Here is a 138731-nt window from a genome sequence, read left to right as displayed (position 1 = left end):
GTACCCCAGCCCCACCTCTCACTCCAGCCATCTCTGCCTCACAGTGGCTGCCGCCAGCTCTGCGCGGATGCAGCCGGACAGCGGCTTGCCTTGGGCCCTTATTTCTCGCCCTGGTGCCCCTCTGAGGATGTGACTTAGGACCCCCGGGGGCACCCATCCTGTACTCTCACGCTCACAACCCAGGGGTGCCAGGAAGCCAAGCTCCGAAGAGCCGTGTTTGACCAGCGGTCCTCAGGAGCTGCCGGGCAAATGCTCCCCGGAGCCCCCAGGCAGACAGCTCTGAGATACTTCTGCTCAGTGCCCCGGAAGTGCCCCGGAAGTGCCTGTAGGACCCAGCACCGGCCCGCAGCCGCAACTGCCTGGACACAGCATCTCCCTCGGTTTCCCCAGGATCTCATTCCGGGCAGAACTGCTTGCAGCCACCTCCTCGTCTCAGGCTCTGCTTTCGGGGACACCAGATGGGACTGATGTAGGCCATTGGAGAGACAGAGAGAGAGATTACCCCAAACAGGCTCACAAGCCTGCAGGAATGTCATAAATGCTATGGACGCTTATTCACACAAAGCGGTGGCCCGAGGTTGTAACTAGCCCGTCCAGCGTGGAACTGTTTACATCACATTTGAATGAATTAAAAGGAAATAACATTTAAAACTCAGCTCCACATCTCCACTAAACTCGGTTCAAATGCTCAATAAGTCACATGCAGCCAGTGGCTGGGGGATCGGGCAGCTCGGCCAGCACATGCCCCCACCATCACAGACAGGGCCACCGGACAGTGCTGCCCTGGGTTATCTGCTCGCCATCTGCAGCCCTGGGCTACGGCACCGCAAGCAGAAGGCAACAGTCAGGGCTGTTGGTTTTACTCTGTTTCCCGTACCTACCACGGGGACCAGCCCAGAAGCAGACGCCGAAAGAATTCAGAGAGAAAGAAGAAGGGAGGGAGGAGACTGGCTTAGCCCTGGATACCCAGGTGACCTCCTGCCAGCCCAGTGGGGACCAACACCCTTCTTCGACACCTCCCTCAGAGCCCTCAGGCTGTCCTCGAAGCTGTGGGCTTCAGTGTCTGAATCTGTCTGTCCCTGGCGGGCCAGGCAGAGCAGCCCTGCCCAGCAGGCATTGCCTGGATCCCCTGCCGGGTCTCGGAGACCCAGGCCCCTTCTCTCCAGCTCCCAGCTCATTCCACCTGGAGCAGTTTGGGACTTCAGTCCTTGGGGACCTGCAGAAACAGGGAAGAAAGGACAGAGCTGACAGGTATCCATGACAGCACAGGCCTGAGGGAGCATGTGATAAGCCCAGGATGGGCAGCCAATGGAAGCTGGCACTGACTGAGCGTGCCCAGCACCATGCTACGGTTCCTGCCAGGTTGAAGCCTGGGCAGGAGAAGCAGCTGCCCACAAGCCCAGGGCCAGTGAGCAGCGAGATGGGGTCGCACCCAGGCAGGCCAGCCCCCGTGTGAGCTTCCCGGCCTTCAGGTCTGCCCGGGTTGAGAGTAGAGTGTCCTGTGGGGCCAGAGCCGCACGGCAGCGCTTCCTTCCTGCTCTCCCGCGCCTCAGAGACCTTGCTGTCACCCTTGGGCCACCAGTCCCTTAATCCTATCCCATGTGCTGTAGGACCTTAACAGCCAAGAGGAGGTCAGGGCCACCACCAGCTGGTGGCCTCTGGGGCTGATTCCACACCAGAGCCCCACCCATGACGTCAGCAAAGCCAGAGCAGCTTCCTTAACTGCCCCCCCCCAGGGGGGGACATAACCCAGCTCCTCTGCACAGTCCAGGGCGGGGGACCCACCACGTCCCAGGTGCTCACAGGAGCCCGGATGGAAAACATGACTCACTCCTTCCCCCCAGCGTGGGATCGCTTTTCCATTGCTAATTCCCGAGGAATCCGGTGAAGTAGTGGAAAGACTGGGAGGGCGGGAGGCCTGGTTCCCTCCCTGGCCCTCTCGCCTTAGACGAGGGCCCCTCGGGCCTGAGTCTCCTCTCCAGTGGGTCCGGAGCCAGGGGCCATGGTGCCCAGGGCTAGGCCCATCTAACTCACCCAGACACCCGGTGCTGGTGAGGCGCAGGAGAGAAAGACGGCAGCAGCAGACATGTGGGGCTTTCGGCCTTCCTGGGTTTTGTCTGTTTTCAAAACGTGTCTTTGGAAGTGAAGACCAGTCAACCGTGACTTACCAATTTTATTAAAATCGTATTTTACTATTACGAGTACAAAGAACTTGAGAATTCAAAGTGGCCCCCCTCCATTCTCCCCACCTCCCTCTGGATGTCTCAGCTCAGTCCCTGGAGCAGCCAGGTGTTGCACAAGCCGAGGACAGTGAAGGGGGCCTCTGGCCCCTGGGAGCTTTGGACCATCGTCATTGCCATTTTGCAGCCATTCTCCTGCCAAAATCAGATCAACCCTTTGCCATTGCTTCCTCCAGGAAGCCTTCCCTGACCTCCTAAATTCTGCCCAGGACCTCTGCCATGCACCCTCCAGCCTCTTGCACTGTGCCCACCCAGACTCCCAGTGGTGTCCATGCTGAGAACACCGGAGCCCTGGCACCTCGTACTGCGCCTGTGAGGCCTGCAGACCGCACAGCTCTGCTGTGCAGGGACCTGGAGGTTGGGGCTGAGAAGCAGCCTTTGCCCTGAGGGCGGCCTGCCTGCTACTCCAGCCCCAGGCAAATAGCTCTTAACTCCTCGAGGGCTCCTCAGCCGTCCTCTGCCTCAGCCAGACTGGCTCCTATCTTTCACTTTTCCTTTGCTGTTTCTAGTCCAGCCGCCCCTGCCCCGGGAGGTGGCAGCGCAGAGGAACGCCAAGAAACAGCAACATTGCCCGAGGAAAGGCTTTTCCTAGAGCACACGCTCCATGTCCTCTGCCTTTTAGAATATTCCATCTGCCAGGAGTACCCCCTGTGTCCTAAGAGTGCCCTCTGTCCCCACAGTGGTCTCCCTGCCTGGAGCGCTCGGCAGCGCCCCCCTGAGAGCCTTCCCTAGCCCTCCGTCATCTCATCTGTTCTCCTCCTGCACCCTCACACCCTCGCCACCTGCCTCCTTACCTGTCCCTGCCCACCCTCCACCTCCAGCCAGGCTCTGAACCCCCCACCCCCAAGGACAGTGACAGGGTCTCATGCCCTTTGGGGACTCTTGCCCAGTGTCCAGCCCAAAGGAGTCCTCAGTGGGTGAGGCAGCTCAGGAGCCGTGCACTCCAGTCCCACCTTTGGAAAGTGGTTCCACGGAGTCATTCTACAGCCCCCCATTCAAACCCTGGGGGAAACTGAGGCCTAGCGAGGGAGGGCCTTGGCCAAGGTTACCTCCTCTGAACCTTGTGCACCTGTCCTGGGACCTGTCAGGGCAGAGCGGGGCTGCAGTGCCTCGGTCGGAGTGGGCCATGTGTGTGCTCCCCACACACATGCTTGCACACACTCATCAGCACATGTATGTGCATGGGTACATGCACACTTGCATGCTCACACTCACACATGCTAACTCATCTGCACATGCATGTGTACACATATGAGTGCACACACTTGTGTGTACACACTCATTTGTGCACGCACGAGCGTGCACACACCTGCACTCACACATGCACGTGCACACACTCATCTGCGTGTGTGTGCATGAGCACACACATGCGTGCACACGCACAGGGGCCTCCCTCACACTGGGGGTGTCCTCTGCCTCAGTGAGATGGGCAAGCAGGCACCAGACCCCTTATCGGATGAGGATGCTGAGTCCCAGGGAGGCAAGTGACTGGTCAACAGCTGGTTTCAGGGCAGGGGCACCTGACTGCACTGGGGCTCCGTCTCCCATTTCGAATGTGTCTGATTCAGATGAACAGAAGGTGATGGAACCCCGTGGTCACGCACATGTGCAGAAAAGCTGGCCTAAGCCTCCTCGGTGGCACGTGGGCTTTCTGGCGGGCCGCGCTGGGCTGCTTGCTCACACGGTGGAGACGGTGTGCGGTGACCACGGGCGTCCTTCTACCCGCCCACGGTTTGGCCCAGCACAGCCTTTCTGGGCTCAGTGTAGCAACTTCCAATTTAGCGCCTTGGAGAGGCCCCTCATCTCTTTCCTTCTTGTAAGGCGACTTATGGGACTGATGGGACGCTGTTGACAAGCTGGTGTCCCTACAGTGGGGACACCTGAGAAAGCAGGGACCAGGCTCAGCCGAGGAGAACAATACCAGAAGCCTTTTAAAGGGACATTGGTAATCGGTGTCAATGACAAAAGGAAAGGCTTATGTCCAGTGACAAAGGCAAGACGCTGAACTAGGGGGAGAAGGGATGTGCCCAGCCAAGGAGAAGGGGATAACCCCCTCCCCGAAGCGCAGGTTCTCTTTGGGATGAGGCTGTTATTGGGGCGACATTTATTTTGTTACCGGTCAGTTACAGAATTAAAAAAAAAAAATAAAGCGAATCAAAGAAAGGAAAGCAGTCTCCCTAAAAGAACCTGAGAGCTTTGGGACACAGCCACACTGGCCAGGGCACAGGCCACGTCGCCTCCGGGCCTCAGGTCGCCCCCGCTCCGCTCGTGGGCCGGCGCCCGGCGATCCCGCATTGGCATTCCGCGCCGCGCCGCCGGGTGCGTGCCCGCGCCGTTCCCCTCCCGCGGCGCCGCGCGGGGACAGTGGCGCATTGTTCCCCCGGACACCCCGGTCGGCGCAGCGCCCTCGGGGCTTGGCGCGGCCCCGCCGTGATTTGCATTCGCTCCAGTCACAAAGGTTCAAGGTCAGGAGCTCCGGGCCGCCGAGCCCCTCCTGGCCCAGGCGCTATTCTTCGCCCAGGCGGCGGGAATTCCTTGCTGCCCGCGCCTGGGCCGCCCCTGCGCGTGAATGGCCGAGCGCCGCCGCCGTCTGAGGCGCTTTGTGTCTCAGCCCGGCCAGCTGGGCCTGCGAGGGACGTGCCAGCTCGGCCGGCGGCGCCCCTGCACCAGCGCCCCTCGCCCATGTTAATCAGCCTGGCAGCGCGTCTGGGCCGGCGGCCCGGCTGGGAGCCCCCTAACGTACTCGTGAGGCCCCAAGTCCCCTCTCCAACCCTCTCTGCCAGGTGCCTTCCACCCTTCCTACCAGGAGTCCCCACCCCTGCTGCCAGGAGCCCCCCGCCCGTGAAAGAGTGGTTGGCCAGGGAGCCAAGCCTAGGACCCCCGCTCCTGTTCGGGCTGGACCCGCTGACCACCCCTCCCTTCATCCCCTGGGCACCCACTGACTAGCACCACCTGTCCGAGGCTTGGTGCAGACCTGCCTGCTCTAGGAAGCTGCCCATGACCCTGCCTCCTCTCCCCCTCCCACCTGCCTGGATAAGGTGTTTGGTTCCCCCCGGAAGGCAACGGGGAGCCACAGCAGGGTTTTGAAGTGGGGGCTCGCGGCTGCTTGCTTCAGGGGCCTCAGCGTGGAGCCCTCGGAGCCGAGCGCAGGAAAGGGGCCTCAGACATCTGGAATCACAGACCGGTCAAATTTCAAAGGGAATAGTGCAGACCTACTGAAAATTGCCAACTTTCTGTTTTTCCATGTTGGAGCCTTTAGAATAATTACAATTCCCCTTTTTTGAAAGGATGTGTTTAAACCTACTTTTTTAGGAGGAAGACAATCCCAAGACAAAGGCCATTTCTTCGTGCTGAGCAAACGTGCCGTCCTGCCTGTCTCGCCATGTCCTCCTGACTGTTCTCTCCCCCCCCCCCAGCAGCTGGGACAGTTGCTGGACAGGCCTCCCTGAGGAGGGGTCCCCCAGCCCCCCCCCCCCTCGGCATCCCTGCCCCCTCACACCGAAGCTTTTCAGGCCCCACTGGACCACGCGGGGCCCCTGCCAGGTCCCCTGGCTCCACTCCGCCTCTCTGACCTGGTGGCTGCCAGAGGCCCACCCGGGGCCCTGTGTCACTAGCAGTGAGGGAACCTTGAGGATGGTCCTCAGGGGTGCCTTGCAGCTGTGACGGAGTTCTCTCAGGCCACAGTGGGGACAAAGCACAGGTGCCTGTCTGTCTGTCTGTCCCAGTGTGTCAGACGTAGAAGCAGCAGACAAGGGGACGTGCAGCGTCGGGGCGTCAGCCCCATCCTGCCACGGGCCAGCCAGTTCCCAGCTCTGGACCGAGGGCGGCTCATGCGCCAGGCCCGGTGGGAGTCCGGGACGGAGGCCCGCCCTCAGTACCAGCGGCGGGCTGGGCCGTGGACACTCCGCCAACTGGGAGACGGCACCCTCGGTAACTGTCGTCAAAATTCTGTACCCGGCCTCAGGGCTGGGGTCCCTTGGTGATCACGGAAGGCAGCGTGGCCCTGAAGAGGCCTGAGGCCAGAGAGGGAGGATGTTTGTCCAAGGTCACACAGCAGGGGACACTGGACGAGCAACTGCTCTGAGGCAGCAGGAAGGTGATGGCCATTGTTGGTTCTCCTTTCCTTTTTAATCCCTCTGCCTCAAGGACAAATTTCAAGCTTTTCTTGATTCCAGATGATCGCACACGTGACCCCGGGTGGTCTGAATTGATTTCTAGCCAGCGCTCCTCTTCATATCAGTGCCGGCTGCTGGCTCCGACCAGGCTGTGCTGTCCTGGACTTGCTCCCCCAAATGGGGTCGAGCCCATGCTGCCCTGCGCTGGGCTCTCAGGACCCCGAAGATTCAGGTGCTTGCTCTCCGGAACTCACAGCCCAGTGGGCCTGCAATGCGAGACTTGTTACCAAGGCTGGGACGGTTTGGCACTGCAGGGGTGGCTTGTCATTGCCACAGGATCAATCCTGGAAAGCTTCTTGGGGGTGGTGGCAGCTGAGCTGAGACTTGTGCAGGTACTTGCACAACAACAGCTACTTCGTTGTTACAGTTGGAGGAAGGGCAGCAGCCGGGAGGCAATGTTGGTGGGAAGAACATCCCCTTCAGAGGGAACAGCACGCGGGGGGGCAGGGGGGATGGGAGGCAGTGATGGGGAAAGACTGGGACATGAGGATGAGAGATGAGCAGGCACAGGGGGCAGTGAAGCAGCAGAGGGTTTTAAGAAGGGTAAGGACTGGCAGCAGTTAGGGCAGTGACTCTCTGGGTGAGGGAGGGCTGTGGCAGGGGTGGGGGGATGGGCTGATTGTGAGGATGGGGCCTTGGAGGAAGGACAGCCAGGACTTGGTGTCTCTGGTGTCCCTGGTGGCTTTGCTCGTAGCCAAGATGAATGGGTGGGATGTCTTGATGGAGGAGTCCCGCTTCATAGCACAAAAGTGCCGACCGTTGACCTACGACAGTGGACAACCCTCCAGGCCCCAGTGGAGAGCCAGGTGGGCCTGGGGGAAAGTCGGGGGGCTTTTCCCACCCCACCCCGGAGACGGCCCAAACAGCCTGACAGCACCAGCAAACAAGCAGTTTGCTTTTAGCGGCCTCCATGGGCAAGTAGCCATCAGCCTTCCCCAGAGTTGGGGCCACAGAGCTCAGAGCCAGGCCTCCCCTGCCCCCGGCTCCTTCGGGATGTCCAGCAAAGGGGAAAACCACGTGTCTCCAGTGGGGCCACAGGAACAGCCAGGCTCCTGCTCTGATGGGCCTCCCGCTGGGTAGAGCCGAGCTGTTTCCATGTGGAAACCACACCTTCACACGCTCGTGGCTGCTGGTGCCAGAATGAGGCTCTCACTCTCCCTGGAGAGCCAGCTGGCAGTGTGTTCGAGGGCCTTTAAAAAGCAAGCACTCTGCATTGCGGTCACTCTCCCAGGGGCTCCTGGAGGGGATTGCTGGAGCTGGGCTGGGGGTGCTCACAGCAGCACGTGGAAATAACCCAGACAGCCAGCAATGGGGAGCGAGGTGAAGGCTACCTAGGGGACACCCGAGCCACAGATGCTCCTGCAGTTGTTAAAAAGTGGGCTATGGAGCCCTGGACGGGTGGCTCCGTTGGTTACAGGAGCACCATCCCATAATGCAAAGGTTGCGGGTTGGCTTCCCAGTCAGGTCACACACCCAGGTGTTGGGTTCAATCCCCTGTCCCAGTGCCAGGGCTCACAACGCCCTGCCACCACTGTCTGGAAGTATATGATCCATCCCCAGTCCTCCCAGTCTGGCGCACACAGGAGGCAAACAATCGATGCTTCTCTCTTGCATCAGGCGAATTGTTCATGGCATATTCGTGAAAATGAAGATATAAAACATGATGTATAGCCACAGAATTTCAGGAAGTAATATGAGTATAGGAGAAAGGCTGGACAATAATAATGTATATCTCCGAATGTCAGCTGTGGCTGCTCTGAGTTGGTATTCTCTGCATTTATTTGCTCTGGGTGCCTTTCTGTATTGGCAACATCGTTGACAATGAACGTATATTGTGTATGCAGTTAAGGAAAAGAGAGTCAAGTGTGTGTGTGTGTGTGTGTGTGTTTCAATGGCCCAGAAAGAAAAGACCAAGTTCAGATAAAAGATCCACAGTGACTCGCTGCTTCCTCAAAACAGGTTTCTCTCTCGCAGCTTAAAAGTTATTATGGAAAATGCTGGACGTGTAAGGTCTGGCTTGGCTCCTGTTCCCTCCAAGCTGGGCCCCCGAGAAGGGCAGTCCCTGACCACCTGGGCAGGGCCACCCCCAGAGCTTGCTACATGTGCAGGCTTTTTCTCACCCAATGGGCATCTAAGAGAAATCTTTCCGCCAACAGAGTTTTCTTTTTGTGAGTGTGGTATCCATAACATAAAACTGACCGCTTACCATTTCAGTAACATTAAATGCGTATAAATACATTCACATACTTGTAACCACCACCACTCTGTTTCCCGACTTTCCCAGCATCTCAAACTGAAGCTCTGGACCCATTAAACACTAACTCCCTATTCTTTTTTTAAAATGGGATTTTGTTTAATTTTAGAGAGAGGGGGATGAAGGGAGAAAGAGAGGGAGAGAAACATCCATCAGTTGCCTCTTGCATGCCCCCAACTGGGGACCTAGCCCCCAACCCAGGCATGGGAGCTAACCAGGATTCAAACCAGTGATCTTTTGGTTTACAGGCCTGCACTTAATCCACTGAGTCACACCAGCCAGGGGTAACTCCTCATTCTTCCCTCCCTCCTACCCCTGGTAACCACCATTCTACTTTTGGCCTCTATGAATTTGAATTGGACTAACCTAGGTACTTCATGTAAGTGGAATCATTTGATATTTATCTTTTTGTGTCCAGTGTATCTCACTTAGCATAATGTTTTCAGGATCCATCCATGTTGTAGCAAGGAATTTCATGGCTTTTAAAGGCTGAATAATATTCCATTTTATGTATAGGCCACATTTTGTTTGCTTGTCTGTTGATGGACATCTGAGTTGTTTCCACCCTTTGTCTACTGTGAATAATTCTACTCTGAACATGGATGCATAACTCTGTTAAAGTTCCTGCTTTCATTCTTTCGGATGCCCCGCTAGAAGTGGAATTGTTGGGTTATGTGATCATTCTGTCTCTAAACTTTTCGAGGGACTGCCATCCTGCTTTCCACGGCAGAAGCACCATTTTACATACCCATGAACAAAATGCACCAGGGTTCTCATTTCTTTATATCCCCGACGATGCTTATTATGTTGTGTATTGTTAATAGCCTTCTTAATAGGCATGAGGTGGTATTTCATTGTGGTTTTATTTGCATTTTCTTAATGATCAGTGATGTTGAGCATCTTTTCATGTGTTTATTGGCCATTTGTATACCATCTTCGGAGTAATGTCTATTTAAGTTCTTTGCCCTCTTTTTAATTGGGTTTCTCCTTAAGCTGAGTTCTTTATATAATTTGATGACGAGATAATTTTTTGTGTGTTCTTGGGTCATATCATTTGTTAAAACATTTATTTTTATATTTGGGAAACATAAGGAAGAGGAGACAGGAAGTGTTAGTGATTATCAACTCCACACCCATGGATTTATAAGGGATTTTCATGAACGTGCACAAATATTTAGCTACAAGGATCTGCACGATGAAAGGACAGAAAAGCTGTAAACTGAACAGCCGTGTCCAGGCATAGCAAATAAGTTCAGTAACACATGGCCTAACCGACACTGGGCTGTGCGATCACATTGTAGGTGAGCGCTCGGCGCTGCGGGGACGTTTGTAATAAAAGCAGAATGTTGCAAAACACTATGTACAGTACGATACCATTTTTGTTTCAAAGATGGTATCATACTGTACATAGTACGATTTTGTTTTATAATTTTGTTAAAATGGAAAATGTAGGGCATTGCGGTCATATTTTTAAAGCACTAAGTGTATGTACAGTGTTAATTAAAAACCTATCTAGTTACAAAAAGACTCAAGACTGGGGCTCACTCTGAGCTGACAGCTCTAAGATTCTGAAGCATTTCTCAATTTTATTTGTTTCCTAAATTGTCCACTGCCTGGTTATCTGGTTGGGGAGGAGGAAAAAATTATCAAACTTTAAAACACGACCATCCTAAGTAACAAACATGTGAATTAGATAAAATTTAACTCAAAGGTCTCCGGTACACGAGCAAAGGCCACACAGGTCAAGGCGGAGAGGCCGGAACACGGAAACAAGTCAACGTCGCCGCGTGGGACGCACAGAGGCCCCGCCCAGGCCCCGCCCCTAGCACGACCGACGCCGTGCCTTTGCGAGCTCCTGGGCCACCTGCGCAGAGGGCCGGGGGGCCGCCAATGGCCGCTAAGGCTCCACCCAGATCCCGTCCCTTGGATTACGACATTACGTCCGCACGGCCCGCTGCCCAGGCATTGGATACCGCTGCTAGAGTCCCCGCCCCTAGGGAGCATAGGTCACTCCCAGAACCACGCCACGCCCCCTTTCCCTCGCGGGCTCCGTCGCGGCGTTCCAGCGGCTTGCCCAGGCTTCCGGAGCCCCCAGAGTAGAGGCCCCGCCTCTTCGCCGCCACGCTGCATCCCGCCGCCTAGCTTCCGGAGTGGGACGGAAGGGCGGGCGGTCTGCAAGGTCAAGGCTACCAAGCGCTGCTGCGGAAGGGCGCGGCTCCAGGAGGAGGTCCTGGGCGTACTTCCTCCTGTCTTCCTCATTCCTGTCCCCCCCTCAACTCTTGTCTCCCCCCAACTCCCGCCGCCATGTGCACGGGACGCGGAGGCAGCCCTGGAGATCTCACAGGCGGGGACGGGGGGAGGGTTCCGAAATCCAAGAGGGACGGTCCAGTGGGGCCCCCGGGACCCGTGCCTTCGGCCTGCTTGGCCTGCTTGGCCTGCTTGTCCCGGAAAGAAGACGGGCGGATCAAAGCGCAGTGTGCGGGCCTGGCCCTTCCCAGTGGCAGGCCTAACGCGAGGCTCCCTTTTTGCCTCGTTGCCCGGTGTCATCCTCTTTTTACAGCGATGCAGCCAGGCCCAGTGAACCAGGTCTATCTTGGCTCCTTCTGCCTTTGGCAGTGACTGGGGCCTAAGCTGGAAGTTAGGGTCCCGCCTCAGAGAAGTTTGAAGTCCCAGAAATATTGAAAACCAGTGCCAGGCAGGCCTAAGACACATGTCCTGTGTCATCTCATTACTCCCTAGAGCAACTCCATTAAGTCACCTCTTGCGGCGCACGGCCTGAGATTGGTGCCAGCTTGTCCAAGGACACTCAAGAGAAGGGGCACGGTCTGCACTTGGACCCAGATCCCCGATTCTGCACCTCAGCTTTTACGCTCAGTGCTGACTTGGTGACGTGATGATAATCTTTCAGTGGGCCAGTTGGCTGCCAGCTGTTCCTTACCTTAGAGTGCTGCTGCTTCATCCTCTCCCCAGCCAGAGTTAAACCCCTGTCACTCTCAGGGTGCCCAGCGTCCAAGAGTTCTACCCTCAGGAGCCTGGAAATCTGTGCCCAATTAGCACCCACCTTTCTGTTACCCAGGGTCCCTTTGGTCCAGTTGTGGGAAAAGACACCCTGTATGCAGCACCCTGTATCTGACAGGAGGGAAAAGTAGGTTGTTCCAGGATGGCTCCTTTGCTGGACCAAGTAGGCCATACCAGTGCACAGGGCCAGGAAGTGCGTGCAAGGACCCCAGGGTATCACTCACACAGACGTGCACAGATCCTGCTGAAGAAACCAAACCCCCAGCTACGGAGGCCCCCTGCCTCTCTGGTCTCCACCCACTGCCTCCCTGGGAGGCACCAGGGAGGCATTTTGGCTCTCCACGTGGCTTTCCAGGTTGGTATGCAAAGGTCAGGTGATGCTGGATGCTGGCAGCAGACAGGGCTGGAGACCTTGACCAGGCCAGGTCACGGCCAGCACTGTGCCCACAGCAGTCCAGATTTTCCAGCCTCCGATTTACCTCAGAGAGGAAGCTGCACATTCGATTTTTTTTCTTGGCTCCATATTAAAGAACAAAGCATGGGAACTGGATAGGCCCCTCTGTAAACAGAAAACACATGTTTTCTGCAAGAATGGGCTCTTCCTTTCCTGGTTTCTTCTTGCGTGGACAAAGCCCTCCTTAGGTCTCCTGGCTTCAAGAGCAGGGAGGCCTGAGACCCAGGACTGAGAGGAGGTGATTCTTCTTAGGTCCAACTCAGGGGACAACACCACTTTCTTTAATGAAGGAAGGAACAGACTGGACTTTTAATGGGGCCACTCAGTTGCGGGGTGGGGCTGGGGTATGGTGCCAGGAAGGAAGCCCCTCAGGAACCTGGCAGGACCTGAGAGTTATCTTGTGGTTTCCCTGAGCCAGCTTCCTTGGGACCTGCTAACCACACACAGGACAGAGACCTCGCTACTGTCTGCAAAGGGCTGTGTGACCTCGGGAAGTTTCTTAACCTCTCTGAACCTTTGGGTTCTCATCTGTAAAATGGGGATATCAGTATTTGGTTGTTGAGGATTCATTAATATACAGGTATAGCCCAGCAGACTCAGAGGAGGCAGGCAGTGAGTAAGAGAATGCAATCAAACTTAGTTTCATTCGGTGCTGAGCTAGTTTCACAGCCCCAGAGTGGCCTCGGAGACTGCTAAACACACCTAGGCCTCCACGCTCCAAGGAGCACGTCTGCATCCTCCGTCCTCTTCTGGGCCCTGGACGAGTGCTGGGGCTCAGCCACCCCAGACTGGCTGCAGGTCTTTGGGAGCAGCCGTCTCGGGAACGGATCGTTCTTTTGTGTCACCCGGCAGCCTGATCTTTGTCCTCCAGGGGAGAGTTGGTTTTGGGAAATAACAAGGTGTCCTTTGGGCCAAGTCTGCTGAGTAGATGTGCGGAAGCCAAGCCAGGGCCCCTGTGGCTCCTGGCTCAGCTCTGAGGGAGGTTTGGAGGGAGCATGTGGACCCGGTTGACTAGACTGGCCTCCACTGGTGTTGGTGGATGTGAGTGCCAGTGTGTGTGCATATAAAAACACACAGAGCCACACATGCCCAAATGGGGAGGGCGAATCAGAGCACAACCAGGCTAATTAACATGAGGCTGCCTTTCATGTGCCGGCCCACGATTTCATTTTCGCAGAAATCTTTGTGGGAAAATTCTGAGTGTTTCTGATTCAGGCAAATGTGTGAGAGTGAGGCAGGCCGCTGTCCTGGGAGAGTCCCAGACTTGGGGGCTGGGTTTCCTCCTGCCTGTCCCACCTTGACCGCTGTGCGGCCCCTGGCTGGTCACTGCAGCCTTGGCTTTCCCCTCTGGACAGTGGGGACCGCAATGTCTACCCTCCTTCACAGGAGGAGCAGATTCAGAAGTGGGTCCAAACATGCCCGAACGTCCTGGCCCCATGTGGCGAGGGCCTTACCGACAGGACACCCTTTGACCCGGCGTTCCAGCCTCTGGGAGTATGCCCTCAGAAAGCAGCTGGGCTGCTCAGAGGGGCATCGGCATGAAGACAGTCCAGGCAGTGTCATGCGCAACAGGAAAACCTCTGAAGGGACTGGGTGTGTCACACCAGTGACAGGCACTCTAACCCACCTGTGGGATGGGTTTTTGGGGCTCCAGGCCCGAAGTCACAGGCCACGCCCACTGGGTAGCCAGCCATGAGCCTGGGCCAGTGATGATGCTGGTTAAAATTTTTTTCAAAATTAGTGTTCACAAGCCTCTATTCACAATAGCTAGACTACCAGAAACAATCCGATTGTCTGTTGACAGAGGAGCAGATAAAGTGAGCTAGGCATAGGATGGGATATCATAAGTCAATACCAAAGGCAGTATTGATTGACTCAGCCACGGGATGAATGTCAGTTCTGAGGAGCAGGAGTTCATACTCAGACCCCATGTGATACAGGCAAAACTATGGCAGAGACGGGGTTTGTTCGCATCGCGGGGCCCTGGAGCCTGGGAGGGGGACTGCCCGCAGGGGCTGTAGGGGACACTGGGGGGTGGCAGATGGTTTTTCTTGTTGACTGTGGCGGTGGCTACAGGGTGTGTACATTTGTTGCAACTCACCCAACAGCACCAGGGACCTTACTGCTTGGAAATGATTCCTCAGTAAAGTGGATCTGAAAACTTAATTGGTGTTTCAATTTTACTTTTCAAATCCTGTAGAGAATAATATTTAATGACATGAAATGCTCACAATGCACCAGAAAGACTCTGAAGTAGCCGAGAGTGTGGCTGCACACACGCAGCGCCTCTGTGTATGTGATTTGGTGACTGTACCTGAAGGACTTCCAGCCACATGTACCCAGTAATTATCTCATGGGTAATTTTTTTTGTACTTTTCTGTATTTCCAAATTTTCTATAGCAAACACTTTTTATAAACAGATGAAATAAAGACAAACATTACCTCTTTTCCTTTCTTCCAGCCAGCCAGAGACTCACGGCTGGGCTCCAGGATGGGGCGGCCAGGACACCAGGCCCAGCGAGAGGGACCTGCCCGACTGGCAGCAGTGGGCAGTGGGGGTGGGCGAGGGCGAGGCAGGCTCCTTCCGGCTGTTTCTGTGCAAGGTCGGTCTCAGGGGCTGCCGTGCCCACGGGGCCAGCTTGGGGGTCCCGTTGGGAACGATGGGACCCTGTCCTCCACGCATCCCTCCAGAGGGTGCCAGGCCCCCCTCCTGCCTTGGTCGAGGGGTGGGGTGCGGGATCTCTCCCTGCCAGAGGAGACCCCCTTGGTGAGACTTGCTGGGACTGGGGGTCTCGAGGGATGGGCAGACTCCGTGCACTTCTGACCTATGGCACACCATGGCCCTGTAAGGTTGGGGCCCCCCGTGACCACCACCGCCCTCTCCAAATCTGGGGACACAGAGAGAAGTGACTTGCTTAGAGCCACTCGGCTGGCAGCCACTGAAGCTGAGACTGGCCCCCAGGCCTGGGTTCTCCCACCTGCAAGCAGCAGTTCCCGGAGTGCGGCGCCAAACTGCTCGTTAAGGCTGTGTGTGTGGGGGGGGGGGCTCCCTGGCTGCCTCTCTCCTCCACCCGCCATCCACTCCGGGTTCTGGCGAGACTGAGAACCTGCTGTGCGCCCAGGGTGCCGTCCACTGGGGTCGGTGGTTACGCCGAGTGAGCTTCTCTGAGGACAGGGCTCTGCCCACCATTCGGAGCTGCTGGGAGCCCGGTGTCAGGCCCCTGCCGCCCAGCCAACTGGCCTCAAAAGGCCGCTGTGCAGGAGACCCGACAGGCACGGTCTCTTCCCCTCCCTGACCGAGCAGACTCTACAACAGACTGTGGAAATTAAAAATAAGAGCTCCAAACTGTTAAAATATATCTTTAAAACCAAGACACAAATGGGAAAGATGAGGCGGCAGCAGGTTGAGGACATTGGTGATGTGGGGTCTTCACCACCGGCACTTCCGTGACGGTGGGGTGTCATGCACATATGGTCCTTGCACGCAGGTAGCACAGGCGGAGGTTCGTACCTGCCTGCAACGCTGCTCGCCAGGTGTGGCCGCTCGGCATTAGTTCACGACCCAGGGGTCCCTAGTCCTGCGCAGACTCTCCAGCAGGCCTCACCAGCATCTCCATTTAAAAATAAGTCAATGACGTAAAAGAAGAAAATTTTTAAAATGTGACCTATTTGCATGCCTGTTATGTCGCTGTAAACAAGCCAGGCTGTAGTGGGACTGGCCAGAGCTTTGAAGTGAAGGGACTAAGGGAAATGCTTGCCTTCCCCCTCCCTCCCTTGGTGTTCCTGAATTTTCTATAGCAGTGTGTATTACTTGCATAATTAGAAGAGACAAATGCACTGATATTAAAAGTAGTCTGTACTTGAGCCTTCACGTGAAAGGATTCCCGAGACAATCGAGAGGACTTGGACTGCATACCTATCTGGTATGCCCCAGACCCGCTCAACTCCCCACCATCCTGGTGCCTCAGAGGACCCCCCAGGTGGAAGCCAAGGCCCTGAGACAGCGGGCGCTGCGGCCCCACGCGGCAGAGTTGGGGGCCAAGCATGGATGCTTCCGACTCAGAACTGCGTTATTTCCGGAACAACATCCGCCCCTGCACGGTGCACATTTCCCCTAGAAGCCGTGATCTTCAATTAAAACATTTTTATCTTGTTTACATTGAATCTGGAATTACTTCTGTGAACAGAATTTAATGAACAGTATACGTATAAATCATTTTTTAAAACTTTACAATCCTGTTAACCAATGGCCAAAGTAAGTTTCAGTTACACAATTTTCAGGGCCCAAGGCAAAACGAAAAAGCAGGCCCCCTGTTGGGGAAGGCTTAAAAAGTTTGAGACAGGGACAGCAGGGACACTGGTGACTGGGGGCCAGAAGCACATGGATTTGAGCTTCCAGAAGAGGTGGGGTCCCCGTGCGCCTTCCGGTCCCAAAAATAAAGCGGAGGCAGCTCAGGTATGGAGGCCTGGTGAGTTCGCCACAGGAGCAAGCAGGCACGCCTCCCTTCCTGGGAAAGGGCCAGGCCCCAGGATGAGCTTCCCTCTGCAAGGAGGGACACTTATCGCACATGCTCATGAAATGTCACCCCCGGCACCCAGAGTCTCAGAGCTGCCGTGGCTTTGCTGGGGCAGGCATGGCTGACGAGTCCCGGTCTTGGGAGAAAGGAGGTGAGCTGACACCCAAGCTTTCTCCTGTGGAGACACAGTCAGAACCCTCGTTCCCACCCTCTCTGGGAGAGCAACCACTGGCACGGGGACTGTCCCCCGGCGAGGTCCACTGTGGGCAAGCTGACCGGTGTCCAAGGCTTTAGACACCAGCCCCGCGTGCCGCTCCTACCAGCCCTGGGCCCGGCCCCCCACCTCCATCTCTAGGTCCTCGAATCAGGTTCCTGGAGCCTCTGGGTGGATGAGTCCTGCCAGGACCCCCAGGGCTGCAGCCTCTCCCTGGACCACGTGTGGAAGTCCAGGCCCACGGCAGGCAGGCAACATCGTCGGAAGGGAAAATCCATTCCCACTCAGGCAGTGTCTCCGGTGCTCTGAGGCCTCACCCCCCTTTTTTGGAACAAGAAGCAACAGATTCCCCCACTTGCCCCCACCCACTGCTACCCCTCACCCTGGCCTCCCCAGCCCCCTTTGCTCATTTTTCTTTAAAAAGCAAACAGCCCCACCCTCCCAGCCTGAAACAGCCCCTGGAGTCAGGCCTGGGGCCCGGCGTCCTCTCCACCGACGTGTCTCGCAGGGAAGGGTGGGTAGACCAACCGACACGCACAGGGCCTCCCAAGGCCATAGGCGGCCAGCCGCCCTGCGCCCCTCAGCTCCTGTTCCACAACTGAAAGCACCCTCACAGTCTCTGCCCTGGACTCTGCCACCACTCAGATCCCCCTGGCTCGTCCCCAGGACCCTGGACACCCGGGGAGTGCCCCTGTCCCAGGCTCTGGAACAGGAACCCAGGGCCGTCACTCTCGTGCGGAGTGGGTGAGACCAGAGGAAGCCCTGGGCCTACCACTCGAGGTGGGGATCCACCCTGAGCATCTGAGTGTCGGCCACCTTTCAGGGAGCATCTTGTGCCCACCTTCCTGTCTGCCCCCTGAAACTGCCCCAGCGCTTTGGTGTGGGCTGTGACTAAGGCCAGTGCCAGAGGAGTGTGCCTCAGCACGGGGCAGAGCCCGGGGACAGCCACATCCCAGTGGGTGCTTGTTTGTCCCTTAAGAAAGGACAAGCACCAAAGCTTGTGGTTGGAATTCCCCGGCCTTGGGACGCCTGAGCGGCCGCCCTGGCTCCACCGTCTGTCTTTCTCCGCTCCCCTCTCCCAGCCGCGCTCCCTCTTTGTTGCCAAGCTCAGACGTCGCCGCTGAAACCCAGCCCAGCGCCCGCGAAGCCCGGAAACTTCCAGCTCCGGGACTGTGCGGAAAGTTGGGGTCGCGAGGCCGGGGTGACCAGGGTGGGGCGCGGCGGTGACCCGGGGCGCGACCCCTCATGGCCTGCCCCGGCCGGCAGCCCCCGGCCCTCGGACAGTCCGCGGGCCGGACGTGAACTTGACTGCGCTGCCACCGCCGGCTGCGGGGACTGGGACGACCTGGTAAGTGGCACTCGCTCTCCCGCCCTTGCGCGGGGCACGGGCACGGCCCGCGGGGTTGGGCCCTGGCCAGGCCGGGGTGTGGGGCTTGGGCCAGGAGGGGGCGCCCCGGGGCGCGCGCGCACCGCCTCCTCGGAACAAAGACTCGGGAAGTTCGAGAGGGCGTCTGCCTGCTCCACGTTCTCCCTCCCCCCGGGCTGCCGGGTCTGGGCGGCGGCCATCAGGGCCCTTAAAGGGGAACGAAGCTCGCTCCGGCTTTCTCCCTTGCCCTTGTCCCGGGTGCCCCTCCTTTGGCTGGAGGAGAGGATGGGGCACCGGCGCCAATCGGCTTTCACGTGGTAACCAACCGAGGCCTGGGGCATCACATGAAGTCCAGAGCCTGCTAGGGCGAGGGGCCCCCACGTGCCCTGCCAGGCCCTCACCTGCTGTTGAGGGAGCAGGTCCTGGGGTTTTCCCAAAGAAGTCCTGGGCGACCCTCCTGAGCAGGACCCCTGGCGCCCACCACCCCATCACTCCGCCCGGGGCAGGTGTGTCAGGAAGCCACACCGACAGGCCACTGCAGCCGGAGCTTGCAGACACCACATGGCGGCTGTGAGCAGTGCCTGGGGTCGTCAGTCCAGCACCGGGGCCGACCCTGGAGAGCAGTGACAGGGACACCCCGTTGCCTCTGCCCACAGGCCCAGGCTCAGCCCGCACCCCCAGCTGGTTTCTGTACACACACCTCCCTCCCCCTGCCGCTGCCCAGGGCCTGGTCCCTGGGGGACACCCCTAGGGTAGGGAAACCACCTGACAAGGGTGTGGGCGGAGCCTGGGAAGCTCCCAGAGTGCTGGCTGCCCTGGCCTTGGGGGTCTGAGTTTAACTGGATGGTCCCCAAACACAGCAGGGACCGCCATGCCAGCAGTGGCTGGCTCCCCAACCTTCCAGAGCCCACCCCCACCCTCCTCCACGGCCCCTGCACTCAAAGCCCTGCTCAGTGAGAGTCCACAGGGCGGGGGGCGGCAGCGCCCACATGGCAGTGAGAGGCTGCGGGCCAGCCAGGGCCTGGGCAGGTCACCACCTCTGTATCTCGGCCACTGCAGCAGGGACCTCAGACAGGCAGTCAGCCAGGTGGGTTAGGCGGGGCGCAGTGGACGGTTTGCTGGGTGGTGGGAAGAGGCAGCCCACGTCAGCTCCGACCGGCTGCTGCCGAGAGTGTGAATGTCTCGGGTCCCAGCGCTTCTGACTGCAGGGCAGGGAGACCCCAGGTTTGTGCCCGGGAGGTTGGAAAACAGGCAACACCACGAGGCCCAAGGGAGTTGAACCCAGCCCGTGGACCCCCAGGCCACGACGCCTCCTGCACATGAGCTGGTTAGTGTCAAAAGAGAGGCAGGTTTCAGAGAGCCCCCGTTGCAGCCCAAGCTTTCGAAGGAAGCCCCGTGGGTCTGGGCCCAGGGAGTGAGTGGAGTTTGCACCTGCTGCATCCACACCTCTCGGACGCCTCCGAGTCCCGAGTCCTCAGGGCGGCTGAGGCTGGCTCGCCTCTTCCCGGCCAGATCTGCTTACCCAAGCTGATCTGAAGTTAGACTCTCTCCAAATGAGGGGTCCCATCGCTCCATCCCCAGACCCTCTGGGAAGCCCCCACGCCCACTGCAGCTGTGCCCAGTGCTTGTTTGTGCCAAAGGAAAGGTGGGATGCAGAAAGCAAACCCGACCTTAACCTTTCTCCGCCTCCCAGGAGGTAGAGTTGCCGCAAGCCTGGGCATTGTGCTGCGGGGCCACCACGCGGGGAGCCAGGCCCTGCCCTTTCGCTGCCTCCTGTCCATGGGGCGGCCCCCGGACAGTGACCTGCCCTCTCTGAGGTCTCCGCTACCGTGCTCTAGGCAAATATTGGGAGAACCGTGAGACCTGTGGGAATGCTCAGTGCGCCACTAGCACGCAGTGGGCACTCGGTCACGGTCAGCCACTGCTCCTTCACTGCAGTCGGGGCGGGCCGAGGGTCCTGGACTCTGTCACCCATCACCTGCCTCTGGGGCAGCTCAGGAATTGATCCCTCGCGTGTCACGTCAACTTGCAATGGCTTGCCTCTCCCTACTCTTGCGGTTCCTCTCTTATCCTAAGAGGAAGTCGCTGAGCCTCTCCCTTTCGCCTGTAGCTCCATGCCGGGCGCTGCAGATGGAGAGTTAAGTCTGACATAGGCCCTTCCGTGAAGAGCTGCCGGATGCCCTGTGACCTTAGAACACCGGGATGAGGCTCTCTGAATTAATTTTGCATTCGGAGATGGTGTTTTCTGCACAGCGCTCCTGCTGCTGGGTGTGCCGCCTCTGTTGAATGCCCCCAGAGATGAGCCGCTCACCACCTCTCTGGCAGTGTTGATGCAGAAGCTGTAGGAGGAAGCTTCCCAGGGATGCCCAGTCTTCACTGGCAGGACCAGATGTGGGTCCACAGCAGTAACGTCTGGTTTCACTGGCGAAAACACACACCTGGTGAGAAGAAGCTCCTGAAAACGGGACGAGGGGCTGGTTTCAGACCCCAGGGAAAGGGCTGCAAGTGATCAAAGCGAGTTTTTACAAACCGCCCTCTTTCCCACTTTTGCTGAAGGCGCATGTAGCAAAGAGAAGGAGAGAGGGAATCTCTGAGTGGGGGTAAAACGCACCTGGTCCCAAAGCTGCTGTTGTGTTTAGGGAACTGGGAAGGAAAGTCCCGAGGTGCCAAGCCTGGGGCTCTGGGCCTGGACCCTCTCCTTCCTTTGCAGGACCCGGTGCAAACTAAAAACATGGTGCGCTTTTGATTCTGAATCAAAAGTGATCAAGAATTTCAAGACGGTGACAACAGAGCGGTAAACCAAGCTCAGGTGCTTCTGGGAGCAGGGCGGCGCCGCGGCGGGTGGGCCCGGTGCGGCTGCCAGGTCCCGAAGCCGGCCTGCTGGCCGGTCCCTCGCGTGTGCCCAGGCCCCGGCGCCCCACAGGCAGGTCCTCGGAGGAGGCATGACCGTTCTTTTGCAAGGATTGGTTTGTCCGTTACTGATGTCACATGCTAGTTTTAGAACATTTTTAGGCCTCATAAAAGGAGGAAAAAGCTGTCGGTCACCTGTGTAACGACCCTCAGAAACAGCCAGTGGGAACCCTGCTCCCAGCTTCTATGAAAAGCATAATTTGAAACAAAAATAAGCATCTTAGCATCTTATTCTGTGTATCATTTTATTTTCTGCTGGCTCCACTGAAGGGTTTATCACGACTCATTCTGTGAATGAGAAGATACTGTTCCACAAGCTGATTTTTAATGACTACTTAATATTCCATTTGGTGGATTTCCTTTGCTGGCTCCTTAGCATTGGGCTCAGAACAGAATGTTTCCAACAACTTCCTGTCCTCCCGGTCACAAGCAACACTTTGAGGAATGTCTGTGTGCCGATTTCTGCTTATTTCTTGAGGGAAGGGAGGCTGTTTGGGAGACCATTAGGTTCTGGAAGCTTCTTGGGTTGGTTCTGAATTCCACTTGGGCCAGGGGCTCAGCCCCCAGCCCCTCGCTGAAAGAATGAATGCCCTGGCATCTTTTCTCTTTTTTAAATCCTCACCCAAGGATGTGTTTCCTGATCTCAGAGAGAGGGAAGAGAAACATCGATCGCTTGCCTCTCCTTCACTCCCTGGCTGGGAATCGAACCCATCACCTTTCCGTTCAAGGGGTGATGCTGCAACCACCCGAGCCACACCGGCCAGGGCTGCCTGACTGCCTGTCTTTTCCGTTTTAGAGGAAAACCAGTCCTCCCCGGAGCCGACGTGACTGAGAGGCAGTGAGTCCCACTGCGCTCGCCCCTCTGGCCAGCCCTGCCCCGCCCCACGGAGCCCCGGGAGGGGCTGTCTTCAGCCGCCTTTCCAGGCCAGTGGGCAGAGGCACTGGCCCCGGGACCTCGCGCCTGACCTGCTGCGGGAAGGACTCGTTCGTGGTGGGCCCGAGTCCCACCGTGCTATGGGCAGGATTTGGGGGTCAGGCTGCCTCGGCCATCAGGCTGGGGATGGGTGAGCTACCCCTTAGCGTGGTGCCACTCACAGGGGACACCCCATACAGGTGGCAAGGAGAGCAGGGGGAGGAGAGGGAGAGGGGGGCTCTGCAGGGCATCTGGCCTCTACCTGAAGGTTCCCGAGGGCCAGGGTGAGGGCTGCTGACCCCACCGAGGGGTGGCCTCCCTCAGAGGCCTCTGGGTGGTGTGGGGAGGAGAGGGGTTTGCCGGCTCGCTGTTGCCGCATTCACACTGTTCACTGGCGGAATGGCTCCAAAGTGCAAGTTTGTGATCCCACAGTCGTGGAGGCCGGAAGTCCGCAGTGCCTCACGGCGAAAGTCAAGGTGCTGGCCGACGCTTCTGGAGGCTCCAGGGCGGGGTTGTGTCCTGGCCCTCCCAGCTTCCAGGGACACCCAGTTCCTGGGCTCCTGGCCCCTGCTTCCATCCTCAGAGAGGTGTGGCGGAGACTCTCTCTGGCTGCAGCTGGGCTAGGGCCCCCGGTGGTAAGGAAGCATCAGATTGGATGAGGTTAGATTCAATTGGGTGCGATTAGATTCGATTGGGTGTGGTGAGATCGCACCCACCTGGGTAATCCAGGTGCCTCTCACCTTGCCAGACCCGTAACTCGGTCCACCTGCCCTGTGAGCACCTCCTGTTCGGAGGAACTTCCTGCCAGAGGCCCTTACCCCAGCCCAGCCCACCCCCGCCAGCTCATCTTAAGGGCAGAGGTTCTGGGAACCCAGGCAGGTTCCGTGCTCAACTAGGAGCCGCTCTTCCTTACCTCAACCCCACGGGGTAGGCACAGCGAGCACTGTTGGCCCCATTTTACAGGTGGGCAGATTGAGGCCCAGAAAGGCCAGATAACTTGCTCAAGGCCACGGGAGGCAGGGTCCAGCCTTGGTGGCGGCTGGACCCTAAATCCAGGGCTCCATGGGGCCACTGCCTCCCTCTAGCAATACCACACTGCCCGGCTCTCACTGGGCCACAGCCCGTGACTCTTTCCAGAGGAGTTCCCCAGAACAGGCCTGGTGACCCCGGGGACAGAGGGCCACGGGGAGCCCTTGGCGGGGGCTTGCGTGAGTTCGGAGGGGTCTGGAACCCCCCACCCCGGAGCAGGGCCTCGTGGCAGCTTGCGCACTGGGGCTGTGCGAAGGGGAGGTGTGGGGACAGTCTGTCCAGCTGCAGCGGGGTGTCCCTTTCCCAGCCCCACGCAGCACACTTGAGCAGCTCCAAATAAGAAAGCCAGGACAAGAGCTTTCTTGGGGTGGCACTGGATACACGAAGGCCGGCGAGGGTGTGCACCCCAAGGCTGGGCTCAGCAGGGGCAAGGTTCGCACTCCCTCCAGGCTACGCCCCGGGAGCCCCCATGCCCAGCAGAGGAGGAGTTAAGCTTCAGTGGGCACGTTGGCACATTGCGCTGCCCAGAACATCCGGCGTTCCACCCCCACCACTTCTCTTCCTTTTTGCCTTTTTCTTCCTTAATTAATCATATGCTGCTGCCCGATTTAAATATGGAAATGCCCAGGCCGGGAGTCACGGTTCCCCGTGCGCCCAGTGGCTTTCCAGGCTCCGGAGGTGGGAGCACTGTGGCACCCCTCCTCTCTGGTGTGTGTGAAATTATGTGCACAAAGGCGGCTCCTTATCTGAGTGTGTGAACTAAATAAATAAATAAGGGCTTTTGTTGGGGCTCCGGCTCCTGTACAGGACTGTTTTGACTAAACTGCCCGTGTTGTCTGTGCCTTTATGGGACTCAGGAGACGGGAGGCAGGGGGAGGCCCTGTGGGCCAGCCGGGCATCTGGGCCTCTCCCTCCCCTGGCACCGCCGCACCCCTCCCCCCGCCCGGGCTGGGCTCCCAGGCAGCCTGGCACGATGCCAGGCTCGCCGCCGCACTCGGGCAGCAGGGTGGGGCGAGCGGCGGCAGCACCGAGGACGTGGCCGGGCACCCTGGGCTCAGGCAGCGCCCCAGCCCGGAGGCCGGGGCCCAAAAGGTGAGGGCACCCCGGCGGGTGCAGGGTGGGCGCAGGGTGGGCACGGGGCGGGCAGCAGGTGGTGGGGCGCGTCGGACAGGCCTGCAGGGGGAGAGCGGCTGCAGGGAGCGGGCACAAAGCAGGGCAGTACCAGGCCTGGCTGCTACCTCCCGGCTGGCCTCTCTCCTTCCCTCCCTCCCCCTCCCTCTGGACCAGTGGAGGGGAGGCCCGGGGAGCACGCAAGGGGCCCAGGCAGGAACGCAGACACCGAGCTGTGGCCGTGGGCGGAGGAAGGCCCAGCAAGGCGGGGCCCAGGGCTGTCAAGGAGAAAAACATCCCAAGGCCTGCAAATTGCTGCTCTCAGCTTTTTTTTTTTTTTTTTTTTTTAACTCCTCCTGCTTGGGAGGAAAAAAAAAGCAGTGCTTCCTCTAGAGGCGGATGTAAAAAGGATGCAGAATTTTAACCATCTCCTGCACCGAGGTTTTCCCCAGCAGGGTCTGGGCCCAGGCCTGGCACGGTGGCGCTATGAGAGGGGACTGGCCAGAGCTCCTGAGGCCTATTTCTGGGACATGCTGGGCAGCCAAGCCTCCCTGGCAGCCCTGTCCAGAGGCTGGGCCTGGTGCAGGGGTGTGTGGGCCAGAGGTCGGGTGCCCGGGCTGGCACGTGCTGGGCCTCCAGGCACCGTCACGTCACCTCTCACACCACCGTCCCGGTGCCTGGCGGGCTTGTCTTTTGGTGTTGAGTGTGGTGACTTGGCCTCTGGTTGGGGACCCCAGCTGTGCTCGTGGGGCTCTGGTTCTCGCTGACTTGGAGCCCTCGGCCATGCTGGGATCCTGCGCCTCTCTTGTGGCGGGTTTCGGTGTTTGAAAAACAATACGGGAAGGTTTTTGGCATCTGGTGGAGGCTTCCCACACCGCACGTTCAGGGCAGGACTTAAGGAATGCATTCTTGGGGGGGGAGGGGCGCCTGGTCAGTGGAGGAGGGGCAGGTGCCTCCCGAATGCAGAGGAGGGGCTGCATGCCTCCGGGGTCAGGATGCAGGGCGGGTGCTGGGCGGGACCGTCCAGCGAGCTCTGAGGCTCGGGGCCCAGGGCTTGTGAATGTGTTTTAATTTTCGTGTCTCTTAAAATCAGAATCAACAACGGCTATAATCATAATGAACGTAGAATGATGGATTCAGCCTGGATTGTATTCCTCTTTACACCAGCGTGGCCAGAGGCATTTGGGACATTTCTGGTGGGAGCGGTGACAACAGCAAAAGTTTTGGGGACACAAAGGCCGTGATGAGGCCTTGGCCCGGCCAGTCTGTCCCAGACCTGGCTCCAGGGGTCCTCTGGGGGCCACCTGGGGCCCTGTGAATGCGGCTTCTCCAAAGGCCAGCCAGGACAGGCAAACACAGGGCTCTCGCCTCTGTGTGTTCCTGTGCACACACGTGCTTTCCAAAGGGCTCCTGGACACGTGGGTGTGCAAGGCTCCATACCGACGATGAGGCCGAGGTTGTGTAGGGCCGCGAGGGCCTCGTATTCCTGGCCCTCGGCTGTGGGTTGTCACGGGGCAGGATGTGTGATGGCCGCTTCCATCCGCCTTCTCCCGGCTTGGAAGTTCACAGCCTCCGCTACCCACAGTCCGACGCAGCTCTGTGCTGTACAAACATGCCACAGGCCACACACACGGCCGCCTCTGCAGTTTTTCAAGAGATTTTATTTCTTTTTAGGAGAGGGGAAGGGAGGAAGAAAGAGAACGAAACGCTGATGTGAGAGAGAAACATTCATCCACTGCCTCTTGTATGCACCCCAAGCCGGGACCGAGCCCGCAACCCAGGCATGTGCCCCGACCAGGAGTCGGACTGGTGACCTCTCTTTTGCTTTGTGTATGATGCCCGACCCACCTGAGTCGTACGTAACAGCGGTCAGAGCCGGCATCTGCAATTTAACATGTGGCAGCAGCCACAGTTTTTGTTTTTAAAAAGTGAAAATAGGTGACATTCACTGCCATAATACCATTTATTTAATCTGATATATATATATACATATATATACACACACATATTTCAGTATGTAATTAATACAAAATTATTGATGAGATATTTTACATTTTTTTCATGCTGCGTCTTTGAAATCCAGAGTGCGTTTTAGACATACATCTCAGTCGCTCACACACTCCGCATTTCAAAGGCTCAGTGGCCTCGTGTGGCTCATGGAGAGAGACTGGTGTACGGGGCATGCAGGCTCAGTGGTCCCCATGGCCCCCCAGGTTTGGGAGACTGCTTTTTCCGCTGCTTTTTCGCTGGACGCTTCCCCTGGTCAGGAGGTGCCTCCCCCCACACCCCTGCAGTCCTCTCCCCGAGCTGCACAAACGAGTGTTGAGGCTGCAGGTTTCCAGGGCGAGGGATGACTGCTGCACAGGCCTCTCCACCGTGCTCCCAGACGCCAGGGGGACGGGTACAAAGGGCTGGCTTCAGGGTACAATAGCGGGGCGGTTAGTCACAGTGCTGGGCAGCGGGCAGGCAGACAGAGCCCCCTGTGTCTGCGCCTGGCCACTTCCCCTGCCGGCTTCCCATCCCTGCCCGGCTCTTCGCCTGGGCCCCTCCCCACTGGCCGATTAACCCCCTGCTGCCCACTACCTACCTGGCACCCCTGCCAGGCTCTGGTTTCCATCAGCCAAGCTGGCAAGAGGCGGGCTCCTGGGAGCCAGGATGGGGCCTGCAAAGTTTCTCCACTTGCTCCTCTTGGGAGACAGGCGTCGGCCCCGAGTCGTCCCCAGGGCTGTTTTCACGGCTTGAGGAAGGGCTTTCTGACCAGCCGAGAGCCGAGTCTGCCGGGCTCCCCGCGCAAAGGTCTTGTCTGTGTTTCAGACTGATCCCCGTGCAAGGGCTGTGCGTTTCTGGAAACAATGAGAAGCCCAAACTGTGAAAATTAAGGAGGGGCCCTGAAGCTGGTGCCCACACCGCCCGTTTTAAAGCGAACAGACTGATATAAATATTTTAATCCTGTGCCTAGATAGACGGAGAAGATAAAATAAATTAGTCATGTCCCAGCCCCGTCTGGGGACACTTTGAAAGCAGGGCTCCTGTCCGCATTTGCTATCTCGCAGTTACGATTAAAATCTCCCCTTCTGGGTCGCAATCCAGAGGCGGAATTAGCTGTTTGTTGTGTTCTGACAGTTAAATTATTAACACGTGGAGAAGGTAACTGCCCCCCAACAGGCATAAAACACAGCTAACCGGCTCCTTAATTTAAGAATTATCCAGGCAGAGATTCGGCGCTCTGGCCGCTCCGTGCTGCGGCCGAGTGGTGTGTGTTTGTGTTTTAGGAGGCGGGGGGCCTGCGTGCCCTGTGTGAGGACGGCGAGGAAAGAGGGTCTTTTTAAAAAGTGCCCACCGATTTACAGCTTAAAACCCCCAAGGGCCAGACATTTTTCTCGGAGGGAATACATGTCTCCGATTTATTTATCTTACCTGTTGATTACATTTTAGAATTATCTAGTTTATCACTGACTCCTTGTCTAAAACTGAGGCTGTCTTAGGAATCTAAAAAGCTGAGGTCTGTTTGCTGCCTGGGCCCTGTTCCGAATCCTCAGCCACGAGCTGGGGGCCCGTTCCCCCCCGGCTCTTGGCGGCACACGGGCTGCGTGCAGCGTCCCACGGCCGTCTGCAGACGGCGGGTGATGGGAGACATATGCTCAGTTCTCATCGTTTTGTTCTGATTTATTTTAAACCAGTTAAGATGATTTCAGCACACAGAGGAGTGTACCGTGCTCGCATTCTGAGAGCCGTTGGATTTTCAAGCTGGAGGACAAAATTTTTTTTCCCCCCCTCAAAAAACAAATTTAGAAATTGCCTTTTACAGTAGAAAACTGCCGGCTGGCTTGCCTTTCCACTCACTTTTGAAGAAAGAGACTTCGGTTCAAACGCATTTGATTTGTAGATTTGTTCCCATCTGTTGTTATCAAGGGGCTGTAAATGGCCCGCTGTAAAAAAATAAATAAATAAGATAAGGAAAGGCTCCTTCCCGCCCCGGCAGATGCCTGCGTCTGCGGGACTTCAGCCGAGCGGTTCTGCAGGCCCGTGCAGGAGCCGCCGTCCTCGGCGCGCTGCTTCCCTCCCAGGAAGACTGTGGCATCGGGCTCTAATGTCATCCTGTGGAAGAGACAGGCCCTGCCTGGCTGTGGTGATGTCCCCCCTCAGCCGGGCCGCTTCCCAGGGCCTCCCGGCCCCCCGAACTCAGGAGCACCCCTCTCAAGGGATACCTGGACCCTGTGCAAACAGCACTGTTTCAAAGCAAACCCAACAAAATCTTCACTCGTTGCCATTCCACCCTGGATGCAGGCACCCCCTCCAGGAATGGCAAAAATGTTTTCGGAACGCCAGGAAACACGCTCGCACCCTGGGGAAATGTCTCCTCTGTAGGAAGGTGCCGGGATCGGAGGGCCAGACGCTGCCGTGGGGACGGTGCAGACGCAACGCCTCCGTGACTCAGGTGCCCAGAGTCCACGGGAGAGGACCCGTGTCCGTTCCAGCCCAGCATCAAGGGCTGCGGCGGGGACCTGAGAGCGGCAGCCAGAATGTGCCTGGCCAGGCCGCCCAGTTTCATTTTCCGTTTGAAAGTGTTTTTCTGAAGGTGAAGTGCTAGACACACAGGGGCTACCGTCACCGTCTTTGTAACCGTCCCGGCAATATGTGCTTATAACTATTCATGTAAACTCATGAACAGTAATTCACTTTATTTTTATAATGAATTAGATCGATTTGACGTGCAAGAAAGACAGTTGCATCACTAATAGGATCGTTTTCTAATTATCAGAGCAATGGAAACTCGTAGAAAATTTGGAAAATGCGTGTGAGGGAAAAACTGTTCCTTCTCCTCCCAGTGAAGCTGCGGCCACGTGGGCTCGCACGGCTGTGCCTCCCGGCCCTGCCGATTCTCGGAGTGTCATCTCCTTTCATATGACTCTGTGATTCTGTGGCCGGGTCCCCTGCTCCTCACTGGCCGATGCTCCTTTTTGGCCACAGGCCGCCTCCTCCGGGCAGGCAGGCCCTGGTGTGTGGGGGGCACACCTCGGGCCCGGGGCATCAGACAGACTGCCGGCACCACCCCAGGGCAGAGCCCGGCCTGCGGGCTGATCAGGGTGTGGGGAGAAGGGCGTGCGCAGCAGGGCCTGAGCCTGGAGACAGAGAAGGGCCTGCCGGGCCTTCTCCCCACAGGACGGGCAGGGCGGTGGGGGGACAGCAGCGCCCCTGCGGCCCAGTGAGAAGTGAGTGTGAGGTCAGAAGACTCAGCAAAGAGAACTGCTCGGACCGAATCAGAGGTGCCACTTCTCAGCCGGGCGAAGTTTCATCCAACTGTTGAGATAATGTTTCCCAGGTGTCCCGCCTTCTGGTCCTGACCTAAAGCCACCAAGTGGTTGAGGCTGGTGCCAAGTGACTTGGAGGCAGAGGTCAGCCGGCACAACCCCAAATGCCTTGGCGAAATCAGGTGGACGTGTGCCTCAGCGGGTCCCCCAAATCTGCCGGACAGAGGCTCCCTATCCCCAGGCCTCTCTTGGGGAAGGAGCTGACTTCCAGGTTGCCTTCTGGAGCACATGTGAGCCAAGGGGGATTCTAGAATTTCTGAGCTCGTGTCTGATAAGAGAAGGGGAATCTGCGGGGTCTGCTTGAACCCCCTAGAATATGCAGTGACTTCAACACCCTCAACGACAGACGTCCCTGCAGACAAAGTTCTCAAGCCAGACCACTGGCTGCCGTGTTCGTCGCAGCATAGAAATAGTTCCCAGAAAACGAATCTGGAATAACAGGGAACCCTGCGGTAATTTTCATGTAACAAAATAATGGGATATTGTGCCGCTGTGCAAACGCTGTTGACAAAGCATTTGTAACGACGAGGGGATACGTTTCAGAAACAGGAAATGCACATGCAAATTATGTGATTGCAGGCCCGCGTGGACTGTCGAGAAGGAAACATGAAAAGAATGTTATTTCTGGATAATGGCATATAGGTGAATTTTTCTCTTTCCATGCATTTTGTACTTGCATTATTTATATTTTACACTGACTACTTAAATGGTCTGTCTCTTAAATTTCTATCTTTACATTTTGCTCCTAAATTACTTACATTTTAGACTTAGCTATGCCTTCTCTAAACACACGGCATTTTTATAAGCAGGGGGGAAATCCTCTCTAAATGCTTGTGACTAGAAATATAGATAAATGGCATATGTTGCCTCAGTGGATGTGGGTAGATGGCACCTCGCAGAAATATTTGTTAGGCCAACAAATATGTATAGTGAGTAAATATTATTCGTTCTTTTATAAAAGATTTGTACATCGGTAGCTAATTAATAAACACTACATGGGTTCCCTACCCAAACTTGCACAGTTCTGGCAGGAAAATCTCAAGATTTATTGTGAACCAAAGGAGAAGCGGTTTTTTGTTTTTTTTTTTTGTCCTCTAAACAGTAGCCTGGAGAAAGGGAAAAAAGTCATTTGCCTTAGGGGCTTGGTCAGTTGAGCACCCTCCCCTGGTTAGACCCTGTGCTGGAATCGTGAGTTTGTGCTTTCTGCGTTGACTGCTTGGTGTTTAAGGGCAATTTACAAGATTCTGCAAGTTTCTATTGGAGAAGTACGTAGATCTTGAATTCATAATGCCAGATGATAAACTGTGGTCTTTGGGTCAAAATCTTAATAGTTTATTGATATGCAGCATTTGCTGTCTTGAGAGAGAGAAAGAGAGAGAAAGAAAGAAAGAAAGAAAGAAAGAAAGAAAGAAAGAAAGAAAGAAAGAAAGAAAGAAAAAATTTTTCTCTCCACAGCACTTCTCAGGACTTCTGTACACAACTTATTATTCTGCACGTTAAGTCTCTTGCAGATTCACAGGGGTGCGTGGTTTGTGTCAAGTAAAGGGCGGGAATTTTCTTTTTTAACCATAATGCTAGAAGGTTTAGGAATATGGAAAAATCTGCCTTGTGTTTTCATGTAAAACATTTTAGCCTTCAAGCAAGTGACGTTTGCTTCCCTGTAAAATGCGTTCCCGGGCCAGGCCGGCAGCGTCGGGAAGGGTACAGTCTCGCGAACAGGAGGAGTCGGGAAGTAGCAGCGCGGCCCTTTGGCTTTCGCGGCTGGCGGCAGCGGCAGTAGCGGCGGCAGCGCTTGGAGTAGCCGAGCTCGCCGCCACGCGGCGCAGGTGAGCCGGCCGGGCCCTCCGCTTCCTGGCCCCCCAGAGGCGCAGGGCCCGCCCGGCAGGCCGGGCCGCCCGGGAGGCCCAGCTGGGAGGTCCCGAGGCCTCCGGGGCGCGACCCTCTAATCCGCTTTAGTCACTATATTGTGCGCTTCGCTCGGCAAAGTAAACAGTGCAGCGAACAAAGCGGCGGCCGCTGGCCCGCGACTCCCTGACCCAGGGTCGTGCCCTTTGTTCGCCCTCAATGGGGCCGCCCGCCTGCGGCTAATTGGGGCGCGTGCCGCCCGCCACCTAGGACTCGGACCCAGGCGGGGCCTGGAACCTGGGCTCGGACGCGGAGGCGGACGCGGAGGCGGACTCGGACGCGAATGCGGACCCGGACGCGGACGCGGACCCGGACCCGGACCTGGACTCGGACCCGGCTGCGGGCGTGGACCAAGACACGGACCGCAGCTCCACCCGGGACACGGACGCGGACTCGGACGCGGACTCGGACGCAGACACAGTGGCGGACTCAGGCCGCTGCCGCGGACACGGACCCCACGAGTGGACCGTGGCTCACTGCGGCTCGCGCTGCCGCGGACCTGGCCACGGCCACGGGTCGTGGCTCGGACCATGGCTCTACCCCAGATGTGGACGCGTGGACTTGGCTTTGGACTCGGACGTGGACGCCGGCGTGGCCCCGAGCGCGGCCCGCCGCTGATCGCTGAGATGCTGCCGCCGCCGCCGCTGCCGCCGCTGCGGACTCGGCGGGAGACCGTAGTGGTACTCGGCCGCCGCTCCGCCCCGGACTCAGTGTCGGATCCTGACCACGGCTCGTACCAGGCCACGGACACGAACCCGGTCACGAGCCCCAACCCTGGTCCACGCACTCAGCTCCGGGTCTGAAGTCGTCAGACCCCAGGAGCTGGGCTCGGAGCGCGGCCGATCGGGATGCGTGCCGCCGCCGCTGCCGCGCACCCGGGCGCGCACTCGGATCCCGAGCCTGGGACGCGCTTGGACTGGGACTCTGAAGTGGACCGTGGCTCCGACCCGGGTTCAACACCGAACCAAGACCCAGATGTGGACGCATCCCAATCCCGGACCGCAGCTCGGCTCGGGGTTCGGACTCGGACGCGGACCCTCGGCTCCGCGGACCCGCGGACCTCGGCAGCACGGCAATCTCTGCCTGACGCACCCGGGCCGCAGCCCCCAGACCGCGGTTCTCTCCGGCCCCAATCAGCCGCCCTGCACACGGGACCGTGGACACGGACTGGGACCTGGGCCTCCTGCCCCGGACCGCAGTCTGCCGGAACACGGACTCGAACTGCGAGTCCGAAACGGCCCGCAGCTCAGACCCCGGCTCTTCTTTCCTCGGACTCTCACCGGACCTCCTACGTCGTATCCCGGTTCTGCCCGAACGCGGACTCGGATTCCAAGGCCGGACTGCAGCCTCGGTCTCCGACTCCGAAACAGAACACAGCTTGGACCCCAGTTCCACCCCGGACTCGGGCTCAGACCCTGACTCCATAGCAGACGCATCCCGAGCCTGGTCCCCGGCGCAGCTCCGGGTTCGGACTGGGACGCGCCCCTGGCTCGCGCGGCGATCTCCGCTTGACGCACCTGGGGCCGCAGCCCCCAGACCGCTGTTCTCTCCGGCCCCAACCAGCTGCCCTGCAGACGGGACCCTAGACACGGGCTGGGACCCGGGCCTCCTGCCCCGGACCGCGGGTCTGCCCGTACACGAGCTCGGACTGCGAGTCCGAAACGGCCCGCAGCTTGGACCCTGGCTCTTCCTCGGACTCGGACTCAAACTGGGCCTCTTACCCCGAACCAGGCTGCGCCTAGGACTCGGACTCGGACACAGACCTGGACCCCAAGCTTAGACCGTGGCTCAGACCCTGGCCTGGATGCGGACTCAGATCCCGACCTGGACGCGGGCTCGCTCCGAACTGAGTCGATCTTGAGCCCCCGCCTGGCTCTGCTGCAGACCCGGCCCTGGCCCACGTGGTCCCGGGCCACGTACTTGGACTTCGGACCCCACTGCGTGCAGACCCCAGACCTGACGCCTGCCAGACCGCCCTGTTTCCCGCCTCGGCCTCAGCCTCAGCTCGGCTCGGCGGACCCGCTGCGGCCCTGCGCGGCGAGCCCGGCACGATCTGCAGCGGGCGCGCGCAGGCCTCCCGACTCCGCGGCTGGGGCAGCCGCATCGTGTCTCCGGCGCCAGCGGAGGCGCAGACAGGACAGACTTACTGTGCCCTGTTTTTCTTTCTTTACTTTTCACTTCTGCTGGGAATCCTGCAAAAGGGAAAGGGGGGCAGAACCCAGAGCCCCCTGTGAGGGGAACCTGGCGCACTCCACGCTTCCGCAGCGGGCTCTCTTCCTCAGGCTTGTCGTTACCCAGAGCACCACCTTTCCAGGATCTCCCGCAGTTCCAGGTGCCGCCGGATGCGCAGGTGTGATGAGGGCAGTCCACACGAAATTCAGGCCTTGGTCGGTCCGTGTCCTCTGTTCCTTGTTTCTTCCTCAAACACTAGACACGGTTATAATTTTTACCCCAAGAAGCTTTGGAGACTTAGTATCTTTTAACTTATTTTATTTTAAAGGTTTTTGTCTGTTTAAAAAAAACACAACACTTTCTCTTGTGATTATGTTCAGAAAGGAAAAGAAAAGAGCGCCAGCCTTGGAGGAAGGGCCGAGTGGCTTCCCGGCCTCGCCAAGCCTGGCCGTGCGAAACGCCGCTGGTCTGCTCCCCACTTATTTCATAGTTCTGTTCACCTGGCTTTGCCAGGGAGACTTTTAATTTTTATTTATGTTTTGATTTTTTCTTTTATTTTAGAGAGAGAGACACACATCAATTTGTTGTTCCACTTAATCCTTGGATGTGCCCTGAGCAGGCATCAAACCTGCAGCCTCAGCGTATCAGGACAGTGCTCCAACCAACCAAGCCACCTGGCCAGAGCCAGCCAGGGAGACTTTTTAAAATGTGAAGTTTGTTTCTGTGCTTTGTGGGGTGGGACATTCTGATGTGGAATTTGGCCTGGGGAAGACTTGGTATTCTAGGGGGTGGGGCTGCGCCTCACTGTAATGAGGACAGCCCTGGGGTCCTGCCAGGAACGGGTGGGGCGGGTGGGGCGGGTGGGGGGGAGGGGAGCCAGATGCTTGGCGGGTTTCTAGGTTGCTGTGCAGACTTCTGCTGGAGAGGAAAGCCCTACAGGGCCTTGATCTTACTGTCTACCCCAGAGCGGTTTCCCGAATAACCCAGCTCCCTCTCCCTTTGTCCCCTCTTTCAGCAGCCACGGCGCTCGCTCCCCCTCCCCCTCTGTGGAGGATTCATAGCTTAAACTGATGGCAGGTATTTGCCCCTGCAGAATGCTGATGTCCAGGCCTGGCACCCTGGTCTCCCCTCCAGGAGAGAAGCCCCACAGTGAGCCTCTCCCCGGGGCCCCGTCATCAGGTGTCCTTACTGATGGCTGACTGGGATTGTTGCAGGCCCTTCTGCTTGGCTGCCTGGCCTTTCCCACTGAGACCATAGACAGGGGCCTGCCGGGTTCCCAGAGGGCCTGAAGAAGGGGGCAAGCTCGGGTGGGGCTGCTTGCCCAGGGGGCACCCAGTTGCAGGGTGCCAGCGCCCAGCAGAGAGGGTGGTGCGCGGAGTGTGCTGTGACCCCTCAGCGCAGTGGAAGCGGCTTTGTGAGGAGGATTTTGGCAGGCCCAGCGGGGAGCCTGGGCCTGTGACTTCACACCGGAGGTCCATTCTTCCGAGCCTAACGTGTGGGAGTGACCAGGATGCACCTGGCAGGGGGGTGCGTGCCTCAGATGACTGAAGCCGGCTGCAGGGGAGGGGTGGGGGAGGGGGGCACACAAGCCGGCCGGCTTTAGGCCCTTCTGGGACCCAGATCTCAATGAAGCTCTGTTTTTCCTGGGAACTGTTCTTACCTATAAAATACGCCTGTGTGTGTAGGCGTGCGAGGAGGGGGGTGGTGGCCGTGTTTTTCTTTAAAAAAAAAGCAAAATTAAAAAAAATAACCAACTGGCGTGTGTGCGTGCCGTGGCTGGAGGCCCCTGGTCTGCGCAGTGTCAGCCAAGCCCCTGCCGCACCCAGCGGGCCTCCGCTGCCCTGGTCTTTCGGGAGGCCTGACGGGTCTTGTTCTGCCTTCCTCTGGGTTGTGGGTGTCACGTGAGGCGGGTGAGCAGCACTCGCTGCGGACACCCAAGGTGCCTCCCCGCCTAGAAAGAACTCTCCACGGTGAGCTGGGTTTATGACAAAAATGTTAGCCACTCACCGGGTACCTGGTACTTACCGAACACGTGAGGCATTTCTGCTGACGTGAACTGTGTTGAAACCGTCCGCAGTGGCCCCAGGAGGGTGTGGGCCAAGCCCAGTGAGAAACTGGGCAAGGTAAAGAACATCCCAGTCCTATCCGGCCTTGGAGCTGGACAACAAGATGACCCCCAACTTGGGGGACTGGATTTGATGGTTCGGAGAACCCTCTCCTCCTGGCACGCACGCTGCCGGAGCGCCCAGGCCCGTGGCCTGGTCTGTCTGCCGTAGTCCCCACCAGCTCGGGCCAGGGTCTGCGGGGCTCAAGCCACGGCTCAGTCCCCGTTTGTTCTTCCCTCCCGAGGGGTCCAGAGCTGCTAGGCAGAGAGGCCTCAGCTCACCCCCCTGCAAACAGCCTCACTGCCCAACACCAGCCTTGCTGCTTCGTCCTCGTGGCAGTGCCTGAGGTCGGCTTGGCCGTCCCATCGGCAAACACAGTCCTGTCTCGCGGGGAGAGGTCTGCACTCAGGTCTGCCCTCGTTATCTGCGGCGGGCAGTGTTTTCATTGGCTTCCGGTGCTGGCATGTCGCAGTGAAAAAGGAGTGACCCACCCTGGCTGTTGTGTCTCAGTTGTTTGGAACTGTGTCCTGTAGACCAGAGGGCCTCAGGTTCAATTCCCAGTCAGGACACATACCCAGGCTGTGGGTTCGAACCCTGGTTGGGGTGCATACAGGAAGGCGACCAATCAATGTTTCTCTCACATTGATTTTTATCTCTCTCTCCCCCTCTCCCTCTTTCTCTCTCTCTGAGAACAATGAAAAAGTGTCCTCAGTTTAGGATTTAAAAAAAAGGGGGGGGAGTGACCCGAAGACAGCACAGGTGGGGCCTCCCTTTCGACCGTGTCGGGGCGCCCCCAGGACCTCGAGTCAGCCTCACACCCCCGAAGGGTAGCAAAACTTTTGTTTCTACACACGCACAGGCACGCCATGCATACACACCCATGCATGTTCGAGGGCACACACATGCGCACACACACATTCCAGGATGTTTTCCTCGTGCTGCTAACATTTAATGTTCTAATATTAAAGTTTGAGGCACCAACAGGCTGTCTTAAAAGGCTCATTCAGCCCGTCTGCCTTGAAGCTGCTTTATTTATGTGTTCTTGTCACGCACGTCAAAGAACTCTGTGTTTCTGGCAGACTGTGTTCGGGCGGCTGAGTGTTTTGGTTTTTGGCTACAGCTGGTTAATTTTTCCGAATCTGTAGATCCAGGTGTGCGTTGAGATGCCTTTTCCCAGCACGAGAAGTTTCCCAGTGAGGCTTGGAGTCCCAGAAATTTCCGGCGTCCTATGTGTGAGAGACTGCCAGGCTCAGGGAAGCGGGAGAGTGGGGGAGAGGGGCGGCGGCGCCCGAGTCCACGGCCCCTCTTAGACAAGGACCCTGGGAGGGCCCGCTCTGGAAGCAGGGTTTGTAGAATACAGGGCTGAAAAGTTTTCCAGTCTTAAAGTTTTAGCAAAAGCAGAACGCTTGCTGATAATTAAAAATCCCTGCTTGTGAACTCTGTCGAAAAGCAAGCCCCAGAGTAAAAATGCCCGCCCACCTCTCCTCTTTTGAAACACATTTTTAAAATACATGTTCATTGTGTAAAAATTATGTAGACTTTTATTTTCAAAATTAATGTCGCCCCTTGTTGGATTGTTTACATGACCACCATCTTTTGGTTAAAACAAAACCACACAAAACTTTAAGTTCTTCTAAAATCCAGAATTACAGCAGAAGTTGCTTTACAGATAGCAAGAAACAAAACAGAACGAAAGCATTTCTTTATTTCTCTTTCTTTCTTTCTTTCTTTCTTTCTTTCTTTCTTTCTTTCTTTCTGTAGCATTTTTCTTTGTAGCCATTGAATGTTATCTCGTCTTGCAGTCATAAATTTAGTGAAGACATTTCTTTACTTTTTCTAGAAAGGGCATGTATGAAAAATCTGACCTGAACTTCGCCTCCTGCTAACAGGGTCTCAAAGCTCTGGGGTTTCAACAGAGTCAGGAAAACGAAACTGTCGTTCTATAGAAAGCAGATTGCTTACCTGTGCTGAATCGCAGTAGATTAAAAAAAAAATAAAATGGGGGTATTTTAATAAAGAAGACCAGTATGGTCAAATTTCAAACAACTTGTGACTGACGCCCCCCCCCCCCCATTTTGCCTGTGTCTGTTCCTCAGGCAGCCACGGCTTTGTTGCCATCATTTTAAAGAAGCGATTTGTGAAGCCTTGATTTTTTTTTTTTAAGTTCTTGCTGTCTCTTGCAATTTGACAATGAACTATTTGAGTTCTAAAGCAGAGTTTATTTTCTTTCCTCCACACCCCCCCTTATTCTAGAGGCTTTCTAATTTACCCCGTTCCCTGAAGGGTTGTACGGCTAAGAAAGGATACTAAAATTCTCGTTTTGTGTACAGGGAAGAAAAAATTTCAACAGGCTTTCACAAGCATTTCAGCATTATTTAAAAATTTCTAAAATAAACATTTGACAGTTTTTAAACTTTAAAATTGCTTTAAATTTTTAATAGCTAAATTCTCCTTGGATGTGATTTAAAAAGCAGATGTGATCATTAAAATAATGACTATTCCAGGCCCCTATAAAGGATTAATACGATCTAAAAATACTTCAAATACGCCGAGGCTTTGCGACCGTGGAGGGAAGACATTCCTGGGACGTTTGGGGAGTGAAACTCGTCTCAAGTGTTCTGCTGCCCTTTCGCTCGGGTGCAAACCGGCACCTTCTTCTACCAGAAGCTGTCACACTCCACAATCTAATGTATCTTTAATTGCTCATAAAAGTTTACTGTAAGAAGTACAATAAATTCTTCAGAAAAATGTTCATTTTCCCAATTTATGTGACTCTATTTTAGAAGTTGCAGAATTGAAAGACTAAAATAAATTCAGCACCCACTTCGCTCTGAGAGGTAATTGAGTTTTACAAAACGTACCTGAATTGGTGCTTTCTCCCCTGCCTGCTACGGAGGTGGAGACCCCGCTCTGGCGTCTGAGATCTGGAAGCCTGTGTGCCTGGGGTATCGGCCCTTCATCCTTCACTCACAATTTCTGGTTTGTGTTGCTGCTACTTTGGAATGCAAATATCAGTGGTGATTCCTCCTCGGCGAGGGAAATTTTTCACACCGACATGTATGCCTCCTATACATACACGTGTTCACACACTCATATGTGTATATGAAGAATGCACATTTATTGAGACTCCTAGGTTTATGTTCTTTTATTTGAAAAATAATAATTAACTTCTTAGGAATGCTTTGAGGGTTGTTAGACCTTTTTCATGTACCTCCGAAAGTCAATGTGCGGACTTCCCAGGTGTGTGAAATATGATGAAGCAGCCGCTGTCCGAAGGCTTCTGAACAGATGGGGGGGTGTTGCGGGTGTGTGCAGCGGCCGAGGTCCCGTCAGGAGCCCGGAGAAGGTGCCGCCGATCGCTGTCAGCTGCAGGCGCCCGGGGTCTGTTTTTCATATATTTTTTTAAAAAGGAAAGGAGGCCCAGAAGTGGTCTGCCGTGTGCTTGGTTTTATTGGGGGTGGGGTGGGGGCTGCTGGTGCCGGCTCCTGCCCCGTGCTTTATGCCTCAGACACGCTCATCCCACGGCCAGAGCTTCCTTTCTGTTGCTGGTTGTCACGCCACGATGGACATGAAACAGTGGAGTATAAAACACAAGATTTTGGAAATTGCTTCATTATGCCGGGAAAGGAAGAAGCCTTTCCGTGGGTGTGCGCTCACGTCTCCGCACGCAGCCCGGGACCCTGCAAATGGCTTTCCTCTGTTCGCTGTTTTACTTCTAAACTAGCAAGCTTCCCTCGCCGCTTCCTCAACTATCTCCACGAGGGGGGAAAAAAAATGCTTACCCAAGGTAAATCGGCGCTGACAGGCTGATGCGTAAATAATGGAGAGTAAAAATGAAGCCTTCATAAAGTAGGACAAGTTATTACAAAATCGGCCTATCGGAATGGAACCGCGGGCCTGCGAAGCAACTCCGAGACAAAGGCGAAAGAGCGGAATTCCTGAGTCTGGTCTGCCTTTGCACACAGGACCGGAGGCTGCTCAGAAAAACACATGGGGTCACGGAAGAAGTGGCCGCTGCAAACTCCCAGTCTCGAGTTTCTTGGGCCAGCTTTAAACTCAGCATTATTCTGGGGGTGTGCAGGTTACGTGGTCCAAACCAACTGAAAAATGTAAGTTTCACTCACGCTCATCCTCCTGCTTGAATTAGATTAAATGCATCTGCTTACCAAACCCACGAACGCTGCAGACGGAATATTTTAAACTGCTAAACGGCCCCACATTGGGAAAAGGGAAGCCAAGCTGCAGAGCCCCAGCCTTCTGAGGCAGGACGCTCGCTCCGGCCGGCGGCAGAGCAGGAAGTGGCCGGCTGCATTCCCTCCCATTAGGCAGATCTTGGGAGAAATCAGGAAAAAATAACTATGAGGCTGATACTATAAACATCCTGGTAGAGCCGAGAGCCTTCGTGTGACTGATTTTTCAACTCTCTGACCTTGGGCTCCACGCGGCCCCAGGCAGATCCCTGCCCCGGGAAATGTGTCCGTCAGAACGCTCGGCAACCGGGCAGATATTCTGCGTCTCCTTTTTGATCATCTGAACGCACTATTTTATATTATTTACTTTGAATAATAGAACACACTAGCAAGTTAGGAAAAGACTTTTAAAAAACCAATCTGAGTAACACCCAAAGGCATTCCCAGGATGCTGTTATTGTCCTTGCACAAAGCAGAATTTGATTTTTGAATTTGCAACCAAATTATATCTAAATCCCCGCCAAGTAAGAGGGGATTTTTTACAAAGAGTGTGTTCTCAAATATTGCTCTGACTCACCCAATTTCTTGTTTTACCAAATAAAAATTGGGAAGGAAAAAAGGTAGTAAATTAATTTATGCCTGTGTAAGAGCAAAAAAAAAAATCAGCTAATAGGAAGGTTAGGAAGCATTGTGATTATACCACGATTCCAGGTGAAAATTACAATGCTAATATCGTGGTATCTAGCCTGTGCCTTCAGTAATGATACAGTTGTCAGATTTGTATTCGTACCAATGGAACAAAAGTTGTAAGTGGCATAATGGAAGATAATTTCTCTCCTTTTTTCTGTGGCTTTTTAAATTCAATGTTTTAATCCACCCGTTTAATCACAAAACATATACATATTAGTTATAATATTTCTTGGGTTTGGGGGAGTGATTATAAATAGATTACAGTGTGGTTGTCGGACGCGGTGTGCATGCCTGCGTGTGTGTGTGTATGTGCACACATCTCAAAGCTGTGCGTTTCTAGGCTCTGCCTTTGGGAGCAGTTTTAGGTGAAAATAGCAACCATATATTTATTTGCAAAATACCCACTTGGTCCTAACCCAGCTTGCTCATTATTTTGGAAAAACAAAATTGGTACTGAGAGGGCCGGCACCTACGATGTTCTGATGTTCGCATCTCTGCACTCAGCCCAGCCTTTAAAGCACTTTGTTGCTTTGCAGACCCCGAAGTTGCTAAACCACAAAATGCCTTTAATCTGTTCTTTAATGTAGTTGAACCCTACGGTATAAAGATAGGGGAGAGGGGGGATTTCTAATGGCAGTTAGTGGTCGGGCTCTTCCTTGGTGTGGCCGGAGCGGGAGGGGCGACAGAGGGCATGTGGCTTTGGGACTGCCCCAACATACTTGTCTCACGGGAACCTGTGTTCTTGCTCCATGCATCCTCATCGAGCGGGGCGACTGTGATAGTGCGGAAAACTCTACAGGACTGGGCCAGACAAGAGATTGTTTGTCCTGGCCATGCTGCTAAGACCGGAGCACGGCGCGCCGTGTCCCAGGCTGCCGACAGCGGCCTTTTCGGAGGAAGGGGCATGGAACACCTGGGCTCCAGACCCTTGGCCCCTGAAGCCAAGAGGACCCCCCCTGGAACTTCGTCAAGAGGAAGGAAAGCCAGCCCATTGTGAAATCACCCTGTCTCTGCTGGCCGTCAGCAGCCGTGGAAAGTGAAAGTTGATCAGGATTTCGATGAAAAGATTAACCAGAAAACATTTCTACTTCATTTTCTAAAGCTGAATTTTCTCTTGGGGGGAAAAAGGGCCATCCCTAGAAAGAAGCTACAGTGAGACTCTATCTAACACCCAGGAAAGCAGTTTTAGAAGATTTCTTAATATAGCTTGTTTCCTCTCTCCCGCCCTCCCCCCAGTCCGGGTATGTCACCGAGTGGGGGCAGTGATGTGTGGGGGTGGGTGGGTGTCCAGCACAATTTGAGGCCAAGGTCATGGGGGTCTGGGGAGCCTCAAAGGCAGTCGGTGGGCAGCAGAGTCCCGGGCAGAGCTGCTCCAGCTGCCCCAGCCCAGCCTGGCCCCCTGTGGCCTCTCCCCCCTCCCTGGGCGGTCCAATCCAATGTGGAATGGAGTTTCCTGGGAAGCAGGGCACACGAGGAACTTTTGAATTTACCAATAGCATAAAAAGTATATATATTTTTATGACAACGGGCAAGTTTCAATTGGTTCACAGAAGTGGCGAGATATGACGTCAAGGGACACTGGTTAGAATGCCAAGGCCGGCTGGGGGTGTGGGGGGAGACAGGCACAGACAGACATTGGGATAGGGCCCAGGAGGCCTCGTTTCTCTCCGGCACCCGTCGCGGGCGTCCGAGGACAGCCAGGCCCATCTGGCTCTCAGTTAGGGCATGCCCTGGCAGGGGGACAGGGTCCAGGCATAGTGAACCCGGTGTCGATGTCTCCTAGCACCAGAAGCCTAGCCCGGCCCCCTCTGCGGGGAAACCACTCAGGCGTCCCTGCAGCGCAGGCAGGGAAAACTCCTGCGGCTTCCCCGGCGTTCTAACCGGTGTCCTGACCCTGGAGCCTGGCCGATCGCGACCCCCAGAAGGCCCTCGGGAAGGAGCCCCGCGACCCCGGGCAGCGTGTGTAGTCGGCTGGCTCCGAAAGAGCAAAGCTGCGGCCTGTAACTTCTCCCCGCAGCTCCTGCGCCCTGGGCCTGGGGAGCAGGAAGTTGTTTCTGCGGGGAAGGAAGAGATCGAGCTCGGATCTGGGCACTGGCTCCGGACACGGTGCCCCCGCCCATCCCACACCTCCTCAGGCACCGTGAGGACCCCCCCTCGGCAAGGCACCTTGCGTACCCCCTCCATCTCTGGGTACAGGACGCTGCTCTCCTCCACTTCACCAGATCCCGTGCACCCCGTCCCCTACCACACTGGGTGTCTGGCCCCTCGATCGGCCCGGCCCGGCCCGGCCCGGCCCGCGGTGTCCGGGAAGCCGCCACAGGGTCGCCATGGCACGCGCCCTGCCCCGGGGGAAACCCGCGGCCACCGACGACCCCGAGCTCTGTGCCGGAGCCTGGTCTAGAGCTCCATGGCGCACACTAGCCCCAGCAAGGACGAGCCTGGCGACTTCGGCTGCTGTCCGCGGCGCTCACGGGGCGGCGGTCAGGCCAGGGGCAGTCTGTCGGCCCGGGGTCCCCAAGCTCGGCTCGGGAGTGCGCGCGCGCGTGCCCCGCTGCCCGCAATCATGGCAGCCGGGGCCTCGGAGCGCAGCCGCCGAGCGCGCTCAGGCATTCGCCTGGGTGCCAGGGCAGCGGGGGCGGGCCGGGATGGGACTCGCGCTTGTCGCCCGCTTTGGGAGCGCGGCCTACGGGGCGCGAAACAAAATGCGGCTGGGTCCCCGCAACGCGGTACCCCCTGCTTCGCGCGTGCCGGCGGGCGGGGTCGCGGGCCGGGGGCGCGCGGGCGGGGAGCGCCCGGGGCAGCGTGCTCGCGGGGGCGCGCACGCGGGGCTGCGGGGCGAGGCGCGGGGCCCGAGTGGCGAATCCGCTGCTCGCGCCTCCCGCCCCGCCTGCGCGCGCGGGCCTCTGGAGGAGGGTGCGCGGCGGAGGGGGGAGTCGGGGAGGGGCCGCGCCCTGTCCTCGCTTGCAGTGGGCATGGCCGGGGACCCGGGAGGCCTCGTTGGTATTCCAGGCACAGCCAAAGCTCTGACCTCCCCGCGAAACAGGGGCTCCCGGGCTCGCGGGCACGGCCGTCGCCCCTGGGCGGTCTCCTGGGGTTGCGGGGCCCGTAGGCGCCTTGCTTCCCCCACCCACCGTCCCCTCCTCTCCCGGGCCCCCCGTACCCCCTCCCCCGCCCCGATCCGGCGGCGAAGGGGTGGGCAGGGAAACGCGCTCTCTGGGACAGGTGCCAACTCCGAGACAAAAGACATAAAATAGGCGGCAACGGGGGAAGCGCGGCTGGCGCGCTCGGGCGGTGACGGAGGAGCCGCAGGGGCAGCATCCTCGGTGCGGACCGGGGAAAGTTTGGGAAGTCGCCGCGGCGGCTTCGCAGCGGCGGGGGACGCGCGGGCCGGGCCGCCCTCCGCGCCGCGCTCTCTCTCTCCGCGCCGCTGCTGAATAATTCATGGCGCGGCCGCCGGCCATTAGCATGCACCGGGCGCGAGGCGCGTCTGTGCCAAGCCGCCACCGCCGCAGTCGGCGCCCGGGCCGCGCCAGGCGATCCGCCGCGCGGAGGTCGGGCCCGCGCTGTCCCCGTGCCCGCCCGCCCGCCCGCCCGCCAGCCCTGCGGCGCCCATTGTGCCTCGGGCCCGCGCCGCCAAGTCGCCCCCATCCCGCCCGAAAGCTGCAGTGCGCTCGATGGCTAGGCACTGCAAGTTCGGGCCCACGGCATCCGCCCGCCCGGGGATGCACGTGAACTTGGAGAAAGTCGCGGGGCGCGTTGGCCCGGACCTCCACGGCAGGGCGTGGGCGCCCCGGGCCCGGCGCGCTTTCGTTTTCGTCCAGGACAAAGGTCCCTCGCGGCGCTAGTCGCCGACGCGGAGACTGGGTCCGGCGGGCCACTCTTCGGCGAGGTCTGGCGGTTCAATATAGGGAAGACGAAGCCGGGAGAAGAGGAGCAGTGCGGTCCGCGGCGCGGTGTGGGTCTGGGGGAGTGGGGCCTGGCCGTGCGCTTTGCCCGCGCGGTGAGGTTGCCGACCTGCCCTGTGAAGAGTTTCGGGAGACGGCACTGCTTTGATTTCTGCCGTTTGGGCGCCCGATGAAGGGAAGTGTTTGGAGCCCAGGACTCAGACCGAGGGCCAAGGGCCTGTGCAAGGGCTGTGGGCACCATAGCGCAGCGCGGGCTGCGTCCGGGCGCGTTCTCCCGCAAGGGCACGGCTGCCGACCTTCGCGCCACGGGTCACCGTCGGGTTCAAGGCGACTCCTGAGAACGGTAAGTGCATTTCTCACTTTCGCTACTTAGTGGGTATTTAAATATTAATGAAGAAATTTCTAAGAAGAGCCCTTGTGTGGGACAGGCCTTCCGCAGACGAGGGGGGCACACGAAGGAGGCTTGCTCTTGAACCCGAAGCCTCAGCAGCTTTTGAGAACTCCATGGCCGTCATTAACATCCTGGAACTTAGAATTTGAAAAATAAGGCTTCTGAGCTCAGGTGTGCGGGCCATTGGCCAGAGAGAATTTTGCTGAACAGATAAAGTAGCGTTAGCAGGCGTCTTAAACAGAAAGGAAGGAAAAGAGGAAGCTCTATGTAAAGGTTACATGTGTTTGGAAGGATTATTTGGAAGCTACAGTCCCTTGAAAATTTTTTCATTCACTTCCTACACCAGCTCTGCCTCTTAATTGTTCTGCTGGTCCCACATTTGTGGAGCATTGATTTAGGGGTCCCCTGGCCGAGCACGGGCAGCAGCCCGGCCAGCGGTGGGAAAGGCCGTGCGTGCAAGCTGTTGTTTATGGCGGCGTAAAACGAAAACAACTCATAACTTTGCGTAATAAATCCCTCTTTATAGGTGGCTCACACACAGGCTTTGCCCCGGCTCTGGCCAGTTTGTGGGGAGCGAGAAGGGGGTGAAGGACGTTTGCCGTCGGTCCAGGGGTTTCAGGTAACGCTGATGCAAATTTCTTCAAAGTTGGGTTTCCGAAGCCCAGGCCAGCACAGCCTCATTTTGTTCTCATTCATCGGTTCTAGCTGCTTGGGATTCAAAAATGCACGCTCGCACTTGTGTTTGTGTTCCCTGTTAAAATGAAGCCCAACCCTGTGGGGGATGCAGCCGCTTTTTAACACGGTCACGTCCACAGGTACGATTTCCCAGCCGCTCTCCCCCAGCTTATGGTGTGGCTCGGACAAGCTTGCTGGGCGCTTCAACCACAGTGTCCTGGGGAGGGACGGCCCGTTTCCATAACACTCCGGAGTTGTGAGCTGGCACTGGAGGCCGCGTTTCCGGGAACGTGGACAGAGGCCTGAGTAGCCCAGGCCCGCCTGGAGCCGCCCTCTTCCGGGCTGCCTGGCTGCCTGGGTCCCAGCAAGAACCAGGGCAGCATTTCTGTGAGGTCCGGCCCTCCCTGGCCAGGAGGCTGTAAGTTTGCCTTGGTACTGCAGGGTCCCCTGGCCCGGCTGTTTTGTTAGGCCATTACCCCCCTCCCATAACCCACTCCCCCCATGTTGAATTTTTATTTCTGACTGTATCCGAGGCAGTTGGCAGACATGAAACCTGGGGTGGGACGACTGGGAGTGATCTTGGAATCGGGGTGCAGCTGCTGAAGGCGTGCACTCCAGCCGGGAGCCGTACATGGCGTGGTGTTGGCGGTGACGAGGTGGGTAATTATGTGAAGCTCCGTTGCTCTCGGGGCCTCGCCTGCAAAATGTGGGAGACCGTCTCCGTGGGTGCACGGAGGAGCTGCAAGGCACTGCCTGCCGGGTGGGAACGGCACAGCCTTCTGCCGCCACTGCCGGGCATCCCCCAGGATTAAAACAGATTGCAAAACAAGGGGCACCCGTCACTCCTCCACGGGCCCACGGGCCAGACACGGGGACAGGGACAGGCCTGAGCGCCCAAGGATGTGCCCATCGGGCTGCTTCAAAGGGGTTGCTGTGCGTCACAGCCCTTGAGGCCTGTCTCCTGCCCCGAAGTATTGCCCCTGGCCTGCGGAATGTGACGAAGTTGAGTCTCCAGGAAACAGAGGGGCTGCCTCTCGGGCCCAGTCCCTGCCTTTGTCCTTGTTCTTCAGGGCCAGGCCTGTTCCAGGGGCAACTGTAGTCCCCCCAGGGCCCTCTTAGGTGTTGGGACACCCCCTCCAGGCCAAATTTTGTTTTTGATGACGTGCGCACAAAAGACAGGGTTCTGAAAACGAAACTGGTTCCTGTCTTGTCTCCTTCTTTCATCAGTTCTGAGCACCGATCAGGGGGCCAGGCTCTCGTGGGCTGGGGTGGGCTGGTGGGGAGATGGCCCTGGTAGTCTCATTTTTGCCTTCCTGCACTGGGGCCTCACCATGCCGAGCCCCTGGCCACCTGTGGCCCCAGACCTCGGGTGAGGGGTCCCCCGAGTGCAGGGGAGGGGGCTGGCTGCTCACATGGGTGGCATGTGGGGGCACTGGGAGCCTCCACCGTGTCCCAGTCTCGAGCACACCACGTGAACTGCAGCAGACCGCGCTTGCTTCGCCCGGTCGGAACTGGGGGGAGCTCTGCAGCAGGGCTCCTCTCTGTTCGTGAGGTTCCTGCCTGCCCACGGCTGACTCCGGGGAACCCCCGTACGTATTTGCTCCCATTCCTAAAGGGCGTTGGGGCCCGTTCCCTCCCGGCCTGGACCAGGTTAGACTCGAAGGCAGCCCCCGGGGCCCAGGGAGGGGCTGGAGGGCTTGGCCCACCCTGGGGGGCACCCACCAGTGTCCAGGAAAGCGTCCTATAAGGTACCCCTCTGTGCCCCCCTCCCCAGAGGGACAGTGCCCTAGAAGAGAGGGAAGTCCTTCGAGGCCAGGCAGGAACACATCTGGTCTGTGGTCGTCAGGCTTGGCCGGCAGACTTGCGTGTTTGGGGGACCCACAGAGACCCCCTGTTTAGTCGGGTGTCCTGGCTCACATCCCGGCAGCCCCAGCCTGGCCCCTGGCTCAGCACGTGAGCCTGGACGAGTCACGTCCCCTCCCTGGGTCTGTGCCCCGAGCTGGAGAGCAGGGATAATAACCCCAACCTCGGAGGGTCATTTGGGGGGTGCAATGAAGTTATTTCCACGGAGCACAGGCCCGGTCGCGTGCCAGGGGTGCCGTAAATGGCTGCCACCGTCATCGCCGTTATTGTTGTCAGCGGTAATCAGGGTTTTTATTGCTAGTAGTCATTATATTTTTGAGTCTGTAAGAAGCAGAGTCCAGTTCGGGCGTCACTAGAAAAGGCACCTAGAAGTGCACCCCCTGCCCCACAGATGGCAGTGACGGTGGACGCTGGTGATATTTTCAAGGGAGACCAAGGAGCCCGCAGAGCCCTGCCTTCCCTGGGCACAGGAGATGGGGCCAAGTCCCCTGGGGGAGGTCCCCAGGATGTGCTCACAAAAGAGGTGCCTATTCTTTGAGGAGCCCCCCCCCCCCCGGGTGCTAGCTGGCCAGGCGGATGGCGATTTGCGGGGAGGGCTCATGGCCAGAGCGCCTGTGTTGTTCCTCGGACTGACCCGCACGGGAGCATTTTCTCTCCTGGCCAGGCGTTCAGGGAGGCCCGGCAAGATTGCCTCCCTCCAAGCGTCTTGTTGGGACAAGAAAGGGCTCGAAAGGCACCGGCCCTGCTTTCTGATGTTCTGGGGCCAAAGAGGAAGAAAAAGCAACAGTTGTCTCTGAGCAAAGACAATGGACCTTTTATATGAAATATTTATTTTCGGGGCCGACCCGTTGGCCGGGACAGCAGAGCTCAAGTGTCTGGCCGTCACAGGCCCCGAGAGCTCAGTCCCAGGCGGAGATTTATAGAAAGGGGAGAAAGAAGGTCCCCGCCTGGCCTGCCGTCCTTGGGAGCTTTCAGTGGGAACGCCTGACTTTCTTTGTTGAGTGGAGTTAAAACTTTCACAAGTTTATTTTGTTTTCTTCTGTGGTTTATTTTCTTCGTACCGGCCCCAGGGACACGTTCACAAGCACCAGAAAGGTAGCCAGGGTCCCGGTCAGCGACTGCCTGGGGCCTCCTCCCTCTGGCCAGGCCCTGCCGGCCTTTGTCTGCTAGCGGGGGGTGGGGGGGATGGGGGTGGGGGTGCGGTGTGAGGGGCTGCGGAATGGAAGTGAGAAAAACAGGCACTGGAGGAGAAAGGGCCTGCCCCCGGGGGCTGGAGAGTAGCCATAGAGGGCAATATTGGACAATATTTGTGATTCTCTGGCATTTCTTACTCCTCCCCCAATCCCATTCTCTGACGGACTCGAGGCGGCCTGCAGGTTTATGGGCGTCTAGCTTGACTCGGCGAAGTCGTACACGGGCCCGCCAACACCCTCCCCGGCCAGAGAGGCGGAGTTTGTAGCCCGGGACAGACCTGGCCGAGAGTCCGCGCTGGGCAGAAGCCGTCTGCGTTAGTAGAATGAACAGAATTTTCCTCTGAGGCCTGCCCACCACCACCTCCCCCTTCCTTTCCCGGCTTGGCTGCTGGGGACGGTGCCGAAGCAGCTCCACCAGATAGATTCCTGCCAACTCTGCAACCTCGGTGCCGCCAGGAGGCCGCCCTGGGAAGGGCGGCCGGGGTCCCAGGCTCACGGCAGGGACTCAGGCAGGCATCAGCACACAGGGGGCTTGTCATGGAAAACCCTGAAACCTCGTGGCAGGGGGCGGAAGAACCCCAAAACACAAGCTTTTATTTACCTTTATTTATTTATTTTGGGGCGGGGAGAGAAGTCACAAGTAAAATTCTGTCCAGTCATCTCATGAAATGTTAGGGGGAAACTTGGGGTTCGAGGTGGGATCCAGGAACCGTGCCTTTCAGGACGGCCCAGACACGGCGTGGGTGGTGGCCGGAGCAGCAGGTGGCAGGTCCACCGTTTAATGGGTGGCTGCGGGGCTTTCTGAGCGGTGACGTGGGCACACCGCCCGTGGCTCTCCCCAGCAGCCAAGACTGGGAGTCGTGGTCAGAACGCGAGTGCCTGGAGTGGACTGAGTAAAAAGGCCGATTTTTTTTTTTTTTAATTAAGGAGTAATAGATTTTCCCCCTTACGGTTGACAGAGGAAGGTTAGGTTTACTGACTTGGCCCCTCCGTCACTCCGGAATTTCAGACGGCAGGAAGAGCGTTTAGGGGGAATATTTGCCTGCCGATCTGGGGCTCTTAAATCTAGATTCGCCTTTCATATGTTTAAGGGCGATATTTGCATTCAAATCAGCCTTGCATAATTACATTTTAAATCAGAACGAAATGAGGGTGCCTGGGCCTCCGCGGCACATGCCGTAACAGTGAGGGAAGTGGCCGTGAGCCGCCAGTGGGCTGCACATCTCAGCACCCAGACTCACCGGGGCTCCCGACTGGCACGGGGCCTGCAGGGACACACGTGTCCTCAGCGTGTCGGGGTCCGTGCATATCCCCGTGGAGCCCTCCCTGCCCTGCCGGGAGGAGGACGGCTCGCCCGCCGATGGGGCTTCTGGCCCCAGCACCAGGGAGAGACAGCCCAAGCTGCCAGCCGGCAGCAGCCCCATCTGAGAAGGGCCTGACTGTGGCCTGGCTGCTGTGTCGTGTCCTGGGCCCCCACGCTGGCTTGTGGGCCTTCGGGTAGAGGCCATTATCTCCTGGGTGGCCGGCTGGGCACAGTGGCGGCCACTCCCGGCTATGGTGACCTGCGTGTGTCAGCAGCATGCGGGTGCCCACCTTCTCCCACTGCTGAAACCCAGTCTCTGCCTCCTCTCCCAACAAGGGCAGACTCCAAAATGGCCACCCGGTTTTCAGGGGCTCCCCCCATGGGGCCTAGGGGCCCTCTCCTCCTGGGGCCGGGCTGTTGGCAGGCCTGCCAAGCCGTTGCCGGAATGGAATTCCCAGCGTTCCTGGCGGGGCGCGTGGCATCACGATCCTACCTGCTTTGTCTCCGGCATCAGCTGGCGGGCTGGTCACGTGGCCGTGTGCGTGAGGCTGGAGCAGGGAGGACCCGAGGGCTCCTCTGGGTGCGTCCTGCGCGCTCACTCACTCCTCATCACAGTCGCTCTGGGCACGGCCAGCCCTGAGCGGGCACAAAGCAGTATTAAAACGTCCTTCTGGCAGCCCGGGCTGAGGCGTTGGGCTGCCCCTCCCTCTGTCCAGTAGTCACGGGCGGGAAGGCCCGTGGGCTGGGGAGGCATAGCCACCGTCACCACGCTGCCCCCTGCCCCCCACACAGAGCCGGCCTGGTGGTCATCGCCACAGCGCCCGGCCACATAAAGGGCTGAAGGAGAGACATGGGCTAAGGGTTGGCCATGCAGGCATAGTCAGATGCCTGTAACAAAGGGCAGCGAAGTCCGATAAATCTTCCGAGGAGAGGGCCCACGGCAGAGCTCAAGTTCCTTGCCCGGGTCTGAGGGCTGGGGCACAGCGCAGCCGCCCTTCCTCCCTCCCGACCCCCTGCCCCCGTGGCGGTCAGTTTTGGCTTTGGCGAGATGGAAGGATCTGTGGCTGGGACAGGTTGTGGTGCCGTGCCTGCACCTCGGAGGGCTGCCTGGCCACTTGCAGTCCCCTCGGGGTGGCAACAATCTCCTGACCGACAGCCCAAGAGGGGCCAGGCACCCAGCTCGGTTCCCCCATGTGTTTGTCATTCTGTGGTCACAGTAGCCCGGGTGGTTGGAGCCCTTCTTTTCTGGCCTTCACACAGATGGGGAAACCGAGGCCAGGAGAGGTGGCGTGGCTCGCTCGGGGTCTGTCTTGGGCTCTCGGTGGCCACGGCACAGCCTCCCGGAGCAGCGGTTAGGATGGGCTGCCTCGGAGGGCTGGGGCTGTCAGGGTGGGGCTGGGCAGCCCAGCCTGGGGAGCACGGCTGGGGAGCACCCAGCCGCCTGCTTCTCCGCGGGGCTCAGCATGGGAACAATGCGGCCTCTATCCCCTGGGCAGCGCAGTCCTAGAGCAGCCCAGCCGGACCAGCCGCCCCAACATGGCGCTGGGGCTGCGCGGCGTGGCCGCGGGGAGGGCTGGCGCTGGGCCGAAGCTGGCCAGGCCGGGCTCCCGGCGTCCCCCTCGGCCGGCCGATGAGTGGCCAGACGCTTCTGCGTCCTCCTCCCGCTCCCCCTGGGCCAGCCCCCACCCCCCCGCCCGGCGCTGGGTTTGGGGGTCTGGCCCACCCGCCTCTGCCACGTCTGCCATCCTGTCGGCACCCAGGAGCATCTTTCAAAAATTCCCGGTGGGCGGGGCTGAGCCGCAGCGGCCGCCTCTGGCCCCCCCTCCCTGAGCAGCCAGTGCCAGATGAGAGCAGGAGACAAAAGTAGCATTTTCCTCGTCCTCCTGGGCTGGCAGCCGGGCGGCCCCCAACGCCACTTGGCTCCTGGCAGCCCTGCCTCCGGGTGCCGGGGTGGCCTAGGCCGGGGTGGCCAGGACCGAGGGACGGACAGACAACAGCGGCCAGAGACCAGGATGCCGGAGGCCCTGTCGGGTGGGTCTGGCACCTGGGGACGGCCAGCTGGCCAGCGGGGCCTGCGCTCCGCCGCCTTCCACCGTGACCGGCGGGCAAGAAGGGAGCACCGTTTCACTTCCTTGCAGCTGAGAAGGCTCCTCGTCCTCCAGCACCTTGGGTAAGTCACCTTTTCCCTTCTCTCTTGCTGGAGACGAGCCGAGGGCTCTGCCATCTTGTGTTGGTGCCCGTTACGTTGCCTTCCCCTAATTGGTTATCCGAAATTCAAAATTCTATTTCAGAGCCAGCCCCCCCCCCCCCAGCCTCCGTGAAGTCAGTCCCTCCGGAAGCTGCAGGGAGATGCAGAAGCCAAGCCCGTTTATTTCTGAGGCCCCCAGCTCTAGGCTGCGGGAAGCACAATTAACACGAATGTTATTTCACAGTAGCTGCATGTTCGGTTATGTGAACGAACGTTTCAGGAGGAATTAATAGGCACGGCCTCCTCTTCCATGTCCGTTTCTGCCATTATGATTATTTTAAATTTTGGCAGTGCCGGGAGTGGCCCAGGGAGAGCCCCCAGAACCACCCGAGCCCCTCCCGGTGAACTCCCGGCAGGCAGGGCCGGGCTGGCACACAGAGGGGGACGGGACTCGAGAGACAGAGCCCCTTTTATTTTCTCCGGCGTCCTTAAAGCTGCCATGTCCACAGTGCAAGGATCCAGTTCTTTCTCCCTTTCATTTTATTTTATTTTTTGAAAAAAGAAAAAAAAAAAAGAAAGAAAGCAGTTTTTGACTCGGAGCTCATTGTGGGAAAAGTCTGCTAGTTTGGGGCTTTATGTTTTAGGTGCTCACTCGCATGTTGGGGGGCTCTGCCTGGCTCAGAACCACCGGGCCCGCCGACGGTGTGTGGGCTGCCCAGGCGCTCGTCCACCAGACAGACCCCTGGGGGGCCCTGCCTGGCCCCAATCCCGCCCGGGGCTCCCACCAGCAGAGCGGTGGCCGAGCCACCCAGCGGTCGAGGGCCTGAACCGTGGCTGGTGGGGGGTGGGAGTCCCTCAGAAACCTGTGTGTTCCAGCGAACATGCCGCCGCCCGTCCGAGGGCGGGACCCCGGGGCTGCCTGAGTTTCTCTGTGGGTCCCTGACCCTTCAGAGTGGCCGAAGCTTTTTCCCGTAAAAGGTGGGCTTTGCAAAGTTCAGCCCTGAGTTCACCTCTGCCCCGGGGCAGTCTGACAAAAGCCTGGCCCACAGACTCAGGCTGGCTTCCCCCGAGGTTCCGGGTGGCCGGGATCTTGATTTATGGAAAATGGAAAATCAGCCCCAGAAAGTTCTAGACTGCAACTAAGAAGAAAATCCCCACGTACACACATCTTTGTCTCTCTCATTCAGGGGTGTGCGGGGCCCCGTGAGCGCGGCCCGAGCAGCTGGCGGGAGCAGACCGCACCAAATATTAAGACCGAGCTCAGCCCACACGGGGAGCAAGGGCGGCCGCTTTTGTTCCGAGATCAGACGGCCGTGGACCCTGGAGGGCTCGGGGCTGCAGCGACGGGCGGACGTGGCAGAGATAATTAAAACGTTTTTGCGATGTGACAGCCACATTCTGCTGCTGCGGTCCCTTCCACCCAAATATTTAACAAGCACCAGAGAGAACGCTGGGGACAAAAGGAAAGGAGGAGGGAGAACAGGGAGCAATAAATGTTGAAGGCGAAGGAGCCCAGAGTGTAGAGAGGGAGGGGGTTTGGCCGGGGTTTGGCGGGGAGGTAACCATTTTTTAAATAATTTATGCTTTTAATAGCTGCCTACTTCTCATCTTTTTTTTTTTTTTTGTATAATTAACATAGGTGAAACAGACTTTTAATGCTAAATTCTGGGATGATAGGTAGTTAAATTTCCTGAGTATTAACTTGTCTTCTTTTTGGACAAGGTGGGGCAAGTAGCGTAAAATCAATTAATTTCCATAAATTAGCATTTTCATTCTAAATTAGTATTTTCCACCAAGATTATGTCCGTGTGAAGGTTTTAATGTTCACGGAAGCCCCTCTCCCAGCGTGTGCTTTGTCTTGCTGGATGGTTTGTATGTAATCAATTACTGTCTCGGCTTTTTAACTTGGGTAAAATCAGTAAAATTTACTTCTTCCCCAAATCAGTGAAATTCCACAGAATCGTGGGGTTTTTTTTTAATCAGGCAAAATATCAGTATTCTCCACGGCACATGGCAATTCTCAGCAGGACTTTTTTTTTTTTTTTTAAGAAAGTACTATGCACAGCAGTTTTCCCATCACGGCTTCTATGTAAATTCCACTATAGGCTGAAATTATACATTCTCGCAGACAGATGGGCTGGTCTGTCATTACGGCTGCCGGCCCTTGTTGGAACACACGGCGTATTTCAATGGTGGAGTCGACAATTTCGGAGAACTGAGGTCACCATAAACAAGCCGCGTCTGCGTGTGGAAACAGCCTCCCTGAACGTTCTTCTCGCTCCCGAAAAATCCCAGAGAGGAGCACGGCCACCTTCCTTAGAATTTTGTTCTGTCTGTTGGTCTTTTGAGACTTTAAGTGGCCTCCATTTGCCAAACGACCTGAAAGGTTTTAGCTAATGACCAATTTTTATTTTGTTTTGCAGCATGAGCAGCGTGACCCTAGATTTAAATTCAAAACTGTGGGGTTTGGACATTTGAGTTTTGTATCTTTAGTACCTTCTCTGTAGGACAGACATTAAATATCCAGGAATTGTATATGCAGACGCACATAAAATTATTTCGAGACTTGTATGAAAAAGCAGTTGATTGATATTTTGCACCATCTAAAGCTACTTTTGAATCCAAACTAAAAAAAAAAAGAAAAAGAAAACTCCAGCAGGTAAACTGCACGGAGTAGCCATAAACTTAAAAAGAATTATCTCACAAGATAACAAAGCGCACCGTTTATGGGTCCTCGCGGCCAGTCGGGAGGGCAGAGTGGTTTTACAGCCACGATAATTTGCCAGTGATGGAGAACTGTTTATTTTGTGAATTTGCTTGCAGAACAGTGTCATCGGCTCCGAGGGGTCTTCTCCCTCCTCCTCCTCCTCCTCCTCCTCAAGTGTTTGCTTGTGCACTTCTGAATTCTGGATTCCTTTCCTCGTTCCCAGCCTCGGTGGCTGCTGGGCTGGGGTGGCGGGCGGCCGAGTCTGCCAGGCAAGGGGCGCACTTCCCTCTGCTGCGGCGGCGCCACCGCCGCCCCCACCCCCACCCCCCACCGGGGGGTCCCACAAGTGTTGGGCTGCGGCTGGTTTTCAGGAACGTACCTGTTGGTGGAGACCCTGGGGAATGAAAGGAAAAGTGAGAAGCTGCCACTATTTGCCAGCACTGCTGGGAGCTGATCTCCCAGGTTTCCAACCACTCCCAGTGGTCTGGTGGCCTGTTGACTCCTGTCTTGGCATCTGGACTGGATTTACCAGCGGCGCCGTCCAGGACGGTGGCCTGGGTCTGGGGGCGCTCAAAGGTTAGGCCCCGTGAAGTGGCCTGGCCCATCTGGGTCTGTCTCAGAGGGGTGGGGGTCACCGTGAGGGCGGTCGCGGAGGCAGTGATAAGAGACTGTGCCTGGGAGCCCTCCCCAAGCCAGGCATCTTCTGCCTTCAGAAGAGCAGAGAGCAGACTGGCTCTGAGGCCAGGACTCCAATGGGGCCCTGTCTCCGCCCAGGCCGTGCCGCTCAGGGGTGAGTTTTGCCTCTCTGGGCCTCAGTTTCCTTGGCCGTGCAGTGGGGAGTAGGCGCCCCTGCCTCGCAGTAACACATGTGTGAAGAAGCACTTAAAGGCGCATGCTTGGTTCATGCAGACCCCTCAGGAGCACCTGGAAGTGGGGGCTGCCCTCACCGCCACTCCCCAGGGGCCGACTGAGTTGCCCAGAATCAACCAGCTGCTGAGGGATCAGATTCAAACCTGGGCCTGCCGTCCTCCAGAGCCCAAGTTTTGCTCTGTGTTCACTTGTGTGTGCACACACGAGTGTGCACACGGCAGCCAGATGTGGACAGCGTGCTCCACACCATGGTGTGTGCGTGGAACACACGTGGGCAGACACACCCGCAGGTGTCCCACGCTCCTGGGCACGTGGGCGGTTTCCAGAGGTGGGTGGGTTTGGAGGCCTCGTGCCTGCCGTGGGTGGACAAGTCCCCACTGCGGCCGGCCTCCTGGTAGGGAAGGAGAGGCCCCTGCCTGGCCTGCCGTACTCTGGGTCCCAGCCAGGCATGGCCCTGTCTCCTCGGGGACAGGCGGTTCCGGGCGCCGGCCATTTGCAGACTGGAAGTGAGCTCCAGGCCCAGGAGAGGAAATGGCGGCTGAGGCCGGCCCAGGGCAGGCGGGCTGCGGGAGGAGCAGCCAGAGGCCCCCGGGGGTGCTGGCCAGCAGGGCTGGTGGGCGCGTGCGCGTGCCTGAGGGGTGCACGAGCGCGCCTGCGTGCTGGGCTCGGGCCTCTGGGGAGGGCTGGCAGGCACATGGCGGGGGCTGCAGGGCTGACGGGAGGGCAGGAGCACCTGGCACACCTTTGCACCGAAGGCCCTGGGAAGCGCGGCACTCACTCCGAGGCCTCAGCCCCCTCCAGTTAGAACGGGTGGCCCTGTTGGCCGTGGGGGGTGGTCAGACGCACCCGGAGAGAGCCCGCCCAGGAGGACATAGCTGGTCTTCCCTTCTGTTCCCCTTGGGAAGAGGGTGGGGCCCGGGCTCTCAGGAGCTCCTTGCTCACCCCAGCCTCAGTTCCCCACCTGGGAAGGGAGAGTGATGACCTGCCCACGGGTCTCTCACAGGGTTAAAGGCGACGCCATTGCCTGGCGCTCCCCCAGAGGCCTGGGCAGCCCTCGATGGGACCATGGCGGGTGGGTGCTGGTCTCGGGGGCTCCAGCTTCTGAGTGGTAGTCTGGATGGGTGGGGGGTGGGGTGCAGCCTGTGCTCAGGAACCTCTGGCCCAGTTTCCTGGGAGCTGGGCCCCAACCCTGGATTCCTGCAGTGGGTGTGCCGGACTTCCGGCCCAGGCATGGGTGCAGGGCGGTGGGAGGCGCGAGCAGAGTTCCCGCCCTTCCACCCACCAGAGCCGCCTGGCTGTGCGCTGCTTTCGACTCGACGAAGTGAAGAGCCCACCTGAGCCCCGTGTTCGAGGTCCAGGTGAGTGGCCCCTGCCCACAAGCTAGGCCCAGGCGTGCACGATGCGTGGCGGGGGATTTCTCGGTGTGGACGGCCGTCCTCCGGCTTCAGCCTTTGTTGTGCACAAATGGCAAACCGTCCAACACCAACGCCAACACCTGTGGGGGCTCCCGGTGCCCGACGGGTGGGGGGCAGCAGGGGCCGTAGGCCTCAGCCCTGGGCACGTCTGCCCCAGAGGCGAGCTCTGCAGATGGGGCCACGTTCCAATGGCCAGGCAGCCTGGTAGGCCGCCGTGGCCACCGTGGTCAGTGTCCAGCTCCTGGGAGAGGGGTGAGGGAGACAGGGCAGGGCCAGCTGGGGCTCCTGTTTGGCCCAGGGGAGAGAGCTGGGGTCCCACCCAGCTTCCCCAAGGGAGGGTCGGTGCAGCTCACGTCTTGAAAATAACTCTCAGCTCCTTTGGGTTGGGGGTGCGGACTTTGTCGACTCTACTAAGTGCCAGGGCCAGGGACTGCAATCTGCTGTTTGAAACCCCCATTTTAAAACGGAATCTGCCCCGGTGCCATCCGCTCAGGGCCAGCAGCGCCTGCCGGGGCCGGAATGGCGCATGCATGGGGCAGCCTCATGGCGGGGGCCGCGTGGCGTGGGGGATGGGCAGTTTTTTGTGTGAGAAAACCGAGGCTCAGAGAGGCCAAGGAATATCCCCCGAGTCACACAGCTGGTGGGTGACTGCACCCACACCCAGGGTCCTGACTGCAGGGCCCCCCCCCCACGGCTGGGTGGGACAGACCACCCCCCCACACACCCCCGCCTCTTACGGGAGCTGACCTCAGCACATTTTCCCCAGACTCCCAGCAGGAGCAGGGGCCTGGCTTTTGGCCTGGAGTTTCCCTCCATCCTTCCTCTCCCGGGGGCCGTGTCATGCAGGTTTGGGGGGTCCCCGTATCCCGGGCCTGCTGGCTGGCTGATGAAGCCCCCAGGTCTTATCCCGGGCCTGCTGGCTGGCTGATGAAGCCCCCAGGTGCCTTTTGGGGGTGAGGGCTCCAGGCCTTTTTGGCTGTGAGTGCTGGCTGGCCCATGGACAGCGCACAGTGTGGCGGTGGGTGGTGGGAAAGACAGAGCCATGAGGTTGACTGATCTCAAAAAGTTCTCCGGAGAGTTTGTCATTTGCACACTGAGAATAAAAATCTTGGGAGCTTCAGAAAAAAACCAAACAGGCAAGGCCATCTGGCGCCCTCTAGTGTTCACAAAGGGGCCCAGGAGCGGGAGGGCCGGCGCCTGCCCTGTAGACCACAGCCTGGGCTTTTCCCGGGTTCTTCCGGAGGGGGACTTGCGGCAGACACCTCTCAGCATCAGAGGGGCACTGACCCCTCCCCGGGGAGCCGCTTACCTCCGGGCCGGTGGACCGGCCGGGAGCTTGTTGGTGCCCGAAGACCTCCGGTCCAAGTCTGGGGCTCAGTGGGAGGGGCTCCCTCAGATCAGGGCAGAACTGGGGTGCCCCGGTGCTGTGCCCATGGCAGGACAAGCCCATGTGAAACCAGCTGACTCTGGCAGTCGGTCGGGCCCGTGCTGGTCACCTGTGAGACCCCACTGTGGTGCTCACGTCCCTGACACCACGTGGTCCCTTAAGTCTCAGAATTGCTTGACGCCCACAGAACTCCCCTGGACACCTCTTGGAGAGGCTAGGAGCCCACTCTGGGCCGGCCTGGCTGGGGGACAGGAGGAGACTGCAGGGACTGACCGAGCAGACCTCCCAGAGGCTGGGTCTGTCCTGCGCTCACAGGCAGGGGGCCTCCCTCTGCAAACCAGGTCGACCTCGAGAGGGCTCAGGCCAAGATGGTGGCAGGTGGGGGCTGGGCCCAGGCCGGGGAAGCAGAAATGTCTCCCGTGCCAGCACGAGGCCCGGGAACCTGGGGAACTTCCTGGCAGTGGTGAACCCGCAGCCCCAGGCTCGCTCCCACGTGTAGTCCTGGGCCTGCCACGTCCCAGGCAGGGCCCGGGGCCCAGCGCGGCCCCTCCCGCCAGCCCTGCGCGGCCACAGCTGCTGCTGCAGCCTCCCAGAGACCTGCCTCCCAGCTCCATCCCCATGGAAACCCTGGGGGGGGTTCCCTCTGCATCTGGCTGCGGACTGGTTTCCACTAGAGCCAGCCTGCTTTCCTCAAGCCCTGCCCCTGAAGTTCAAGTGCCCCCTCCCCGGGTTTCTCCCCACACCTACTGAGCAGCAGCCTTCTGTACCCAGCAGCCTGGGTTCTGTTGAAGACTGTGGGACCTTCTTGTCCCAGGTCCCTGGGTGCGAAAGGTGAGGCTCTGCGGGCCCATCAGATGCCATTGATGGGTAGTTGCCCAGTCTGTTAATTCAGGTCAGACATTTCCAGTGCTCAAACATCCTGCACCATCTTGCCGCCATGTTGCAGTTCACGGGGACCCCCACATTCTTTGTCTATGATGAACAAAGGCATCGGAGCCCACCACCCTCCTGCAGGCCCGGCTCTGCCCTTGGCCTGCCATGGGACCTGTGGCCAGTCCCCACTCTGAGCCTCAGTTTCCCCACCTGTCCCAGAGTCCCTTTGGCCTCCACCTCTGATAGTTAGGGGGGGTCTCTGGAAAGTTCTGAGGGGCACGCTTGGAGCGGCCATGAGTGTACTCCTGGACTTTGAGCCGGGACCCTGCTCCTGGGAGTGTCCCCCGGGGGTGAGGAGAGGTCTGTGATGAAGAGGGAGGTGCTCGTCCAAACACCTTACAGACGTTAGGCTCTGGGAGCAGCCAGCCCCCTGCTGGAGTGAAGTGGTTGTGACACCGCCACCCGTGGGCTGACTCAGGGGTTCGCACTGTAGTGGGGGCTCCAGGACAGGCGGGCGCGGTGTCTGTGGTGGGCGGGCCTCCCGGTTGGTGGGGAGAGAACCATTTCTCAGGGCCCGCTTCCTCTGCAGTGGGGGAAGAATGGTTTACATTGCAAAGTCAACCACACGGCCAGTGTGAAACCGATGCCCCCCCAAAAGACAGCCTTTTACAAAAGGTGCAGGAGGTCACAGGAGGGGGGACAGGAGCACAGCAGCCATTTTAAAGGCGCAGGTTAGGTGGGGACGCTGTGAGGCTGGACTGCAGAGGAGTCTCACGGCTGTGGCTGTGGTGGCAGAGCAGAGCAGAGCCCGCCCTTGTCCCCACCGCTGCCCCAGGGTGGCGTCCGGAGGTGACATCTGGGAAGGGAACAACTTCGTCGCCGAGCTAGATCGGGCCCTGCTCTGCTGTTGCAGACGAACCCGACTCAGCAGCGCTCACGTGGCCCTGTCGGGAGCAGCTTCTCCTCTGGAGCCGACTCGGCGTCGGCCCAGTGCAGGGGGGTGCCCCCCCCCATTTCCTCCAGCGTCGCCTTTGTGTGGGGGGCGTGGAGGGTTCCTTTCTAAGTCGCCACACTGGGCCTCAGAGAGACCAGGTTCCTGAGTGCCACACAGCCTGGAAGGTTCTGCGACCTGCAGCGCGAGCTCCTCCCTGGACGGGCCGCTCTGCCCCAAGATGCCAAGTCCTTGGGGGTTTGAGCTTGCCTGCACCCTGTCCCCACTGGCTGCCATGGTAACCGCCCCCAAGTCCTCACCAGAGCCCTTCGGCCGGACGGTGCAGGGCGACGGGTGCGTGTCTGGCATGCAGGCTGCAGGCCGTGGCCGCCCCTAGTCTCTCCAGATGCCTCTGGGGCCCTCCTGACCTTGGTCCCCCAGCGCCAGGCCAGGCTTCAGCCCCTCCTTGGCCCCGGGCTGTGGCGGGAAGGGCGTTCTTCCTGTGCCTCATTCCTTGGAGAGGGGCCACGTCGAATGCCAGAGACAAGTGTGGACAAGTCAGGGCCGAGCCCTCGGGGGAGGCAGCTCCTGCTGGGCCTCAGAGCCTCTGGCGCCTGACCGGCCCTCCGCCGCGTCCACCCTGGCCCCAAGCCCGGGGGGGGGGGGTGTCAGGAATGGAATTTCCCCGGGCCCCAGGGCCCGAGCACGTTCTCACAGGTCCTCGGAGCCCCACCCAGCATGGAGCAGGCCTCGTGTCTTAACGTTGCACGTAGCCCCAAAGAGGTGTGGTCTCCTGCGTTACAGGTGAGGAGACCGAGGTCCGGAGAGGCGAGGGCCTTGTCCAGGGCCACAGGGGCAGCGCTGAGGTGTGAGCCCAGCAGCCGTGGGTCACCCGGCAGATGGATCCGGGAATGTCCTGTATTGCAGGGGTACTCGTGGGCAGGGGCAAGCAGGTCCAGCAGACCCCACCCCCAAACCTGCTTCTGGAACTTGGGGCGCTGTGCCCCAGAGGGACCCCAGTTTGGAGTTCACTAGTCAGGAGCCCTGGCCACTCCTCCCCCCAGCACCCTGTGCGGGCTGACCAGCCCAGGGCTCACGGAGGGCGCGGGAAGAAGGGCGCGGGAAGGGACGTGGCGCCCAGGCCCTGCCTCCCCCCGGTCGCCCTGCTCACTCTTGGCCTGGGCAGGGGTTGGACAAAGGACCGGCCTGCATTCCTCACCCCACCCGAGATTCCAGCCAAGGCCGAGTCAGACGCAGGACTGGCTTCGCCACACATGGCCATCGAGAGCCGTCCCTGCTTGGGGAGAGCCCAAGGCATGGTGTCCTCGCTCAGCCAGTCCCGGGTGTCCCCTCGTTGGCTTGTTCAGGAGAGATCCAGAGTCGCGTCTGCACCTCCTAAGTCCTAGGCTGTGGGCATTGTTCCAAGATGGGGGGGCACTTGCTGTCATCCTGCCACTGGGCACCCTGCTAGGTCGAGGGACACACACCTGTGTGTGAGAGGTGGTCCCTGCCACAGAGCCACCAGTCTTGGGGGGGACAGGCAGCAAGTTGATTTCGAGGGACCCCTGTAGGAGGTGCGGGCTCTGGGGGGCAGGCGCCCCAAGCCCTGTCAGCCCTCCCACCAAAGGTGTGTTCGAGGCTGGGCCACCAGAAGCCAGCAGCTAGGGCTGGTTTTGGGGACACATGTCCGGAGCAGAGCCCCAGACCGGCATTAGACAAGGCCTTTCAGTCTCTGCCTCCAAGTCAAGTTCTGACCCCAGGGCACTGGGGTGCCTGCGACCAAGGGCCGGCTGGCTGTCCCACCTGCCCTTGTGGGGGGCGAAGGAGAGGCCGGGTGGGCTGTGCCAGATGCCTGCACCAACAGGCCTGCGAGCTGACCCCTTGGTTGCCTTGTGTCTTGCAGGACTCGGCTCGTCCCAGAACACCCCCAAGAAAGTGCAGTCCATCGCGGTCTTCGACGGTGCCCAGGTAAGCTGGTCTGCACCCTGGATCTGGACAGGGAGTGACGCAGGGGGTGGGTGGCCTGGCCTGGCAGGGATTGTGGGCCCTCGTATCAGGAGACCCCAACACCAGCCCCATGCTTGCAGGCCCTGGCCCGCAGCCAGGTCCGGAGTGCCCTGAACCTCCATCCGCCTCCCTCCTGGGCACCTGCAGGAGCAGGAAGGGGAGACCAGAGCGGCTGGGAAGTGAGGCTCCGGCCTGGGGTCAGTCAGAACCCACCACTTGTGCGGGTGGAGCCCACACACATAGCCCTCTGGGTCCCACGGGCGGGAAGGGAGCCGGGGCACGGCGTGTCGGTTCACTGCATGTCTGTGTCCTGCCATGCTAAGACACGCAGAGCCTCAGCCTAGAGCAGTGTCCACGGTGCGGAAGGGCAGGAGTAAACGGCGGAGGGAACTGGGAAAGAGGGTGAGCCCAGAGCAGGCCTGGAGGGCGTGGCGGCCCGTGGAAGCCTCTCGGCTGCTGGTGGCGGCTTGTGGACTCAGCTCGGAGCTCCCTAGCAGCCAAGGCACAGAGGGAAAGACTGTCACTGGCAGGGAGCGATGTCCAGGGAGCACTGTGTTCGGCAGCGATGCTGAGAGACCCATCTGCTGCTGACACTCTCTCATGTCCCGCGTCCCCAGTGAGGCCAGGGTGGCAGGAGAGGGGGCGCTCTGCCGGGCTCGGCTCAGCTGCATGCCTCTCTCCACCTAAACAGGCACAGCTTGTGCTCCGAAGCCCAGAAAACCAAGGCTGAGTGTGGGCAGCGAGGACCCCCAGCCACCCCATCGGGCCTTGCTGAGCCTGACCTTGAAACTTTGTCACATCCTCGCAGCCAAAGCTGCTGCCAACCCCTGCCCCGTGGGGGGGGGAGTGACCCAAGAAAACAGGGGTGTTCCAGCCCCAGTGTTTGGGGTACAGAGTCACGTAGACCCAGCAGCTTCCTGGCTGCAGGGTCCCCTGAGACGCACCGGTGCCCCCAAGCTGTGCCCGCCTCGTGGGGTCCTCAGGCAGGGTGGGCCGGCCCTACAGGCACAGATGCAGGACATGTGCACCCCACACACTGGGGGGCGCCTTCCCGAGACCTAACCAGCACCCCTCTGTCCTTCCAGGTGTCAGCCCTTCTGTCCAGGCGCCTCGTTCCCAGGTGACTGATACCTGAAGCTTGGATGTCGCTGCCACCTCAGGTCAGTGCCGGGTTTGGAATGTTGAAAATCAGGGTTCCTGACTCTCTGCCTTCAGATGCTGGACATGGGCGCGCGCACGCGCACACACACTCACACACACACACACACACACACACACACACACACGTAACACGCAGGCCGCCATGCACGCAGCACGAGCTCAGCCAGGTCCACTTGGCCTCCTCCCCAGCTCCCGCTCCAGCCGGGGGCCCAGGACCTGCAAACAGGTCCGCCCCAGGTCGGCACGCTGACCGCCAGGAGTGGACGCAGGGGGCTGGGAAGAGGCTGGCTGTGGCCGGGGAGGGTTGATGGGGCAATTAGAGGCTCTTCGGGAGGTCGGCCTGGACAGGGGGCATCGCGGGCCAAGTGGGGACAGCGACTTCCTCTGTGGGCTGGTTTCTACCCCCTCGACATTGCTCTGCTCTAGGTCTGCCCGGACTCGGCCGGGGCCCAGAGAGGTCTCAGCGTGGGCGGGGCTCGGAGGGCCGTCAGGTCCAGCGGGTGTTGGCGGCCAGAGTGGGCGGCAGGCGTGAGGGGTGGCTGGTCAGCAGCCAGGTGGGAGCCTCAGGTTTCGAGAAATGGCTGGTGTGGGTGTGGCCAGGCTGCGGGGCTGGAGCCGCTTGGAATCGGGAGCGGCGTGACCCAGCATCCCTCAGCGGTCCTCCCAGAGTCCCCTCGGTGGCAGGTCGGAGGCTATTGAGGACCCTTCCCTGGGTCTGGGGAAGGGGAGCACCTTCATCCACAGGAGCCCAGGACGCCTCGTGTCTGCATTCATTCCATGCCCCCCAGCTGTAGCCAGAGCAGGTTGGGCCGCTGCCCTGGCCCGGAGCTCGTCCCCCCGCCACTCAGAGCCCCTCGGAGGGGGTGACGCTGCCTGTGGCACCGGAGGCCACTGGGAACTTGGGTGGGAGGAAGGTTCCAGAAAGGGCCCTGCCTGCCCGCCCCTCTCTCTGGCCAGGCCCTCCCAGGCCTCTGCTTCCAGAGTGGACACGCCTCCTTCCTGCGGCCGCGGGGCCCCCCCCACCGGCCGCCTTTGTCTCCCAGGGCTGCACAAAATGGCCGCCCGGCCTGCACCATCTTGTGTCCTGGACGCCGCCCAGCGCGGGCCCCCGCCCGGGACAGGCCGCCTGGGCTTGGCACCGGCCGCAGGTTGGCAGGTCGGCAGGGAGCCCCGGCCCCGAGCCCGGAGACGCTGTGACCCAGGGCCCAGCAGGGCTGGGGTGGAGGCCGTGCTGCCGGCGGGGGACCATTCTGGAAAGGACGTCTGCCCGGTGGGGGGGGAGCGGGGTCTCTGGACACCGTGAGCAGGGGCAGGTCTGCCTGGGCCGCCCCCTCTGTCCCCCACCCGCCCTCCGCCCTGTGGGCTGGACATGTCCTCCAGGGGCAGGCAGGGGGCTCCCTGGAGGGTTCAGTGTGGACAGCAGGGCACCGCCCTCCGGCTGGGCCATGGCTGGGCTGGCCGAGGTCCTGCTCCGGGCAGAACACGGACAGCTCGCACCTCCGACAGCACCTGGTGGCCCAAGGAGCGCCTGCTGGGTGGTCAGCGGTCACTCTGTGTCCAGGACGTAGGGGCAGCAGGTGCTGGGAGCAGGAAAGGAGGCACCTCCTCTAAGGGCCCGGAGCTCCTGGGGTCCTCTGTGAACTCTCTGAGACGAGTGTACACATTCGAAAGGACTGACCACGTCCCTGGCAGCGTGGGGTGCTGCCCGGCAGATGGGCGGCCACACCTTGTTCTCTGGGTGCCCGAGGGAGGCCGTGTGGACAGCGTGCAGGGTGCACGGTAGGGCCCTGGGAGCCGGGCGGCCTTCCCGGACTCGACGGCCGAACCGAGCCCTCCAGGCTGGGAAGGTCACCGGCCCGGCCCTGGCCCCTCCCGGAGGCCCTCTCCTTGCGTTCCCAGAGAGAACATTCCGTGGCCATGAAGCAAAGTTTGTTCAGGGGACAGTGGAACGGAGTGACCAGGGCTGTGTGTCCCACACACCCGGCCAAGACCACACAGCCTCCTGGCAGCAAGAAAGGCCGTTGTCCCCAGATGGAGCTGTGCCCACGGGGCCGCCCGGGCAGGGCTTCAGGCCGGCATTTTAATGATCTGTCCCCCGCCCTTGCCTTTTGACCCAGACTGCGGCTTGAATGGAGAATATTTTCAGATGAAATACAAGCCTTTGAGGTTAACACTAGTGCCCAGTGGTTAAACACCAGCTGGAGACGCCCACAGGCTCAGGAGCGGGTGCTGCTGCCCTTCCCTTTGGACCCCAGGCACTCCGTGAACTTGGCCCTGGGACGTGAAGGATGGGTTCCCCCTTTGCACAGCCTCCTCCTGGCGGCTTCAGGCCGCTGAGGCCCAGGGGCTGGATGACTTGCTGAAGCCTGTGGCTAGTTGGCCAGAGCAGGGACCAGCACTGTACCCTGGCAGTCTCCAGGGCCAGCTCTCCACTGTGCCTGGTACCCGAGATCCCCACCCGTGCAGAGCAGGACCCCCCGCTCCTCAGATGCTGCTCGCATGGGCCCATTCCCACCCCTGAGCGCAGCGGCGTCAGCACCCACCCGGTGCCTGGCCCTGCCCTGGCGAAGGCGTTTAGCCGCAGTGGGACAGGCCTGGACCCTGCCCTGGGGAGCTGATTCCCCCAGTAGCTTGGAGGTCTCTAGAGATGGGAAAACGGAACCAGGGTGGGCACAGAGTCCCATTGGTGGGAGACCCTGACCCAGGACACAAGATGTCCACTCTGGAGGAACAGCACAGGGTGGGGCTGTCGGGGGGGCACCCTGAGAAGGAAGGAGGGGTGGGGTCTGTCTGGCCTGTGGAGCGAGGGTCTGGCTCCTGCCTGGAGATGCCACTTCCCCCTGGGGTTGGGGCCTGTGCCGCCTGCAGGGGCGCAGGTCCAGGTGAAGAGCCTGGGGTCAGAGACCCCAGGTTCTGGCTTCACCCTGGGTCCCAGGGTGTGACCTCGGGTTTGATGAGAGCCCTGGGCCCCGCACTGGCCCAGCTTTTGGGCGGCCAAAGGGAAAGCCAGTGACCAGGGCCCACACGCTGCCCGATGTGGGACGCACCCCCCGTTAACATCACGCCTGTTTGTGGGGGAGCCCGCCACCCCCATGTCTTTTTCCCAGACTCCGCTGTTGGCACGGCCCGACGAGCAGAAACACTGGCTGCTTTATGGGGAGAAATCTAATCGGGGGATGGCAGTGGGGGGGGTCCCAGCTCCCGGTGGCCCCAAGCCAAGCCCGAGGTGACTGTAGGGTGACGCCGTCTGTCTGCCTCACTCGCTCCAGACATCCGCCTGGCTCTGAAAGGGCCACCTGCCCACTGCAGCCTCCCACACACCTGTCCCCAGCCAGCCTGGCCCCTCCCACTGTGGCAGTCGTGGCGGGGCGGCCAGGGCCAGCGGTGGCAGCTGGCGGGCGGCACGGTGATGGGTGACCGCTCGGTCCACAGCAGCCCTGCTCAGAACCTCCCTGCACGGCGTCACCAGCCGCTGCCATCAGCCCTCATCCAGGGTGGCTGGGGAGGGTCCCTTTGGTCTGTCTCGGGACCCTCATCGTGCCCTGGAGAAGGGGAAGGCCTGAGGCCTGTGGTCACTCCCAGGACCACAGGGCAGGTGGCCCCTAGCTTAGAAATGCCTCCTTGAACTGGTCACACACCCAGAAATGTCCATCCTAGGCCCCCCCTTCTCCCCCCCCCCCCCCCCCCCAGAAACCAGGCTGTTAGCTCAAGAAAGAGGCCAGGCCAGTGCCATGCAAGCCCCTTCCTGGTGGGGCAAAGCCAGGCTGGCAGCTCAGCTGCCTGCTGGGCGTGGCCGTGTCAGCTGCCGGCCTGACGCTTGTTACTTTTCCTCACCCAACAGGTTGGAAGGTGGCGCCGAGACGGTCTCCTGTCCGAGGCTGGCCTTCATCACGGTGAGCTGGGCATTAGGGCAGCCCCTCCCCGCAGGGTCCCTCACACCCGCCAGTGGCCACCTGGGGGTGGCCGGGTTGCTGCTCACACGACCCCACGTCTCAGTTGGTGACTGAGACCAGGGGACATGGGCTGTGCCCCGAGCAGCGCAGCCAGGAGGCGGCCTGTCCTGCCACCCACCCTCAGCCCGCTGGGTCCCGCCGTCCGGGCCTGGGGGTTGAACGGCACAGTACAGCCCGGTAGGAAGGCCTACGGGCGTGGTGTGGGCTGCTGGGCAGCTCAGAGCGCTCCCGCCATTTCTCTGGGCAGAAAGTGCCGCGCTCTGACCTCCACTCAGCCACCCGTGGGCTGTGCGCCCCGCCGCCCACCACCAGGACGCATCGCAGAAGCCACGACGTCCGTCCAGACGCCCAGATCAACGGCCCTTTGGGGTGAGGTAGTAGGTTGTATAGTTTGGGGCTCTGCCCTGGTATCGGATAACTATACAATCTACTGTCTTTCCTGAAGTGGTTGTAATGTCAACGGTGGACAGCATCCAGGGCCCCGTGGGGGTGAGGGGAGCGCAGGGGCAGCCGGGGCGGTCTGGGGGTGGGGGCTGCTACGCAGGAATCCTGCAATGCCCGGGTCCTGCTTGCTGTGTGACCTCCGGCAGGTCCCTGGGCCTCTCTGGGCTTCAGGTTCCCCCTCTGACCCAGGGGCAATTGAGGATTGGAGAGACTGGGTGAGCACGTCCAGGGTTGGGCTCAGAATGGACCCTTCCTTCTCCCCACGCCGTGCTGAGAGCCGGAGGCCCCACGGGCCGCCTGTGCAGCCCCTCTCCCCTCCCTACCCCTGCGACAGGCCCCGAGTCCGGCCCAGACCCTCATCAGCATCAGGAGGGAGACAGGGCAGCTCAGACTTGGCTGGGGTTGCAGAATGGCACCCCAGGGAGACTCACGGGCTGCTGGGTGTTCCTGGCTGCTGACCTTTCCCCAGCAGGAGGTGAAAGGGGCACCCTCTGAGCACCCCTCCCCGCCCCAGGCCCAGGGCCATGGTGTGGGCTGCCCTGAGAGTGGGGAAACCGAGACACCGTCAGCACGGACCTCCTGCCCTGCGCCTGCCCAGCCCTCAGCTCAACTGGGGTGGCCACGGCCCCCTGGGCAGGGGCGGAGGCCGGCGTGGGGCAGCGGCGGGGTGGCGGGCCCTCCCGCGCCCAGGGTGCCGGCGGGGTGAGGTAGTAGGTTGTGTGGTTTCAGGGCAGGGATGTTGCCCCTCAGAAGATAACTATACAACCTACTGCCTTCCCTGAGGAGCCCAGTGGCACGAACCCGCGGGGGCCGCCCCCACCCACCAGCTGCAGCCGGGCGGGAGGCTGTGGCACCCACGTCTTTCCAATAAAGTCTGCTCTGACAAGAGTCTGGAATCGGCCCTGTTCATTCTCGAAGCTCAGGGGCGGGCAGTGGGGGGTGTACCTGCCTGTGGGAGCCTGAGGGTCCACGGGCTGGCCCGTCTGCCCCGGCCCGTCCGGCGACCTTCAGGTCCTTCTGGTGGGTTGAGTCTTGGACCCTAGACCCCAGCCCATTCCCCCACCCCTGTCCTCATGTCCTCTGAGCACAGGGCAGGGACCCAGGCCACAGAGGGAGGGTCTCAGCCAGCAGCTCCCAGGGTGGGCTCCAGGGCCACCTCAGCACCTGGCACTTGACCACAGCCTGTCCCCACTGCCCCACCAAAGCCACGCCAGACAGCTCTAGGCTGGCTCTTGCTGACCTCATGGGCACACAACCGGGCATCACCCCAGCCCCAACAGGAGAACAGCTGGGACACGGATAGTCCCCAGACAGCGGTCTGGGGCAGGGGCCAGAGGAGGCCCTATGCAGCCAGAGGTCTAACGCGCCCCAGGAGGACGGGACCTGCTGAGCCGGGCACCTCTGGGCCCATGGGTGCAAGAGCCCAGGGCTTTGGCCAGACCCTCCTCCAGTGCCCTGGCCCCTCCCTGTCCATGGTGACTGTCCCCGAGCCGCACATGGCCCCGGCCTCCATCTTGAGCCTCCTGACTGGGTTCTGGTGGTCTCTCCTGGAGGGGCTGCTGTAGGACGGGCTTCCCAGTGGGCACCCATCGTCCCTGCTCTCATCCTCTGCAGTGGAGCCGTGGTCGGGGAGAAACTTGGGCACTGCCCCTCTCCCCTTCCTCATGCTGTGGTCAGTGGTGGGCTGGCCACTTCTGTCCCCGGAATGTCATTTCTGTCCTAACTCTGGCTCCATCCTGGCTCCCATCAGCAGCCTCGGAGCGGCCCCTCCGCCCTCCGGGCACGCTGCCGCTCTCCAGGTGCAGCCCTGCCCTTACACCTGTGGGCCTCGCCTGCACCCCCTCCCCACTCACCATGGCTCTGATACACAGCCTCAGCTCCAGAATGACCCCAGCTCAGGCATGGCCTGCAACCAAAGTAGCTCTTGTCTGTGGGAGTGGACTTGGCCTGTGAGCTCCCTGGGGAGTCTGTCCGGCCTCTCCTCCTGACCCCCCACCCCATGTGCCCCCCATGAGCAAAGCCAGGCTCTGCCCTGCAGAGCTCGTGGCCTGGTGGGCCGTATCCAGAGACACACAGCAGCCACCCATTGTTGTCAGGACAGAGACGGCCCAGGGACTTGGAGAGCCCTGAGGAGCCCTGCAGTCAGGGGCGGCTTCCTGGAGGGGGCGACACCTGGCTCGCTCGTGTCCCTCCCTACCTTCCCGCCAACCAGCCCCTGGGGTCTCTGCCCACTGGTGGTCCCTAGAGATGGGGTGTCGGAACCCTCCCAAAAGGTGGGCCTGGGGGCCTGGGGCACCCACCACGTGTTCCTCGAAAACTACGGAAGCAGTGAAGCCCTGGAGCAAACTGGCTGAGGCGTCAGCTTGGCCAGAGCAGCTGGTCGGCCTCCGTCCCCTCACCCAGCACTGGGGGGCCCCCAGGGGGCGCAGGGCTGGCTTTGGGATGAAGGCCAAGGGCAGTCGCTCTACTCAGCAAGCCTCACTTTCCATCACTTCACGGGTGCTGTGAGGACGTCAGGAGATGTGGCGGTCAGAGCTGGGCTCTGGTGGGGTGCACGGTGGGGACGAGGAGCATGGGGGTGCTCCCAAGCCCTGAGCCGCTGCTGGGCACCTGGCACCCCCTGCTGCCATACTCGGGGAGTGGCTCCTGGTGGGGCTCAGGTGGGACCGCAGGTCCCCTCGGCTTCTGGGGTGTCCAGGGTGGGCTGTTTCAGAGGCCTGTGGGCCCCAAGGTCCACGGGAGCCATCTCGACCTTGACCCCCTTAGGAGCTAGTCCAGCAATTAACTAGAACCTGCTGCCCACAGCCGAGCCAGGGCCACGTGGCACCAAAGGACAAGGCCGTCACCCAGAGCCAGGGAGAGGGGGCAAAGGCCGGGATCTCGGAGTGCCCTCACTCGGGGACACATGGCCGACTGGCCTGTCCACATTGGCTTGGAGGGCATGGAGCCGAGGCCCAGCACTGTCTGGGGCCCAGGAAGCGCTTTCATCCGGGATCCTTTCAAAATCCAAAGGAAAAGGGAACAGCTCAGTACGGAACACACCTAGTATAACTGATGTATAGGTGATACCCTCTATGCTGTGGATGTCGTAACACGCAGCGTGTGGGCTGTGCGGCGTCAGTAACGATAAATCCAGCCTGGGTTCTATTCGTCTTATCCCACCGAGTCATAAAAGCCGAGGTGCCCAGCCCAGCACGGCCATCACCACGCATAGGCTCCCTCTAGCCCAGCCAGTGGGAGGCCGGGGCTGTGGCCTGCGGGCCCCTGCAGCGGAGCTGTGCGCCCCCCAACAGCGACACCGTGTGGCGGCGGGAGGTAGTGGTGGCCGTGAGCCTCCAAGCCCTGTCTGCACCTCCCAAGGCCACACCGCATTGGGTCTGTCCACTCCAGGGCCTGTAGCTGTCCTGTGCCCCCCCCCACCGCTGCCTGGGTGCTGGCAGAGACAGAGCAGGGACAGGCGGAGTGCTGGGCCCCTTCCCTGGGGTCAAGGAAGCCGGCCAGGCCAAGGACTTCCCGTGTGCCCAGGCCACCTGCTTTGCCCGTGAGGGTCCACTTTAGCCAGAAAAAAGGGGCCACCTGCACAGCCTGTGTCTGGGCCCTGCTCTCCCAGAAGGAAGTGACTCGACCTGTGCTCCAAGGTGGCAGGCCTGTCCCTGGTGGCCCTGAGCCCCAGCCCTGCGCCCTCCCAGACCCGGGGCCTCGGCACCCACACGTGCTCAGAGCAGCGGGGCGCGGAGCAGGCGGGCAGCCAGTTCCAGGAGCGAGGAGGCGCGATTCGCAGAGATCTCCGCAGGGCCCGGGAGCCCGGCAGCTGAGGGGTGCAGCCAGAGGGCCCACCACCCACCCAAGGGTGCAAGCTCAGGCTTCGGGCAGTGCCCAGCAGGCCCCTGATGGGGCTGGGGGTTGGGGGGGCACCCGCCCCCTCAATGGCAGTGTCCCCAGGGGCCTGCGTGGCAGCAGGAGGGCCCCTGGCCCACAAGCGTTCGCCCCAGCAGCCTGTGAAAGGCCACAGAGGGGCACAGGGGCGGGAGACCCCCCACAGGAAGGGTCTAGTTCACCCCCCACCAGCTTAGTGATTGAGGGCAGTCCTCTGCCCCTCCTAGCCCACCTAGGCAAAGGGGCCTGGGGGTGAGAAGGCGGGCTACCTCCCCGCTCGGTGAGCCAGGGGACCGCAGGCGTGGGCTGGGCAAAGGCTGGTGGGGCCGGCAGCAGCCCGGAGCAGGGAGATCAGGCCCCAGCTGCTCTTCTGGACGGAGCCTGAGAACAGGAGTCGTCACAGCGGCCTGTGGCCCGGCCTTGTCCTGCAGCTCTGCCTTTGCCAAAGGCCTATCTGGCCACCAAGAGGGGAGACAGCCCCAGGGGGGCCGAAAGCCTGGGAGGGGGTGGCCACCGTGCTCAGGCCAAGGCTGGCAGCGGGCAGTGAAGGGGGAGGTTTGAGAAATATGGGGAGGTGATACCAAAGGGACCTGAGGTTTGACCGGAGTTGTGGGGGTGCAGTGGGGGAGGCCCAGGCCTCTCCAGGTTGGTTGGTGGACAGTCGGAGACAAAGCCAATCTGGGAACAGGTCGCCGCAGATGAGGTTTGGGGCTGAACTTGGGGGCCCCGATGGGCTGGAGTCGGGGCCTTGGCCCCTGCAGAGTTCCTGGGGCCTACCGTGCAGGGAGCCAGACCGGTGGGCCCGTCCTGCATGCCTGCCCACCCTTCCTGGGCTCCGGGGGTCACGTAGCTCCCCTCCTGCCTTGCCCGCAGGACCCAGGCCCAGGGCCCTGCTGGAGGGTGGGGCGGGACCATGGGCTGGGTGTTCCGAGAAGGCCCCGAGGAAGGCCCGGGGCCAGGAGGCCAGGCAGCCACTTTCCTCTTGCTAAGGGGGACCCTGGGGTGCAAGGCAGGAGTCTGAGCAAGGGGGGCCTCGGGGCAGGGCGGAGCCTGGTCGTGTTTGCTGCTGGTCAGAATGGAGGGGCTGCCACCTGCTGGGATCCCAGCTGGCTCCGAGGTGGGTTGGGGGCCGCAGGGTGGGGCCTCGCCGAGCCAGGACAGACACCGCCTCTGGCAGAGGGCTGCACAGGCCCGGCTGTGCCCCGAGTCCCTGCGGGGCTAGGCTGGGTCCCCATGTGCCTAAGCCTCTCGGCCAGGGTCCCAAACACAACCAGAGAGAAAGTGGGCCCTGGCCTCTGTTCCTGGCCCAGGCTCACCTCCCTGGGGGACTCGGGGAGTCTCTCACCCCTCTGCGTGCCTCCACTTTCTTATGTGCGTAATAAGGGGGCGTCCAAACTGGAGGGACTGCTCGCTCAGGATAGCCTGGTCCTGGTCCAGCCTCTGCGGCAAGGCCCAGAGTGACCACCAGATGGCGCCTGGTGCTCCCTAAACCGTGAAGCTGCAGGCTGGTCACAGCCACCCCAGGCAGAGCGCCTTCTTCTTTCAGGACACCCTCTGGGTGGGTGCAGTGCCTTAGTGGCTGTGGGGGAGGGGTGTAGGGGCCCGTGGGACCTCCCACCATCTGTCTACACTCACCCCGCTGTGGCATTGACCCACATCACCTCTTCCTCTCTGAGCCTCAGTTACAGAAAAGGACCCCACCCCTCCCACTGCATGCCAGCCCCTGCAGATGGGGTGTCCCCAACAGGGCCACCCCGCACAGTGAAGAGTCCAGTCCATGCCAGGCTGGCTGCCCAGCCACGGGGGCTGGGACGGCAGGAGAGGGCCCAGGAGGAAGGCCCCGGTGTCCCGCCAGGAGGCAGGAGGTCTGGGTGGAACCCCAGTGGTCTCCTCTGACCCACCGCAGGTTTCCTGTCCCCATTTCCCAGACACGACACACCAGACACATGTCCTGGGTGTCGCAGTGGTGTCCCCTGGACAGCCTCCCTCACCCTCTCTGTGTCCCTTAAGCCTGGCTGTGGGGTGGTGTCAGGAAACGCTGGGGGTGCCAGCATGGTCTCCGATCAGCAGCTTTGGGTGGTCGCCACCCCCTAGAGGCCCAGGGAGCCTCCTCCCCAAGGGAGTCCTGGGGTTGCCTCACCGAGCCAACCCCAAAAGCTCAGCTGCCAGGAAACCCCCAAAGCCCTGGGCTCACAACCACAGGCTGGTCTCAGGCTGGGCCAGGAGCGTGGAACTGGCCGGGGGCAGCTGGGCACGTGCCACCTGACAGCTGCTGGGAACCAGGCACATGTGGGCGTGGGAGCCACAGGCGCCTGCCTGGCTGGCCTCTGCCCCAGTGGGGGACAGGCAGCCCCGCCAGTGGGGTTGCCCCACCGGCAGTGGGTGGGAGCGGCTGCCAGCACAGCCCCGAGGAAGCCGGTGGGCGTTGGGGGAGCAAGAGGGAGGCCCAGCCAGGCCTGGTGGACTCAGCTGCTCCCACAGACGCCAAGCCAGGCGTGCTCAGCTGGGCAGCCCTGACCGGGAGGCCGGGGCTACACGGGCTCCATGGGTAGAGCAGGGCCACTGTCCTGCCCAACACAGGGCCCGGCCAAGGACAGCGTCCAGCACATCCCAGACGGAGCAAACTGAGCCGGGCGGCAGCTCGTCCTCCGCCACCGGGCTCACAGCCTCAGCCGTATCTCCCCCAGCCTCAGGGGCCTTGCTTGGAGCAGCGTCCCTGCAGCCATTGGGGGTGACTGCCACCTGGGCTCTGCTGGCCCTCCCTGCCCCTCCCCCCTGGCTGCCTCCACCCAGGCCCTGCTCTGTGGCAGCTCCTCAGCCTCCACTGCCCACGGAGGGCGGGCAGTGTTGTGTCATGTCATGTGACCCTCCTGTGGGTGCCCTTTTGTCACCCCGGCTTAAGGGTAAGAAACCTGCCCAGGGTCCCACAGCCTGGAAGAAGCCCCTGGGCCCCAGGCATAGAGCACAAACACACGTGTGGGCTTCACCTCCACCCCGACCCACCCCCCAGGCAGGAGCCCAGCCTCTCAGCTCTGGGGAGCTCCCAGCACCTTTTCCTCTCTGCCCTACACGTGTACCCACACCCTCCTGAGTCCTGGGACCAGGCACCTGTGGAAAGCTGGGGGCAGGGGGTGGGGCAGCCTCAGCCCCAGAGCAGCCAGAACAGAACACACATCCCCTTGAGGGGCGCAGCACACCGGACAATGGTCCTTCAATTGTTTCTGCTGGGCGGTGACCAGGAGGGGCAGGGACTGTGCCACAGGATCGGGGAGGGCGGCCTGGGGCCATGGAGGCTGAGGGGGCCTGAGTGAAGGCTGAGGGAGAGAGAGGGCCTGCCCGGCAGGGGCTCTGCGGGGAAGAATCCCCAGGGAGCTTCGTAGGGCAGCTAAGTCCTGACTGGGGTTTTGTAGGATGAGTAGGAGTTTGCCAGCTACGGAATCAGAAAAGGAATGAGAGGCTCCCCCACTCCCCCTCTGTGATGACATCTGTGTGCTGTGGGGGACTGTGGGGGTCTGTGGGGGTTGCTACACGCTATACTGATGGGCTGGGGGACCTGTGTGGGCACCAGGGACCGCTCATGCTAAAAAAGGGAGGTTGGTTCTAGAGTCGGTCTCAGAATCGATGGGGAAGCTCTAGTTGCCAGTGACAGAAATCCAAGCGGAACCAGCTGAGGCCCAGAAGGGTACGTAGGAGCTTACAGGACAAAAACACCCAGGGGTTGGGCCCGCACCAGGCGACGGGGGATCAAAGGGTGTCCTTGGGGCTCTACCTCCTTCATTTCTGCTGCCTGCTCTCCTTGCTGTGACACCCCAGCTCAGCTAGGCCCTCCCTGAAGCCCCCCGATACACCCCAGGGCCTCCATCTCACCCTGTCACCCCTCAGAAAGCGCCTTCCCCTCCCCCAGTAGTCCTAACAGAGTTGTGGAGTGACCTCTGATAAGCTGTCCTTGGGGCAAACAGATGCTCAGTCTTGACCCACTCACTGGCTGTGGGTGCTCACTGGCCAGGCCATGGCCTGGGGTGAGTCGGCCCCCAGGGTTGGCTGGAGGGAGACGGGCAGCGATTCCCTGTGGCTGCCCCTCCTGAGACCAGCACTGAGAGCAGCGAGAATGGGCCCCATGAGGGCAGGCTCTTGGCAGCCCCCTTGAGCTATAGAGGACTGGGGCCACCCCATCACTGAGTCAGCTGGGACTTCCTCCCTTCTGTCCCCCTGAGCCAGTCTGAGTGCTTAGCTCTGTGTGGGCCTGTGTCCCACCTGAACCGTGGGTTGGAAGAGGAGCAGCACTCATCTAGGCCACTGTGAACTTGGCCGTGACCTCTAGGTGAGCAGGCAGAGGACCCCAGGAGAGCCCCCAGCAGCCTCTGGGGAGGATGGTTACCCTCTGCCCCATTCTACATACCAGAAACCAAAGCACAGAGGGTTCTGTGGCCCCGCTACAGGGAGCTGGGGGTGATGAGTCGGGACAGGCCAGCAGGACTGAGCCGCCCAGGTGTGGCCTGGGTCCGGGGCCCTGCTCTGGTTCCTGCCCCTGCCCTGGACCTTAGCCCCTTCCTGGGGAGGGCCAGCAGCCCACTGGGGGTGGACGCCTTCACCATGTACGTGCCCCCAGGGACTAAAGGGCAGCATTACATCACCTCCCTCCCAACTCTGTCAGGAACTAGGCCCCTGGCCCTTCCCACCCAGGCCAAGGGCCCGGGCAGGAGGCCGCTGGCCCGAACCCAAGGGGGGCGGGCGGAATGTTGAAGCCTGCCTCACACCAGCCAGGCGGGGGGCCTGCAGCCCGCATGCCTCCCAGCAAGGCTCTCACTCCGCCCCAGTGTCTGTTCTTCTGGGGGGGGCACTCTCCCAAGTGAGCTCAGGGACGAGGTCACCCATATTCTCGGCTCTGACCCCCATCTGGCACGGGTCAGAGGCCAGGGGTCTGAATCCAATGTGAGCCTCCCAGCCTCGTAGACAAAAGGAAGTCTGAGCTCGTGGGTTAGGAGGCCCTGAGCCGCAGCCCTAGGAGGCAGGCGATGAGGGGCCGAGCCAGGCCCACGGTCCCCCTCGCTGCTCAGCGGCTGCTCCTTGTGCCCTGGGGCTCCCCGCCCCTCCGCTCCACATGCGGCTCCTGGGTGCTGCCACCCAGGGAGGGCCACCGCTGGAGGCTCAGAAGAGCCCCTTCCTACTCTGGGGAGACCCGCACTAAATGGATGACCGTCGCTATGGCAACAGGGTCCAGGCTGGAGCCCTGGGGCTCTGTAGCCTCTGCCCAGCTCGGAGTTGGCATGCTGAGTGTCTCCCAGACAGACGGAGCAATATGATAACGTCTGGACTGGGCTCTGAGGGGTGAGTAGGAGTTTATCCTGGTGGAGCACAAGCCTGGGCAAAAAGGCTTGTGTGTGTCTGAGGCCGCCCCAGGCCGTCGGACACTCCCTTGTGCGTGTCACTGCCACCGAAGGGGTCAGAAGGCAGAGCAGTGGCCCGGTCCACCGGGAGCCAGTGTCCACTGTCCCCTGCCGTGGCCTTGTGGGAGCCCCTGGTCCTGTGGCCTGACTCTCTGACAGAGCCCCCGAGCCTTCCTCGGCCGCCAGCCCCACCCCACCCCCTCCTCTCTCCCAGCCCTAGCCCCCTCCTCCAGGAGGCCTCCCCTGACCACCCCGAGCCCAGGCCGTCAGGAATTCCTACCCACCCTGGCCCTCATGCCCCACCCTGGACCGCCCACGTGCCCCCCACGACAGACTGCACAGATGAGGACGCTAAGGCCAGGAAGCATGCCAGGGTGACCCAGAGTGACGCTTCCAGCTGGGGTGGGTCAGGTTGAGGGCCCCCTCCCCCCAACCCGAGGCCAACTCTGAGAACAAGGCACAGAGCCCACTCAGGTGTGGTGCTGCCCGGGGCCGGGGCAGGGCTGGCCAGGAGCGGCACCCTCCTCCGCCCCTCCATCACCCCAGGAAGAGGAGGGGGAGGGGCCCTCCGCCCCACGCGGCAGAAGTTCCAGGGCTAAAAGCAGAGGCACGGCTTGTCCGGGCGCTGCGTTCGGCCTGTGCCAACTCCCGGGCACAGCTGAGCTGCTGGCCTTGCCACGGGGCGTGGGGACGCAGGCAGGAACTGGCTTTGGGGTGGGGCCTCCAAGGGGTGGTCAGCTCAGGAAGCTGGTGGCCTTCTCAAGGGTGGGCAGCCAGGCCAGGGCCGGAGGCCTGTCCACTGTCTCCTAACCCTGACCCTCCTCTTACTGCGTCCCCTGGGCCAGCCTCCGGCCGGGCGGGTGGGAGCCCCTCCTGCAGGCCTGGCCCTGAGGGCAGCTTCCCCACGTCACCCCACTTTATCGCAGGCGTCCCCACTTCCCAGCCGGGAGACAGATGCTGGGCGAGGCCAACCCCAGGTCTCAGTGCCAAGACGGGGTTGGAAGTGTCTGCTGGACCTAAGGTCCCGCCCACCACTCACTGCCCTGTGCAGTGATGGGGGGCAGGGTCAGCTCCCGTCTCACAGACGGGGAAACTGAGGCCTGAGGTCACACACTGACGGGGACGAGCACTGGGTGGGCGGCCTCAAAGCCTGCACTCCCTGCTGCCTGCCCCACCTCAGGTCTCCACATCCTGTCCCAAGGAGGGGGCCCATCTCCGGTGCGGTCAGGAGCACACTACCTCGTCGGGGGGCCAGGCCCCAAAGGAGGTGACATTGTGGGGTGATGGCAGCTGCAGAGAGCACATGAGGGTCACGGGAGATGTGTTGTCGCCTGCTCGGGGTTTGGAGGGCTTCCTGGAGGAGGTGACATGGCCACTAATCCACGTCCTTGGGGACAAGGAACCGAGCAAAGCAAGGACTGAAGGTAGGGAGGTGTCCACAGGTGAGGGAGCACATGGAGGGCGCGGGGCCTGGAAGTAGCCCAGGTGGCCCGCGAGGCCGTGTACGGAGACCTGGGGCTCTCCGCCCCTGAAAGTGGCTCTGCCCCGGCCCGGAGCTTCATCTGGCGACTTTTCTCTGCCTGCGTGCTGGACAGTGCTGTGAGCAGCAGCCCTCTCTCTGACCACAGGCAGGAGGGCGCCTGGGGTCCCTCGGGGTCAGGGGAGCACCAGGGTAGGGTGATGTGGGTGGGTTGTCACAGGCAGTGCCGTCCCCTGGAGCCACCAGGCCAGTGGGCCCCACTCAGTGGCTGCGTGGTGTGGCCCCGAGAGTCAGAAGGCCAGGCCAACACCACACCACGGCCAGGGCCGGCCGGGGCCGGAAGCCAGGTCCCTACACCTGTGCTGAGCCAGCCGCCCCAGGCCGGGGTTTCCTGGAGCCCAGTGGGAGGCCACCCCAGGCCGTCAGCCGCTGGGCCTGGGTCCTGGATCCTGGGGGTGGCGTGGCTGGTGGTGGTGACGGGGGCCCAAGGACTGCTCCCCAGGGTGGGCAGGGTGGGTGGACGGAGAAGCAGGTGGCCGGTGTGCTGTGGGCCCACCCCTCTTTTAGCAAAGGAGGCAGGGCCCCGGCTTCCAGCCGGGATGGCTTGGCGGGAGGCTGGGCGCCTGGGCACTGGGCCAGGGTCCGACCGTGCAACTCCAGACCGAGCTCACGGGTCTGCTGCCCCATGGAGGGCACCACCGCCACAGTCTACCTGGCCGCCCCTCCCTGGCCTGGCACCTGGTCATCCGTCTCCCCGGGCTCTGAGGGCAGATGCAGCCTGACCCTGGGGCCCCGCTGCTCCAAGGGGGGCTCAGGGGAGCTCATGTAGGTGAGGCCCCCAGTTCCAGCTCAGCATCCACCCATCTGTCCCCTCCCACTCATCTTCACCCCTGACCTGCCCCCTCTCCCAGGACAGAGGCCCAGGCACCCTCTCATCTGTCCCCCTCACCAGACACATCCTCCTGCTAAAGGCCCTCTGCAGCCGCCCACGCCCCCTCCCAGCCCACCCTGTCCCGAGGCTGAGGGGACGCTGGTCCTGGCGTCCCCAAGGGGCACAGCTGCACTTGGGCCCCTGGACCCCAGACCTGAGCCCCCAGTTCAGATCCCAGCTCCACCAGTCCTGGCCGTGCAGGTATCCCTGCCTCAGTTTCCTCCCCTGCAGATGGGGTCATCAGTACCACCCCACAGGGCCAGGGGAGGTGCTTATAAAGCCCCCCAGGTGCCCCTCGGAGCGTCCCCCTGCCCCAGCCTCGGCCGGCTGCACTCTGCCCAGAATGGCCCTCGCTGCCACTTGTCCCTGGCCTCTCGGTGCCCCTGCCCTGCCGTGCTGCAGCCCCTCCACGCTGTCCCCACCTCCTACAGACCCCCGGCGTCTGCTCCGGTTGCCCCCACGGTGCCCTCCCCTCCCCACCTCTTCCATGGAGTGACCTTTTCTGATCCCCTGTGCTAAGCCCTGGCCTGGTCCTCCTCGGGATCAGGGCCAAGGTCTGGGTCACTCCCCTCTGTCCCCCTCCTCCCTGCGTGCTCAGTGACCCTTCGGTCCCCCTGTCAGGGGACTGGGGACACTTTAGGACAGAAGCTTTCTTTTGCAGCAGAGGGAAGTCTCGGAGACATTGCAGGTGGCACAGCGACAGGCTCAGAGGTGCATTCAGAGGAGGGTGTGAGGGGCAGGGGAGCATGGCGGGGCTGCTGGTGGGGGCAGGTGGCAGCCCCACAGTCCTCACAGGCTCGGAGGCCCCGGAAGAGTGGGAGGGCGAGGAGACTCTCTAGCGCTCTCAGCAGAACTGACCAGCAGGTGGCGCTGTTGGCCAAGCTGGAGAGCACAAGGGGGGGGCCGGGTGAGGGGGCGCTTTGGCAGCCTGGGGGTTCCTGGGAGGAGGTACCTCAGGTGGCAGCGCACTGGGTGGTTGGGCTGCAGATAGGCCTGAAGGCACTGCCCCTGTGGGGTTCCTGGAGCCAGGCCGGGGCTGGGGGTGTGTGCCCAGTAATTGGAGAACCACCCAGACAGGGCTGGGGCAGCGGGGGACAATTCCCCAGCCTGAGCAGAGGCCACACGCCCAGCGAGGAGCTGAAATGACTTCAGAGGCTCGTGTCCAGGTGAGGAGGGAGGGGCCCAGTGCGTCCCAAACACGTCACCATGTCGAGGGACAGAATGGACACCCCCTGCGAGCAGTGTGGGGTAGTGGGAGCCGTGACTGGCAGTGGCTGCCCGGCCACCAACTCTGCCCACCCCAGGCCCCTCCTAGAAGCCACTTCTGAACTCCCAGGCAGCCCCAGGCAGCCAGCAAGGCAGCCGGCAAGGTGGCAGTGGGGACAGCAGCAGGACAGGGCCCCCAGAGGCCGGCCTGAGCAGACGGCACAGGCCCCCACACGACGCTCCCGCTGGACATCACTGCTGCAGGCTCTTTGATCTTAGGTCAGGCTTGGAACCTCAACAGCCAGCAAGATGCCCTCCAGTGGGGGCGGTTGGAAATAAGCAGCGTTTCGGTCAAAGGTGCTGGTGGCGGCACCTGGGAAGCACCCCAGCCTGCTGACCTTGACTTTGCAGAATGCAAGGCTCCCGGGCCTTCGATGTCTGAGCAGACAGTGTGTGGGTGGAGGGCCGGCCTGGGCCCGGGCTGGCCGTTGTCCTGGCCCTGTCTTCACGTCTCCCTCCCGCTACCTCAAATCCCCCAACCCTCTGGCTTGCCGAGGAGTGAACACCAACTCACGTGTGTGCGCACACACGCAGATGTGAAACCACACCACACATGCCTGTGCACACAGACACGAGCACAGGATGCACACGGATGCACAGGTGCCTGTGCATTTATGAACATATGTGTGTTTGCACACGGGCACGCACACACAGGGGCATGTGTTCACAGGCTCAGGGGACACAGGTACACATGCGCACACAGCCACACACCTGCTCGTGCTCACAGGCCTGCACAAGCACATGCACACATATGCATTCTTGTCCACACCTACCTCCCCACCGTGGCGGGCGTGGCCCTGAGCGGAAAGCCAGGGAACGCGGCTTCTGTGCCCATGCGACTGGGGAGTGTGAGGGTCTCCCACACCCGCCGGCCTGTGGCTAGATGAGGAGGTGGGGCCATGGCCTTGGTGGGGAACAGGGGGCTCCCCGCTCTCTGCTGTGAGCAGCATATACTCACTCAAAGGCCAGACAGGCAGCGAAGGATGAGCTGTCTTCCGAGAAGCCCCCGACTTCCCAGGGCAGGTCCGGGGAGGGATGCAGGGCGGAGCCCTGGCTGTGGCCACCCCCCACCCTGGCGCTGGCTGCGCCCACACTGCGCCAGTGGCGGTGATTCGCTCGGGGTCACAGCCTGCTGAGGCCAGGGCCCCTTTTTTGTTTTGGAATAAATACCACTTCTGTGATGCGTTAGCAGAGAGAAATGGAGGCTTCGAGGAGGCAGGCAGGGAGGAACTCCGACTGTGTCCCCTCCCCGCCACCGGGCCAGCGGACGACTCATTGTCCAACAAGTGTGCATGGAGCCCTAGCACACCCCAGTGACGTCGGGGACACGGCCCCAAAGGAAACTCTCTCTTGTAAACCGGTTCAGTCCAAGAAACAGCCCACCGCCCCCTGAGCAGGCAGGTCTCTCCTCAGCGCCACGGGCCATGACTGGGGGAGGTTCTGGAGACATTGCCACTGCCCCCTCGCCGGGCCGGGGGCAGAAGGTGGTGTGGAAATAGCAGGGAGCCCAACGGCAGGCACTCGGCGGCAGCTGGGCTGCCTGGGCTTGCCCTGCACGGGGCCTCTGCCCTCCACCCGCACAGGGGGCCTCTCCCTGGGGCCCGCTGCCTCCCACCGTCCCCGGAGCCGTCCCCAGATCCTGGGGGGCTCCTGTGGGTCAGGGTCGGAGAACGTGGCTGGGCCCACGAGCTCAGGGCACAGATGGGCCCCCTGTGGAGCTGCGTGTTAACTGCTCAGAGCTGCCTGGGGGGCTGCGTGGGAGGCCGCTCGTGGCCTGAGGACTGGGCTGCGAAGGGCAAACCGCCCTGAGAGACTGTGGGTTGTATCACGTGTGAATATGCTGCAATAAAACGGTCCGTTAAAAGAGAAAAGAAACATGCCCTGACTAGTATAGCTCAGTGGATTGAGTGCGGGCCTGGGAACCAAAAGATCGAGGTTCAATTCCCAGTCAAGGCACGTGCCTGGGTTGCAGGCCAGTTCCCAGCAGGTGACGCACAAGAGGCAACCACACATTAATATTTCTCTCCCTCTCTCCTTCCCTTCTAAAGATAAATAAATAAAAATTTAAAAAAGAGAGAAAAGAAACAGCCACCCGCTGAATTCGGGGCAGTATCAGAGACTGTGATCCCACAGGGATCCCACAACCTTCTACTAAATCAGATGTCTGAGGGTCACAGAAGGTTTTTAAAGATCGGGGGGCTTTGAACATGGAAATCGCTTTTATAAATGTGTGGTGTACGTCAACATATGGAGGACTTACAGCGTTACTTTCATGTGGATTTCTAAGTATTTAAATCAGCCGAGTTCTCCCAGAGGAGCCTGGGGCAGGGCCTGTCTCGCCCACACGGCCTCCTCTGTCATCAGGTCGGGGACCTGGGTCCTGCCCTGGGGTCCCCGGGGTCCTACCCTGAAGGAACCCGTCATCCAGAGGGTTCCAGTTGGACCCCAGGTCCTGCGGGGGCCCCTCCTGGCCAACTTCTGGGGCTCGCTCCCGACGGGGGCCAAAGTGGCTGCCAGGGGCCCCGAGTGCAACTGGGAGCTGGACTCCTGGTTCCCTAGCGTCCACCCCAGGGCATGAGTGGGTGGCCCCTGGGGCAGCCAGCCCCCGGGGTCCCGCCGTGCCAAGGATTGGCCTTCCTCTTACGGGAGCGTCTGTTATCGCTGCTGGTTTCCAGCAAGAAGCCAGAGCGTATTTTTAGATCCAAGCGGTGGGTGGGACTGGGGAGGCACTGGAGGAGCCAGCAGGCAAGTGGGAAGGTACTCGGAGTGCCCCCTCCCGGGACACTGGCCGTCTGGCTGCTATGTGTGTCCGGAGCCGGCGTGGGTGACTTTCAGCGGGCCTGGGAGGGTCCGGCCCAGATAGGGAGCTGGCCCCCGGAGGCCGATCCCAGGCCTGCCCACACTTCCAGAGCCCGGGACACTGATCGTAATTCACTACCACGGCTCAGCCAGGACAGTCATGTGTCTGCTTCCCCGAGCGAGGCAGGAAAAAATGCGTCCCTTGTGGCCCTGGCAGCCAGCTTCTGGGGCACGTCCCGGTCACACCCCCAAGCACTACTCAGAATCTGCGGTATGCCAGCCCAGCCTCTCGGCTTACAGTCGGAAAGGACACGGGCGGTCGTGACTGTCCAAGGTCGCGGAGTCCAGCAGGAAAGTGGTGGGCACAGCGGAAAAGCAAGGACACAGGAGCCAGGCCGTCGGGCACCGGGCCCAGGCCTGCAGCTCCAGGGACACGGCTCAGAGCGGTGGGTCGGCCCTGGCCTTTGTCTGCACTGCCAGGAGGGGCGGCTGCCTGCGGCTGAGCAGCACCGGGGACAAGGTGCCCCGCCACAGTGGGGTGACACCGCCGGCCTCCAGCAGCGGCCACGCCGCCGGGGACCCCTGGCTTCCGCCCTCTGCCCAGGAACAGAGGCAGGAGACTGCTGTCCTCTCTGCTAAGGGGTGTGCCACAAAATCCTGAGTAGCGACCACCTCCTTGTGCCGGGTGATGTGGGGACACTTGGGGCACTGGGGACGGAGCAAGACTTCGAGCTGCGTGGGGCCCGAACCGGAATATGAGCCTGTGCGTGGAGAGTAACTGTCACCAGCAACAAAAGTGGCAAAACGAGCCCCCACATCCAGTGACACAGGCTAGGTCGTGGGCACCGACTCTCTTGAAACGGGGGCCTTTTGGGTAAAAAAAAGATGTCATTTTAAAAATCATGTGTAAAGCCCCTCAGAGTGGTCAGGGCACTGGAGAGCCTGCAGGCCCAGTGGTTGGGGACAGTGGGTGCCCGGAGACCGTGCCGCAGCCAGGGCTGCCCAGCGGTCTCTGCCCATCTGGAAAGGTCAGGCCTTCACCTTGGAGGGGCAGGGCATGTGCAGACCAAGGTCAAGGTCTGAGGACTTTAATGAGGGACTCTCCCTCCTGTTAGGCTAGAGTCCCTAAAGGCCATGCTAGGGGACAAAGGGTGCAGGGAAGGGCCCTGGCCATCGGGCTGAGGTCTGGAGCCCGCCTTGCGGTCCAGAGGGAGCCGGCGCTGGGTGGCCAGCTGGGAGTCACAGCTGGGTCCTGGGCACCTACTTAGCCATCACTTGATTGGTTTTTGGGGTGGCAGGGCGGGGCATGCTTTAAAATTAAACTCAGCACCAACACCCACCTGGGTATATTGGTTTAGCCTCATGCTTCCACCTGGGGAAACCAAGTGGCCGGTTCCCACCCCAAGTCCGTCTTCCCCACCTGCGGTCCAAGATCCCCACCTCCCAGGGTGTGGCCCGGGGCCTCCGGTCCTCCCGTACCACGCACGGGCTTCTTCTGGAGAGTGCTCCAACGTGGACCGGCGTCCCACCTGCGCCCCGCCCCCTCCCCTGCCCACCCAGCTCCCAGGCGAGGGCCCCTCCTGCCCTGGCCCAGGTGGGGAGCCTGTGCCCCATCCGTCAGCAGCAGGAGCAGGCGTGGCGCCTGTGGCTCCCCCGTCCCCCAGGGTTTCCTACTCCACGCTGCAGGTCTCCACACGAGCCCTAGTGCTGACTTGAGAGTAAACACAGTGAGTCAGTCTGCGGGAGGGGGCTGGGCGTGCCGGCTGGGGAACCGGTTCCGGAGGCCTTCGCCATGCGCCCCGTGTATCTCAGTAGTCGGGCCCGCAGGTCCTGGGCTTCGGTTTTAGAAACAAACGTTCTAAACCACTTTGTGGACTGACCCGGGGCTGCCCGGCCAAAGCCCACCGCCCCCAACCACCTGCTCTCAGCCCTGCGTCTACAGCCTAGTGACTAAGAAAAGTCACTTTCCACAACAAAAGGCATGGGGGGGGAGGAGATCTGTCAAAAGTCCTCTGTGGGTCCCACCTCCTGGCGTCTCTGGGCCACAGCGGTTGGGGAACAGTTGTCTTGGGCCACACGTTAAGTACACAAACACTAACACAAACAAGGACAGTCTCATCATGTTTTAAGTGAATTTACAATTTTGTGCTGGGCCACATGCGGCCTGTGGGCTGCCGGTTGGACACCTCTCACAGGTGAAGCTTCGTAGAAAACTGTCCACCGGGTTCCCACTGCTTTCCCCCATTCTGCCCAAACCAGAGTCACTTTGCTGAATGTGGCCTGTCCCTTCAGGGGACTGGGGAGCGCCGTCCAGTTGCTCACTGCAGTGAAAACAGAGGCTGCCAGGGGAGCCGCGCAGCCCCTCTGCGCCCTCGCGGGGTGGCGGGGCCTCTGCGACCCAGGCCAGGCCCGTGCTGGGCCCTGGGACCAGGACGGAGCAGGGCGAGGGGCCCCTGCCGTGGGTTCCGGATGCCTTGACCGGCCGGCAGGACAATTCTATAAAAGGCAGGTACCAGAGTAAGTCTGAGGGTCCTGTGAGGAAGCAACCAGGGGACACCTGGTGCCAGGCTGGTTTCAGAGCTCAGTTTGTGGCGGCTGGTTTGGGAGCTAAGCCAGGCGGGGCCATCACAAAACAGCGCTGGACTAGACAAACGCCGCCCGGGAGGTGGTGGCAGGAGGGCGCACCCCGAGAGGGCTTCCTGGAGGAGGCGACCCTTGGCAGAGCCCTGGGCAGGCGGGTATCACATCTCGGATATGGGCACCTCCTCCACACTCCCTCTAATTCTCACCCAGCACCTATGCCCGTGAGCCTTGCTGCCCCATTTTACAGGCGGGGAAGTTCAGGCTGAAGGTCAAGTCCTTTGTCCCTTGTAGCAGGAGTAAAAGGTAGAACAAGGCTTTGAAGCCAGGGCTGTCCGACCCTGCATCCCAGGTTCCGTCACCCGTTTCCGGTGGGAGCTGGGGGCGGGGCCGCAGGCAGAGGCAGCAGCGTGCGCACCTGCACTGACCAGGCATCTGAGTGAGGGTCGGCACTCCGTGACTTCTCTCCACACCCCTCTCGGACCTCACCATTTACACTACATGGCAGGGCGGGTCGTGGCGTGAGGGGGGAGATCCCAGCCTGGGCAGAGACACTGCAGACCAGACCTCCATGCAAAGGGAATGTCCCTTACAGAGGGAATTCACTCCACATCGCTCTACAGTGACACTGGGCCACCAGGTTACAGAGGCCCTGGTGCTCCGAGTCCTTGCTCTGAACTGGACAAAAGACATCGCTGTCCCAGCAGCCCCTGTCCCCTGCCCTTAAGACAACAAGGGATGGGACAGCATGTGCTGACGAGGAAGGTGTCTGGCCCTGGGGACAGACGGGGGGAGGGGCAGCGTGGCTTCCCAAGGACCACAGGGACACATCAGAGGCCCGCACCCAGGTCTGTGGCCTTTGCCTAGGGGCCAGCCAATCATCAAAGGGGCTGAGTGTCTAGACAGTGGCAGCTGGTCCTGCAGGAGCTCCCAGCCCCTGCAGACCTCAGTGCCCACGAGCCCACCACCTGCTGCTTTGGGAAGAATTAGTTAACATGGATCACTCAGTACGTGTCACTACGTGACGGAGTCAAGTGCCACTCCCCACCAGGACACAGATCACTCCCTGGCTGGGGTCCACCTTGTACCGCTTCCCCTCTCCCCACCTGGAGAGGGCCCCTCTCTCCTGTCGCTGGCCTGGCCGCTGTCAGTGCCGCCACCCCCACCCCACCCGCAGCACCGTGCTCCTGGGTCTGCCAGAGATAGCCGGGGCTTCCGGCCTGCACCTCCAGACCAGACAGCAACCTCTGGGGCAGCCAGCGGCAGGTGGGGATGCAGGTGGGGCCGCACTCTGAGGGTCCGGTTCGGGCGCCCTCTTAGAGACCTTGGCCAACAAGTTGCTTGATTTCCTCGCCTGCAAAATGGTGGCGAAGCCAGCAGCCTTGTGGAACTACTGTGAGTTCCGTGCAGAGTGACATGACTTCACTACCTGGACCCATGAGGTTTTGCCCCGGTTGCTAGGGCGGCAGACACACGGGTGCCCGTGGCTGGCCCTGCCGAGGCCCGGCCACGGGCCAGGGAGCAGGTCCGGACTGACCGACAGTGAATTCTGCCTTTTCCAGTCTGTGTTCCTGGCCCCCGTGGACTTCCACCTCCTGACCTGAGCGCACACTTCCAGGAGACCAGAGATCATCGACCTGGCTGGTGACACCCTGGGAGAACACACTCACTTCATCAGGAGGTTTTGTAGATCAGCAAAGAGCAAAGAAGTGACCCAGGGAGGCCTTCGACCGTTCCTGGAACAGGCTCACCTACGCGGTGGACAAACAGACCTCAGCCTGGACTCCAGACCCGGAAAGACAAGTCCCCCCGGCAGTGGCCAGGGTCAGCCGTCCGGCCTCCCTCTCTCTCTGACACAGAGGGCCAACACCAGCTGCACACACTCTAACTTGCTGCCTAGTCTCAAGTGGCAGACCCTCACCATTTCCTCTGAATGTCCTGGCTTTCTGATTCGGGGGCAGGGTGGGAGGCCACAAGAGAGATCTTAGGCTGCTCTGGTGGGACTGGGCAGGTCACTATGTCAGGCATTGCTCAGCGGGGCAGGGGACTCTGCAGAGCCCCCTCCTCTCCTGGGCCCTGCGTCTTCAAGCTTAGAAAGCGAGAACAGGACCTGAAAGTTTCACTAGCACCCAGTACCTGGAAGGCATGGACTAAGGCACACATGCCCCAAACACTCCCATTATCCATGGAGGCTCTGAAGAGGAAGTCGGGTGCCGCACACACGCTTTTTCCAGAGCACTAGTTTGTGCCCCAGGTTCTAGGGGACGTTCTGCTCAGTCCCTGTCCAGGAGGCTGTTTCTGCTGTTCAGACGCAGAGGAAGGGAGGGAGGGACTTCCAGAAGCTGGGGGCAGGGCAGGGGTGTCCCTTGTGCCCATTCCTCCAATGTGGGCTGCGTCTGAAGGTCCTCATGGCAGACAGGGACTCACAGTCCCCCAGGGCAGCAGGATGCGTCCATTTCTGCCCAGGATTCTCCTCTGAGAAAAGTCTTGCCCTTCCTTCCACTTTCTACCTGGGCAGGGGCGGGGGTTGGCTGAGAGCATTATTCAACAGGACAAATTTCAACACAGGTATGAACAGCAAGGTTTCTCTCCCTAAAACTTCGGGAGCCCTGAGCACCCAGGAACATCCCTCCTCTGTGTCTGCTGGGTGCAGCCACTGCCAAACCCTGTGCAGGCTGTGCTGTCCACAGTCCGAACAGTTCGCACCGGGTCTTTCCGACAGCCTGATGGAACTGGATTTATGACAATCCCGGTGCATCTGGGGACAGACGCCAACACCCCTGTGTTGGAACTCTGGGTGCTTGGCAGTCTGGGACCTGCAGTATGTCAGGTGAGGTCTCGGAGCCTGGACATGGCGGTCAGCTTCCTTCGCTGCTATACCCCTGCCATCCAGCAACGCAGGGCCCTGGATGCACAAATCAATAGTACGGGTGCCTGCCCCGCCTGTGTGAGATCCAGGATATAATGTGCACCCGTCGCCTCATAAACTTGGACACATAATATGAAACCTTGGCAAGTGCCATAAAAGTTGGGCTTGTCAGTGTGGGTGTGGGGGTTTATGTGGATGTCTGCAGGCTGGGGCAAAGTTCACCACGGGAATGGGGCTAATCAACACCGGTGAGTTTCAGGGGCCTGTGAAAGAGCGGAGAGGCCAGGGCTCCAGGGTCTGCAGGGCCTCTGCCTAACACAGGGTTGGTTCGGAGGGCAGTTTCCTGCTCAGAGTAGGTGTTCCCGGGCGCTGGCCTCTACAAATAGAACAGTGCGGGATGGTGAGGGGGGTGTGGGGAGGAGGGCTGGCATAGCACACATTTCGTTCCCAAAGGCGGGAGTCCTGCTGCGCTGGCGCCGGGGCTCCGTGCATTCCTCCCTGGAGCTCAGCGTCGCAGCGCGAACGAAACCTCTTTGCAGCACCTCCCACCCCCGTCCCCGTCTCACAAATGGCTGTTGGTCCTCGACCTCCCCGTGGGCTGGCAGAGGCCCAGCGCCTCGGCGGGGCAAAGACGGCCCGTGCCCCGACGCACCGGAGGAGAGGGCACGGCTCTACCGCAGCCCTGGCCAGGCAGGGGCAGGTGGTCCGGAGTTGGCAGCGCGCCCCCCTGCCCGTCCTGGTTGCCCTTTGCCCATCTCCGCACCCGGCCTGCCGGCACCTCGGTCGCCTGTTGACGCGCCCTCCCAGCTCGCGTTCCCCTTCTCCTACTGTTGCATCCTGGGGTTCCGGGGACAAGGTCTTTCCCCGCCCGCCCCGCACCCCGCGAACCCCCGAAACTCGAGGGCACAGTGCCTCGGCCGGTGTCTAGGCCAGCTCCTTGTACAGACCGGCGGGAGTCCGGTTGCCGGGGTGGGGGAGGGGGGCCTCGCTAGCGCAGCCCGGGCGCCCGCGGGAGCCCCCACCCGTCCCCAGCCCAGGGCCCACGGGCGCTCGGACTCGAGCCCCATCCGGCGCGCGGGTTCGGATACGCGCCGAGGCTCAGCCGCGCGCGGTGTCCCATCGCGGCGCCGTACACGCCCGCCCCGTGACCTTAGCGGGCTTTCTCCCCCCGCCTCAGTTTCCCCACTGGTGCAGCCACGAGGGGCACGAGGAGGGAGCAACAGACAGCGGCCCCGCCCGCCGCGTGGGCAGCCAATCGGGCGCCGCCGTCCGGGGGTGTGTCCCGCCTTGGGCCGCGGCTGGGGGGCCCGGGGGCGGGGCCGGAGGTCCGGGGCGGAGGGGGGCGGAGGGGCGGAGCTCCTGGGCCCGCGGCCCGCGCTGCCCCGTGGGGCTGAGAGGCCGAGGGGCGGCGCGTGCCGCGGGGGTGCGGCTGGCACGGGAGCGGGAGGCGGCGCCGGGCATGGGCTGGGGACGCGGCGGCCCCACGGCTGGGGCGGCGGGCGGCGGGGGCGGAGGCGGCCGCTAGCTCCGGGTCGGGTGCCGCCTCCCTCGGCGCGCTCGCTCGGCGGACCGACAGGCGACGGACCGGCCCAGGTGCTCGTGGGGCGAACCGGCGCGCGCGGGGTTCTGCGGGCCTGGCGGCCCCCCGGCCTCGGGACCCGCGGCGGCGGCGGACGGGGGAGGGGCCGCGCCCGGCGGCGCATGCGCGGGGCCCGGGGGCGCGGGCGGAGGGCGCTTGCCGCGGGTTCGCGCGGGGGAGCCCTGGGCGCAGGGGGCCGCCCCCTGCTCCGCCTCCTTCCCGGAGCCCAAGCGTCCGCGGCTGTCGCTGGGGCTGGGGGCTGCGCGGAGGTCGAGTCCGGGACCTCAGAGACACTGGTCCTCTGGTTCTTCCCGGGAGGCAAGGCCCACCGGGCGGGGCGGCCAGCGTGCCCTCCCCTCGCAACGGCGGAGTTTGGGCGTCACCGGCAGGAGGGGGCGTTTCCCGAAATCCCGGGGGGTCCCCTGGGCTAGGTAGCCGGAGGCCCGGACAGTCGGACCGTCAGAGTCCCTTGCCAGGCGGCTGCGGTCCGAAAGGAAAAGCTCACTGGCGGGTTAGTTGACAACCTTTGAGGAACTGTCTGACTTTGCGCCCGAGCACAGGCGGACGGCCGGGCCGGGCCGGGCGAGCCCAGGGCAGGCTCCACCGCGTGACTCCTTTCCGAGCCCCGGGCCCCCGTGGCGTCCGCGCCCAGCTCCCTGGGCCCTGGCTGCGCGGTCCTGGGGCGGGCTCAGGATGGTGGCTCGGAGAAAGCCCAGAGGGTCGGTTCTGCCTCACGCCCACCCACGCTAAGAAGGGACAGCTGCACGCCCGGGCTTTCCTCGTCTTTTTGAGTTTAAAGGAGGGCCGGCGTGCACTAAATGTCAAGGCTCTTTCTGAGAAAAGTCCGTGGTTGTATAATGGCTTTGGGTTTCGCGGGGCGCTCTGGGACCTCCGGAGCTGCGCGTCCACCCCAGCTCCAGCCCCTCTCCCCAAACCAGGGGGTCCCCTAGATCCCAGGGCTGCTTGGGAAGGGGTGGGGGAGCATGGGTATGGGGAGGGGCCCAGGGTTCCTGGGAGCGACCCTGCTACACTACTGCCTTTGAAGAAGCGGGGTCACAGTGACTTTCCTCGTCCAAGGTGGTGGAGCGCTGGGGAGAATCCAGAGGACATATCGTAACTATTTCCTCCTTTACTTTCTCACTGCCAAGGCCAGTTAAAGGCCCTGCCTCCTCTGCGAAGCAACAGTTTGTGGCAAGACAAGCTCAGTACCAAGACGCTGTCATTACAGGTAAATAGAAGGTTTGATTGACTAACGTTTCCAAGCCAAAATGTTTACATGTTTACTTTGTTGTCCTACAGACTAGCCATTTGGGGGTTAATGATTACTTCGTGGTGCAACGTGGGATATATTTTTAGTGCTTTGGAAATAAGGCAAATATGGGCAGATGCCCTTTTAAGTTCTGAAAACTTTCTTATGTCAGTTTGACTAGGGACTTCGTGGCTTGGTGGCAGGCTGGCTCCATGTCACTCAAAACTAGGCAGGAGAGCCGTGAGAGATGTTCCTCCCTGGCAGACACTGCCGTGTCTGACACTGACAAGGACCAGGCCGTTTTAGTTGCACTTTGAACGTGAAGCAGGTGGCCCGGTGGGACAGTCGGTCAGGTTGAGCACTGCCCTCCACTAGGACGGGGCTGGCCTGGAGAACTGGCCGGATGCTGCCGATCGCCTGGTCACTGTCCCCAAGGGGCTGGACAGTGAGCTTGGCAAACCCTACGACTTCAAAGCAAAAGCTAATTAATAGACAGCAGAAGAAAACGTTTCTTTCTCTTCTATTTGAGACAGATAATGAATTATTCCATAATCATAAATAATTTTTTTTTACTAATTGTCATTTGTCAAACTCGTAAACAGATTTTTCGCCATCACATGTGTGCATGAAAGAGGACAGAAAGGGAAAATGTGTTTCTCCCACATACACTGCTTTGTAACCTGCACTAACCATTTGGTTCTGAAAAACATTTCTGTGTGAGTGAATTTGTGTTTCACCATTTAAAATGTCGATATAATATTCCACGGTGCTTAGATTCAGTGCATAGTTAGCCAGCCCATAGGTATGGATATGTAACAACCGATGTTTTCAAGTTTTTGCAATTCTGTAAATATTTACGGAGCAGCTGCCGTTGAGCAAGGCAGCCGTGGATCTGCTCAGGAAGCCGATTTTTATACCAGAATCTAAAACAGAAAGGTCAAGATGGTCTTCTTCATCTTAAGAGATGGAGCCGGAAGGGGAAGATGGTGCAGAAGGGAAGGTGTTGGCCGTGACATTGGCTCCTTCCTGGCCTGCTGTTGGCGAGCCTCTGTGTTTTTATAATTAATACTCTTTAAGTAATCGTTTTAAACATTTGAACGAAACTATTTCTTTGTTTCGTGGTAACGGATTCCACACACCCCAGATTCTCCTCCCCCTTCCTCCCCCACAGCCCCTGCGTGTGAGGCTCTGTTCGGTGTAGCTAACGGGCCGGGAGTCTTCCCTTCCCAGTGGCTGTGGGTTGCGCATTTACGCTAATGGCTTGTAGCAGGGCGGCGAGAAGGTGTGGCCTGCAGAAGACTTCCTGCTAATCTGGAAGTCGAAGGCCCCTGTTCTTATTTTTGCTGTTCGGGGGCGTGGTAGGGAGTCCGTCCTGAGCGTTGCATCGCCCTGCCGCGGGAAGGCATGGTTTCTGTCTGTAGGGTAGACGTTTGCCGCATTTGTTGTTTCTGCCTCACGGATTACCGAGAACTAGCCGGCTCTGCTCTAAGGCCGGGTAGTCCGGGAAGACAGGCAAAGAACTTTAATTTCCAGCCTGGTATCAGGTAGTTTGAAGGTAGGAACCTCACAGGAAGGGCCCCGTGGTCCCGCCAGGCGGGATCTAAAGCGCCCTGGTGTTTCTGCGGCGCGCAGGCAGTGAGATGCGTGTGGGGAGGTCGCGTGCAACACGGATTTCTGTTCTGTGAGTCACAGACGCTGCATATCCGATTTGCTTGTGACCTGGAGGTGCCTTCGGTATTTGCTTCCCGGTGTTTAATGGCAGCGTCGGGTGGCAGTGATTTCGAGGGGTCCAGAAGAGTTCCCCCCTTCGGAAAGGGGGGACGCACCTCCCCGCTGGGTCAGGCCTGCGTAGTGGTTTTTGTGGCCGAGCTGCGTTTGTTTTGAGGACAGCTTACGGTAACGAAAAAGGGTCCGAAAGTTGTGGTTTGCATCAGGGAAGCGGTCGGTAAGTGGACACCAGGATTCCTGTCGTCCCCTGGGTGCTGCCCGCCAGGCCAGGGGTCCTGGGACCTCTCTCTCCAAACTGCCGTTTTCTCTCCAGAGAAAGGATTTCCCCTTCGTTCCCTCTCTCAGAAGGGTTGGGGGGGCTCAATAGTCGTGTCTTAGGTCGAGATTCTCGGAGAATGTGGAAACCCGGGGGCAGCCCGGGAGGTGTCTCCGAAAGAAGCCTCCTGCCACCTGTCTGCCCCTCACTTTGCCGCGTCCGACACCTGCATTATTTTCAGTCTGACCATTTTATGATTTTTCAAAGGCTTCCTGAAAGAAACACACCTCCTGCGGCACGGACAGGTTTTTTCCATTTGTGAACAGGTAAACAGCAATTCTACACCCGCCAGAACCAAACCACCGTGCGCGGCTGGGGTTTCTCTGAACGTGGGGAAGCCCTGGGGCCTCGGCGGCCACATCTCTGGCGTTGGCACTTACCCCGGTGTCTCTGGTGTAGCAGTCCATACGAAGCACTGCCCTCGTCCCAGGAGGGCCTGCCAGAGACAGGCTCGGCGTAGACCTCAACGGAGTGGGCACAGCTTCCCCCCGCCGGTCCTGGGTGCTGCTCTGCACCACGGCCCCTGTCGGTGGAACAGCCCCCACTGAGTCGAGCTTGCTCAGAACAAAGTAGTCTCGCTCATTTTTGCCCGGCCGGTCCCGCGCACAGAGCAGGTGCTTCTAAGTGTCCATGGAACAGATAAGTGAGGAACAGAATTGAATCCAACAAGTACCTATTGAGAGGCCTCTGTTTTCTACACCTCTCAGATGCGGGTGGCAGCTGGCGGGACTGGGGGCGGCGGCGCTGGAAGTACAGACAGCGGGCCTACCCACGGCGGGAGGATGCCCCCTTGGCCTCTCTCAGCTCCCTGGTCCTTCAGAGAGCGAGAGCCCACTCCTCCCCAAGGACAGGGTGCCCCACCTGCCGTGCTGGACATCTGTGGGGGGTCCCGGTGCACCGATGTCGTAAGGAAAGGATTCTGTGCGTAATTATCATTGGGTTCTGGGCGTATTGTGCATTTAATAGATTTTTCATGAGATGGCCTGAGACTCTAATAAAATGGTCTTTCTGTAAGATTATGGATTCCAGTTTCAAACGACCGCCCCAGCAGGGAAGGGCATGTTTTAGCCGTTGTGAGTTGGAAGTGCTTGTATTGAACAGGGCAAGGGTCCTGCTGGCCTCCCAGCCAAGTAGATAAGACCCGCACGGGAGAGAGGACAGCACACCGGTCGATACCTGTGTGTGCCGGCCACGCAACCACCTGCTCTCACATCGTCCTGTTTCAAGAGGCTTGTACGCAGGGAGGAGTGGTGGTCTCCTCGCCAGTCCACTCGCTTCACACAGCGAGGACACCTCTGGCGAGGCGTCCCTGTGACCTGGAGGGAGAGGCAGGGGATGAAGCTTCCTCTGCCTGGTTTGAGGTTACAGTTAAGGGAGTAGCATAGATAGGGTGGTTCCCCTCTTTTCCATTTTTAAGTGTGAGCCAGGCCCCAGGTTTCCTCGCGGCCACTTGTAACCGAATGAGCCTGTGGTTGTGTGATAACCGCACCGAGAGACAGGCTGCCAAGCACCAGCGAGAGACCCAGTTATTTAGAGACTGACACGTGGACACGTCCCTTTCCGAAACACTCTGATGCTGACCTTATGCGACTGTGTAAAGGCATAGTTACAATCGAGCCCCGCGGCTTGTCAAGCACAGGATTGTGGGGTCAAGTGACAATCCAATCTCGACGACCTGAAAGCGAGTGTTCTTCTGTAACCCAAACATTAAATGGGCTTTTTTTTAATCAGAAGAATTCTTAGGGGCATTATCAGGCAGCTGTCACTTTGGACAGGTGACATCTGGGTGGCGGCCAGCTCCAGGACTCTGCTCCCCTCTCTGACGCTGAGCGAGCCGGATAAAGTCGTGGCCGCGGGCTCATTTTAGCTCATTTCCTGGGCCCCGGACTAGTGTCTCAGTCACTGTCTGCTCCTGTTTCTGGTTGCCTGGCTCTGCACCGGGGGAGGGGCTCGTGGGCAAGGAGATGGAAAGACAGATGGTTCCTAGATACGGGCGATTCGCTTCACGTGGAGCCAACGCCGCCGGAAACGAAGAGCAGGACGTGGATTTCGGGAGTCGCGGGGGAGGGTTTTGCTTGAGCGCGTGAAGGTCTTTCCACTTGGAAAACGTGACAGGCCATCAGCAGATGTAGCTTGGAAGCGCCGTCCGCCTGCCGGAGGCCCGAAGCGGGCAGGCCAGGGCGAGGGACCTGCAGGAGACCACCCTGGTCTGCTCCTTCCCTCGGAAGAACGCACCGCAGAGAGACGGCATTTTCCGGAAAGGAAGGCGCTCACATGTGGTTCTCAAATCCTGAAAATGCACCGAGCCCGCTGTTTCCAGTGAGGGCTCCTCAAAGAGACAGGACATTGTTTAAAAAGTTTAATCGTGCAAAGATGTCGACAGCCTGCCGAGAGCTTAAGGGGGCGAGAGCCGAGGAGGAGGCTGGGAAAGGAGGAGGGTGAAGAAGGCGAAGTGCTCACTCGGGGAGGGAACCGCCTCTGAGGCTGCGCTTCCTGGACAGGAAAGTCCGTGTAGACAGGCAAAGATGAGCCACGACAAGGGAACGTGGGGGTGGACCGTTGGGGCCCACAGCACTTGTCCATTTCAGAGAGGAAGAAGGTCTTGGAACTGGGGAGAAGGTAGGTGACAGTGTCTGCGGTGGCCAGTACGGGGGTGGTGGTGGCTGAAGGGCTGCCGGCCCCCCGAACAGCCCGCTCACTGGAGGCCACCGCCACCATCAGCCATGAGGCAGGAAGTAGCCCCCCTGCTCTGGTGCATGGAGCCAGGTGGCAGCGGTGGGGACAGCACTGGGGATGGAGAAAAGCCACGTGCTCGGTGTGGTTCTCAAAGTTCTGGCCCCTGTGTATACATATCGACCGAGAAGAGCAAACCAGGGTATTTCTTTCCACTCTGGAAATGGAAGATTATTGACATTTTTTCCCTGCTCCAAGTCTTTACTTAGATGCCTCTCCACAAAGTTAGCTTCCAATGTCTAGGTCAGAAGTCTAAGTGAAAGTGAATATTTAACCACATTCAAGGACGGCTGATAATCTTCGGTATGAACAGAGGTGCCAGACATATGAGAAAGAAGGCTCTAGAAGGGAAAAAAGCCGATACTCCCATGGCTGACTCATGGATGGATGACAGGGCCCCATACCTAGGAAACGCTCGGTCACGCTGTTCTGGGCGGCCGGACTCAGCCGTGGGCTCTCCGAGTGGGAGGAGCCGATCTCCTCCAGAAGAGGTTTCAGGAAGCCACTGGTCCAGCCTCTGGGCCAGAGCTGCTGGTTCCTGAGTGTGAACCCTCCGAGAGGCAGGAGCAAGCAGCTGAGCGCAGAGCTCAGGGGGGGGCGTCAGTTTTAAGAGGGGAGGCTGGGACTCCAGCCCCTCACCTGCTGTGCTGAGACAGCTGCCGTCTGTGAAGCTGCTGGGCCGTGCCCTCCCTCTGCCAGCACCGGATCTCCACGGGGCTGGATCCAGCCTCGTCACCTCTCTAGAGGCCCCTACTCTTCTTGGCCACCGTTGTCATGACCTTAGGCCCTACGTTCCTGACATCGCCTAACCCTCTGAGAGGCTCGGACTCAGCCTGCCCGGCTCTGAGTTGCCCAGGGTTTTCCCTTCCCAACCCAGGTCCTCCTCCCGGTCCAGGGAGTGGCTTCCCACTGGGGCCGGGGAGGCCGAACACGAGAGGTGGACCACTCATCCCTGCGGCCTGTGCCTCAGTGTCCTCACCTTCAAGCCAGGAGAATGCCGGGCTGTCCATGAGTGGTGGCACCTGGCACATCTCCAGAAGCCTGTGGATCTTTCTTTGCTCGTTGTGAACTATTGGCCTTAATGTGAACCTGTCTGCGCTCACTTCCCTGTGCCTATGGGGATGGGCGGGTGTGGCCCTGGATTTCCGGTGTCGCCGTTCTTTTTGGAGCCCCCAACACTCCCGAGCCCTGACCCTCTGCCCCACCTTCGCCCCCACAAGCTCTCCCCTTGAAGTCTCAGCCTAAAACCATCTTCTTAGGGAGACCCCCCGAACTGCCTGCCCACGCCAGACCTCCGAGGCGAACACTCAGCCCTTGGAGCTTTCCACCTAAAACATGGGTGGTGTGCTGTGTCTGTTCATGTGGCAGCCGTATGCCAGTCCCTCTCCCTGTGAGTCACAAACCCTGGAGGCTGGGGGTTGGAAGCCATTGCTGCCTGGCTCACCCTTGGCCGTTTGAGGTTCCTTCAAGGCGTAGTTAAATGCCACCTCCTTCATGAAGCCTTCCTTGATCCTGCCCCAAACCAGGTGCAGAATCTCGTCCCTCAGAGGCCGCTCCAGCGGTCGGAGTCTGTGGTCACACCGGTCACACTGCCTTTGCTGCAGCCATTGTCCCCGATTTCTTTGGTCATTTGTGCCAGAGCTCATTCATTTATTTGCACATCCTTACTGAGCAGCTATTGGGTGGGCCAGGTAGTGTTCTGGGTGCTGGGAAAGCAGTGGGAGGTGGCTGCTGTCACTGCCGGTGCTGAGGGCACTCGCGTGTGGCTCCCGGGCTGAGCCGGTGGGCAGCACCGGCGTGCCTGGGCAGAGCCTTGGGGCCAGCGTGGTGGGCGGGCGGGCACCGAATTTTAGCAGTGACCTGGGCGTGCGGCTCCATTAATATTTGTCTTGAAATTCAGAATTACTTTTCACTAAAGAAACCATGTCGCAGGAGAGGAGAGAGTGAACAAAAATTACACAAGAAATTTCAGGACCCAGTTGAGTCCCGATTATTATCTTAAGGACATTAAGTGCCTGCGTGAAATCCCTTTGACCCACTTAGGTCAGCAGAATTAAGTCTGAGGTGAACGCTAACTCCAGTCCTACATGTAATGACCTGTCGCCAGGAAGCGTCGTGCGCACGGTCGCGGTCTGCCTCCCCTCTGTCTCGATAGTGCCCTTGGGGAAGCAGGTAGGCCCCTGCGCCTGCGTCAGCCTGGGAGGCGCGGTGGCCGCTCTGCAAGGCGGGCTCGAGGGGCCGCGAGCTGCCTGGTGTGTGCCTTCAGCTCAACACCATTTGGTTGACAGACGTGCAGGAGGCGAACTGTTCCCCAGACAGGCTGCTTTCCCAGGACAATAGGCAGGGAGGGGCGTCAGGCCTTCGGAGGCAGGCAGGCTTCTTGCTTTGTGGCTGGGGTGACAGGGAGGGAGGGGGGAAGCTGTGTCCTGCCTGTGGTGTCCTGGGCTCATGTCCGGCCAGGTGGAACAGGGCTGACTGCCTGTGACAACCTCTTGCCCCCCCCGTGGGCACAGGGCCACCTTCCGACAAGGCTCCCTAAAAACCAGGCAAGGAAGACAGGGTTGAGGTTTGTTGAGTTTTACTAACATAGGGTAAAACGCAGCCTCTTTAGACGTGCCCTCTGAGACTCAGAGGAGGACCCTTGGCTGCTCCTAACTTCTGGAGGCCGTCACCTCGCATTCTTTGGCTGTAGAAGCGTCACTCCTCTGTCAGCCTCTGTCTTTGCATGGAGCTCTCTGCATGTGTGTCTGTGTCCGAATATCCCCCTTTTGTATGGATACCAGTCCTGCTGAATGAAGGGGCCCCTCCAGGGGTCCCTCCACTTAAACTAATGACACCTGAAAGGCCCTGTCCCAATACGGAGGGTTGACGCGGGTGCAGCTCCCTGGGGACACAGGTCAGCCCATTACGGGACCTGTGATCGGTTCTGCAGAACATCTTTGCCAGGTGAGGTCACGGTCCATGGGCTGCAGGGGTGGCATGCAGACACCTTTGGGGGCTGTCATTAGGTGCCACACCATGGTCCTGCCGCATGGCACTCATGTTCAACTGGCAGCTGCCACCTGCTTAGGGAGGTGTGGGACACTGAGACCACAGCACGTCCCAGTCACACTCCAGGGTGGGTGACCCAGAGGGCAGATGAATGAGATCAGATGTCGAGTTACAACCAGAGTTGCCAGGGCGTTAGGCCACTGGGGTAGGCTGGCCATCCCAGCCCTGCCAGGGCGGTGGCGTTTGAGAACAGTGACATGCCCGAAACAGCACAGGGTGCGGAGCTGGGAGGCACCTTCAGCCCTCTAGCGGGCCGGTGCCCAGGTGACAACCAGCTGTGGCAGAGGATGTGAGCAGGGGAGGGGCCAGAGGGTGAGGAGGTCACAGGGGGCCCCCTGGACTTCTAGCTCCCTGTCCCCACTTATAGGAAGGATGGATGTCATCTCTTCTCACTCCCCACATGGGGGGGCCTCCCCCGGCAACCCCTCCCCGGTGCTATCTCCAGCTAACCTGTAGGTGCGCCGGTGGTTTGTTCTCCAGTTCCCCGCCTGGTGTGCCAGCTCAGCTCTGTGGGGACAGGCTTATCTGCTGTCTTCATTCTGGGGCCCAAAGTGGCTGCAACCTGGCCCCACACAGGCGGCACTAAAATCTGTTGTGGGAACAGCCTTCTCGCTACTCGGTCACCTGTGCCCTTGGGCTTTGCAAATACACAGCCTTTCTGGTCTAGAATTTTATTCGCAGGTTGATGTTGGAGTGATCCTGCCTGACAGAGGGGATGGAAACCTTAAGTAAAGGCAGTGGGTTCCCTGTAGGCCAGGCTACGGATTTTACTGGAGAGTACAGGAATGTTTCTTTTTTGCTCTTCTTTGTAGGAAGTGAAAACTAATGAGAAAAACAGCCATTACAATGCAGAGCTGACAAATATTTATGAGCTCATAAATATTTATGAGCTGAGTAGTTTTAATACATGAATATGGGGAGCTGCATTTCTGATAATGGTTTTGTGATTGGGAAGTCAGCTTGAAAAGATGGAGCGAATCTTCCAACATGCCGAGTCCCTGGAGAGCTCATGAGAGGGTGGACGGTCACCAAACTGAGGTCTGAGGACAATGGACATGTGACTTGTAGGGCCAAAGCAACACCCCAGGGACAAAGCTGTTAAGAACCTAAGTAGCACCTCTGTGGGGCCAAGGGCCAACATTTGGGATAGAAAACCTTTAAGAAGGGAAGACCCTAAGTAACCATCTCAAACTTTGGGTTGGAATCTCAAAAAGCTGCCCCCTACCCCCCCCCCCCCCAAGGAATACAGGTGGTCTGGGGACTGACCAGCCGCTCAAGGACTGAAGCCCGGACATCTTAGTCCCGTGATTGAATTAAGGTGGCCCCAGTGGCCGGGACCCCCGACGCCCGGCAGAAGCGGACGCATCACTCTGGAGGAGCAGTAGTTACTGCCCAGCCTCTATTTCTGGGGACCAACTCTCAAGCACAGGCAGTCCTCGCTTTGCTCAGTTCTCGGAGGCACAAATTTCAATTACCGCGGTAAGTTCAGTGGCAACGCCAGTCCCCCGACACCACGGCCTACGCCTCAGTTCCTGAGAGTAGTCATATAAATTCGGTACTGTGGGGTCCCCGTGCGGTCCCCGCGCCGGTGCTCACATCCACAGACCACTGCACAGAGAGCGGATGTGCGTAAGGAAGCGGCCAATCGCGTTGCGCCTCTCAGAGTCGATCTGTGATTGGTCCCTGTGCCTCCGCCATTCATATACACACACAGTAATGCGCATGCGTCTTCGCATCACTATCTCCCAGTAAAGAAACCTGGTGACGTTTTATAGAAATGGACAAGTGGAAGGAGAACTGGCCAACAAAGATGAAAATGCTGGAAATGCATGAAAAATGGTAAGGCTGGAAGTGAAATTCGAATTAAACATAAACAGAGTCGTAGGAAAAATAGCCGCCCGTGGGGACCTGGGCTTTGCTGCCATTTTTGGGAGACGCTAGCCCGACACCGAAATGACCGTTGGCAAAGGAGGGAAGCGGTCGTGCTGAACACATGATGCCCTAGAGGAAGTGACCCCAGCAAGACACGTGGCTCTCAGCACTGGAACGCTGAGGTGCTTCAGGACATCGGTCATGCAGAGGATAGCAAGCTGACGGGACCCCAGACTTACAGAGGAGCTTGACGATTGGCTAACACATCGCGGAGACGTTCGCTCCAGTGTACGTTGTGCACTGAGAGGGCTAGCGTGGGTCCCTGCTGTTGACAAGCTTCTTACAAGACAATAAAGCAGTTTAATTTTTAGTGTTTCCAACCTTTTCATTACAGTATACTAAATGAATATTAGTTTCACTATGTTGTTTATTCCCTTACAACAGGTAATGAGAGAGTTTTCTATGTTTTGACAAACGTGTTTCAAGGTCATCAAACTGTTATTTTTACTGTTCTCGGCCCCACGTGGCGTGGGCTGTGCTTTGCGTGGCCTGGCGCTGCCGCACACACCAGGACTGGGCGGTGAGGACACGCAGCATGGCTGGCCAAGCCTCTCAGGCGAGACACCCTCGAGGGCCAGCAGAAGTGACAGAGGATAGAAACGGGCCTTCGTGACTGAGTCCAAGGCGTGTGAGGCACAACCACTAAATAACCACCTGAGCTATGTGCATGGAGAAGACTGGGAGTTTGGGCCAAGCACTAGATACTGTATCTTCACAAAGGACACTGACTTGAAGAATCCGGTAGAAACTATAAAACTGAAAAATGCGAAAACTGAAATGGCACGCTCCATAAACAGACAGGAGAGCAGAGTAGACACAGCCGACGACAGAGTTGGTGAGTTACAGCAGAGGTCAGAAGACAGTGCCTAAAATGAAGCGCACGGGACTGAAGAACAGAAGGCAGGGCCTGTGGTGGGGAGTTCCGCCTGATGGTGGATCGGCGCCCTCCGAGCTCAAGACGCAGAGCATGGGGCACGAGCGATACTTGAAGAGACAGTGGCTGTCCTTTGACTGGTGACATCAAGTCACAAATTCAAGAATTCGAAAGAACTCAGCAGAATTAAAAACAAAAAGTCCATTCCTAGACACGTGATTGGAAAACTGCTGGAAAGAGCAAAGACAAAGAGATACTCTTTAAAGAAGCCAAAGGTAAAAAAACAAAACCAAAAAGCTGTTACTTCAAAGGAGCATCAATTCAGAGACGAATTCTCAGCCAGAACAGAGTAAGCCAGAGGAGGATGAAAAATTTCCAATGAGCTGAACACCACGTTGCTTCCGGAAAAACGGGTGAGAAGCAATGGAGCATCGGTGCCTAGAAGTGCTCAGGGGTGGAATGCATGGGACCTGTGCAGAGAAATCTACAAAATGGCCCAGAGAGACGTGTCAGGAGGCCCAGACACATGACAAGTCATGCTACGTCTGGAAGCAGAGACACGGCGACGTCCTGCTGGCAGCTGCTCCTGTGATGGTTTACGGCTGCGGGCCAATCAAAATCGCACCTTGACGTGCCTGGTGGTAGAATTCGACGAGCGGATTCTACAGTTGTGTGGTAGAGGGGAGGCTCAGATGCGGCTGAAACATTAACTTTGAAGAAGAACACAGTTGGAGGCCCTCGACCACCTGACATCCAGCACTGTTGTAGAGCCACGGTGACTGAGACAGTGGCGTCGGTGTGGGAACACAGACAAGTGCAGCAGAATAGCTAGTCTGGAAATAGGCCTGACGTATTTGGCCACTTGGTTTTCAACAAACTGATGAGTGGTAAGGGGGGAAAAGGCAATCTCTTCAACAAATTGTGCTGGAATCGGATAACCATGTGCAGAAGAATGAACCTGGAGCTCATCTCACACCACACTGAAGAAGAAGGGGAACTTGAACTTGCAGGGGATCACAGACCTAATTGCTAGAGTTAAGACATCTTAGTGATTTGGGGTTTGGCAAAATTTCTTATACATGATTCAGAAAGCATAAACTATAAAAGAAAATGGTATTTCATCAAAGCGATAAACTCTTGCTCATCCAAAGACATTTAAGAAAATAAAAAGGCAAGCCACAGGCTTAGAGAAAATATCTGCAGAACAGGTATCTGATGAAGGACTTGAATATGGAATATATAAAGAACTCGTACGATTTAATAAGAAGACATGCCCTGGCCCGGGGGGGGGGGCTCCGTTGGTTGGAGCGTCGTCATACACCGGAAAAGGTGGTGCGTTTGGTCCTGGGTCAGGGCACATGCCGAGGCTGTGGGCTTCACTCCTGGTCAGGACCTGTACAGGAGGCAACTGATCGATGTTTCTCTCTCTCATTGATATCTCTCTCCCCACTTTCTCTTAAACGAATAAATACATCCTTAGGTGAGGATTAAAATTTTTTTTATTGTTAAGAAGAACACACCCAATTAAGAATGAAAGCAACAATGGGTCCACAGTCCAGACAAACTCCTCAACAAAGCGCATTAGGTGGCAGGGAAGCCTGTGAAGAGACAGTCCCCGTCACTCGTCATTAGGAAAACGCAGGTTCGTGGCAGCAGGTGTCACCGTTAGCCCGCCCAGGAGGATGGCTGAGGGTGTGGGGCCGAAGGACCCCTCCCACCTGATGACAGGTCTGTGAATAGTACAGCCACTCAGGAAAGCATTCCAGCGAATGGCACCACTGACACTGTCATCAGAAAGCGTCGTGGACCTGAAGGCGGCCAGCCCGAGAAGGCTGCCCACTGCCTGATTCCAGCCCTGTCCCGTTCTGGAAAAGGCACGTCTGTGGAGACGGTCAGATCAGTGGTCGCCGGGGCTGGGGGAGGGGGGAACAGGGGGAGCACAGGACTTCAGGGCAGCCAGATGTCTCTGTGTGATGCTGTGGTGACGTGTGACGACACGTGTCCTTGCACCTTGGTCCAAAGCCAGAGAATGCACACACCGAGAGTGGACTCGGGAGGAAAGTGCGGACTTGGTTAACAGCACCACACCGGCGCTGGCTCCTCAGTGGTAATGAGTGTCCCCCACGGGTCCAGGCTGTTGGTGACAGGAAAACCGTGGAGGGGGGTCGAGGAGGTTTGCAGGGCCTCTTTCCTCACTTTTTAGGTGAACCTGAGATGTCTCTAAGTAACAGTCTCATCATTAAAATGAAAGAGTTTTAAAGATTTTATTATTTTTAGAGAGAGGGGAAGGGAGGGAGAAAGAGAAGGAGAGAAACATCAGTGTGTGGTTGCTTCTCACATGCCCCCTACTGGGGACCTGGCCTGCTACCCAGGCATGTGCCCTGAGTGGGAATTGAACTGGCGACCCTTTGGTTCACAGGCCAGTGCTCAATCCACTGAGCCACACCAGCCAGGGCTAAAATTAAATTTAAAATGCATGTATTTTTAACCTCAGAGTAACTGTAAGGAAAGTATGCACCACTGACTTGGAAAGCTGATCAAGTCATCTACAGGAGGGATCGGAGCCCAGATATCGTAACCAGGGGGCTGCGCACAGATGAGACAACTCGGGACCGCCCTCTGTCCACAGGCCCCGTGTGCCACAGGGGCCTGGCACCCCATGCAAGGACATGTTTGAGCAAATCATGGGGACGCTCAGGACAGATCACAGCTGGTGTCAATGGCCCTGAAGCCCCTAAATGCACCCCCTCCTAGAATGTCTCCAAATGCACTTCCAGAACGCAATAGCAGCCGTTTCCTTGTGTCCTTAAGCAAATGTTTTCTCTTCCCTTTGCAGTCTTGTCACTTTAAATCGCATTCACTCTTGTGTCTTTAGAAACACCTTTGTTCCACACCCAACCTTCTCCCTGTAAAGCTGGGGTATCCTCCTGATGGGCTCTTCCCTTGGCTTGTTAGTGTAAATGAAATGAGGGCGGGTTTTGGTGAGAAAGGGAGTGGTGTTCAGAAGGCGTCGCCGGTGTTAGACCGACTCAGTGAACATTCCTTGAACAGCCGCCTTGTGTGGGGAGGAAGGTGGCCGCCGTGAATTCTGTTGAGGAGGCAGAGGTCGGTGGGTGGAAATGCCACCAATGGACCTGTGCCGTGGGTTGTGGGGACACAGAGGATGGACCGGGCCCTTCCCCGTGCGTGGATCCGGGAAGGCTTCCGGGAGGAAGTAGTACTTGAACTTCCCCTTAAATGTGCAGGGATGGCAGGCATTCCAGGCACAGGAACAGGGTAAGATCAAGGCCGGAGAGCTCAGGGTGCAGGTGGTGAACGCTGGACCATTTATTTTGGCCAGAACACAGGGTCTGCCCTGGGAAGTGAGAAAGGAGGGTTCACTCACCATCGGCCTCAGCAGGTCTTGGCAAGCTCCCGCTCGGGGCCAGGCATCTTCCTAAGCACTGAACCCCTTTCCAGCAGAGCCGACCTGGTTGGTGTGTTAGAACAGGGTCCCAGCCTCTGGGCTGTGGACCAGTACCTGGCCAGGCCTGTTGGGAACTGGGCTGCACAGCAGGAGGTGAACTGGAATGTGATGTGCTGGAATCATCCCGAAACCATGCCCCCACCCTGGTCCGGGGAAGAACTGTCTTCCACAAAACTGGTCCCTTTTGCTAAAAAAAAAGGCTGGGGACCGCTGTGCTAGAAGACGCTAATTGGGGGAGGACGGTGCCCACATCGGTGGGTGAGCCCGTCTGGAGCGCCGGGGAGGCTTGCGGGAGAGTGGCCCTTGAGGAAGGGCTGGAAGGCGGGAGGGGCCCGGGGGCCCGAGGATGGAGGGGATGGGAAGTCCCTGGGAGGAGCAGGAGACACTGTGATGGGGGAAGGTCTCGGAGAGGCCCGGTGGTGGCAGCAGCAGGCCCCTGCGGAGGGCCTGGGGGTGGGGCAGGGCCCCGGTGCCCTCTGTGGAAGCAGCCCTGCGAAGGAGGGTTCCCAGGGGCTGGGACAGCCTTGGACTCAGGTGCCGTCTCCCTCTGGCTGTCATCAGGGGCCAGGGACAGAAGCTGCAGGGTGTCACCAGGTGAATCGGCTTGCAGAGGCCCCAGGTGTGTGGCTGCGGTGGACAAGGGGGTGTGGCAGGAGAACTGGGTGCGGGGCAGGGAAATTGACTTTGGGTCCAGCCTGGTCTTTGAGGAGCCGAGTGACCTTGGATGGTGTTCATCCTTGGTCTGTTTTCTTACCTGCAAATCCAGGTGTCTAGAACTGAGGCTCCTCAGAAAAGCCCCTCAGGAGGGGCTGGAGTGACCGAGGCTGTCCTTCAGGCTGTACCTGGGGAGACAGCTGGCGAGGGGCTGGTGAGGAGGCCATCCCAGGGGTCCAGGAGCCAGGGAGAAATGCCGGGGCCCGGGGTGGGGACCGGCTGGATGAGCGTGGTTAGGAGGGAAGGAGATGCATTGAGAACGAGAAGACCACGCCACCCGAAGGACCGGAAGCTGTGAGTCTTCCAGACACAAAACACCAAAGTCACCTTAGGGCGTGTCGGGTGCGAGGCACATTGACAGCTGTCCTACCCGTGATGTGCTCTCTTGCTGCGAGGGTGGCCACATGGTAAGCTTCTGTGTCCAGCGCAGCAGAAGTGTAAATCAGTTCCCCCAGAAACCGTCCCCTGGCCCTGGGTCCTGTGACTAGACACTGCTAGGTTCCCCATTCCTCTTATTTCCATGCAGAGCTTTCCTGCCTCGCAGAAAGTTCGAGTTTTTCTTCAACGGGTCGCTTCCGTTCCCTTGGGGGCAAGCTGCGTTCCCCCTGCCTCTTTAGCACGGTGTCGTCCCACAAGCAGAGTGGCTGTGGCCAAAGCCCCTGGGTTTTATAGTTAGGAGCGTGCCCTGGGTGCTTGCGTGGCGGGGAGCCGCTTGTCCTCAGGGTCCCCCAGATTTCGTTCCTGTCTGTTTGCTCCCTGCTCATGTGGGGTTCGATGGGATCACCAGGCGTTCGGGTTTCTTTTGTGGGTGGGTGGTGGTGAACACGAATTGAGGCTGTGTAGCAGGGGACGCGCTGGCTCCCAGTAGGACGCGCGGACCGGTGCTGCCAGCACTGGGTCGGAGGGAGGGCCCGACCGTTGGAGCTCACAGAGGCTGCCGGCCCTGAAGGACCCGCCTAGGGGTGGAGCCGAGGGTCCCGGGAGTCAGGGGTTCAAGTGGTCGGTTCTTGGCAGTTCCTCCCGAAACACAACTTCCCAAGGCAGTTCAGGCAGGCCCTGCACTCTGTTTAAAATCCAAGGATGACGAAATGGTGCTCCTGAACAACTCAGCGTCACCACAGGCAGAGGAAAGTGAGGACCGTTCAGACGACGGGAGAGATGACAGCAAACTGCAGACCTGGCCCAGGATCCTGGACTTCAAGCACATGACAGGGTCAAGTGACAAAGCCTGAGTGTGAGTCATAGATACTGTGCGCCTGCTACATCTGCTGGACTTGATCAGGGGGCTGCGGTGGGTGTGAGAATGTCCTTAATCTCGCTCACGCGCACGCGCACACAGGCACATGCATACACTGTGGCTACCTACTTACTTTCCTCGTACAAACAAGAGCAGGTGGTGAGGAAAGCCAGCAGGCAGAATGTTCACTACAAGTGAGTGTGGATGAGCAAGGGCTGGCACTGTGCCTCGCACTCTTTTGTGTGTGTGCAAACTTTCCGTAAGTGAAATTACTCACAAATAAAAAGTCAAACAGCAGACAGCTAAACGGAAGAGGCGGCGTCTACCGTGTGTGTCCCTGCTCCCTTTATAACCACGCTCGAGTTCAGAAAACGCGAGGAAAAGCTCACCGACTCTGAAACAGCACCGACTGGCCTTCCCTTCCGCGCTTTTGTAAACTGGACTTTTCCGGTTTGGAGGTCACTGTAGATTCCCAGGCAGCTCTAGGAGATCATGCAGGGAGATCCCCCCCGCCCTCGCTTTACACCGCCCCCTTCCCCACGTGGTGATGTCTTGCACGACCTAGTACGACGTCATGTCGCCCCCCAGACAACCCTCAGGCAGCCATTTAACAGCCGCATGGACCCCCCACCCCCACCCACCCAAGCCCTTGCTCACCCCTGGGCACCCAATCGCTGTTTCTATCGCTTTGTCACTTCAAGAAAGTTACAGAATGAACCCCGTCATAGGGCCCTCTGGGCACCGGCCTCTTTCCCGCAGCACAACTTCCGTGCGCGTCACCAAGCGCTGGGCCAATCAGGGCTTCGTCGCTTGTCCCAGGTGAGCAGTGTTGCGGGACGGCGCGCCGAGTCTGCTGCACCGCCCTGCCCCCCACCGGAGGAGACGGGGGTGTTTCCCGTTCAGGTCGTTATGGGTGAAGCTGCCGGGCGCATTCGTGCGCGGTTTCCTGGTCTTGTTTTAAATATGTAGGCGGTGCACGACGGTGCACAGACACCGCGTGGCCGCCGCGGCCACAGCCTCGTTTCAGGACATTTTCGTCACCCCTGAAAGAAGCCACACACCCATTCCCTGCGCCCCACCCCCTGCCCCGGCTGAGCCCAGTCTACGTTCTGTCTGATTTGCCAGAACTGGGCATTTCATACAAAAGGACTCACGGTCCCTGGTCGTTTGGGGTTGGCTTCTCTCGTGCAGCATGACGTGGCCTGGCCAATGCCTCATTTCTTATTCTCTCCAGACTTACAAGGTGGAAAGCACACAGTTTATTTACCGTCTGTGTTGGTGCCATTCGGGCAGTTTCTACTGTAGGCTGTGATGGGTCGATTGCGTGGCTGTGCACACACGTGCATTCCTCCAGTGGCGGAAGGGCCGTGTCCCAGGGTGGCTGCGTTCAGCTTTCTGAGGACGGGCCAGGCCGTTCTCCGCGCGGCCGCACTGTTTCAGTCAGGAGCTGCATGCAAGGCGGCTCTCTTCCGCCCTCTGCCAGCGCCTGTCGTCGTCTCCCTGGCCCAGCCATCCTGGCAGGTCCGAGTGGCGTCTCCTTAACAACCAATGACACCGAGTGTGTTTTCCTGTGCCTGCTGGCCATCTGTACATCTTTTCGAGAAAATGTCTGTTTAAATCCTTTGCCCAGTATTTTAAAATATGTGCATTGATTTTAGAGAGAGGAAGGGAGAGAAAGAGAGAGAGACGTCGATGTGAGAGAGAAACATTTATCAGCTGCCTCTCACACACCTCCCAACTAGGGGTCAAACCTCAATCTAGGGCTGTGCCCTGAGCGGGAGTCGAACCCCCACCTTTTGGTGTACAGGACGACATTCCAAGCAACTAAGCCACACCAGTCAGGACCCATTTTTTAAAAAGTTAGTTATTTTTGGAGATCGAGGAAGGGGAAAAGTGAGGGAAACATCAGTGTGCGGTTCCCTCTTGGGCACCCCCTACTGGAGACCCAGCCTGCAACCCAGGCGTGTAGCTTGACTGGGAATCGATCCCATGACCCTTTGGTTCACAGGCTGGCACTCAACCCTCTGAGCCACACCAGCCGGGATAGGGCCCAGTTTTTGTTGTTTTTTTTGAAAGATTTTATTTATTTATCTTTAGAGAGGAAGGGAAGGAGAGAAGGAGAGAAACATCAATGTATGGTTGACTCTCGCGAGTCCTCCACTGGGAACTGGCCCGCAACCCAGGCATGTGCCCTGACTGGGAATCGAACCTCGATCATGTGGTTTGCAGGCCCTTGCTCAATCCACTGAGCTACACCAGCCAGGGCTAGGGCCCAATTTTTAATTGGAATATTTGTCATTCTGTTGTTGAATTGTAAGAGTTTTATATAATCTGAATACAAATCTCTTGTCAGATATCTAATATACAAATATTTCCTCCCATTCAGTGAGCTGCCTTTTTAGTTTCTTGATGGTAATGTTTATAACCGAAAATTTCAAATTTTGACGTCCAGTTTATTATTTGTGGGTCGCTTGTATTTTTGGCGTGCATACAGATTTGCGTGGGAACAGAAGTTTTCGTTTATTTCACTGGGAGAAATGCAGGTCCCAGGGCGGCTGCCGGGACCCTGTCCAGCTCTGTGGGAAGGCACCCAGCTGTTCTCCAGAGCGGGCGGCCCGCGTCCCGCACCCTCCCGCAATGTCTGCGTGGTCCTGTCTGCCCGCATCCCCACCGGTGCCTGACCAGGCTGGTCTGCATCACTTTGGTCACGTCTCGGTAGTGCATAGTTTTCAAAGCATCGATCTGGCCCCGGCCGGTGTAGCTCAGTGGATTGAGCATGGGCCTGGGAATCAAAGGATCCAGGTTCCATTCCCGGTCAGGGCACATGCCTGGGTTGTAGGCCAGTTCCTGGCAGGGGACGCATGAGAGGCAGTCACACATTGATATTTCTCTTCTTCTCTCCTTCCCTTCCCCTCTAAAGATAAATAAATAGAATATTTTTTTAAGCATTGATCTGTTTCTTCTAAGTTGCTGAATTTATGACTAAGGTGGTTTGTAGCCGCTTCTTTAGCCTTTCACTGGTTGCAGGCTCTGCGGTGACGTCACAGTTTATTCCTGATGTCGGCCATTTGTGTCTCCTCTTTTCATTCTTGTCCGTCTTGCCAGAGGTTTATCAGCTTTGTTTTTTAATCCTCACCCGAGGATATGTTTATTGATTTGAGAGAGAGAGGAGGGGGTGGAAGAGAGAGACACAGGTTGGTTGCCTCTCATACACACCGTAACTGGGGAGCGAGCTGCAACCTAGGCACGAGCCCTGACCGGGGATCGAACCCACAGCCTTTGCTGTACAGGAGGACGCTTCACCCAACTGAGTCACCTGGCCAGGGCTAGAGGTTTACCCATTTTATTGATTTTCTCCAAAGAAACAGCGGTGCGCTCCATCGCTGTCTCCGCTGTTTTCCTGATTTCTCCTTGATCGCTGCTCTTGTCCTTGTGAACTTCTGCCTCGTTTTGCTGTTACGCTGCCGGTTTCTGGAGGTGGGAATTCAGGTTATCGCTGTGAAGCCTTCCGGCTCCTCTGGTAGAAGCGTGTGACGCTGCCAGTGCCCCCCTGGCACCGCCTGTCGTTGGCTAGAATGTCAGCCTTGGCTCCGAGGGCTTTCGCAGAGACTCGGGTGGGCCAGGAGGGCCCCACAGAAACGCCCCCGGGGGCGCTGAGAGGACGGGTCCCCACTGAACACGCGAACACGTGGCCACATGGGCACTGGGAAGTAGGCAACCCTCCACGTTTCGTTTTGCCATTGCTTTAGTTTTTTTATTGATTGATTTTAGAAAGAGAAGCGATGTTCTTTTAGAAAGAACATCGATTTGTTGTTCCACTTACTGGCGCACTCGTTGGTTGGTTCTTGTATGTGTTCCGACCAGGGATGGAAACCCACAACCTTGGCGTACCTGGGCAGCGCTCCAACCAACTGAGCTGCCCCACCAGGCCCCTTCTGGCATTACTTTAAATCCCCAATGTTCACTTTGAAAACAAGTTAGAAAAATACTGGGTGGTGGGTTGTTTTTTTTTTTTTTCTGATTTCTAAACTTTCCTAAAGTCTCTAGCAAAAAATTAAAATGCAACACAGCGTCTATTTAACACAGAGGTAAGCAGAAGGAAAGGCAACTTGCAGGTAATAAAAAAAACGAACTTTTCAATTGTCTGAACTGGGTCAAAAGCTGTGACGTCAGCCTGGGAAGAACATCACCCAGGAAGTGACATGGAGGATGGACGTGGGGAGCAGAAACCAGGGGCTGGTGGGTTGGGTCCGAGCTGCCCCCTCCGTCCCCATCCCTGGGTCTGTGCCCCTGGGCACGTTACCGGAACCTCTCTGTCCGCCAGCTTCCTCCCAAGTACATTAGACGAGGCTGCCCCAGCGTGTTGAGAGGGGGCAGGGAGTCAGCACGTGCCGGCCCTGGTCAGGGTCGTGTGGGAGGTGCCATTGTCAACATCAGCAGAACCTCCGTAGTGTCGTGTCTGAATGGTGGCCAGGGACGAGGTCCCGCAGCTGGCCCTCAGAGTCTGCCACGCCCTGGCACGGCACGGTGCCCGAGAGGTCTAAGCAGCGGTTAGGGCCACACCGCTCGTGGGTGCCCGGGAAAGTGCTGTGAGTGACATTCTGTAACTCCACGATGAGCCACACTCACCCACAGTTACTCCCGCACGAGACAGGGTGTCACAGGAAAGGCGGAGAGGGGAGGAGATGCCACGTAAAGAATAAAGGGAGGCCTCTGCCGTCCCACCCGATGGTGGGTGGCTCGTCTGAGTTCCGAGTTGGGAGGTGGAAGTAATTCCCCCTCTGCGCAATGAGGGTGGCGGCCCATTTGCTGTCTGTCGCCTTCTGCTGAGAAATCCAAAAACGTCCTGATGTTCGATCTCTTGCACAGGACAGGATTCCCCCTGAGACATGTAGGAACCGGTGGGGTCTTCTCTCTGTCCCCATGTGCTCTGAAATGTCCCCGTCGTCTGCCTCGATGGCTCTGTGTTGCCAGGAACCTAATGCCCCTCCCACGCTGCAGCTTCACACCTTCCTCTCCGAAGAACGTGCTCGTCTTCATGGGCCGGGACTGTCCCAGCCCGTCCCCTCCTGGCCCTGCCCCCGGGACCCCTTCCTCTGGAGGGGTCCCCCTTCCGGACGCACCCTCTCACTTTCTCGTCATTCGTCTCCCTTTCCCCAGGAGATCGGTGACGTGGTGCTGGTTTGGGGGCCGGCTCCCTCCCTCCCACTGTTCCTCCAAGTTTCCGCATCCGCGTGCTGGGTGGCCCTCTTTCTTTCACGTTAGAGGCCTGGTTTTTCACGGTCACTTTTATATATAATAAGCGAGGACCGAAGAACCGACTGAGGTCCTGGGCAGAGGGTGGGTGGTCGTTTCTTAGGGTTCCCAGAGCTCAGGCTGGGCGGCGGGTGGGAGCTCACCGACTCCCTCTCGGCGTGGGCTCCTGCCTTCGCCTGGGTCTGCCGCCCCGCGGACAGGCACCGAAGCCGAGGTTCCAGAGTCGAGGTCGCCCTCAGCACTGCCCTGCGCCCAGGGGGCTCGGCGTCCTCAGTGGAGCCCCACGAGATGAGCCGCGTCAGCATCGTGGTCCCCCTCGCAGCTCTCTGCTACTCCCCGCTGCCACTTGGACCCGTCACCCCTCTGCACATGCCAGGTCCTCTCGATTATGAAAGTTCGAGGCCCGGGGCTCTGTTGGGAAAGATCTGGATGTCTCCAGTTAAACCTGCGTGGGTGGTGTCAAAGTGCCCGTGATGTGCTCAGTTTAATTTGGCAAAACAGAGTCCTGGGGGTCTCTGCCCCACTTTCCGCTCCGGCACTTTCCGCCTCCGTTTTCGCGGGGCTCATCGGCACTCTCTGTGCCGTGGGAGCGTGTTAATCACGATGCAGGCGGTGACAACTGTCCTGTGTCTGTGAGTTCCCGGTGCCCCGTGAAGCCCCAGAGGGCTTTGGAGCTTTCTGTTGTTTAACTTGAAATGGCATGTTAAATCCTCGACTGACACATCAAGGTGAAAGGTTCTAAGTGTTAAGTCTCGCATCCAAAAAGTATGTGGGAAAGAGTGAAGAACCGACTGGGTCGTGGGCGGGTGTGGGCGGGAGAGAGGACAGCTCTCCGCCAAGCGGCGCCCCCTCGGCAGCAACCCCATCTTTTCCCTCCCAGTGGCCCTGATGTCTTCCCTGGCTTCGTTTAGCAAAAAAGAAAATGTGCACAGGTTTCTGCATGGTGGCCTCACCCAGCACATGAGGTGACCATGTGACAGGTTGACAGCGCAGTGAATTGGGGTTCGGTACAGAAAGGTACGAGCAGAGAAATCTGATGTTTGCCACCACCGACCCCTGACCCTTTGGGCTCAGGACAAGTCTGGGCTTAAAAACCCAAGTCCGAACGCCGTGTTCTCTCCCTCGAGTCTGGATCCCCAGCCCTGAACCGTGGTTGATGGTTGGCATGGTACCACACTGCTATTTAATATTTAATTTCAGAGAATATTTATGAAGAGCCTCTGGGTCCCAGGAACTCCACTAATCACATGGGGAGACAAAGCCATCAGCGCCGGCGACGCCCTGGGGAACTGGCCGTGAGCGGGTTGCAGTCCCCTTGGCCTTCGGTTACTGCATCAGCCAATGAGCCTTCTTTGCTCCCATCAGAGCACCTGATTGATTTTGCCATAAACCATTCCCAGGTTCACTCTCTGCTGCTGCTGCTGCTGCTGCTAAGGTAGAAGGGTCGGACTGGGGGTCTGTTCGGGCCTGTGTGCGGCAGTTTGTCCTGAGTGCTACGGCATGCGTGCAGGTCCCGGGCCCGGGCCGTGGTCACGGGCCTCTCCGGGCGTCTCTGCTCCCAGTTCCCGCCAAGCGGGACTTCCTCCACCCTTGCGCTCAGCTCCCCCACCACCCCCTCCCGAATGCTTTGTTTTTAAGTCCCTGTGACGAAGATGTTCACTCTGCAAATTTCTGATTGTGCTCCCGAGGTGGAGCCGGCTGACTTAGGCCCGGATCCCTGGGGCCTTGTTGTCTTTGGCAGGCCAGCTGCATGCCATTGTGCCATCCGGCCGCGAGTGCCGGGCCAAGCCGCGGCTCACAGACCTTCACCTAGTTCCCAGGAGTCGGCACCGCGTGGGCCCGCCGCCGTGCCGGGCACGTGCCGCCGGGGCTCGCCCAGGACGGGGCCGGGGTGCATGGGAACCGGAGGAGAGGGCACACAGCCCGCCTTGGCTTCACACCCGTAGCCTCTCGTTTTAGCCTGAGCCTCCAAAACAGAGAAGGCCTGTGTCAAAGGTCACCCGCTGCTGCCGCAGGCTTCCAGAGGTTCCACCTGCCGGCGCGGAGGTGACAGAAGACAGTAATTGAATCTCTCTTCTCTCTTGCTCCCTCCCTTTCTTCCTTCCCCCCCTCTCTTTTCTATTTCTTTTCAAAAAATGTTCCATAGCGCCCTGGCTGGTGTGGTTCAGTGGACTGAGTGCTGGCCTGTGAACTAAAGGGTTGCCAGTTCAATTCCCAGTCGGGGAACATGCCTGGGTTGTGGGCCAGGTCCCCAGTAGGGGGCACGTGAGAGGCAACCACACATCGATGTTTCTCTCCCTCTCTCCTTCCCTTCCCCTCTCTAAAAATAAATTTAAAAAAATCTTTTTAAAAATGTCCCATAGTGTTTGTATACCCTGTTTCATAGTTTTCAAAGGAATGTTTTTTTAAATATGTTTAAAAAATCCTTTTAAAGAATCCTTTGCTTCACAGGGCCGCGCTCAATCCACTGAGCTTTACCAGCCAGGGCTCAAAGGAACATTTTGACGGACAAGTGTTTGGTCATGAAGACCTAAAAGCAGCAGCTCTGGTTCACACATGAGCTTCTGATACACAGGGAGCGGCTCCAACGTTTCAACTGGACAGACTCAGGCTGACGGCACCGGCAAGGCCCGCGGGTCTCGGGTTAAGGAAGGAGTGACGGGATTACTCGGAGCGTCACACCTTTGCCTCTTCTCAACCCCCGAGTAGCTCCCCCCATCCCACCCCCCACTCCCCAGCTCTGGGAAAGCTCCCTCCACTGGAGGCTGGAGACCTGGTTAAGCTCCATTTGCATTCGAGGTCTTCCTCCAGCCATCTTGTCCTGCCCTCCTGGCCAGACCCGCAGCGGCTGAGAACAGCCCTCCTTTGTCACGCTGCTGCTTTATCCCTGCGAAGCACGTGGGCTCGGGGCACAGGCCTGGTGCCCGGTGTGCTCTCTGGGTCGCGTGGGGAACTAGAAGGGAGAGCTGGCGGCCCCTGGGGTGTTTCTGCACCCTGGGCAGAAGCAATGGCACCCGTAGCAGCGCCTGGAAGCCAGGAGGTGCCGGGGCCGCCGGTGGGCTTGTCACTGTGGGTGCATCTGCTGCTCTTCCCGGGACCCGCTCAGAGGGGGCCATCCCTCGCCTGCTACAGCTGGAAGCCCAAGGGGCTGGTATGTTCTAGGGTCCAATCGCTGCTGGACTCTGTGCCGGGGTTCATTTGCCAGTGACCCGAATGAAGGGCCACATGAGGAGCCGGCAGCTCACACGGCTGACACTCGCCCCCTCCCCGTCCCGGGGGCTGGAAGTCTGGGTGCCAGTGTCGGCAGGGCCGTGTCCCCGGAGGCCTCGCCCTGGGCCAGCAGGCGGCCACAGCCTCTCTGTGTGCTTGTGCCCTGTCCCAGCCTTCTCTCCACGAGGGGGCACGAGCCCAGTGGGATCAGGACCCACTCGTTTAATGCAGCCCCTCCTCATACATTCCGGGGGCTGGGGCCGGGGCCGGGACTGCCGCCCGCGTGTCTGGGGGACCCAGTTCCGCCCGCCACGCAGCCCACAGGGAGAAGGCGCTTTCCCCGGGGGTCGACGTCAGTGAGCTCTGTGGGGACTCACCTGTTCGGGTTCTGTAAAACTGCAGCGTGTCTGTTAGGGCCCAGCCGTGTCTTCGGGATTCCTGCCAGGTCTCCCCCAGGGCACCAGGAGGGCGGATGATACCGTCTCCGGCACGCGAGCTGACTGCTGGTCCCTCCTGCTGTCCCGGCCCCCCAGCCGGCGCCGCACGGGCCTGCTTGTTCCAGGAAGGTACCGGCCAGGTGCCTCCGTCGGGGGTCCTTTGCTGTGCAGTTTGCGGGAACGATCTCCCCCAGACTTCTGCACCCCTTCTCCCTGTCCCTTCTGCTCTTGCTGTCCCCCCATCTGCCAGGCAGTCCCTGTGTCCCACCCACTCTCCTGCGTCATCGTGTCCCCAGCCAGCCGGCCACTCCTGTCTCTGTTGATCTGCCCCTCGTCCTGTCCCCACCAGGAGGGTGTTCCGGGAGAGCAGGGGCTTCGTGCCCCTCACTGTCTCGTTCACCCCCAATGCAGCGGGGGCTCAGCATGCAGCGTGACCCCGTGACGAATGATTGATCCCTGCCTGCCCAGCAATGGCGCCTCAAACATTTGTGTTTAGAAATGTTCATTTTTCTGCCCTGGCCGCTGCGGTCAGTGGATTGAACACCAGCCTGAGAACCAAAGAGTCACCAGTTCGATTTCCAGTCGGGGCACGTGCCTGGATTTCAGGCCAGGTCCCCAGTGAGGGGGGGGAGGGTGGGAGGCAACCACACATTGATGTTTCTCTCCTTCCCTTCCTCTCTCTCTAAATATAAATAAAAATAAAATGTTAAAAAATTGTTTTAATTAAAAAAAAGAATGTCATTTTCTTAGTGTGCTTATTAAGACTCAAGCTGCGGCCAGATGGCGTACAGTGTTAGTTCTTAGATTATGACCTCACGGGCGTCCTCATGGATAAATGATGTTCTCAGTGACGTCAAGCCAGCGCTCGTCTGCACCAGTTTCACTGGTGCCTTCTCTCTCCTCCCAGGGGGTTGGTGCAGCGCTGGGACCTGGCACCACGAGCTACCCAGGATGGTGGACACAGAAAGCCCGATCTGCCCCCTCTTCCCACTGGAGACCGATGACCTGGGAAGCCCGTTATCTGAAGAATTCCTGCAGGAAATGGGAAACATCCAAGAAATCTCTCCGTCCATGGGCGAGGACAGTTCTGGCAGCTTCAGTTTCACAGACTACCAGCACTTAGGGAGCGGCCCTGGGTCAGATGGGTCCGTCATCACAGGTAAGCGTGCTCCTTCCTGGGGACATTCCTAGAAACGTCGTTTCTCACCTGACCGCGAGGCCGCGGGTTCCCGATTCCGGAGTGATAGGACCTGTGGGCAGGGAGCGTCAGTCCTCCGTCTGCACCCGCCCTTCTGAAGCCGTGCGCCTGCCCTGGGCCCTCTCACTTTCCTGTTGATTCTAGAGTCCGTGTGTCCGTTTGTACCAAAGATGCCTGCCAGGGTTTCGATGGGGGCTGTGTTGAATCTATGGATCGACGTGGGGAGAGCTGACATCTTAACCCCACGGAGTCTCCTGTGCCGTGACTAGTTTCTCCTTTCCTCTGGGTCTTTAATTTCTCTCCACGGTGTTTTATGTTCCTTAGTGTGCAGGTCTTTCACGTTCTTCGTCTGATTTATCACTGTTCCGTATTTTCTGATGCTTTGTAAATGCTATTTTTCAGATTTTGGTTTCTGATCATTTGTTGCTATTTATAGAAATACAACTGATTTATGGCTATTGATCTTGTATGCTGTACCCTTGTTAAACTCATTAATTAGTTATAGCAATTTTTTTAAAAAAGATTTTATTTATTTATTTTTAGAGAGAAGGGGAGGGAGGGAGACAGAGGGAGAGAAACATTGATGTGTGGTTGCCTCTCATGTGCCCCCTACTGGGGACCTGGCCTGCAACCCAGGCATGTGCCCTGACTGGGAATTGAACCAGTGACCCTTTGGTTCACAGGGTGGTGCTCAATCCACTGAGCCACATCAGCCAGGGCAAGACAGTTTTACTTTTTCCTTTTCATACTGAATGCCTTTTATTTATTTTTCATGTCTTATCACACTGGTTAGAACCTCCAGTACAATGTTGAATTGACATGAAACATTCTCGCCTTATTTCTGATCTTAGTAGGACAGCACTCAGTCCTCTGCCATGAAGTGTGATGTTAACTATAGTTTTTATAGATGGTCTTGATCAAGTTGAGGAAGTTCCCTCTAATTCTAGTTTTCTGTGAATTATCAAGGACTGATAATGGATTCTGTTCATTACTTTTCCTGCATCTAGTAAGATAATCACATGTTTTGGGTTTTTTTGTTTGTTTGTTTTTAGTTAGTCACAGAGAATTCCACTGTTTAGTTTTCAAGGGTTTAGACAGCCTTGCACTTCTGGGATAAACCCTACGTGGTCGTGATGTGTTACCCGCTTTATATTTTGTTGAACTTCACTCACCAACACTGAATCCAGAACTTCCATGTCTGTGTATGCGAGGCGTGTTTGTTCTAGTTTTTTGTGGTCCTTGTCTGGTTTTGTTAGATTAATGATGGCCTCATGGATGGGTTAGGACACACTCCTTCCTTTTCGGTTGCATGGAACTATTTCTGTAAAATTGATTTTATTTCTTCCTTAAATGCTTGGTAAATTTCACAGATGAAGCTATGTTCTTTTTTTTTTAAAGGTTTTATTTATTTTTAGAGCGAGGGGAAGGAAGGGAGAAAGAGAGAATCATCAATGTGTGATTGCCTCTGTGCACCCCCTACTGGGCACCCCCTGCTGGCCCGCCACCCAGGCACATGCCCTGACTGGGAATCGAACTGGCGACCTTTAGTTTTGCACAATGGCACTCAATCCACTGAGCCACAGCAGCCAGGGCTGTGCTCTTTTTTCTTCCCATCTTATTTCTGTTTCATTTTGGGCATTTTATCCATCTTTCCAGTATAATTTGTGTTTCATTTTGGATCATTTTCCTGCTGTGTCTTCAAGTTCACTTCCTCCTGGGACATCTAACCGGCTCCTGATACCACTCGGTACAGTTTTCCTGTCGGTGTCCTATTTCCCATCCCTGGAAGCGTGACTCCATCCTTCATGCCCTCTCTCTGCCTCAAGTGTTCAGCCGCTCACCTGGCTTCTTGAGCATTTACAATACAGCCACAGTAACTCTACAAGCTGTCTGCAGAAATCTGTCCTTTGTATCAGTTCTGGGCCCATTTCAGCTCATTGATGTCTCCTCACTGTGGGTCGCATTTTCGGCTTCTCACGCGTTTTGTCATTTTTTTTTTTATTGGGCGCCACCCACTGCGAACTGACGGATATTTTTGTTTTCCTGTATTCTCGAGCTTTGTTCGTGGGTGCAGCTACTTGAGAAGTGTGCCCTTCAGGTCTGGTTTCCAAAGCTCTGTGTTGATTCCAGAGGAAGCTTTGCCCGATGCTGAGGCCCAGCCCTTTGGAGTGCTTTACCAAAGGCCCCTGGATTCCGAGGCTTCCTACCGTCAGCAGGGGGCCCGGACCGTGCCCACCTCCATGCGAGTCCTTGTATTGTCCCCTCTAGTCATTTCAAAGTGCCGCTGGGGCATGTTTTCTTTTGGCTGTCCCAGCTGACAGAGTGTGGACGTAGTAACTCCTGTGTGCACACACGTCTACAAGGACTTCTCTCTGTGGCCATCTCTAGCCGTGCTCAGGTAAACATGTGGTCACACCGGTGTCTGTGACTAGTCCAAGCTCATCACCATGTGACCATCCTGGCCTCCTCCTCCCTCTCCAGTAGCAAGAGACCCGGCTCCCACCACCCACCCTCCGTTGGCCAGTCGTTCGTGTCCAGCTGCACATGGAGGGCTGTCGGGACTGCTCACCCGTCCCCGTCAGCCACTCAACCAGCCAGCGCACGGTGTCTGAGTTGGTTCCTTTGCCCTCACTCCCAGACACCACAGGTTTCTGAAGTTCCGGAGGTCAGAGGCAGTTAGATTCTTCTGTGGCCTCCTGCCCTCCCCCTGGGCTCTGCAGACCCCCTGGGTTACTCCTGCTGTGTTTGCAACATGAAATTTCACTCTGTGCTGTAAACTTCCATGGGTTTTGACAGGTGCTTAGTATCACGTGTCTACTATTGCACTTTTGTATGATGGTTCATGACCTGACCTCCAAAACCCCCCAGCGCTTCTGGTCCTCCGCCCTGCCTGCCCCACCTCGGCCCGCCAGCAATCTGCTCAGCCTCTCCCTGGTCTGCCTTTCCCCGGATGCCAGGCATTGAGAAGTAGCCTCTCAGACTGGCCTATCCGCTCACCAATGAAGGGCGTCTTGCTTGCTTCTGATTTTGGCAGTAGGAATAAAATTGGTATAAACATTCATGTTTGGGTTTCTTTTAAAGACTTCATTTATTTCTTTTTAGAGGGGGGAAGGGAGGAAGAAAGAGAGGGAGAGAAGCATCAATGTGTGGTTGCTCCCCACTGGGGCCCCGGCCCGCAACCCAGGCCTGTGCCCTGAGTGGGAATCAAACCCGCGGCCCTTTGGTTCAAAGGCCAGCACTCAGTTCACTGACCCACACCAGTCAGGGCTCATGCTTGTTTTCTGAATGAACGTAAGTTCTCAAATCACTTGTGTAAATATCTAGGGATATAATTCCTTTAAGAGTTGCTTATACTGTCCTCCGACATGGCTGCACCCTTTTGCATTTCCGTCAGTGGCGAGTGCGGGTCTGTTACTCTGTGTCATGCTGGCGGTTGGCGTGGCCAGTTGTTCGAATGTTAGCCCCTCTGGTGGGTGTGTATCGGTGTCTGGTTACTGTTTATTCAGTCTCCTAAGGACCAGCGTTGTGGCACGTGTTTTTCTGCGCTGACTTGCAATCTGTACAGCTTCTTCAGTGAGGTGTCTATTCAGGCTTTCTGCCAATTTCTTTTACTTGCATTGTTTGTTTTATTATTGTTAAGTTTTAAGTCTTCTCTGCATATCTGGGTTACAAATCTTTTACCAGATATGTGTATTTTGCAAAGATTATTCCCCCCGTCTGTGGCTTGCCTTTTTATTTTCTTAAATGCCGAGCAAAATTTTCATTCTAAGAAAAGCCAACTTATTTTTTTCTTATATGGGTCACAGTTTTGGTGCATAACGGGCATCGTTATGCTGCATTCTGGTGTGATTCACTGAGCTAACTGTCACGGGTGAGCCGACAGGACGCAGACACGGTAACAAGTTCTGCAGGACGCTTCCAGTGCAGGGGCCTGGGGTGGGTGGGAACCATGAGACCCACGGACCAAGACCGCGCATGCGCAGTCGTTTGGGAGAGGCCAGGCTGCCGGGAGCCCTGCCTACCAGTGGATGCCCCTCCCCAAACCCTAAACGCCTCACCTGTATCTTCATAACCCTGGTGTAGGCATAGACTGGGGATGCTTTGAAAATTCATCCGTCTTATCTGTCTGTCCTCAGACACCCTGTCACCAGCTTCGAGCCCCTCATCGGTCACTTATCCTGGGGTCCCCGGGAGCGCAGACGACTCCGCCAGCACAGCACTGAACATCGAATGCAGGATCTGTGGGGACAAGGCCTCAGGCTACCATTACGGGGTTCACGCGTGTGAAGGCTGCAAGGTAGGCCGGACTCTGGGGTGCGGGTGGAGGGGACACAGGTGGCCTGCTTCGGGGGCTATGTGTGGTTCCTCCTGTCCTGCGCACAGACGCTCGCCATTACAAAACGGACCTGCAGAAAGCCCTAGACACGAACTGACCCGGGACACCGGGTAATCTCTCTCTTCAGAGTGTGGCAGGTTGTCGGCTGCACTTCGTACACACCTCGGAGAGGTGTGTCCTTTAAAGGCAGACCCGCCACGTGCAGGGTGACCCTGCTTTGGATGCAAGGCCAGGGAGCCCAGGCCCTGTCTCTCATCCTCGGACGTCAGGGAGGGCGGTGGCTCTCCCAGCTGTCAGGGACCTGCAGTGTCTCCTGCAGTGTCCCACAGCACACGCCAGGTGACAGCCAGACCCAGTGCCGTCCTTTCTGCAGCTGCGAAAAGGACCTGACCACCCCTCCCCCTGCATCCTTTCCTGTACGTTGGGGGTTTCTGTACCCCAACCACGAGCACCCTGGTGCCTGTCCTCGTTCTCACACCAGCTCAGCTTGACCGCGGCGCACATGACCCAGGGCCAGCAGGGCGGGGTCAGGCCCGGTCTCCAGCATTCTGCCCACCGCGTCACCGGCCCCACCGTGACTTTCCAGCATGACCACAGGCAGGGCCGCTTCCTTCTGGAATTGCCTGCACGCGTCAGGCTTGGCATCTCGGGCACATGATGTCTCACCTAGATGCTGGCCACCAGAAGTCCCTTTCCTTGCACACACCGGATGCTTTACCAACTTTGGGGAGGTGCCACCGTCTCTAATGGCACACTACACGCTCTGCATTCTGGGAACAACAACGACGTCCTGCCTGGAGCCAGGCTGGTGCACAGGCAGGGTGCGCAGCGTGAGCCAGGGCGTCTCTGGGTCCTGACCTTTAAAACCCTGTGTCTTCGCCCCGCCCTCCAGTCTCACGTGTCCTCTGGCTGTCCCGCTGTACAAGCCCCTATGTCCTCACCTCGTCCCCCGGTCTCACACGGGCTCTGGCCGTCCCACTGTGCCAGCCTAGATAACCAATCAAATGGAGTAGGAGCCTTGCCCTGTCGTTCCCCAGAAATTGCAGCCTCCTCTCCCCAGGCCCAGTCAGGCCTTCCATGCAAAAATGTGGAAGAATAGCCCTGGCTCTTGTGGCTCAGTGGATTGAGCACAGGCTGCACACCGAAGGGTGGCCAGTTCGATTCCCAGTCAGGGCACACGCCTCGGTTGGGGGCCAGATTCCTGGTGGGGGGTGTGAGAGAGGCAACTGGTGGATTATCACACACCAATGTCTGATGTTTCTCTCTCTCTCTCCCTCCCCACTCTAACACTAAATAAATAAAATATTTTTTAAAGAAAGGAAAAATATGGAAGAGTGATGGAAAGCAAAGAAAAAAGAACCAGACGCAATGTGCACACTTCACAACTTTCTAAGCATGAACTAGTGAACTAGTTCTTCAAGAACTAATTGTAACATGGCCTTTTCTGTAGGATTCAGTTACTTTTGTTTAGAGTTTGTTAAATGAAATTTTATTTTTAAGTATAAATAATATTTGTATTTACTAGATAAAGTTAAAGGTATTCTTATAGAGTAAGAACATTGTTTACATAAAGCTGGCTTCCTTTTATCATATTTTAAAATAATTTTTGTCTTTTAGGAAGTTAACATTCTCTTATAAAGATTTTTAAAAAGTCGTGAGTCACAAATACAGACGTGCGCTAGGAGGGGAAAAGTTAAATTCGTGTAGATTTTAACGGGACTGAGTGTCGCCGTGGGAGATTGCAATGGGCCTTTCCAAGCCAGACAAGGACATTTTGACATTACTTTAAATTCCGCGTCATTTTCTTGGTTTTAATTTTAACATGTCATGAAATTTAAAATATTCATTGTGTCCCAATTACATCACACTCTTCGGAACTATTTCCCTAAATTTAGTTCATTTTAAAAGATGGTAAGGGATCGGCAAGGCTTGTGGCTGGAGCGCGATCCAACCTCACGCGCATGCGCTGGTCCCGCAGGGCTTCTTCCGGCGCACGATCCGGCTGAAGCTGGTCTACGACAAGTGCGAGCGGAGCTGCAAGATCCAGAAGAAGAACCGGAACAAGTGCCAGTACTGCCGTTTTCACAAGTGCCTTTCCGTTGGGATGTCCCATAACGGTAGGTAAGGTCGTCTACCGCGTTTCCCCAGCCCATGCCTCAGTTTACCCTCCCCCATGTCGGGGGGTGGGGCAGTGCTGGGCGTGAACGAGGTGAACGAGCGCCGACGTTGAGTGCCCAGGTCTTGCTGTAACCGCAGCAACCTGAGAAACGAAAGGCCCCCGACGCTGTGGCTCAGCGCGGCCGGGAATCACGGTTAGAAACTTGGAATGGTAAGGCTTGACACAGGATTTGGAAGCAACTGGACGTCCCTGTGTCGCCGTGATGCTCCTTCCTGTCACACACATGGAGCAGGTGCCATCTGGGTGTCTTATCCTGCTGTGAATTTAACTTAATTCAATCACACTCTCATTTGAGAACATGCTTAAAACAGCGAGTTCATAAAAGTGGCGTGCCCGCCTTCTGGGAAAAGAAGGTGTGCCGTGAACTCACCTTGGCCTCACTCCCCACCACAACCGAAAGGCCGGATGGCGGCTGTGCCAGCCACTGCAGGCGGCCCTAAGCCCCGCCTCCTGGTGTAACGATTAATGGCATTACCTCTCATTTTAATCTTTTGAAACGGTCCAGGGTTAATGGAGTTTGAGTTTTATTTTCATCTCTCCAAAGCAGAAAGTTGAATGGCTTCGAGAGGCAGGTTTGACTTCCCTGCCATCCTCCATTCAGAGTTGCGCACACGCGAGGCTGTCGGGGCGGCCGTGAGCTGTGGTTCATGCTGCCTCGCTCACCTCTGTCCCTCCCCCATTGCCCCATTTCTCTCCCCACCCCCAGCTATTCGTTTTGGTCGCATGCCAAGGTCTGAAAAAGCAAAATTAAAAGCAGAAATCCTTACGTGTGAGCATGACATAGAAGATTCTGAAACGGCAGACCTCAAGTCCCTCGCCAAGAGGATCTATGAGGCCTACCTGAAGAACTTCAACATGAACAAGGTCAAGGCCCGGGTCATCCTCGCGGGGAAGGCCAGCAACAACCCGGTAGGTGTCTCCCCCGGGGCATTTGCCAGTCTGCCGCGTTCCGCCGGCACCACATCCCCTAGAGCGCAGAGGAGGGCTGGGAACGCAGGTGTTAAACAAATGCTGGGAAAACAGTATTTGTCCCCAAGGTGACCGAGAGACAATGGAATGGAAACATTCAGAGATGCTAAAATGTAGCTTAACCACTCCTGTCTGCTGGGTTTGACCTACCCCAAAGCTCCTAGTGACCGAGTTACTATGAGGACTGTGTAATTACTATTCCAAAAACAGAAATCCAGTTAATAGCTACCAGATTCTAGGGTGTGTCTGAGTGCATTAAAAAAATTCCCCATTTTAACACCCAGAAAATGAAACCAATCACTTCCCACTCAGAATATGTCCCTGCACTCTTTCTCCCCAGACTGTACCCTCCTCTCTGACCTGCTCCCCTGCACACACCTGCCTTCGCTTCAGTGGGAAGGCAGCTGCGTCTTAGGGCTTAGAAAGGGTGAAGTGTTTACAGAAACTTTGCTGTCTTTTTGGAGAGTTCTGGACCTTTTCAGGAGCATCTGTGAGTGCCTCTTGGGGACTCCCTGCACCTACTTCATCACCTGCCCAGCCTAGCGTCACCCCCCCACCACCTCGACAACCAAGTCTGTCTCCATAGAGCTGCCTCCGAAGAGGGGGCAGCCGGGGTTGGCAAATAAAGACATTTGGCATTTTCCTCTGAGCCTGGCGAAACAGGTTTCGTTTGTACTAATGAATAGCTCGAAGCGATCCTTGTTGGGAATTACAAGCTGGAAGTTTTAGTCACGGTGAAATAAAGTATTTCATAAGTTCCTGGCTTTCGTGAGTAGACCAAACCTCTTTTTCACCAACTTCTGTAATTCTTCAGTGAATTCTCCCATCACATTGGCTGAGACACTTTCTGAGGGCTCCAGAAAACCCTGTTAAAAACGGGAAGAAGCGTACCCACGCCTGGTGGTCTCAGAGGCTCGGGCAAACTGAGTCAGTGCAGGCCCAAAAGCAAAGCGACCTGCACACTTTGAATTTCTCTCCTGAAGGGGATTAGTGAGCGGAGCCCAGAACTAGAGTCACCCCAAAGTCTGATCTGTTTCAGATCTTTTTAGATCTTTCCGAGGTCTTCTCTTTCTCCCTTGGATTTTTGGAATTTAAAGCAAATTAAACGTCATATTTACTCTTCACCAAGCACTCTCGTTGAATATAATCAGATTTCCAGGGAATGTCCTTGTGGATGGCCCGCTGAGATCCCCAGGTCTCAGGGGGAGCCCCGTCACGCTCGGCCAGAGCCAGTGACATCTGGGTGGTGGGATCCTCTCGGGGAAGATGTGTCTTTTAGTCCTAAGGAGACGGACAGCCGGCCGGTAGTCTAGGATTGGGCTTCACTGCACCAGGAAAAGAGTTCGGAGGCTTCCTGTTAGGGGCGGGGCTTGCTCCCGCCCCACGCCTGCGCACCACAACCTGCAGGTGCGGGGCTCACTGCCTCTGACCACAGGTTGGCTCCCAGCCGGGCTCGCTTACCACCGCGTGTCCTCTCCGTGTTGGGGGCGTGGCCCTCCTCCTGTCCCCCACGAGAACCTCAGCGCTCCCGGCTCGGACCTGGCCCCTGGTTTTCTCTCTGCTCAGTCTGGAGGAGCCGACGGGTGGGACGCCCACCGCCACTGGGGGTCTCTGCCCAGAGTCCTGGCTGGTCACCGCAGTGGCCATCAGCGATCACAGCCCACATCTTTCACATGGCTCAGAAAGCAGTTCAGTCTGTCCGCGGGACATCTGCCGGGGAGATCAGGCTTCCCCTGACCCAGTCACCCTGACCGGGGCTCGGGGGCCCGGCACTCAGCACTGCTCAGGGAAGTCCCGATCGGGGATGACGACCGGGGATGACATGGCGGTCCTCGCTGAAGCTGTGATGGGGAAGAGGTCAGGGAAGCGGCGTGGGCTTCTCAGATCCCCAAACCTGCGGCCTGGAGGTTTGGAGAGCACGCGTCTGACTAACATGGAAGGGCTCCATCTGTGCGGCCCACCAGGCTGGGTTGTCAGGTCTGTTGGGGCTGTAAGCAGACTTAGTCACTCAGCTTGAACTTGGGAGGACAGGTCTGCCCCCAGAGCAAGATGGGGCTGGTTTGCCGTCACTCAGGGTTGGCTTCTTCCCCGCCAGCCCAGGGGAGGCTTCCTGCAGGGCCTGCTAGGCAAGGGCTCGGAGCTTCTGATCCGTCACCCAGACGTGGCCCTTGGCGAGGGCAGACTTGTAATTAGAAAGCAGGCCGAGGCCTGCTAGAAGTGGCAGCTGGCTGGCCCTCACACCAGGCCACTGCTTTGCTCCGTGAAAACCACTTCTGTGGCCTGTGGACTGGCTGCAGCAGAGACCTGAGGTCGACCTGGAACCCGCTAGGATGCTGGGTGGGTCAGGAGGGTTCCGGGGCAAGGGATGGAGACAGGGTCCTGGGGAGGAAGGGAGATTGCTTGGAAGCCAGGCAGACTCGGTTGCTTTGGGGAACGGGGTTTTAGCGGAGGGAGTGGTGGTGGGCTGGATAGCCAGCGTCTGTGTCCTCCTTCACTCGGGCTGGGGTGAGCCCCCGGATTCCACAATGAGCAGGGCCCTTTGTCGTTGGTCAGAGATTGTCGGGGCCCTTGCCGCCCCTTGATTTGAGGGTGACAGGGACAGAAGTGTCCCTGAGGACCCGGGGGAACGTGGCTCCCCTCTGGACATGGCTTCCAAAAGAGGTGCTTCCTGCACACAGCGCCTTGGAAAAGGGCGTGAGCTGACCGGTGGTGAGGTGTTAGGAGTGTCACCTTTTGGAGAAAGCAGCGTGCAAATGAGACTGAGGAGCTTTGACTCCAGTGCCTTTCTCATGATGGGCACATATGCGCTCACACTCACGCACACACATGGACTCCCATGCACACATGCATGTTCACACGTGCGCTCTCACACATGCTCATGCACACATGGACTCCCACACACACGTGCACAAGTACCCTTGTACGTGCACACTTACCCTCAGCCTTAGGTGCCTCTGGTTGGAGGAGCTAGCTCCTCTCTGAGGAATAGGTGAGGGAAGCAGCCGCTCTCCAGCACTGGCTACCTAGACACCCGCCACGCAGGGTGTGCGGTGACAGCAAAGCCGTCCTGCTGCCTCTTGCGTCCCACAAACCTGTCAGGAGTTCCTTCCATCCAGGTGCGGGCACAGCAGGGGTCTGTTTCGGGGTTCCCGTGTTGCTCATCACTGTTGGGAACTGTCTTTGGAGTCTCTGAAGATCTTCAGTTATAGAAAACATTTATCTTCCGAGAGGGTCGTCGAGCTGCAGACCGAACTAGGCATCACCTGCAGCCAGCCCGGCACGCGGACGGGGTTCTGCAGAGTCCAGTGTCTTGTTTGGCAAAAAGCAAAGCAAGGAGCAGACGTGTGGTGGAGAGTAGATTCTTCGACTGGCCGCGGAGGAGGGGTCCCGATGTTCTGTGCTCAGGGACTTCGGGGACGAGCGCCTGGCACGGCGGGGGTTTTCTGCCAGCCCTGGGTCGAAATGCTATGCATGCTACTTACGTTGTCTTTAGATTGAAAAACAGACTTCATGTTTTATACCTTTTTCTGGAAGTGTGTAGTCCAACCCAACCCAACGCTCACTGAGGCATTTCATCCCAAGCAGCTCTACCAGTAATTCACAAGTTTTTCCTGGAAGACGGCGCTGCCTGGTGTTTACAGAAGGTGCTGTTTAAATGTATTGTGGTGACGGGTTGTCACAAGTGACACCGCAGCACACTGGGCAGCGTCGGTGTGGCCAGCAGCAGTCGTGTGTCGGCGGGCAGCCGGAGGGCCTCCGCGTGGGGCGGCTGCAGGCCACACCGGGCAGTTCTGGATCCTCCCGGCACGTTCCACGTAGTCCCTGGACACGACCACCTGTCGTGTCAGATGGGCTCACATGCAGGTGTGAATGTGAAAGGCACATTCCAAAGTAAATCACAGGGCCTGGCAGAAGGAAGGCTTGCGTGGGTGTGGCCGGGGGTTGTACGTGAATGTCTCACATGAGATGGACAGCAGTTTGAACATTTTACCGAAAATGTCACGTGGGGTGCTTGAGTGTGGTATTGTTATGTTACAGAATGACATGCTTACAATTTTGTAATCGGAGCTTATAATAAAAAGGGGGTGTTATTTGTGGCGGACCCTGTATTAGCTGCACAGGTTTCTTAAACAGTCTTATCAAGAACGTTTATCAGTCTTAGCTACAGTTTCTCTAGCTTTAATAAACACTGGCTTCTCAATATGATCACTTGTTTTGAATTCCAGGGGTTTCCAAATTTGCCAGTTATTGAGGCCTGCCTTCTAAAATCCAAGTGATGATCTTGTAGAAATGGGACATCTGTTACCATTAATCCCCCCTCCCTTTGTGGGAGTAGGTGTGTCCTTAAACTTGCCGGGGGCCAGCCCCATGGGTGCGCGTCCTGTTTTGGTGGGATGCTAAGCTGTCGCTGTCTGGAGATTCTCACTCATCCTTGAACAAGGGGCCCCGTTTCCGTTTTGCACTGGGCTCTGGGCTCGGCCTGTGAACTGCCACAGAGAGAAAGCAGCACTCTGTCGTCCAGTTCTTCGGGGACCCACCTGGTGTGGCAGCTTCGCAGCCCACGCTCACGCTGCAGACTGAGGGAGGCCCTGCTGCCTCTAAGCCACTGTTTCATGGATGTTTTTGACCACGGGACTCCTTTTTCAAAAACGCTCCCACCCACCACCCACCCCCCCCACTGAATGCACTTGAAAAAGCCAGCGATTCGAATAAAGTCAGGGTGGCCTCAGAGTCTCATTTGAGATTGAGGGCTGCTGCCGTCTAACCTGGGGGACGTGTCCCTCGTCCGTCCTGTGTGGGTGAGCGCCTTGAACCTGGGCCCCAATGCCCGGCAGAGCAGGCCTGGCCCCACACCTCCTTAGACCAGTGCTGGTCCGGCTGCTGTCACGGTCTCTGGGGACAGGCGGTGGGGCTCCGCCGTCACACTCGAGGGGCTTAGGCGTCTCAGCTCCAAGTTCGATTTCAGAATGTTTTCGCCCATTCGGGGTGATTTCTAAAGCACCCCTTGCCTCAGCTGTGGAGTCAGGTGGTTTGGTCCCCGATACTGTAGTGCCCGTTCTCATTCAGGTTACGCACCTCAAAGGCGGCCCGTGGGATGGTGCCGGCACGCCCACCGCCGCTGTGCAGGCCCGGGACGGTGCACAGGTGCCTGCGGTGGTTGTGTGCTGATGCTCTGGTGCAGCTGGAAGGGGGGCCACCTCCCGAGACGGTGCAGGCGCTGTGGTGATGTGTCCTGCCCGCTGGCAGTGATCCTTAAAGTCACGGGCTGCCTATGGACCCTGTTCACGATGGCAGCAGATAGTGCCCCCGCCCCTCGTGGCTGCCCCACGCACACCCAGCTCTGGCCGGCGGCCGTGTGTCCGTGCCTCTCTCCCCAGCCCCACCACATGGGTGTGCTCTCCTGGGGCTGGCTTCCAGTTATGTGGCCACCCATCCGTTCTCTCCTCCACACGGTTTTTATGAAGCGGGGGGCCTGCAGGTTTAGGAGCAAATGGCCTGGGCAGGTGGGGCGGCTGCCACGGGGCCTGTTCCTTGTTCTGGAACGTGGAGCTTTGGCGTGACGGCTCCAGTCTCGTGCACAGGGAAGCAGGTGCCCTCCAAGGCTCTTGCCGTTTGTCCCCAGACAGCGACGCTTTAACGACGCCTGCTCGCTCGTTTGTGCGCAGACACCGCCTGTCTGGGGTGTGCGTGTTTGCACCCAGGTCTACTCCATCAGCCGCCAGTGCTGGGTGAGCTGTGTACAGTCCGTCAGATGGCAGCATGGACAGTGGTCATGCTGAAGGCCACCCCGTAGTAGGAGGGAGTTCAGAGGTACTATGAAACGGTGAAAGCGCTTTGCTCATATTCCCTCGTTAGCTTCGTTGCCAAAAGTCAGTGCCTCACTCTCTCAGCAGCGAAACCCTCCAGTGTCAGGCGGGGGTTGCTGGTATCGGGCGCATTTCAGCTGCGGGCTCACTGTTGCGGTCCCCCGGGCCCCACCATGGAAGGTTCTTTAGGACGAGGACTGTCCCCAGGTGACTTGGGTGTAGTGGCTCCTCAGCAGTTCGCTGATTATCAGGAGGACACTTGTCACCAACGACCGGGCTTACTCCAGTGCCTTTCTTTGCAGCCTTTCGTCATCCACGACATGGAGACGTTGTGTATGGCCGAGAAGACGCTGGTGGCCAAGCTGGTGGCCAACGGCATCCAGAACAAGGAGGCGGAAGTCCGCATCTACCACTGCTGCCAGTGCACGTCCGTGGAGACCGTCACGGAGCTCACGGAGTTCGCCAAGTCCATCCCCGGCTTCGCCAGCTTGGACCTGAATGACCAGGTCACGCTGCTGAAGTACGGCGTCTACGAGGCCATCTTCACCATGCTGTCCTCCGTCATGAACAAGGACGGGATGCTGGTCGCTTACGGCAACGGCTTCATCACGCGCGAGTTCCTGAAGAGCCTCCGGAAGCCCTTCTGCGACATCATGGAGCCCAAGTTCGACTTCGCCATGAAGTTCAATGCGCTGGAGCTGGACGACAGCGACATTTCCCTCTTCGTGGCTGCGATCATCTGCTGTGGAGGTGAGTTCTCCCTTCAGTCCGCGGTGCCACGCGCTGCCAGACTTCTGTTGCGAAGAACCAGGGGTGGTGAGTGGGGGGCGGAGGGGCAGGCACTGGCAGGGGAGGGCGCCTGAGCCCCTGTGTCGCCGCCTCACCTGCATCATGTCATATGCTCTTATGGATGAGTTCGTATCGCACGTTGTGTGTGTTTTACGTACGTCACAATGTATAAATGCTCTACTTTAAATGAGATCATGAACAGTGTGTCAGGTAGGGTGATGACAGTGTGCTGCATTACGATGCGGGCGTGTGCCGTGCAGTGACGTTTGGGTGGACAAGGGACCACGTTGTATGTGGTGGTGCACTGAGCTGAAACCCTGCAACCGCCGGTGTGGACAGCCTGCTGCGCCGACAGCGTGCAAAGGCGGTGCGTGCAGGAGTGTGCAGCCCATCGGCCACCTCCCTGGTGTGTGTTTGCCACACTGCACTCCTGACCGCGGCGAGCGCGCTCTTCCTGCTCACCACGCCAGCCGTCGCCCACGGCAGCCACGTCCTGTGTGTGCCGGGCTCTCGGCAGTGTCACTGCCACTGTGCTTGACCCGGTCCCACGGGCTCTGTACAGGCCAGACCCAGAGCGCAGCTGCGGCGCGCAGGAAGCTGGACCGCCTGGGCGTGTGTGCTCGTGCACGGTGATGGTCGTGCTGGTTGAACGTGTCCCTGTCGTTAAGTGGCACATGACTCCACAGTATAATTCTGTCGCTGCCACGTCATGGCCGTGTCATACTGTGCGGGGTGCCATGCACCTGTCGGGACAGCTGTGCTCATGCTGCTTCAGGGTGAGGAGCTCTGGCCACTCACCAGTGACAGTCCCAGAGTCGTCTCTGCTAAGGAGGCAGGTCCTGGGAGGGAGCCCTGGGCTGCTCTGCGGGAAGCTGGCTACACGCCTCAGTTTCTGGCTCAATGTCACGTTGCTTTAAATAGTACTGTCCTGGGTCTAAGAAGGTCACTCCCCGTGGACCTTACCTAGCCTTGGGGGCCGCTGATGGGGCGCCTGTCCCCACAAACCGCTGGCAGCTGTGCTGTCCCCGTGGTGGACTCACTTGCAGAACCGATGCTGCCGCCGTCTTCCCGACACCGTAGGGGTGCAGAGTGCGAGCAGCCGGTCCCACGAGCTCTGTCCTCGTTACCACCAGCTGGCGGCCGGGGGTGGGAAGTCCGCACACTCTGCCCGAAAGGGCAACTTGGCAGCGGGGCCGTACGTGGTCTGCCCTCGCGCTGCGGGCTCAGAGCGGCTGCGGAGCTGTCTGTGGGCAGTGCGGTCTCGGCTCCGTGAAAGAAATTAGTTACGTGTCAGCCCGACAGGGAAACGTGGCGAGATGCACAGTAGCCTGTGCGACGGGGGGTCACTCTATCTGTTTAAATTTCTGCTTAAAAAGTTAACAGTTGCAGTCGACCCCGCACCCCGTGGACTTGAACTGCATGGTCCACTCACACTTGGACTGTTTTCGGTGGACATACAGCTGACCTTCCCTGTGCCCAGGTTTCGTGTCCGTGGACTCTGCCAACTGCGGATCAAAAACAGTGTTTTTTCAGTTTTCACTGAATGTATTGGGGTGAAACAGGTTGAAAGGGCGTTCTCAGTCCATGGTTGGGAGCCCGCGGACGAGAAGGACCAGCTGGGGGCGTTGGCCTGTGCCGTGTCACATGACGGACATGAGGGCCTGTGGGTTTGGTGGCCACAGGGGGTCCCGGAACCAACCCCTGCAGATATCCAGGGGCTGCTGCTCAGTTTGGGAGGAGTCAAAGTGTAGACCCCCTGCATGGTTCAAGGGTCAACTATATATATATTTATAACCAAAAAAGATGGAAGAAAGAAGGAAAAAGCCATCTCCATCATGAGCAATACTTCTGAAAATCAGAGTAGTGAGGACGGCTGCGGGGCTGAGGGTACTTTCTGGGCCGAGGGCGGAGCCCTGGGGCCCGAGGCCCGGCTCCCCTGTGGCCCCCCACCCCCGTGGCCCCCCGGTGGGGACGCCCGCCCACCCTGCACCAGCCCTCAGCCCCGGCCTCCTCCCCACGGGGTCTCCTCTCTCATCTCTCACTCTGCCTCCTTCCACCTGGTTCACACCGGGAGGTGCCGGTAACGACTGGTTTCTCCCGCAAAACCCAGGTCTCACACTGTCACTGCCCTGAACCATCGGTGAAAAACTTGAACCGGAACGTCTAGTTTTGACTCAGGAGGAGTTTCACCTCCCACATTCCGCAAAACTGGCTGTTGTAACCATCATCCCAATGTACGCTTCCCTCCTGTTGGGGGTCCGCCTGCCAGGTGGACATCAGGCAAAGGCGAGGAAAGGGCCAGGCTTCCAGCTGCATGAATATGCACGGATGGGCATTTGCCCTACCTGCCCCCGTGAGGCCAAGCGGCTTTGGGAACATCCAGGTGTCTCCTAGTCGGGTCCGCAGTGTCCGAAGGCCCGGAGCTTCGGGGGAGGAAGGCCGGGGAAGGGAGGGGCTGCTTTCTCAGGCGGATCCCTGCCAGGATGGCTGTGCACTCAATCGTCTCTTCTTTCCTTTGGGGGTAGACCGCCCTGGCCTGCTAAACGTCGGACAGATTGAGAAAATGCAGGAGGGGATCGTGCATGTGCTCAAACTCCACCTGCAGAGCAACCACCCGGACGACGCCTTCCTTTTCCCCAAGCTCCTGCAGAAGATGGCAGACCTGCGGCAGCTGGTCACCGAGCACGCGCAGCTGGTGCAGGTCATCAAGAGGACCGAGTCGGACGCCGCGCTGCACCCGCTGCTGCAGGAGATCTACCGGGACATGTACTGAGCTCCCTTGAGCAAGCGAGGGGCAGGGAGCACCCCGGGACTCCTGGAGGTGGCGGCACTGCCGAGGAGGAACGGGATCAAGGCCACTTTGCACAGATGTCCCCGCCGGACCCTGAGAACCTGACGTGTGCACTCTAGGTAACCACGACCCCATTCCACACTGGCTGCCTTTTTACCGAGCGCGTGCAGAATCGGGGCGTGGAGAACTTGGAGGGCGATGCTCGGCTGTCTGAGTCGAAGCGGTGCAGTCTGGTGCTGATCGATGCAGTTTTGTTAAAATCAGGGCAGTGACTCACCACTGGTACCTGGCGACCTCGGAGCCGAGATCCATCTCCCCAGGTACCAGTGTTGACTCCTGGGCTCCTTTGTAACGTTGGAAACTAATCAGCACTTTTTAACTTTTGTAATACCGTATATCTAGATGTAACCAAAGGTTAGGCATTTTAAGAGCGGCTAAGTATTTATTCAGAAGACTTCGATTCTGCTCCCTGAAATCGAAGAGCAACAGCATGCAGTTTTTTAATCACAGACGTTGGGATTCAAAAGGATCATCTGATAAGCTCTGGAAGCGGGGCCGCCCGCATTGCGTGGGCTGCCCGGGTGCACGGCTGTAGCTAGGCCGTGGGGAGGCCTGCGCCGGCTCCTGTAGAAGGTCCCGGGAAACCGCGTCTCCGCCGCCCTCCGCTCTGGCTCATGGCCCCAGTAAAGCTGGTGTTGGTGAGCAGGACGGGGATGGACTCGGAAGTGCCTCCGCGTCCCAGCCCTCCCACCTGCTCCCTCTCAGAGCTGGGCCGTTGGCATTTGGCGGGGGGGGGGGGGGGGCATGGTCTCCAGGGCAGCCTGACGTCACCTGCACGTGTCCCTCTGCGTCCTGTGTGTCGGGGCAGCTCCCGGGTCTTTCCCTGCGTTGCCTTTTAAAAAAGGCAGCTTTGTTTTTGTAACTCTTGGTGGTAGTAGCTGTTCGCTGGAGTGGGGAAGACGAGGTGAATGTGACTTTATAGTCCTGGGGGTCACCTGGGGAACAGCGGGGGTGGGGCTGGGACGTGAGGTCCAAAGGTGGTGTTGCGTGGTCCCAGGAGTCACTGCAGCCGGCGGTCTGCGCGGAGTTGGAGAGCAGAGCGCCCTTCTCCAACCCCGTGCATAAGGCCGACACGAGTAGATGGTTGTTTCAGCCTCGAAGGTCGGCTTCCTGGCCTCAGGCCGCCCGTGGATGCCACCTGGACTGTGTCTAGGAGCGCGTGGACCCGGCCCACTCTCCCCTTCCGTCACCGCAGCGGACCCACTGTCCCCTCAGATGCAGCCCGCCTGCCAGGGCCGGCAGGTGCACGGGGCCCCTGGATCCTGCGCCCACAGTGCCACGGCCTGCTTGGGTCCTTGACACCCATCCCCCACTGCCCTGAGGACATCTGGCCCTTTAAGGTCATTACCACTTACCGTTGAGGAAGGGTTAGGGTCAGCACTGGCCAAGTTCCCGAGATCAGCAGTAGGGAAATGTGATGGTAGAAAAACCAGTCCAAGCGTGAGGCTTCAACTAGGAAGCTATTGAAGATCCAGTCAAAGGACCTGCTGGGCGCCAGTAACAGTGTCCCACGTGGGAAGGGCAGTAAGCTGGCGGTCATGCAGGCCTGGGGCAGCCCCTCGATGCCCTTCCCTGGAATGGCGTCCCCTGCGCTGACAAGGTGGGGGGGCCATGGTTGTCGAGGTCGGGGCTTGGGGGCTGCGTGTACCCCCAGTGCCGCACCTGCTTCTGCTGACCTCTGGCCTCGGAAAGCGAGTCTGGAGACCCGGCTTTCAGACAAGAAGGGCATTCCGTTGTGGCTCCGGTCAAGCCCCTCCAAAGCAGCCCCGTGTCTCGCACTTCCTGCAGTGTCCAGCAAGCTGCCGGAAGGCGTGGCTTGTGCGTTAGCGGCCTTACCGGACGTCGGTTCTCTCCGGACCTGGCTACCCGACCAGCCATGTCCCTGGTGTAGCCGTGGAAGAGGCCCCAAGGGACCTCAGCTTAAAAGTCACTGGATGTCTGGAGGCGGTTCACTTTTATTAATGGGAAGAAAAATCACATGTCCCCAGTCTTGTTAAACGACAGAGTCACTCAATGTTTTGGGTCAGCTAATCAGATTTCTCAGTGCGTCCGAGGTCACACTCAGGCGGCCGCCCCCCAGCTCGGTGTGCTGGGGCGTGTCGTGCAGGGGCTCGGGGAGGAGTGTGCACACGCTCGCTGGGTTTCCCTGAAGGCCGGCGCTGAGTCCAGCAGCACCCTGACGGCTCCAGAAGCTTCCGGCCACAAGTGGGCAGCCGCAGGGCCTCCGGGGTGAACGCACCCAATGACCCGCGCCTCTGCGAGTCTGTTTAAACCTGATTCTTCAGGTTCTCGACTCAGGATAGAAAAGAGTGCCAAACTCCTCGCAGGCCACCAAGTCACCAGACAGCCTCGGTCTTGCGTGCTGACAAGAACGCAGGGACAGCCGAGGCTCCTCAGAGACATGCCTCCTAACCCCGCGGCCAGCTCCGGCCCGGCCCCATCGGGCCTCTCCACCCACCCTCCGGCGCCTCCCGGGCATTTCCTGTTGGGTGACCCTCACACAGAGTCTGTGCCCGGAACCCAGTGAGGGCTGCATGGCTGGAAGTCATATTGTGACATCCTGTGTCACCGAAAACAAGAAGCTCCCGGTGCACTGGCCACAGAGGGATTGGGGAGGTTGAATAGTGAGCGTTGCCTGAGCACCGGAGGGCTGCTCCTCTTCCCGCCTTGCTCTCCAGTTTCCCTGAGACCCTTCTAGAACTCTGACAGGATGAGTCCCGAGCCTCTTCCCAAGGAGAGTAGTGATGGCGGAGCCCAGGAGAGGCCCGCGGTGCTCAGTGCATCCGGGGCGCCCCCGAGGGCGGACCCTGTCCCCAGGGGTCCTTGCTCTTCGCTCCCAGAGCACAGCAGGCAGCTCTCTGCTCGTCTGGACGCCTTGCTCGCCAGGCCGTCCCTCTGACAATGCTTGGGCCAGGGTCGAGTGGAGAGTCGCGGACAGGCTGCCTCCCCGGACCCGAGCAGAAGCTCTAGACGCAGGTCACCCTTTGTTCAAGGTGTGGTAACCAAGCCACCCGCCCCGCCGCTAGTGCTCCCCCTCCGTCTACAGCGCACCAGCTACCTCAACAGACCCGTCAAAGACACCGGTCAAACGAAGGTGCTCGGGCCCCTGCGGCCTTACCACCCGCCCGGAGGCCCCATGCTCCCCACCCCCACAGACGGGGAAGGTTTGGTGACTCCCAAAGGGACCTTTGTTGTTTAAAGGGAGCATCACAGACACTCGTGTGTAGGAGTTGCTGCCCGCAGTAGTGAGATTGAACCTGAGCGAGACGGGGCCAGGCCTGCGGGGACCCTACGCCCAGGCCTCCCCTCCAGCCGCGCCGCACCTGCTGGCTGTGCAGGAGCCTGGCCGTGGGGCGGCCCTGCCGGAGGAGGAGGATGGAGAGAGAGGCCTCCAAGCGGTCCTGGTCGGACTGTGGCTCCCTGAGGTCTTGCCCCATCGTCACAGCTGTGCCTCTGCCCCTGCTGCCTCCACACACCATGGTGACACTGGGCACACGGGGCCCAGCTGGCAGGCGCACAGTAGTTTCTGGCCTTTGCCCAGTGGCCACGCCTGTCACTGACCGCCGTAGGGACTGCTGTGTAAATGTGGGCCCACTGTTTTGGCCAATGGGCCCAGCACCACCAGCTAAAACAGACACGACCACCGCCCTGGCCTTTGGCCAGGCACTTCCAGGGACCCAGGGACGGCCAGCCACCTTCAAAGTACCTCTTCAAGCCATGTGGCCTTTCAGAACGCAGACCCCTCTAGGAGAACACGTCAGGTGCTCACAGAGGCCCGCCCACATCAGTCTT

At 58.9% G+C, this 138731-nt stretch overlaps 2 protein-coding genes and 2 long non-coding RNA genes across 7 annotated transcripts; 2 read left to right on the top strand and 2 right to left on the bottom strand.

Annotated features, from left to right (window-relative positions):
* Window positions 1-25619: 25619 nt before the first annotated feature.
* On the bottom strand, window positions 25620-28850 carry LOC119060243 (uncharacterized). 2 transcript variants are annotated; one of them, XR_005084550.2, is made up of 4 exons: window positions 28409-28850; window positions 28044-28129; window positions 26788-27043; window positions 25620-26615 (listed from the first exon to the last, which is right to left on the bottom strand). It is a non-coding gene; the product is annotated as an uncharacterized LOC119060243 (long non-coding RNA). The 2 variants fall into 2 exon arrangements; XR_005084549.2 differs by having other exon boundaries at window positions 28545-28849.
* An 8541-nt stretch (window positions 28851-37391) lies between these two features.
* On the bottom strand, window positions 37392-43372 carry LOC119060244 (uncharacterized). Its single transcript, XR_005084551.2, has 2 exons — window positions 42750-43372; window positions 37392-42628 (listed from the first exon to the last, which is right to left on the bottom strand). It is a non-coding gene; the product is annotated as an uncharacterized LOC119060244 (long non-coding RNA).
* A 13582-nt stretch (window positions 43373-56954) lies between these two features.
* On the top strand, window positions 56955-59735 carry LOC128626885 (synapsin-1-like). The gene is made up of 2 exons (XM_053662037.1): window positions 56955-57983; window positions 58025-59735. The coding sequence occupies exon 2, from the start codon at window positions 58127-58129 to the stop codon at window positions 59219-59221; it is 1095 nt and encodes a 364-aa protein (XP_053518012.1). The 5' UTR covers window positions 56955-57983; window positions 58025-58126; the 3' UTR covers window positions 59222-59735.
* A 30741-nt stretch (window positions 59736-90476) lies between these two features.
* Window positions 90477-135666, top strand: PPARA (peroxisome proliferator activated receptor alpha). Of its 3 annotated transcripts, none has more exons than XM_037160177.2 (8): window positions 90477-90621; window positions 91756-91835; window positions 117718-117969; window positions 122145-122305; window positions 124323-124461; window positions 125230-125432; window positions 131602-132049; window positions 134614-135666. In XM_037160177.2, the coding sequence occupies exons 3-8, from the start codon at window positions 117762-117764 to the stop codon at window positions 134859-134861; spliced, it is 1407 nt and encodes a 468-aa protein (XP_037016072.2). In that variant the 5' UTR covers window positions 90477-90621; window positions 91756-91835; window positions 117718-117761; the 3' UTR covers window positions 134862-135666. The 3 variants fall into 3 exon arrangements, with proteins under 3 accessions (XP_037016072.2, XP_053517479.1, XP_037016073.2); XM_053661504.1 differs by having other exon boundaries at window positions 117689-117969; XM_037160178.2 differs by lacking the exon at window positions 90477-90621 and adding an exon at window positions 91084-91118.
* The last annotated feature ends 3065 nt before the right edge of the window (window positions 135667-138731 follow it).

This window comes from Artibeus jamaicensis, unplaced genomic scaffold (genome assembly GCF_021234435.1).
Source record: "Artibeus jamaicensis isolate MK-2021 breed Jamaican fruit bat unplaced genomic scaffold, CSHL_Jam_final contig_233, whole genome shotgun sequence".
Classification (NCBI taxonomy): domain Eukaryota; kingdom Metazoa; phylum Chordata; class Mammalia; order Chiroptera; family Phyllostomidae; genus Artibeus; species Artibeus jamaicensis.
This window is presented reverse-complemented; position numbering and strand designations above follow the sequence as displayed.

Bases quoted from the DNA above. Each gene is read 5' to 3' on its own strand.
- LOC128626885 (XM_053662037.1), top strand. From the start codon at position 58,127: ATGAGGTTGACTGATCTCAAAAAGTTCTCCGGAGAGTTTGTCATTTGC.
- PPARA (XM_037160177.2), top strand. From the start codon at position 117,762: ATGGTGGACACAGAAAGCCCGATCTGCCCCCTCTTCCCACTGGAGACC. The intron at 117,970-122,144 runs GTAAGCGTGCTC...GTCTGTCCTCAG, and splicing joins AGATGGGTCCGTCATCACAG to ACACCCTGTCACCAGCTTCG. The intron at 132,050-134,613 runs GTGAGTTCTCCC...CTTTGGGGGTAG, and splicing joins TGCGATCATCTGCTGTGGAG to ACCGCCCTGGCCTGCTAAAC.